Here is a 107,580-nt window from a genome sequence, read left to right as displayed (position 1 = left end):
TGTATACTTAATAAAATAACCATTTGATCATTTTTACATATTAGATATGAAGTATAAAGCTACATAAATAAATTATGACAAAAATTATGAAACATCAGAAATATTTGGCATTTTGTGATATTATATATAATACTCATTTTATTACTTAGTTTTAACATTTTGTATATGATAACATATACATCACTTAATCATGTTTTATGTGATGCGCTTTATTAATTTTATCTATAGTAACACATGTACGTTACCGACTAGGAAAATTTGTATATTTCAACAAAAATTGGGAGAGGGATGTGAGAGACTATGCCAACTGATAGAGATCAGCAAACAAAACCCAGATGGGGTGAGGTTGGCCCTTTTGCTAATAACCCACGAGCATGCATGCGAGGCATTCATCCTGTATTCTAATTCCAAGGCCAATGACATACAAAAAATATATACATACATATATATATTTTATTAAGGCAAAGGGATATCAGATTTACATATATACACATAATGTAGTCCCTAATGTCTTACGAAATATACACATAGCTAGCAAGTGCACAATCAAAGGCCTAATCAATCTTAAATTAATTCCTTGTTAGTCCTAAGCTTAACCTAACCTACCTACATACCAAGCAAGTACAGTCAAACTTGTTAACCAACAAGCTTGGTATCAAATATCCAACGGCGCCGTTTAATGGAATGAGATTTCAAGCAACATTGTACCCATGGTGGATTTCTAGCACCACCCTCAATTTCCTCCTGTCCATCATCATCACTATTAGGTACTCCAAGCAACTCATTTAGCTTCCTTTTCAGTCCACCAGTGGATAATCCATTGAAAAATTTCTCCTTAAGCAATGCAGATTAAATAGAATTAACCAAATATACAGGACGCACGAGGAATGCCATGATATATACAAAGTTGCAATCATGATCCTAGTCTGCAACATTGAATTCAAGAGTTCCTGTAAAATGATTGAGAAATGGTTGAATGTATGTCCTTACCCCATCTTCAGCATAAGAATAAGCATGGATTCGGGCAGTTGGATCCTCTAGGGTGAACTTAACCCTATAAACTCCATCAGGAGAGCGGAAATCCTCTACTCGCCATGGAATTACAGCAACGAATCGTATTACACACCTGAATTTCTTTCTTACCTGGAAGGTTATCCAAACAACAAATAAACACTACTCCAGTTAAAACATTACTCTCTAATTCTAAAATGCTGTGGCCATAGCCTTCAAGCTAAATATGACCATTCCCCATCCCCTTTACTCTCAATGGAAACACCTTGAACATGGTAAAACCTTCAAGCTTGGTCCTCTCTACCAAAAGTAGTCACTAGCCTATCCAAGACATCAAGATAAAAGAAGAGAAAAGCACCCAAACAAGACTATTGCAATCAAAAAAGAGAAGAAAACCATCTTTTTCATCACAAGAAAACAGAAAATAACCAATGCTCAAACTACTTAGACCATCCTGCCAGCCAATGCCAATTGGAACCACTCGGCAATTAAGCAGCCAACCTTGAAACAAAAAAGAATGTACACTACAAAGCCCAAACCGAGTTCAAAACAAGCTCAACCGGAGCTCACCTAACCTTGACAGACCAATTATGTAGGGGATTGATTGTGAGGAAAAAAAAAGGGATTGCAGATGATTCAAAAGGTTTCAAAAGTGCTCGGGTATTTTGTGAAGTAATGGATCAAGAGAAAGAGGTGGCTGGGACAGCAAGGGAAAGAGGGGACAGGGACCATCAATGTATAATACCTTTTGATCAAAAGAAAAATGCAGGAGTTTATAATACCTTTTGACAAGTGAGAACATCCATCAATGTAGCAAATGGCGCATTGCAGTTAACCTCTGGTCAAGGGCATATAAAAAGATCACAAGTACAGCATCTCTAATCGATTTCAATATGTTTCAGGAAAAATGTGACAACTGCTTGTAGGAGATTGAATCAAATATATTAATAAATAGGAAATTAAAGCAAATTATAGTCACATGTGACCTGTGATTTTTGACGGCCACGGAAAGCTCCAGGATGGCATCCGATCTAGATTACCTGATGACCGGCAGTCATAATTGCTGACATGTATGGATAATGTAAGAAAGTCAGTTATCGAAAAGTTCCAAAAAGAATATCAATCAAAAGGGAATAAACAATCTATTTGTTTAATCCATTGACAAAAAGATCACCTCTGGCGCTCAAGAATGAGAATATCAACATTTGGTATATCTTGGATCTTCGAATATGATGTGAACACACCATACCATAATCCTTCATGCACTTTGCATTCCACACAAAAAAGTTTGAACCATTGACGAACTTTCAGCAACTGAAGGATATATGGCATGCACTCAACATCAAAGATCAGCCTTAATATAGTTCCAACGGTAGGAAATGTATGTAGCACATCTCCTGATGAAGGCAACGGTTTGAAATGTAGAGGGAGTGGATTATGCTCTTCATCTTCTGGCCTTGGGAGCATAGTCATTAAATGAATAAATCTGTTAGATTACAATAAAGAAAGAAAGAACTAGACATAGGCGCATAGCAAGCATCAGTATTGTGCTTGTAAAACTAAAAGCTGTCCAATTAGGCATAAGTCATAAATGAAGTCAACTTTGATCATAACAGGGTAAAAACTGTTGATAGACCTGCTCTAAATTTTAAGAAGATACTGTTCCCCAAAACTGTTGATAGATCTTTTGGGGGTGATGAATAGTCCTTTTTTTTACATCAAAGAAGTAACAAAGTTAACAACAATAGTACCAGAAATAGCCAGCTCATACAGACCAAATAACTCACTGATTATGTATAAATGTAAATGACTATTAAAAGTTTTAAGTACTTGGATAAACGTTGGAAAAAAATTGGTTGCAAGGATACCAAAACAATGGTAGCTCATTGAGGTGGTCTAAATTCCTGCTATAGAAACTTCTCTATATGAGAAGTTAAATGCATGCCAGTGCAGCCCTTGAAGAAAATTAGAACTTATTTTGCTATGTACATTTAGAAATTTAGAAAGTTTCACCTATACTTTAAAGTTGAAGGTTTAAATAAACAGAGGAGAAACTAAAAGATATCAACTCACTTTTTATAAATACTTATAGGTGGCGCATCAGTTCCGTCCCAAATAAAGGCCATCCACTTATCATCAGTAGTTTTGCATATATGTAGTACCTTAGTAGGACCAAACATTAAATAAGAAGATGGATCAGAACACCTCAAAATAATCTAAAAGCAGTATTAACATCTGAATAAATTGGATATATTTGAAAAATACCAAGACTAAAAAAAAAAAAAAAAAAGTAGTACAGGATAACCAAAGATGTGGTTTAATACCTTGCATACTAAATTTACCAGACCCACTTCGTTGATCTCCTTCAATAACGAGAAGTTCGGCTCTACGAAAAAGAAAAGGAACGGTGAGTTTTTTGCTTTTGTTGATGATAATGACCAGATATTTGGCATCATAATTAGATGACAGAATCACACAAAAAGAGGCAGTGCGCATGCATGGCTTTTAATCTATATACACATGGAAATGAAATCCCCACGCATTGTTTTAGCATAATACAAAAGTGATTGATGGCAAACTCTTAAATAGAAAAAAACCCTTAAACCAAAGACCAACCAAAAAAAGTTAGATAAGCATTGAATCCAGAAACAAAAAATAACAATATGAAGTTTTTGAATTTTTTAACAGAAGCATGAGAATGGAGTAGGAATGCAAACAGCTTCGGAAAACTATATTACTCCAACTATACAAATTTGACATTTGTTAGAGCATTCAAACTTAGATTGATGTTAATTGAGAGATTATAACTATCAATACTTAAGAACAAATAACCTGCCAGTTAAAGGTGAAATATAGATATCAATAGAAAACAAGAAGCATACTGTCAATGACATGTGAACTCGCTAACCATTTTCTCAGACCTGCTATTATCATTGCATCATGTTTTCTCGCTTCATATCTCAAAAGAACTTGATAAGGTTGGAAATTTTCAACATCTTTCCCGTCATATAAAGCAAATGAAGAGAACCTTTTGTTGAATATAGCATATACATCTCCTTCATAGATTCTCATCTGCATAAGATAATTACATTTTTCAAACTAAACTTATATAAAATAAAACACCATCTAAAATGAAAAATATGAAACTTGAAGGCAATAAATTATTCACCTGACTGACCACTGTTCATACAACAAGAAATACTTCATAAAATGCTAGACATTAAGTTTCAATCAAACCCAAAGCTAATACCTTAAACTTTTAGGATACTTGGCTGACATGCAACCAAAGCCTCTTAACTACTAGCCATGAGACTCAAATCCTTCCTGCCACTATGTAGTTATAAATACAAGTGCAATAATAAGCAAGTGCAGTTGACATCAAGTTGAGTCATTTTATATTAAGGTCACATATAACCTCTTTATACTAATTTCAATCACCAAATTCTATTTAATGGATAATGGATACAGTTATAAGGTTAATATTAACCAAGGATTAGTTCCTTATACTAAATTCAGATAATTTCTTCCTAATCCCCTTCACTTGTTTAACTGAGAAGAGCTTCAACAAAGAATAGCAGCTTTTCAAGAAAAATAATAAATAAAATTGAAATAAGAACTGATCAAACACAAGCAATATTAACTTGAAAAAAAACTTCGAAAACAGAAGGAAAACAGGAAAACACATAGAATTTCAGAGTATACCACGACACGTGAAAGGTAAATAATATCACCAACAGCCGCAACAAAAGGAAGATGGTCTATTTCTTGAGCAAATACATGAACAGGAATCTCGGGGTGTGACTCATCAATTATTTTTAGCTTACATACATAATCTGCAAAGAAACCATAAATTCTGGTTGAGCAAAATAAAGTTTACAACAACCAGGAAAAAAAATACCATCAAGAACATTAATAGAAAAAGAAAAGATTTTTTTCCCCCAAAAAAGAATCATCTTTCACATTTCCATTTCAAATAAGTATCATAAATAAGCGGTAGCAGCCGTAAGTCCGGCTTTTGTATTAACACAACCAGTGATAGTAATAATCACAGTTAAAACGGGTAAAGAAGTTGTACGTACCGGTGCCTCTGGTTGTTTGGGGCAAACTGATGCTAAGAATGACGGCGATCAAATCAACTTTGTCGTTAATGCAAGCTACGGCATCTTTTATGCAAAGAAACCTGCGATAAACAATCTCTCTTTCGCTCTCTGAAACTGCGAGTGGGGGGGTTGTAGTTGGAGGGGACTTAAGATTATACGGTGAGCAGTGGCGTCCTTCACTTCACTCCCTTTTCTTAACGATCTGGTTTTGGGTTTTTGCATTTCTCTTTACTTCATTTTGTTTACTGTTAGAGGTGTTAGTGGCCGGGTCGTGTCGGCTGGCTGATGTTGGGATTATTAATATATTTCATGTTTGCATAAGATTGCTTTAGGATGACCATAAAATTTTGCAAACTCTGTCTATATTTGTTAATGGTAACTTAAGTTCATTTAATATTTACTGATTTTATATTTCTTATTTATTATAATTTTATATTTAATTATCTTATTATTTTTTAATATTTGCTTTATAGAGTAATATTATATAATGAAATATATTCAATACACTCCCAATAGAATTTTTAAATTTCATGAATAGGATTGACAACACATGTTAATTTTTAAGCTTACTTGTAAAATAAAAATAATACATTATTATTATACCAAATATTCATTTTTTTACATACTAGTAAAATTCCTAAATAGCAATAAGGACGTTGCATTCAAATCTTCATGCAGCAACTCTAGAGCTTAATCTGGGGGTTCTTCAAATCTATGTAAACTATTAAAATTATGACTAGTTACTTTAGCCATATGCTCGGTAACTTTATTGTGGTCTTTAGGAATATATCGAATTTGTATACTTCAATTGCGTTTTAAGAGCTGATTAATCAGTCACAACTCTGTCATCTTATTAACAGCAACCTCTCCAACCAAAATCACTTCAACTACCATCGCATTATCACATTCTAGTTCCAAATGTCTATAGCCAACTTCCCATGCAATTTGGAGTCCTTTTAAAATAGCTCTAGCTTCAACTTTAAAAATTCTCTCCTTCCCAATTTTCATTGTGAAGCAATGTAACCGGTTTGCAGACAAGTCTCTGAAAACTCCTCCTATTGACGCGTCATTAGTGTTATTCGAAATAGCACTATCTATATTTAATTTGACCAAACCCTGCTTCGAAGGAATCCAATTATTAAAAGTAACTCTAGTATGTCTAAGAAAATCACCTGTACTTGATTTCTCCATGCTCATAGTCCATGTTAATGTTGTAGAAATTATTGATTCGATACTACTATGGTTGTTTTTGAAAATAAAATTATTACAAGGTTTCCATAATAGTCAACATATAATGGAAAACAAAGTCGGCCAGTTCACCGCTTTGCACCCAAAGCCTCTTTGATTAGTCAAGTTTAACACTAACCACTCATTAAGATCATATGAGAAAAAAATACTTCTAGTATTGGAAGAAACCACAACATTCCAAACTGCTCTTGAGAAAGAACAATCTTGAATTGTATGAGTACTTGTCTCAATAACTTGACCACATCGGAGACAATGGCTCTCATTTGACATGTGCCTTCGAGATATCTCACCATTGGTCAAAATACGATCTCTCCACAATAGCCACAAGAACACTCGAACTTGTTGCGGAGCTTTACATATTACTATAGATTTAATTTTTATGTGTTATAAACTATATAATATATAAAAGAATAACATAATATACAATATTATCAACTTAAAAACGAGTCAAGCCAGATTCAGACATAAACCCTGGTTATATTTTAAACGGATATAATCTTTTTGTTCAATCCCATTTTTTGGATCTAATATTTTACTCAGACCCTAATAAAGGATAAAACAGTTGAATTTACGATAAATTATTACGCCTTTTCCTCTACTTTCCAACACAGCCGCACCTCTGAGCCTTCCTTGTCATTCAAATCAAATCAAAGTTATGCCTCTTTTTGTGCGAATGTACTAGAGTTATCTCCATTATAGTAATATGATCAAATTAATTCCGGTACTTGTTGAGTATACCACGTATTTCAATCAAAATTGAAAGATAATCTCTCAATTAAACTCTGTTTATTTGGTTCAATCGAACTCTAATTAGTATAGATTATTTTATTATTATTTGACTTATGAGTTTAGCCTATAAATATGCTCTTTTACAATCTTAAAAAATATATCTAGTAAAAGATTAGCACATTTGGAAAATTTTGTGTTTACGTTTTGAGGGCTCTTTGTTTTGGGGTTTCAGGGTTTAATTTTTTATCTCTATCTTTTGTACTCTTCGTTCTTTTGCCATTCTAGTAAAATTATTTTTACCCGTGATTTTTTATCATTTTTGGAGGGATTTTTCCATGTTAAATTTATATATTCAATTTCTCAATTTCTTCCGCTATTTTTTACCTGTTTATTGCTTAATCGGGTCACTCTCTAACAAGTTGTATCAGAGCTAATTCAATTTTTGTAGATCAGCCCATTCAAAGATGACAAAAACAAGGTTTGACATTGAGAAGTTTGATGGTGTCACAAATTTTATTCTGTAGCAAGTTTGGAAGATGCCAATTCTAGTTCATATTAGCCTAAAAAAGTCGTTACCAGGAAAAAGACATGAAAATCTAGATCAGAAAGAATGGGAAGAGCTTAATGAAAAGGCCTTGTCTGCAATCCAGTTGTGTCTCGCGAATAGGGTATTGCAGGAGGTATTGATAGAGAAAACCTCATCCGCCTTGTGGAAAAGTTAAAAACACTTTATGCGACTAAGTCTATGGCTAACCATTTAGTGTTGAACGTCTATGTACGTTTCGAATGAACGAATGTGAACTTCTTAAAGATCAAATTAGTTAATTTATTATTCTTTCGAATGATTTAAAGAATGTTGAGGTTAAGATTGATGATGAAGATCAGGCTATGCTATTATTGTACTCTTTACCCTCTTCATACAAGTCTTTTAGAGAGACCCTGATTTATGACAGAGACAAACTCTCGTTTGAGGATGTGAAGGGTCATTTGTTGAGTAAAGACAAACTCGACAATGAGTTGGTTCCGATAACAATGTAGATAAGCAAGCTTTTGTTTTGGTAGGATCAAAGAAGCGAGACAAAATGTGTTACTATTGTAAGAAGTTAGTTCACGTCAAAGTAGATTTTTATAAACTGTGAAATAAAATGACTGCTGAGAGTAACGAGGAAGATGTAGCCGGTGCTAATTTGGCCGATGAAAGCAGTGATAATTTCTTGTTAGTGTCAACGAGTAATAACTCCGATCTTACGTCCGAGTGGATCCTATATTCAATATGTAAGGTAATCGATATTGGTACTATTGAAATTAGGATGCACGATGGGATGATTAGGACACTCTCAAATGTTAGGTATGTACCTGATTTACGAAAGAATCTCATCTCATTGAGTATTTGTAATACCCCAAAAATTTTTACAGTAAAATATTATCCGTGATATAGTAAAATAAGGAAATAAAGTGACAAAAAGGGAATTTTTGAGTGATGTCAATATTGAGAAGTATATTATGATATATTAATTCAAGAAAGGACTAAATTGCAAAGATGAGAAAAGTCTTGTTGCACAAGAGTAAATACTCAAAATTTAAGGGGTTAAAGTGTAAATATAAAAAAGTTGAAGGACTAATGGTGCAAATATTTTAAGGGAGGAATGATTTAAAACCAAGAAAAATTGATGAATTAGGACCAAATTGAATAGGTAAAAAAATTATGAGGGACTAAATTGCAATTTTACCAAATTAAGTGATGACTCAAGGATGGAATTCTAAAAGATCATGAAGGGCAAAATGGTCAATTAGTAAGAGAGAGAATTCTAGAATGTAATGATTATGTTGATGATATTTTAAATTAATTAATTAAACAAATATTATTTTATTAATATTTTATGAGATGTTTATTATTATTATATTATTATTTATTTAGTATAAAAGGAAGGAAAGATGAAGAATTATCAACACATTTCCTTTCCCATGCAAACTAACGTAAGATAAGAAGAAGAAAAAAAGTTTTCTTTCTTTACAATTTAGTCCTTTCACCAAAAATTCATTATTTTCACTTAAAAATTGAAAGAATTTCCATAGCCATCAAGAAAGAAAGATAGTAAGGAAATGATGGGGAGCAAGAATATCAAGTTGGATTCAAGAAATCGAAGCTGGAGGAGAGAGAAAAATCAAGTTAAAGATTGAAGTCAATAAGAAAAGGTAAGTACATCAAGATTTCAATATGTTTTTAAGTTTGTTATTATTGATAAAGCATGGAAATAATGTTATAGTAGAGTTTTCTTACATAAGGTCCTGTGTTCTTGATATGTTAGTGAAGAAAAAAATAAGAGAAAGTGATGAGAAATGGTGTAGAAAAAAGAAAATAAGGATGTTATAACATGGTAATTAATATCTTGTACTAAAACAGTTTTGGACAGCAGCAGTAGTCTAACTTTGAAAAATCATCAAAAATTGTAGAAATCTAATTATAGGATGAATAAAATATGAAATTAAATCTTATTAAGTATAGTTTCTTATAGAAGAAATTATGTAAGTAATGGAATTCTAAATCATGAGATATGATGAATTTTGTGAGACAAGGTCAGAATGATTTCGGGTTCCCCTGTTCTGAATTTGTAAAATCATAAAAAAATTGGATAAAAATAATTATGGGCTTAAATTTATATGTTTAGAATCCTGAATGAGTCTATTTTCAATAGAAACAAATATGAACATCATTCGAATTCTGTACAAGGAGATAATTAATTTTTAGAGAAGAAGGGTCACAACTGTCAGACAGCAGAATAGGGGTAACTTTAAAGAATAAACTGTTCTTATTGGCTAAACCAAAAATTCTGAAATTTTTATGGTAAGAATATATATGAGTCTAGATTCAGGGAAAATTATAGGATATTAATTTGGAGTTCTATAGATCTAGATATAAATAATTTAGTGACTATGATGCAGATAGACAACTTGAATATTCATAAAAGTAAATAATAAAAATTATGGATAATGTTACTTACAAGTGTGTTATCTAGATTAAGGATGTGGAATGGATAGGAGGAGGAAAAACATATATGAATATTCATTAAGCATGGCTAATTTGCATATTTTAGGCTTAGGGACTAAATTGAATAAAAGTAAAACTTTATGGGTAATTTTGTAAAAATGTCAGAAATGACCAAATTGCATGAAATGAATTATTTTATTATTTAAATTACAAAATTGAATGAAATTATTAATTTAGTTCAAGATCGGGGGAAAACATGTTTTAGGGATTAAATTGGAAAGTGTTGAAATTATGAAAAATTCTGATATTTTATAGAATTCATGGACTGTTATCAATATATATGAGAATAATAGCTGGAAATAAGGATTAAATTGCAAGAATTTTATTTTCCTGACCCTAAGGATGAAATCGTCATTAATTAAAAGTTTAGGGGCAAAATGGTAATTTTTCCTAGAGCATTAATTAAATGCATTAGAAGATGAAATGAATGAAAATGATTATCAAATTTATTTATAAAGATCCAGACGACTAAAATATGAGACTTGATCGTGGAAAAGAAAAGATATCGGATTAATGAAATTATAAACACAAACAAGCAATGAGGTAAGTTTGTGCAACTTGAATTGTATTTTAATACTTGAAATATGTGGTTATGTGATGAAAATATGATTTGGATGTTCAATTCATGATATTTGATGAAATATTGATAATACTCGATATAAATTGAAAATAAATCCCAGTTGAATGAAAGGAAAATTCGATGGATCTCTGAAAAGGTATTGATGGTAAAAAGGATCTAGCCCGGACGGGTGATCCTATTCTGATATAGCCCTCCCTAAGAATACGTGTAAAATGGATTTAGCCCGGACGGGTAATCCGAATTAGGGTCTGAATTTAGCCTCGGATGGTAATTCAGATCAAGCTCATTAGAGTAATTGTCGTTGTGGGATTTAGCTTGACCGGTAATCCCGACAATACTCTATGAGTTTATATTACTGAGGATTTAGCTCGACCGGTAATCCCATGTAAGGATGAGGTTCAGGAGTGTGCTCTCGATATGAAATGTGTAAGACCATGGTTGAAAGATACCATGGCAACGTGATATGAAATGAACAAGACCATGGTTGAAAGATACCATGGCAACATGACGAAAATGAGTAAGACCATAGTTGAAAGACACTATGGCATCATGTCAAAGATAAATAAGACCATGGATGGGAGACGCCTAACATCTGTTGAACAATTGATATTCGTGTAATATGTATCGATGACGAATGGTTATATGAATAATTATGAAGATAGATAAACGAAATAAGTATAAGTACATGGAATATAATTTATGTTAAGTTTGATATAAGCTATTATTGGAATAAATATACATAAAATATATGGAAATGATGGAGCATGAAATATTGATATAATGAAATGAATGATATATGCTTATGAAGAAACGGTAAGAGCATGATATGTTTCATGACATGTACATATATGATTATCTTTGATATGTTGATACAAGGAAATTATGTAAGTTGAGACTATTATTAAACTCAAGTGCGATATGTCGAGAAAATAGATATATCAATGTTGAATTTATATGAGATATGTGCAAGCATACTAACAATTTTGCTGTTTGATGCTTATACAAGTGTCAAACTGTTGATTGAATGGAAATATATTTATTTATATGATGCATTGAATCGGTAAGTGTTTAAAATTTTTTTTAGTGATCTGTAAATGGTAGTAAAGCTCTGAAACCCTGTTCTGGCAGCGGATACGGGTTAAGGGTGTTACAGTATTTTAGACTGGAAAAGTTGCAGAATTAACATCAAGTCGAGCGGCATTAAAGTGTCTTGTGGGGCTCTCGTTTTGTTAAAAGGTAAAAGGACCAACAATTTTTTTATTCTAGAAGGGTTCTATAGTGATCGATGAAACCGTATATCCCTTGTTTGTTATGGAGTCGAAATCAACTTATTTGGAGCGAATGCAACTTGGTCATAGAAAGGAAAAATGTATGACTATTTTGTTGAAGATAGGTTCTTTTTTGGATACAGGTTTTGAAAAGTTAGGGCACTGTGTTTGTGAAAATCATACTAGGGTTAATTTTGATTTGGCAATGCACAAGTCGAAGGCTAGAAATCTTCCAGCTTCTAAGTACATATTTGACTTAATTAATTCCCTACATAGTTCAAGATAGCCCGTGACGAGCTTTGGTAAAGTTGGTATTGTGGAAATATAAGTCAAGGTGGAGATTTGTTGAGTATGCCACGTATTTCAGTCAAATTTGAAAGATAATCTTCCAATTAAACTCTGCTTATTTGTTTCAGTCAAACTCTTATTAGTATAGATTATTTTTTTATTATTTCACTTATGAATTTAGCTCATAAATAGACTCTTTTACAACCTTAGAAAATGCATCCATTAAAATATTAGAACTCATAACACTTTTGGAGAATTTTGTGTTTACGTTTTAAGGGTTTTTTGTTTTCGGGTTTCGGGATTTAATTTTTATCTTCATCTTTTGTACTCTTCGTTCTTTTGCCATTATAGTAAAATTATCTTTGCTCGTGATTTTTTCACCTCTTTGGAGGGGTTTTTTCACGTTAAATTTGTGTGTTCAATTTCTCAATTTCTTCCACTATTTTTTACTTGTTCGTTGCTTAATCGAGTCAATCCCCAACATTACTATTAAATAGATCAATTTAGTTCAAATTAGAATATAGTAAATATTTAGATTCAAAATATATCATTTAGGGTTTAATAGAGTTAATATTTTTAAAGTTTTTATGGTTCTGTAAATAAAATCTTCTATTTAAAATTGAACTACAATTGAAAAAATAATTTTCAAGACATTTTTATATAGTAAATGTTAAATCTATTATAATTTTGATTCATTTTATTCTTTTTAATAGTGCAATGATTAAATTAATTCATTTAAAATAAAAGGACTAATTTAATCTAGTCCCAATATTAGAACAAAATTTTGTTTAAATTTATTGTTTTATGTATTAGTTTAAAGTTTAGTATATTGGTTTTTTTAACATTAGATAATATAAAAACATTTAAATTTTATAAAAAATTTCATCTTACATAAAATCAAACATGCAATAAAATTTGAATTCAAATTCAAACTAAATTAAATCTAAATATCGAGTTAAAAGACTATTTTTAAAGAATTTATAAATGCAATTATAAGTACAAATATAATATAAATTACAAATAATGCCTGTTGAAAAACTTTATTTTAATCAATATCAAATAAAAAAATATAACCTTAGATGATCCTATTATTTTACCACTATATTTCTTTAATAAGGATTCAGATCATACAACTCTAACATTTTGAGAAAATTTTACTATTACATATGTACAAGAATCAAAAATCCACACATCATAATTAATTACACATAATAGAACTCCAAATCTAAATATTTTAATAACTAACCCATTCCCCATAACCAACAAACCAAGCAAGCACTCATTTGACTAATCGCGAAGATTTTGGTCTACTTAAGATTATATTCCATTTGGAAGTTTCGAAGAGAAGAAAATTTGTCCTATTAGGACAAAAGAAACACAAGGAAGCTTTTTCAAGTACTATCATATTTTTTTCGACAAAAAGAAAGATGCTAAAGACAATATCAATGAGCATGTAAATAAAATCATAAACGAATATAATTTCTTTTTTTTTCTAAAAAGTTTGTTAGCTTCAGCATTTAAATAAATTAATGGTCATAGGTTGGCATAACATGATTTTGATGGCTCATCTAATAAATGAACGAACCAACTGTTAACTCTTATTTGCGTAATTTTTTCACGTTTGTTTACATGCAATTTTAAGATGGTGAAGAAAAAAAAAGTGCCATTCAAAAAGAATTAACATCCCAACATAACCATCCCTCTAAAATTAACAATCATTTGCACTTCAATTCCTTCATATCCATTGGAATGAAATTGGCATAAAATTTTATTTGAAGAAGTCATAAAATTTTCTTCAAACAGGAATGGAAAGTATATTTCACAAAATTGAATCAAAATAACGTGTTGGGTAGTCTGGCTTAGCTTTTATGCCTCCACGACTGCGAAATATCATCTTCTACACGCTTGATTTCATCCTTCAGCTCCTGCAACGTTGTTCCTCTGTATTCTGTTGTGCCTTTAGCATCTAACAAGCTTGAAAGATGCTTCAAACAAGAAAGATACTCCGCCTTTACTTGCGTCGAATCACCGATTAACCTTTCAGTTGCCAACTGCATTGTATAGTTTAAAACAATTGACATTCTTGCAACAACATACATTTAATTCAAGATTTAAGCTTTCTATTTCAATGAAAACATGCAAGTATGAAGCCATAATTTAAGGGTAAAAGAGAGTTGCATTTAACTTGGTTTCAAAGTGCTGTCGGATGCATTAGGCTGCATAGGAGATTTTTAAATGCGATATGACAAACAATTTTGCTCCAAAAATACAAAACATATATAATAGATGATATTTGGAATAAAGAAATTATAGTACAAAAGGGATAATTGACCTAATTTGCAGGTTTCTGAGCAACATGAATGGTTCTACTCAACTCCAAAGGATAAGTGAGAAAAAAATGGGTTATGACAAGGAAAGAATTTAAAAGAAACCAGGCACCGCATAAGAAAAAGAACAAGTCAACCCACCAATGTAAGAGAGTAAAATAAAATAAGTGATTAAAATAAATATAAGACATTAGCCAGGCGACGAACCTCTTTGTAGGCAGAAATGCATTCAAAATGTGCATTTTTGACCTCAGGAGTGGATGACAACTTTGCCTGTAGCCCAACGGAACCATAGTAACTATTAGTACAATAGTCAAAGGACAGCTTGAAATAAATAGGTCCAAAATACCAATTATGTCACTACATCAAGAACACAAGGATGAATAGAAAATTGACATCGATGGGCATATTTCAATATCTTCAAACATCTCAGATAAGTTTAGGTGAAGAAAAACATATCTGATACATTTGTTCAAACTATTGAATTTAAAAAGGGAAAATTACAAAAGAACATAGGAGAAGCATGATGGTATTTGATTTCAATGGAGATCATCATATGTAAGGCCCCTCTCTTGTTTTTCCTATTTCCTTTATTCTCACATACCAATTTGTTTTCAATGTTCTTTATCTTTATCTTTTTTCTTATTTTATTTCAGAAATTAAAAAAATGCCCAAAACAAAATCACACCCCAATAAAATGATGTGGCATATTAGCCTCATGTTGCATTTTACTAACTATTTGTCGTCATTTTACCCATTGTGTGGGGGAGCTCATTGTGCGAACTGAAAAACAAAAGTACCTAAGGTACTTTAGGTGCCAAATCAAACATTAACTATAACTTGGGTATCAAATGAATAACACTAAATAGAAATGTCAATTTGACCAAAGCAAGAACTACCGTAAATCGTTAATCGTTTCAAAGAAACCTGAACCAAATGCCGAGAACCAGAAGGTAACAATACTAACCCCTGATTCCTGCAGTTCTTGCCGGTTGATCTCCAAAAGCCCTAGTTCATTGAGCGACTGCAACTGCAACCACAATGAAAAAAAAAAATTTGTCACATTCCATGATAACAAAGAGAATTATAATTTAAAAGCAACACATTTTTAACAAACTAACATTTAGCATGATGTTGACTTTTTTTTTTTTTTTCAATTTAAATATTGATATCACCAATTCATTAGTTTTTAGGCCAAAGAAAGAAATTCAAATCGACTTTGTCAACTGGTAGCTCATAACTAAAAAATGTGAATGCAGTGATAATAAAAGCATCCTTCTTTTATCAGGTAATGGAGGAGAATAAACAATAAAATATCAGCACAGAACTGTAAATAAAAGATAATGGTTGGGAAGTATATTAATTACATCATTATCACCTTATTCTGGCCATTAACAATCTAAGGATCCAAGTTCATTAAATAAAATAATATAAATGATCAAATTGTAAACAATATCATTTTATCTCATACTCCCTCTATCCCAATTTTTTCAACTTGACAAGAAATTGTTTCCATGGGAGGAAACAAAGTTGACTTGTTTAAATCTCCACATAAATAGACAACAAAATCTTAAAACATTTAGATAAAAGAAGCTGACAGATAATCTGTTGACAGCTTATCTCATTACTGATTTTTAGGGAATTAGCTTAAAATTAGGATTATTGATTTAATGTATTGATTATGTTTCCTTAGTTAGGCCTACTCTTTTAGTATAAATAGCAATGTAAATTTTTCTGTTGAAAATACAAGAGAAAGGATTCATATTATCAACATAATCTATTATTGAAAAGGAACTAACCAGTACGATCACTGCTGCATAACCATCTCGCCTAGTTTCTCCAGAAACTCCATAACCTTGCTTCTTGTTTTGTGTTTTCGATTTACTAATAACTTTCCTTGCTATCCTATCACGTAAAGAGAAATGAGTAAACATATTTGTTCGAATATATGATATGCAGACAAGGGCAGAGAATAAATTATTACTAGGGAAATAACAAATTAACCTATGTTAATCATTATCAACTAAATTGGAGAGTAAAAAGTGGAAAAAGATAGGTTGTAGAGCCCCTATTTTCTTTTTCTGGTAATGAAACAGCACTAACCTTATTGCATTGTTTAAAAGACCTTTTGCCTTGTCAAGCTCAGCAATTGCATCAGAAACATGCATCCCCCTAAGTTGATTGTAATTAAGCATTACAACCCTAGCAATGTGAAGCATGTTTGCTCCAATCTGTCCCCAGGAAAAACAAAGGTGATTCCTCTTAAATTTACCTTATTGCTTTTCTCAGTAACATTTTTTGTTCTTCTTACAATTATTTTATATGTGAAATAGGAAGATGGCATGAAATAGCGAAGAAACAAAATATTATTAGACTTCCATTTTGGCAATGTTTGTACTCATTCAACATACATATCCAAACGAGCTTATTGAATATTTCAAAAGTTTATATAAATGTTGGGATACATTGAGTAGAATAGTGTTGGTGAATATGTCCAAACATTGAAGCTTCTCTCATAAACATTGATTACTATGAGAGACTTCCAAATTGCTTTTAAAATTTGTATAGACCATAAAAAGCAGTGCATTAAACATAAAAGTGGGAGAAGCAACATAAAAGTGGGAGAAGCAATCATGAATTGTACACAGTACATTTGAGTCTGATAAAAAACCATTTAACTACAATAATTTTTTGACAAATCCATCCACCTCCTTGAAGTTATTTACCATACTCGCCTGTTGTTAAAAACAAAACCCAAAACACTTGTTTTGACAGGTTTGGCCAGCATTCTTATATAAAACATGTTACCAAACACGACAACAAAAATGTTCTTTTTAACAACCAGTGTTTAGTGATGAGTGTTTTTATTTACAAGGGTTTTGTCCAGGATTCCAGAATATTGTTTCCAATAATCAAGATGGCTGACAGTAAAATAGAACAAAAAAGTTAGCTACATTGCCAGAATAACAATGTACAAAGGCACAGGCACACATATGCGCCTTTTATCAACATAGACAGATCTTACTTTATTGTTGTTACTTTTTAATACTTAGCAACAAAAAGATCATAAAAATAATTGATTATTTTCTAATAGAAAGTAAACTTTTGGCTTAGTCCCTACAAATACATTGTTCATGCAAATAAAGTATTAGTAAACTGATCTGGTTCATGCATGTTTATCTTTACCATCAGTCATCCCTTTTTATAGTTATAAGAAGGGTCTTATTTTGAGTTCAAACAAACAACTATCCATTGATTTGAATTTTGAAACTCGACATAAGAAATAAATACTTCAAAATTATTCTTTTCAAGTCTCTAAGACTTAAAAGAAATTAGGAACACTTGGTGATTAATTCCAACTTTCCAAATTAGCAATCATTTTTGTTAGAAATTTAATAGTATAATGAAAATACTTCATTGAATCATAACAACTAATCAAAATGATATCAAATCTGATTTTTAGATATTTTTATCTGTACAAAATAAAAACAACAAACCTGGATGTGATCTTCAGGGAGTAATGTTTTCCGAGCATCAAGACACCTAAGAAGAAAAATGCATGAAAGAATATGATGTCTGGAACCATAAACTATCACAATATTGAAGAAAAATTAAAGTCTACCAACCTTTCAAGAAGTTCTTGTGCTTCTTTTAAGCTCCCAGATGATTGTAATGTTAAGCCCAACCCTTCTGCAGCAACTACAGTGTCCAATGAGTTCCATCCCTGAAAGAAAATAATGTTAGTCACTAAAGAAAATGATTCAATACAGCAATCATTTAATCACTATGTTATCTAATTGTTTATGAGATTTGAAGGCAATTCGGTTCTTGAGATAGATTTTTGGGAGTAAAAATCTTTTGAATTGTATTTTGTGAGAACTTAATAGAAACTTAAGTTGCAAGGGCAGCAGTAAATGTGCTTGCATAGCTAATTGGAGAAAAGAGAGTGGAGAAAATAGAGACGAGAAAAGAAACAAATTCCAAAAGAACCCTAAAAGATGTTTCTTCCAATAGTTGCAAGGAACATTCTAGACTCCAGGATCCTTTCACTACCTGAGGTATAAAAGGTAAAAGGAAAGGCCCTACCCCAAGTGAAGCAACAACCTAATACTTAAAGTATCAAGCAACGTTAACAAACTATGTTAGAAGGTGCCAGTAAGGGTGACAACATGTCCAATGCATGCACTTATAAATTTAAACTTTTTGTCGAGTACATGGCAATAAGCATCCACTGATTTGCATGAATCATGTAGAAGCTGATAAAAGAAAAATGAGGAGGTGGTTTTATCCTAAAATCAACTAATAGGAATAATAGAAGTATCTTCAGAAAATACAAGTTATGAAGTCAATATCTTTTGAACTTCAAACAATTTGGAATGAATAATAACATATAACAAGAATGTCTTCAGAGAGGAAAAGTTTCACCCAGAAATTCATACACACCCAGAAATACCCACAAACATAAGTAAAAAACATAAGCACAATAATTACACATATAAAAGAACATACATGAGCAGAGGAATAAAATTCGAACCTTAGATAATTCCATAATATGAAGGACCTTTCTCTCTATATTTTCAGCTTCTGAAATACGATTGGATTTTATGTATATCTAGAAAAATTAGCAACGACGTAAGTGGATTTGATGCATTACAGGAGTATAACTAGTAGAAAAAAAACCAGAACAGTAAAGAAAATCTGTACTAATGCTACAATGACAAAATTTTAAGTTTGAACAAGAAAAACTATGGTTATTTGTAGAACCATTAATGATGATACCCAAGTATAATAAGTTTGACTAATGTGTTTAACAGACAATTTATCCCAGAGTCACAGCAGCTTTCTATCCTAGCCCTTGGATACACATGAACCCCATCTAAACAGCTAATCCTAGCCATTGACACTCATTAAAATAATTGCAAATTATATAGTACAGATAAAACAGAAAAAAAATAAATAGTATTTCTAAAACCAATTTATATAACTTCTGGATTGTTGCATCAAGTCAGATGAAGCAAAATAAAGAAGCATCTGTAACCCAATACCTCGGAAATGAACAATTAGGTATAGTGCCACAAACATGAAAATATTAGTACATCATGTGTTCAAAAAAATGCATGAAGAATGTGCAACACAAAATATCACCAAAAGGGATTACATGTTCAATCATGTGCATCATCTAGCATGAACATTTTATCCTGGAGTCTTAGCATTGTAACTTAAGATGCTACCTCTATTCAAATAAAATTTTCATGCAAGGGAAACAACTTGTTGAGGTCAGCAAAAGTAACAAGTTGAACCTCAAATATATAATTTTTCTTCAGCTGTAAAATTCCTATTATTTTACGAACATGCTAACTTGAGTGGTAAAGAGGGGGACAATAATTTCCATCCTCAACAAATCAATCTGTTGATATATGTTGGTTGCAGAACTTAAAAGTAGATTATTTTCTACATAGTTAACAAACAAATATATAAACAACATGCTCACAATGTAACATAAAGGGAAAAAAGCAAAAAAGGATGACCGCTAAAACCAGATAGGCCTAATATAGTGTCCTTAAAATTCAACTAGAACTTAATGGCTGTCTAAATTTTGTAACTAGCATGATAAGCATACAAATATCTTTTCTCCACATGGTTACATGGAATTAAAACCTGCCAAATATAGTCAACTTCCATCAAGATTGACTAATGAGGGCCTCCCTTCGGATGCCTTAGAAGACCAAGTGTTAATAGGAAACTACAAAGAAGCGAGATTTTGCCTCAATAGATCCTCCAATGAAGTATAACTAAGCCTTTTCATTACTCTAACCAGGTAAACATCCTATCAACCAACGGCTATTTAAGTGATATGAAAAAAGCTATAAAAAGGACAGGAAGATTTACAACCTGCGCTAGATATCGTAATCTCCTGATGCATGCCATTGACTCCCCCTGACCATTTTCCTATATATAGTTGAGCACATTAAAAAAATAGAAAACCACCAAACCCATGACCATATAACACCCATAATTAACACTAATTTTGACCAGAATAGAAATGTACCTCTAGTACTCTGATAGAATCCTGAATAACGACCTCAGAGTCATTTAGTCTACCTTGGAGAAACAATACCTACAAGTAAACGACAACTCACTCTAACATCAAAACACATTAATGAGAATACAGCAGAAGACAAAGATTATAACAATGAAGCAAAAGTAGGATATATAACAATTTTACAGGCACAAAGAATTCGTTACTACAATATCTCCTGTCATAATTAGGCATGAATCTCAGCATCCATTACCACAGAAAAGACATTTTGCAGCACTTAAATCAAAGAGTGCATATAGATGAGGAAATTGAAAATTTTCAAGCATTTTAAAAAGCATAAATTATGATATCTGCATTTGTAATTGCATTGTTTGGATAAGTATTTCTTATTAAATTCCAGTTTACACGAGAAACTCAGTTTTGTCCCTAAAACACTGAAGTCCGACAGTTCAGAATCCCACACTCCACACCAAAAGACTGCTTCTTGCATTGCTAAAAACTCGAACCTTCAATAGGCATGCATGCATGCATGAGTAGCATGTACTGCATCATTTTGAATTACTTGTAGGAATATTCTGTAAATATTTTAGGAATATTTTATAGATATTTTTTTATTAAAATCCCTTATTTTAAGGGATCATATCTCCTATTTAGTATCTTTCCTAACTTAGAGTTTCCTAAAGTAGTGTCATAGGTTATATATAAAAACTCTGATTTATGTTCTATTTAGTATCAAATACTCTTATTTCTACATGGTATCAGAGCTTAGGTTACGATTTCTTTTTTCAACCTAGACCATGTCCGAAACTCCTTCTCCTACTTGGAGATTACTTCAAATCCAGAAAATTTTTTCGGTTCGATGCTCCATCGATTAAATGCAGTCGACTATCACCGCCATCGATTGAATGGCAACAATTTTCTTGAATGGTCCCAATCGGTTAAGATTTTTCTCTTGGGCAGAGAAAGATTGGACTACGTTCTTGGTGAAATCAAGAAGCTGTTAGACCGATGCTGGTTTTGCTAAGTGGATGCATGACAATGGTCGTTATGACTTGGCTCCTTAATTCCATGACCCCAGTATAAGCGAAACTTTCTTCTTTACACCACACCGCTGAAATTTGGAGTGCAATCCATGAAACCTACTCTAGCACGGATAACATTGCTGAATTATATCATGTTGAAGATCAAGCACCACCCTTAAACAAGGAACCATGCTGTTACTCTCTACTACAATACCCTTACGCTCTTTGGCAACAATTAGATTTGCATGCACATTATGATTGGGTAGATCCAAGAGATCTTGCTCTTTATCGACAAATTGTTACTCAACGAAGACTTTTCAATTTCTCCAAGGCTTAAATAAAGACACGGACGAGGTTCATGGCAGGTCTTGGCTATTTCTCCTCTTCCCTCCCTTCGAGAGGCTTTTCTATGGTCAAGAAGGAAGAAAGCCGAAGGTGTGATCTTGTCGATGAACCATATTCCACTTCGAAGATCGCTTCATCGACCCATCAATCATCTCCTCTTCCAAACGGGAGACCTTGGTGTGATCATTGCAAAAAGCCCGGCCACTCTAAGGAAAAGTGTTGGAAGCTTCATGGTAAGCCTCAGAATTGGAAGTCCAAGCACTCTCGAGATAATAAATCAAGCCTTGTCGTTGCCACTCTCGTCACTAGTTTCACTAAAGAACAGATTGTGAACTTCAAAAACTATTTGAAAAGTTTCAAGGGTCTTGTGAGGTAATCTGGTCATAAAAGATCCGAAGGTAACCTTTCTTCATCGCATTTTCTCCTCCCGTTGACTCCTAATTGGATCCTCGATTCGGTGCTACGGATCATATGATCGGTAACAAGGCATTGTTTCACAATTTTTCTATACCTTTGGTAAAGTCATCAAAGCAGTGATGGTACCTTGTGCAAAATAGAAGGACATGGCAATCGTTATTCTCAATGAACAGATTGCACTTAAAATGTTCTCTTTGTACCAAATGGCGTGCAATCTCATCTCTGTTAGTAAATTGTCCACAAACTTGCCTTTGCTCTGTAATTTTTAATGATCGTGATTGTACTTTGCAGTAATGAACTCAAGAAGATGATTGGTAAGGCCACTTGCATAATGGTCTCTACATCCTCCTACCTCTCCTAAAATCGAGATCTCCAAGTCATTTACCGCTTTAGGAAAAGTTGATCTTGTTATGTTATGGCACTTTCGTTTAGGCCATCCTAGTTTCCAATACCTTGCAAAATTGTTTCTTGCTCTATTCATTAATAAAAGGCCTAATTCTTTTTCTTGCAAAGTTTGCTCTCTTGCCAAACATACTAAATCATCTTATTTTCCTTCTACATACAAGCCTTCTTACCCTTTTGCTTTGATCCATAGTGATATTTGGGGCCCTTCTCGGGTGAAGAATGCTGATAATTGTAAGTGGTTTATCACTTTTATTGATGATCATGAGGATAACTTGGACTTATTTGCTGAAAGATAAATCTGAAACTACTAGTGTTTTTGTGCAATTTTATAACATGGTTCTCACTCAATTTGGGTCTAAAATCCAGCTCTTTAAATCGATAATGGCGTGAATTTTTGCTAGGTCTTTAGGTGATTTTTTAAGGAAAAGGGCATAGTTTAGATTAGTTCTTGTGTTGGAACCCACAAGCAAAACGGCATTGCCGAAAGAAAAAATAGGCACCTTCTTGAAGTTACTCGTTCTCTTCTATTTACCACTAATGTTCCTAAATATTTGTGGGGAAGCCTTATTAATCGCCACATATTTAATCAACCGGATGCCTAGTAAGGTTTTAAAATTTCAAACGCCTCAATCTATATTTTTGCAGCACTTTCCATATTTTAAGCCTATCTCCTCCATTCTGCCACTTAAAATTTTTGGCTGCACTGTTTTTATCCAAAATATTGCTCCTAATAAGTCCAAGTTAGATCCTAAGTCTTTAAAATGTGTATTGGTTAGGTATTCTTCACTTAAGAAGGGTTATAAATGCTATCTGCTATTAGAAAAGGGGTTAGACAGTGCACCAAGCATCCTATTGAAAAATTTACTGGTTATAATTCATTGATGCCAACTTTTCAAGCATTTACAACAACTTTGGATAAAGAACATGTTCCCACAAGCATAGCTGAAGCTCTAAAGGATCCAAAATGGAGAAGGACTGTTGAAGAGGAAATTTGTGCACTAGAGAAAATGCTAATTGGACCATTCTGAGACCTTCCTCAAGGAAAAAAGGTCATCGGTAAATGGATCTTTCTTTGTAAAGTATAACTCCAATGGCGTATCCAACGATACAAAGCTAGACTAGTGGCGAGTTTTCACGCAAACATATGGGATAGACTTCACAGAAACTTTTGCACCTGTGGCAAAGCTTAACACTATTCGAGTATTCCTAAGTTTGGCTGTAAATTGCGATTGGAAATTACACCAACTTGATGTAAAAAATGCATTTCTTAATGGCAAGCTTGAGGAAGAAGTCTATATGCAATTGCCACTGCTCAAAGTCTATTGAAGGTAGCAACAAGGTTTGCAAGCTCAACAAGTCTCTATCTGAGTTAAAACAATCACCCAGAGCTTGGTTCGAGAGGTTCACTAAAGTCATTCTTCAAAATGGCTACAAGCAGTCCCTTGCCGATCATACGCTTTTCATCAAGGTAACTTCTACAAATAAGAAAGCTATCCTAATTGTGTATGTGGATGACATCATTCTTACTGGAGATGATGAGGAAGAGATTAGCAATTTGAAGAAGTTGTTAAACAGGGAATTCGAAACCAAGGACTTGGGAAAGCTAAGGTATTTCCTAGGAATGGAGGTGGCAAGATCAAAAGAAGGACTTGTGATCAACTAGAGAAAGTATGTACTTGATTTACTCAAAGAAACTGGTTTTCTTGGCTGTAAGCCGGCTGATACACCAATGGAGGCAAACTTGAGATTCAATAAAGAAGATGAGTCCTTAGTAGACAGAGAGAAATTTCAAAGGTTAGTTGGGAAACTAATCTACTTATCCTTGACAAGGCGGATATAGCTTTTCCGTAAATGTGATAAGTCAACACATGACTAATCCTCTTCAAGAGCATATGGCGTGACAAATAGAATTCTCAAGTACTTGAAGAAAACTCCGGACACGGCTTAATGTTTAAGAAGACACAAGATGAATCTGTTAAGATTTTTACAGACTCTAGTTGGGTGGAGATTTCACCGAAAGAAGATCCACTAGTGGGTCTTGCACTTTTGTTTGGGGTAACCTTACAACTTGGAGAAGTAAGAAACAATCTGTTGTTTCAAGAAGTAGTGCTGAAGCTGAATTTAGAGCACTAGCTTTGGGGATATCTGAAGGAATTTGGCTACTTAAATTACTAAAAGAACTTGGCACAAATCAAGAGGATCACTTTGAAGTTTTGTGTGATAATCAATCGCCATTCAGATTGCCAAGAACCCAGTTCAACATGACCGAACAAAGCATGTTGAAATTGATAGGCATTTTATTGTTGATCAAGTCAACAAAAAGACACCACTCTTTCTTACATTCCTTCGAAGGATGATTGCAGACATTCTTACCAAGGCTTTGCCAAAACACGTGTTCAATAAATTCCTATTCAAGTCGGGATTATACAATGTATATTCTCCACTTGAGGGGAGTGTAGGAATATTCGTAAATATTTTAGGAATATTTTGTAGATATTTTTTATTAAAATCCCTTATTTTAAGGGATCATATCTCCCATTTAGTATCTTTCCTAACTTAGAGTTTCCTAAAGTAATGTCATAGGTTGTATATAAAAACTCTGTTTTATGTTCTATTTAGTATCAAATACTCTGATTTCTACATTACTCTCTAATTAAAAAAAAAAAAAAAGGCTAACGAATCTTAAAACTAAGGTTTTAAATCCCAAATCCACAAATGTTAGTGTTTCACTCACTAGTCAAGATGAAATTGGTGAATCTTTAAGAAACAAAAAATCTTGCTCAGAAGTTGTCCTCTTTTTCACTTCAAATGAAGTACTCACGAAAAAAATTTTCTTTCCGCAAACCCGAATTCTTTTCAGTTTCTTTCTTCAATACTCATTTAAATTGACCAAAGAAATCTAAGCATTCAAATCAACTACTTTTTTGGTGAAATCTTACATTAAAGGTTTTTGCAGTTCATGATAAAGAATGAGAGACGTTGGATTGAAATACCAAGAGGTTGATTATTGCCTCTATTTTGCAAGCAAAACTAATCACACCCATATTGGGTTTATGATAAATGCTCATATTCCATCATTGGGGCAGATGTAGAATCTCTAAACAATTTAACTAGAGAGTAGATAGAGGTAAATCTAAAGAACTCCGGTGTAATATATTCTATGCTTAGAATGAAATTTGAAGTACCAGAATTTGATGAGGAGGGAAAAAAAATAATGAAGTTAGGGAGAGAAAAAAAGAGAAAAATGTACAATATGGAATATGAAATTGTAAGTTAGGCAACTTTTAATTTGCCAAGATTTAAATTTGATATTATTTCTACTAAAGGAATCCCTCATCCGAAGACAGCTTAAAAATTTGAAATTCTAATCATTCTTGAAGTGGATTGATGAACAAAATGTAAATCTCCTCCAACCACTGATGCACATTATAAAGAAAAAATGCAGAACACAAGGATGAGAACTAATTAATAGTACAAGAGGCTGTAGCAAAATAAAACAACAGAAGGGTGACAAAATGATATGGATATCTGAAAAATTACCGTTCCAAGGTGATACATTGTATCCGCATAATCTGCGCTGCCACGTCCAAGAACACGTCCCTTTATCTGAACCATTTTGTAGCATAATTCTGTCATTCTAAAGAAAGTATAATAGAGAAAAGGAAAACTAATTTCAATTTGAGTCACAAAATGCATTTAAGATGAAAATCAGTAAAAAGATATCTAAGCATGTATATGTCTCTGTGTGATGCATATGTGTGGGTGCACGTGCACGCATGTGTATATAAAGGCATACCTACTTGAATATCTGATTCATACCTTTAAAGCACTCTGTCAAAGGAATTACCAAACCCAAAAAAAAAAAAAAAAAAAGAAGATATTTTAGATGAAGTTGTCATAAACTGTAAGTATCGAAGTATAAATAGGTAAATAAACATAGAGACTTAGGAGATGAATGCAATTGAGTTGAATTAATTAAATCTATCGTTGCACACCTTAAAATTTAATGCCAAACATATATACAAGTTAATAATACTAATAAAATACGATAGACATGAAACAACTAGCAGTTGTACATGTTTAAGAAACAGTTGCAATGCATGTAAAAATTTAATCTATCAAATTGTTGCCAGGCCATTTAGAATTAAGTACTTTGTGATTAAACAAGAGTATAAAAAATAATAATAGTATACTTTTAATTTTTACAGTTATTTAAAAAAAAAGAAAAGAAAAGAAAAATAGAAAGCTACTCAAACATGATGCTTCAATATGTTCTTTGGAATTCATATGAATTACAAGTTAAAATATGACGAGATTCTCAACTACACATTCCCATCCCCAAATGAAAGGAGAATACATAATTTCTTGATTGGCATTAGAATGAAGCAGGGACACCAGAAAAGGACTAGCTTTTTTTAGTTTAACTAACAAACAACTAGCTATTTAGAAAGTCTAATACTGCAATTCTCTGACATCTAGTTGACATGGTAATCAGAGTAGGGAAACGATATTCCATCATGCTTATAGTGTATCAAACAATCCAAGTTATCCAATAATAACTAAGGAGCTGTCTCTCACAATATGATCCTGGTCTTCCAATTAAAACATTCCTTACTAGATAGAAGCAAACTGCAGTCTGCAACAAACTAGCAACAGTTGAACAGAACAAAAATTATAAGGAAAATTTCTCCTACACCAACTGTGATATCAATTTTTCCCAGAAATGCTGTGTTTCTTAATACCCTGAATTAGCTGCTGTTAACAAAGGAGGCCACAATAAATAGCGTATTTTTTGGTCTTTGCTCACAGTTCTCATGCCTGACACAACCCACCAGCTGGATCATATGATTAAAAACTACGTATGCAAATCCACTAGATCCAAATTGATACAGATAGAAATATTGAGCATCAAAAAAGTTTCCAAGTCAATGAACCATATTCTCTTACCTCGTAGCACACCCGAGCCGCCTCCAACTTTCTCTGGACAAGATAGAACTGCCCGAGATTGTGCAGGGCAACTCCTACACTTTATTAATATGGATAAAATAGTTCAATGAACCATAAGAAATAAGATTAATAAGGCAGTTGCTTGCACCCATTTACAACTATTTTGGTACAGTATAAGAAACTACTGTATTATTAACATGAATGAAATCTGTCTGCTCATACAAAATCTGTGTTCAGGTACATCTACCTTCTTGAACAATAAAACTGGAAAATGGAGTATGTCAGGAAAACAGCACTAATTTCCTTAAGAGGATTGATTCCAAATATATCTCATGTTTGGACTAAGACCATCTCCATTGGACACCTTCAACCGTTTCAAAGATTTTGGACAAGATAGTTGCAATGGGTTATTCCATTAGTTTGATTTTTCTAAATTTTAGGTTCCTTATCGATCATATTTGTCTTAATGGTTGGAAAATTAGGCAAGGTACAGCTGTCTGGTACAAAACAATACTGCTAGCACCATTCACTGAAGAAGTAGCAGTGAGGTTTTTGTATCTTAAACTTGTGAATTGGTTTATCAGGTTTCAACTTAAAGACAAACTTTGGAAAAGTTTGCAAGCTTCTCTGACATGTGTCCAATTTCAACAAGAACTTAATGTTTTCCAGATATGTAGAATTATATAAACTAAGTTGCGTAGGATTTTCAATCTCTCATCTTGGCTTTTATGTTTTCCTCTTATCTGATTAATTCCTTTTTTCTTCATATTCCTTGATATAAATTAAACCAGATCTGAAACCCAAGCAAAAAGGCAACTCCCAAATCTTAGTCTTTTCCTTCAAACCTACGTTGCATACGCCTTAGTTTCTTCTACATCAAATCCTAACCTGAATTGACAGTTACAACACTAAACAAAGCAGATTCTGTACGGTAGATTATGTATAATGTATGCCAACATAAACATGAATAATTACTAGAAAATTACTTACCTGTGCAAGTGTATCTGAACATGGCATCTTCATGAAATTTAAAATATTATATGAAAGAAAAATGTACAGAATAATATACTTGAGATATAATCCTGATGACATATGATCCTTATGTAAGTTTAAAAAGTAACGCGCTAGTTACCGTATATCTTCAGAGCCAAATGCCTCCTCTAATATGCGGATGGCATCTAAATACAAAGGTTCTGCCTTGTCAAATGCCTTTTTAACTCTGTAAAGCTCTGCCTAAAAAGGATGAAAGGGAAAAAAGTGGAAAAAAGTAAAGGGAACAAGGGAATGAATTTCTTAAACAGAAGAAGCTACATTGCAATGTAAATAAATAGATTTAGAGAAGAAAAAAGCAAGGAAAAGAGAAAAGCTTTTTATCTCAACTTCATGAGAAGAAAGAATTGACATCACTACTTTCATTTGGACAATGTGGACACCTAGAGTAAATATAAGACAACCAATGGTCTATTAAGCATTCCCAAAGGTGTGATGGGTCCACACTGTTTAATAGACGTGGGACCCACATAAACATACCAGTGATTGAAATTTTCAAGGTATTAAAAAATTTTGACTATGCAACATGCTTGAGAGAGACCACCTATGTCAAAAGCTTCCAGCCACAACAACATTACATACCAAACCAAATTCAACATTGGCATCGGTGTTATTCTCGAGCAATTACTCTAAGCAGAGAACAAATGAAACTGATGAAAGCAGATCCAATGTAGAAATATATATTGTGTCAAGCTAAAAAACCAAAACTAGTGTTTTTTCCTTGTCCAATGTGGTACCTATATTAATTTGGCTAAAGATATACATTTTGGTACAAGAGAATGGTTAGAATGTGGCCAAAACTAGTGTTTTTTTCTTGTCCAGTGTAGAAATAGATATACTTTTTAGTGTTTAATTCAAGTTTTAAGGTTAATTTGATGAAAGTTAATTGCTAATATTATTAGGTTAGAATTTTCATGGTTTGTTAATTGTGAATTTTTTTAATATTTGTCTAATTTGTTAAATATAGTTTGATTGATGTGATTTTTTAGGTTATAGGGTTGATTCAATGAAAGTTAATTGCTAATATTATTAACTAATTATGAATTTTCAACAAATTAACCCTAAAACTCGAATTAAACACTAAAAATTAAAATTATTACTTTTACTAGACCTGATCATGGGCCAGGCCACCAATTAAACCCAAAGGTATGCCTAAAAGTGGGAGGGTTTGGATAAAAGTATAGGCCCAAAAAATGAGCTTGAACAAGAAAATAAAGCCTCTTTTCTAAATGGGTCGAGCCTCGAGTAAAAATTTTTTAGCTCGGCCCGGCCCGAATTTGCCTAAATGTTTTTCTCACTGCTTTTTTGCTGTTGTTTGTTGGCATATTGATGTTGTTTTGCTTCCATTTTCCTATCATATCATTACTATTTTGTTATTATTGTTTGGATATTGTATAACTCTTGTTTTATTATTAATTTTGCTACTATTTTAGAGGAATTGCTTGCTAAGTTGCAACTATCTTAATGCTACTTAAGTATAAAGACTATTTTTTAATGTATTTTCAATTTGTTGGGAAACATTTATTTTAATGTTTTAGTGTATTTGATGTATTATATTTTTTAAATTTATTTTTATATAAAAAATTAATATATAAAAAGTTAATACGGGCTGGGCTCGGGTTTAGCATTTTTCAGTCAGACCAAGCTTGAGCAAAATTTTACCATTTTTGGGCTGGGCCTGAGCCTAGAAAATGGGCCTACAATTTTGCAATGGCCCGGCCCATTATCAAGTCTAACTTTTAGGTACTAAAATGTATAACTTTTGTCAAATACAGGTGCCGCATTAGACAAAAAAATCAAAGGTACTACATTAGAAAAAAAGTGTCTAATTCGGAAATTAAATAATGCATTAAACCTTAGAGATATTTCAAACCTTTCTCACCTAGAAGCAAGTTTTATAATCATTCAATGTCCTAAACAATAGAAATGTCACCAAAACCTCACTATCAAATTATACAAACAAGTAGATATATTTTGCATACCAAAAATAATAGCTATGAATAAGTATACTTAAAGAATCAAAGATATATATATTTTTTAATTTGTGCAGTATTAGATATGTACTTGAAAGTATTGGAAGCATTAGGGTACTTCAATCATAAGATAAGATACAAATAGATAGTTTTTGGAGTATTTATGTTGCATCTACCATGATTATAGTCAAAGGCATTTGAGAAGTAGACTCACCAAATTGTTGCATGCAGATGCAACATGGGGATCTCTCTCCCCAAATCCTTCTTTAGCTTCCTGGATTGCAGAAAGGAAGAACTTTTCTGCCTCCTTTAGTTTTCCCTATTATTTATAAAAGGAAGAGGGAGAGAGCGCAAGTCAGAAACTAAAACAGAGAGATAAAAAGTAGGGCAAAAAATGCTTGCCTGCAGAAAATAATCCCTCCCATTATCTGTAAAAATCCTCCACTTAGATGTGTGTACATTGGATATAACAGAGCCATCCTCAATTTTACTTAATCCAGAAATGTTAACGCCTTGGACTTCACTCTCTGTATTTGTTTCATTTGAGCCATCGTCAGCAAAAATGGGGTGGACATTTATCCCCAAAATTATAGCTGCAAAGAAAACAGAGCCATCAACAAGAATTGTATAAGCAGTAATCAATTGTAAGACGATAACCAATCAAAGAAAAGATTGGAGATAGATTTAAAAGTAACTTTTAAAAAGCTAAGGCATTTTGTTTGGATGTTTAGCTATACATTAGAGGATTCAATGTGTTTTTTCTTGTTTTAGTTCAGCTCAAAAGCTCTATTACTTAAGAAAGAATAACAGTACCTTTGATCAAGAAGGATGCAAGGATCATAGTTTCAGCAATGAAGATGAATACCAAAAGAATGAAACGTGGATAGCGTACAGAAAAAGCACTGCAGCATGCAAGCTTCATTGCCTTTTTTTCAAGAATAGGAGCATGCAATTTTAAACCGAAAATACATGGAAAAAATGAGACATTAGTATGAACTAATATATCTTAAATGGTCAATAATTGAAGCTATACTGATCTAAGAAAAGCAATTAAATCATTTGATAGGAAAAGGAATTTCAGTTAATTTTAGCAACATTTTGCTTTACATTTATTGCTTTGATTTGCACAATATATGTATCTCTAAGTGTCTGCATGGTTGGCTTCAAGTTCTAAAAGTTCTCTGCATTTGTTGTCTTTCTTTGCAATTACTCTCATTCTCTTCAAGCACCCAGCAGTCACAGCAAACCACTGACATCTATTCAGTGTCATTCCTCCTATCTTTCTTTGTCTCACTCCCATTTATTTTATACCCCTTTTTTCCCATTTCCAGCTGATCCCCTTCATCTTATTTTACCAGCACAATAAAGCTAAGATTTGAGCTTTCAATAATTTGTTTTTAAAATATGCTTAATTTTGGTTTTATTTACATGATTTGAGCTATGGCTTAATACAGACTTAGGATGAAGGTCTATTGATGAATGGACAAGCCCAAGGGTCATGACTTGTATGATCTATGGGTATCAAGAACTCAAGAAATTTCTGAGGATTTTAAGATTTTCACAATGATCTTTAAGATGTTGATAGAGGAACCTGGATTTGTAGGTTAATTGAGTGTTTTATCTATGTATTTCAGTACTTGATCGCAGTGACACTTTTAGTGCCTCAACATTAATTCATATTAAATCATGTCTTCTTATTTAAATTATTTGTTAATGTCCACTCAATTGCTAACGATGTCAAATTATCACCATTGGCATTGCTAACATGGGCATTGACTTCATTATTGTGTCTTTGAACAAACTGACATGGCATTTTCCCAAAATTTGGAAAGTCTGAAGATGACAAGGATTGTTTTTTTTTTGGCCACTTGAACTATTTTTATTCTTCCCCTCTCAATTCGTCTTCAAGATTTTAAATTTGGGTTGTTTGGGGGGGACAATAGTATGGGCACCAAATTTGGTAGCCATAACCAAATAGAAACCAGAATCAGATATGGAAACCATCTCCAGCAAAAATCAACGCAAACTACAATTTCCTGAAAAATTTTTAATACATTAGAAAAATCTATGATCAACTCAAAGAACAAGAAGGTTAAAACGTGATATCAAGATGCCAATATTCTTTGTTTGCATATCTATCCAGTGCACAATTCGAAACAAATACTCTTCAATAGAAAATAGTAAAAACCATTTTTTCTCAAATATATTAGACATGAGAAAGAGGAAGGCAGACAACAATATAGGTTAAGGAATTCTAGATTGAAACCCCAAGAAATTCTACATATGCTACAAAGAAATTCAACAACATTTTGAATTGTGAAAGACCAAAAAAATCAAAACACTTCGATAAAAAAGGGAGAAAACATCAAACTTTTCTGCAGTTCTATTTCTAACCCAAAAAATCAATAAGACAGTGCTTGAATTTTCAGGAATCATATTAAAATGATAACCAGATATCCAAAAGGGAATAAAAGGATTTACAGAACATAGAAATACGCCCTATATGATCTAATGCAACAAGTCAATAGAAGGCAGCAGTATTGTAGCTCATCAACCGAGAACCCCATTGAAAAAAAGAAAGAAGAAAAACTGAGTCCTTTTTAAATGTTTGAGGGTGTGATTGAGGAGGAGTACAAGAACTTCAGTAGAAATGACAAAAGAAAAAAGATACAGTGCAGAGATAAAGACTAGTATAGTAGGTAAGAAGGAAAATTTGATGAGAGAGAAAGTGAGAAGTTATACCAGCTTGAATAAATAGTATAGTCCATATAGGAGGATCAGCATAAGTCGTACTCCATGAACTTCCATTACCAAATTGATTGGGAAATTGGATTTTTCCTGCAATAATATCAAAATCGATGATATCAGGAAGAACTAGATAATATAACAGCTAAACATGAAAGACCATTACAGACAGAGTTAATTTGTAACTTATGCTACTCGGTTCACTCTTTCCTCTTCGTCTTTTCCGAGGGAAGTCAACAAACATGAACATGGCTAAAAGGCAACACCATTTCTACTATCAAAAGTAAACTCAAGCATTTTGTTGCCAAAAAGTTTTACATTTTCTAAATTTGTTTGCTTTTGTATCCAAATTCACTTTTTTTTCTTTTTGGTTCCTAAAGCAAGTAAGTAGCACAAGTAACAAACACTGGTACATAATAAACAAAAGATGATGAACAATTTGGGGAACAATCCAAATAATTAGCATTCTAATCTAAGAATTGGAACTCTCTCAAATTTAAAAGGATAATAAGGGCTTGATCAGATTCAATGTAGCGTCACTGAATCGAAATTGAATTCCGGAAAAATAGCGAAATTAACAGAAATTATCATAAATATTTAAAAATTGAGAAACATACTGGAAAGAGGGAACGGCAACGGGGTGGCGGTAGCCATTGAAGTTTTTGGAGGAGAAACAGAAGTGGAGATGGAATGAGAAGGGAGGCGAACTCTCCTTAGCAAACTAACGGCAGCTTTACGTAGATACATCTTCTGCTTTTGCAGTACGGCGGTTTTCTACCCTAGCCGATAACTAATAATAAAAGGAAAGGAAGGGGAAATTAAAGAAAGGAGATGAAAAGAAATAAAAGCAAAATAATGGAAAAGAGCGCGGTAAAGAGAAGAAGAGACTAAATTTAATGAATATTAATTAATGTGAGGCCTCCTTAAAAAATTAAAAATTTAGATGCCTTGAAAATTATAAGCTTTAATTATTTTTAGACTAAATAGTTAAAATTTAAATGTTACAATATGATTTAAGTTTTTATATTTATATATATTTAAAATTTAATTCATATTTTTTAAGAATTTAATCTTTTATTTTTTAATTTGATAATTTAGGTCTAATTGTTAGTACCAATATAATTTTTCTATTAAATTTATTGATTTGGTATTTTAAAATTTAAAAGAGTTACTCACTTGATAATCATGTCATGAGAAATAGCATTATAATAGACTTGAATTTAACAATGTTAACATTTTTTTAATTTTACATCAACATTTTTAGAGTCAACACTAATTTGATATAATTTATACTTGTTGAGGGTTAAAATTGTTATTGTGCCCATTTTAAAAGCTAGAATCATTAGCTCACTAAAGACTAAAATATGCAAAATTGAATAATTAAGTGATAATCTTATAACTATTCATAGTAAGATGACAAAAAACTTACTAATAATTAAATAAATACTAATATAACTTGCTCATTTATTTAAGGCTTAATATAACATTGGCACTAGAACTTGATACTTTTCCTAATTTGTTATTTGATCCAATTTGATACTTAAACTTACACTTTTTCTTAAGTTGGTACTTAATCTTTTTGGAGTTCAATTTAGTACCTGAACTTGACTCTTGTTCCTAATTTGGTACCCAACCATTTTTTTTTTGTTTGATTTGGCACTTGTCAAATGTTTTGCAAATTACTCCAATATAATAAAAATATTTTTTTATAAGGTAGCAAAATAATCAATGTATGACCGACATATAATAGATAATATGATTTTTTTATATTTATATGTTTAATTACTTTTAGTTTTATTTATTTAATTATTTTATTAATTGAAAATAATAAATTTCTTTTAATTTGGGGTTTTGAAATATTTTTTCTTATTTAATATTAATTAGATTAAGCATGGTTGAATATATATATTTTTTAACATGAATTTCCTCTAATGCTAAAAATATTTTTGTAGCATAAAAAATTAACATCATTAGTATTTTGCATAATTTGTATAACATTTAATAAATTTATGTATCAAATTGAACATAAAAAAAGCTTAGGTACCAAATTAGAAAAAAAAAAGTCAAGTTCATGTACCAAATTGGGCCAAAAAAAAGTTCAGGTACCAAATTGGGTCCAAAAAAGTTTAGATTCCAAATTAGAAAAAAATGTCAAATTCAAGTACTAAATGTTATATTAAGCTTTTATTTAATAGTATATAGATTAATTTCATCTGATCCTTTATAAAAAGGGACCTACCATGTAAATTCCCCGTTGAGAAAACCTTTACTTGATGGCCAATGCTCCGTTGTGTCCACTAGCAACACACTCCGAGATCCGAATTTGGTGCATCTCATTATCTAATTACTTGGGGATAATTTTAATTAAAGTATAGACATTCGTGACTATTAAATTTTAAATATATAATTAATGAGAAAATTTTAATTAGCTTAATTGCAAAATTAAATTAACTTTACATATTTTATAAATTCTATATTGTTAATATTTTGACAAATTGGATTCAATAATATGTAATTATTTTATATCAAATAAAGATTATTATTATTTTTTTATAAAAACAGGAGTAGGAATTATTTAAGGACGGATCAACTCGATGTTATTCTCAATTAAAAATACTTAAAACATAATTATTTTAACACTGCACAAAGTAATTCAATTTTAACTTACTAAAATTTTATTACAATTTATTCATATAAATAAAAATTAAAAATAAATATTATAAATATTATATTTTATCAAAACCTTGATATTATAATTTAATTGGACATAATTTTACTATTTTCTATCTATTTAATGATACTTTATATTCTAAAATATAATTAGAATTTTTTATAAGAGATATATAATTAGAATTGGAACAAGAAAAAATATATATAAAACTTAACATATTTTACATTTTGTTGTGCCATATAATATCTATATAATCGTTTTAATATATATTCATTAAAAATAGGATAAACGCATACAATATCACTAAATTATATGTACATTTACGTTTTGATTACTCAACTTCAAAAACTTACAAATTGATCTCTAAACTATTCGAAAGTTTTCATTTAATTCATTAGACTATTAAAATTGTAGTCGTATGATCTTCCCCATTTCCATTGTTTGTATCAAGTGAAAACTTTTCTTTCCCTCCTCTTCTGCAATTTAGTTTATTTCATGAAACAACTTTGATTGTCACAAATCTACAAATTAAAATCCAAACAGCTTTCTTCTTCGATTTCTAACACTAACTGTCAAATTGAATTAGATTCATGATATGTTCTTCTACTCGTCAATAGATATTGATCAATCGTACTAATCGCCGAATCGTCGCTTGAAGTTCACTAGCTAGATTTTAAAAAAAAAACTAATAGCTCAGTAATTTAAATAAAAAACTTTGAATAGTTATGACCTAAATAAAAACTTTTGAACAGTTTAATGACCATTTAACTTTTTGAAGTTGAGTGATCAAAATGTAAAATTGATAATAATTTAGTGACCTTGAGTGGAATTTACCCTTAAAAAAATAATTCCGAACCATGTGACGTACAGATAACACACGTGTTTGAGTTGAATGTAATCAACTTAAAATAAAGTTAATTTATTTATTTAAAAAAATCCCAACAACCAACGAGGAAATATTATTCAAAATTCTACGTGTAATTGATGAGCTCATCTTCACTCTTCATTTCTATCTTTGATCTTTGAGGTTTTTCCTTAATTCTTCAACTTACATCAAAGCAATAACACATCAACAATGACGGAGCAAATGAACGGTGCGTCTGTAGACGAAAATAACTGTACCCAAAGTGAGGAAATGCTGCTCCATGAAGCTCTCCGCCGTTTGATTTCGACGATCATCTACCCCGATGGATCGTCATCGCCACCAGCTCCGCTTCTGCAGCGGATCAAGATCTCTGTTTCCGAGAATGGGCCTCGCCTTGGGGAAGCCTCTAGAAACACTAGCCGTACTGTTATACGGTGGACTCGCAGTGGCAGCCCCCTTCGTGCTCTTCTTGTCATCTCTGTGAGGGTTCTTTTTGTTTAATTTTTTCAAATTTCTTTGTTAAACGATTTCTTTCTGCCTTTCTTCTGCTTCAGAATTGATAATTGTTAAAGGAAAGAAAAAATTCTTAATCATCGCATTGCTTGACCAAAATCATGTGAAGTTTGTAATATTATTTCTATCTATTTGATTTACTGTTCTTACAAAAGTAGAGTAAGGTAGAAGAAATCCCTTGGTGAAATCATTTTAAGCAAGTTTTAAATTTTTGATGGTGTAATACATTTTTGGCATTCTTTTTTCGTTTTTAATCAAGTATGATTTTGTTTTAGAGCAATTGTTAAAGAAGCAGGAAGCAAGAACAACCTAGTTAAGCTTTAATGAGTATAATTTTGCCGGGCACTGGAAGATTTTCATCACTTGAGTGAGAGATAGTTAAATTGGCAGACTTGTAACACAATAGGACCACTTTTGATTTTGATAGGCACTGATTTCTTTGTGTGCATCGGTTCTTATGCGTGAGTTGTGTGGAGAGAGAGGCTTGAATAGATGAAGCTATATTGTTTCCAACTATTGACGATACATATATATATTTTTTCTCTTGAATAAGTAAAAGTAATGTTGTATGAAATAATGAAATGAGTGTTTGTTTATTTTGTCATGTCTCTTGAGGAAACATGTATTGCAGATGTTATCCTCTAAAGGGTTACAGTTGTGAGCGAAGGCCAGTGAACAATTACTTCCTGACTTCATTTAAGAATGTTCTATTGACTCATAAAGAAAACGCGTCATTTTAGAATCTTGGATGAGTCTTTCGTTTTTTACTTGGAAACATTAAATTCATAATGGTTGCATCCTATAGCTGAGTTACAGATTGTGGTATGAGTTTCAAATTGCTTTGTGCCCTCTGGACTTTATAATTTTTCTATGTTTGCTCTTACAACTATTTTTGTGCATCCCTTATACACCATGCTGCTCTTCTTTCTTGCCGCTTAAATTGATATCTAGTTATGATAAATAAGTGGTGTTTACTTTGATCACATTTGTTGGTTTGCTTTTTTTGCCTTGTGTCTGCTAGCTCCCTTAATTTACATTCTTCAGAATCCTCTAACTGTCCTTTTACCGATACTTCTGCAGGTTGGGTCCATTGCTTTTCTTACCTTGACAGGATTGCTTGTGTTTATGCTTTTCTTTCTAGCTGCAACTGTCAATGCCGTCATCATCTCTTCCCTCATTGCTTTGGCTGCTGCAGGAGGCTTCTTGGCTCTTTTCTTTGCCTGTGTAACAGTTTTTTATATTGGGGCCATATCGGTTGCTGCTTTTGTTATTTCAACTGCAACGATTTCAGCAATTATAGCTGGTCTTGTAGCTACAGGTCTATCTTTTTAAGCATCTATTTTAGTTTTTACTTTGTTTCATTCTTATAGTTTTAAGATTATACTTGGTTAGAAGCTACAAGATGAAGTCTTTTTGTTTTTATCTTTTTATAGGGTTGAACTTTTTTATCTTTATAAATTTTTGCTGGAAACCATGTCCCTGAATGAATTTCAGTCCTTAAGGGTTATTTTAGATGGTAATCTGAATGAAGTTGCAACAAGTCGATGTATGCAGTATGTTGGGCTAAATCCATGATTTTCTCCTTGGAGTGTATCTGTGGGGTGGTCCTTTGGTGTCCCAAAGTTTTTATTTAGATATGTCACGGCCTATAAGTGGGGAACAGAATTTAGTTTTTATTTACATATCTGTGGGGTGGCCCTTTGGTGTCCCAGGGTAGAAAAAAGATATGTCACAGCCTATAAGTGGGGAACTGAATTTAGATTTTTACTCTGCACTTTCTATCATCACCATGAGTATGTTCGATAATTGGTTTCTCTCTCTCACTCTCTCTCTCTTGCCGTATGGCTTTGCCTAGCTTCTAGCACAAAATAATGACCCATATTCCTTTTACTGAAAGTGGGGAACTGAATTTAGATTTTTACTCTGCACTTTCTATCATCACCATGAGTATGTTCGTTAATTGGTTTCTCTCTCTCACTCTCTCTCTTGCCGTATGGCTTTGCCTAGCTTCTAGCACAAAATAATGACCTATATTCCTTTTACTGACCACGTTTGCTAAACCATGTGAGTGGTTTTTTGTGTGCGAGTTTGCATACCCTCATGCACAGTGGTTGCTGTATTTTTTCTTCTTTTTCCATTTCAGATTCATGCAATTATGGTGTTTCATGCCCTCCAAATTGGAAGGAATGGGATAAGATGTTTCAATGCCTAAGTTGATATACTTCCTAGTGCACATTAAATAGTTTTGTTATTGAGCGTATCTGCACTGTTTTCTCTCTTTTGTTCCAATTGCTGTCTTTCTGTGGCACTGTTATCATTTTCATACTACTTTGGTAACCGTAAGTAATTATGTGTTTCATGTCTTTATAATTGCTATATCAAACTATCTCCCTGAAGCTTGAAATTCTTCTCAGTGAAAATCGATTTATGCTTTTTATTAAGCAACTTAATTTTTCTGGAGTACTGCTTCTCATCTGATACGTCAATATGAATCAGGCTGGGTTGGATTCTTTTGGGTTTTATGGTTGGGTACTAAGAAAAGTATGGACCTTGCAAAGCACTCCTTCAGCATGACTGGATCTGCTCTCTCAGCTTATTCTTCTGCTCGGCATGCTTATCGCCACCAGGAACTGGACAAAGTTTCAGACTGAAACACTTACTTGCTCATCATGTATATATTGTCAGATGCAGTTGATTAATCATAGATAAAAGCCATGTCAATGTGTTTGACAATTTAGTTGGCTAGGCCGACTTGCAGTATATAGGATGCTTGGTTTTCTTGTTTATGTTCACTTCTATTTTAGTTAGCCTGTCTCGGGGTAAACAGAACCTTGGTATCGGAAGTGTCTGTCGGTGTTTGGAGTTCATTCCTTTTATGGATGAATGGTGTTGTATTTCTGTTCCTCTAGAACTTAAAATAGATGGTTGAGTTTTATGTATAAATAAAGACCGTAAAAATAGTTGTGCAATAACTTGTTTGAAAATAAGGCTATCTCCTTTTCTATTTGTACCCATTGTGTCTGTCGGTGTTTGGAGTTCATTCCTTTTATGGATGAATGGTGTTGTATTTCTGTTCCTTTTCTATTTGTACCCATTGTGCATCAACTTCACAGTAAATATAGTCCTACTTTTTACAGGAAAATATTTTACAGATTTTTTACATCAACACGTGTGTGCAAAAGATAGTGAATGCCAATGGTAAGATAACGTATGAGAAGGGGAAACCATCTCCTTTAACTAAAACTTAAAAGAGTGAGTACCGTAGCTAGAGCCTGACCACGGAAACCAATGCATTAATTAATTACTACACGTGGGCTAGGAATTCTTTTTAATATAAAAACAGTACAAAGTTAGTTAAAATTGAATACCTTTTTATCCTAATAGTTATAATTTATAATTAAGTTGAATGTTTATTATTATTTGAATTTAATTCGAATGATATACTTTAAAAACCCCCCCAACAACCGAAATTGATTCAAATCATATTATTTGGTTCAATTTTATTCAATTTAATTTGATTATTATTTAAATATATTTGATTTGATAATTAAACCGTATCCAATTTATAATATAGAATAAATAAATTATATTTAAATTAGCTAAAATCTTTAACATACTATAAATAACAATTTTAAATAATCTTAAAACCCATAATATTACACGATAATCATAATTTTTTTCCCAAAAGCAGCATCACCGTGCTTAATTTTTTGGTGCTACTGCTAATATGAATATTGACCATAATAATTTGAAATGGAAGTTAAGTTCGATTTCATTGTTGCAGTGATCCCATTCATTAATTTAATTCCTCGCGAATCAAACATGGCGGAAGAGTTAGGAAAAAAAAATCAAATGTGCCTAAAAATTCCGAACAACTACCGGTTGGGCGGTCAATTTCGTTGGTTCGGTTACCCACGGAAGGTGCGGACCGTGGAGTGTTTCTCACTCTTCATATTATAGTCTTTTTACTTTTACTAGAGTCTATTATTTAACACTGTCACCAAATTAATCTCTCTTTTTCTCTATATAACATATCTTACAAAATACAAGATTTAAACCGGTTTCCGATCTCATTCAAATCCTTAATAACCGGCGATCAAAATGGATAGAATAAGGGCGTTTTTGGTAGCCGTGGCGATTGTCACCTTATGCGGCGTACCTCAGGTCAGATCCACCGCTTCCGATCATCGTTACAAAGCTGGTGATGAAGTTCCTCTTTATGCTAATAAAGTAGGTCCTTATCACAATCCCAGGTATTCTTTCATCCTTTTTTGCTTTCCGATCTCAACTCAACTTTCGTTTTCCGTTAACTTTTTTGTTTAATTCACAGTGAGACCTACCGTTACTTCGATTTTCCGTTCTGTTCCTCAGGTTCGATTTTACTTCGTGTCGATTTCTATTTTATGATTTTTTTTTACTTTAAATTGAGTGATTTGAGGGTTTGCTGTGTACTTTCAGCTCCCGTGAAGGAGAAGAAGGAAGCTTTGGGTGAAGTATTGAATGGCGATCGACTAGTGAGTGCGCCTTATAAACTTGAGTTTTTGACGGAGAAAGAGGCTGAAATTGCTTGTAAAAGGAAGCTTACGAGGGATGAAGTGGTCAAGTTCAGAAAAGCTGTCTCGAAAGACTATTACTTCCAGATGTACTACGATGACCTTCCCATTTGGGGGTTCTTGGGGAAAGTTGAAAAGGAAGGGAAGACCGATCCAGCTGATTACAAATATTACCTCTTTAAGCATCTCGTTTTTGAGATCCATCATAACAAGGATCGCGTCATTGAGGTCACTGTTCGATCTGATCCCAACGCCCTTGTGGATCTCACTGAAGATGAACCAGTTGATGTGGATTTTATGTACACTGTTAAATGGAAGGAAACCAACACTCCTTTTGAGAAACGGATGGACAAGTACTCGCTATCTTCTTCCTTGCCACACCATTTGGAAATCCACTGGTTCTCAATCATCAACTCATGTGTCACCGTTTTGCTATTGACTGGTTTCCTGGCCACCATTCTTATGCGAGTCCTTAAGAATGATTTCATTAAGTATGAATGGTTTCCATCTGTTTTTCATGCATGGAAAATTCCATATCTAATTCGATGTATACTTGGTTTTATTTCTCAATTCCTGTATTCCTTATTTAATAGGTATGCACATGACGAGGAATCGGCAGATGACCAGGAGGAGTCTGGGTGGAAGTATATTCATGGTGATGTGTTCAGATACCCCAAGCACAAGTCCTTGTTTGCCGCCGCCCTTGGTTCTGGCACCCAGCTCTTCACTCTGTGAGTATCATCTTACATAGTTAATTGGCTCTTAGTTTCCAAGCAATCTGCAGTCTGTTGACTGTTATTCATTTGCATCCTTTTCCAGTACAAGTTTCATTTTTATCCTTGCTCTAGTTGGGGTCTTTTATCCATATAATCGAGGAGCTCTTTTCACTGCTCTGGTCGTCATTTATGCCCTTACATCTGGCATTGCTGGGTACACTGCAGCTTCTTTCTATTGCCAGCTAGAAGGAACAAATTGGGTATGTAATTCCTGTCTTTCTTACTGTTTCCTGTATGTGATATTGTATTGCTTAAATACAAATATCTTGTTAGTCAAAATTCTGATGACTGTTCCCACTTCCCACCCTTTTTCATGACAGGTGAGAAACTTATTACTAACCGGAAGCTTGTTTTGCGGACCTCTTTTTGTCACATTTTGCTTTCTTAATACTGTCGCAATTGCTTATAAAGCCACAGCAGCATTGCCATTTGGAACCATTGTGGTGATTTTTCTCATATGGGCTCTGGTCACTTCACCTTTATTAGTATTAGGAGGTATTGCTGGGAAGAATAGTAAGGCGGAGTTTCAAGCCCCTTGTCGCACCACAAAATATCCTAGAGAGATCCCACCATTGCCTTGGTACCGGAAAACTATTCCTCAGATGGCAATGGCAGGTTTCTTGCCATTCAGTGCTATCTATATTGAACTTTACTACATATTTGCCAGCGTGTGGGGGCATAGGATCTACACCATATACAGCATCCTGTTTATTGTCTTTATCATTCTCTTGATTGTCACTGCTTTTATCACTGTGGCTTTGACTTATTTTCAACTTGCTGCTGAAGACCATGAGTGGTGGTGGAGGTATGTCGTTTTTAGCTTTCTGATATGCATATACTAAGCAAACACATGCATTTGGAAATCACGCCCAAACAACATATATTGACATGTAGATGCATGGCTGCTTGAAGAACATTTTTAAAATTTCTCATATTATTCTTCTGGGGAGCTCAAGTATTTTGTGTTTGTTTGTTTGTTCATTGGTTGTTGTCTACGTGGCATGTTTATCTTTGACTTATAATATGCACAACTTTTTCTAATATTGATGGATTGCCAATATTCATGCTGTAATATTCTTCTCTAATCTAGAATTTTGAATCATGATCTCCGTTTATACAATTCCAAACAAAATATGAGAATCCTGACTAGTTTATCTATCAGTCTTGGATCATTTGTTGAATTATTAATATGAATCATTTTATGGGTAGCCGACATGCAAATACCATGTGAGGCATGTCTCATTTCCGATAATCAGCTGGTCTTAATTGATGTTTTCTTTGGTCTATCAGGTCCTTCCTTTGTGGTGGGTCTACCGGGCTGTTCATATACGCCTACTGTTTGTATTATTACAATGCACGGTCAGACATGTCAGGCTTCATGCAAACTTCGTTCTTCTTTGGGTACATGGCCTGCATTTGCTATGGCTTTTTCCTCATGCTTGGGGCTATTGGCTTCCGTGCATCTCTGCTCTTTGTTCGACACATTTACCGTTCTATCAAGTGTGAGTAGGAAGTTGGATGGTCTTCCCTGTTCACAAGAAGTAAGCATACCTTTGCTTTATCAGAACCAGTTGATAGGTAGTTTATCAAAAGATTCTACGACGATGATTACGAAAAGAGCAGACTGGAAGCGCATGGGTGCTTTGGGCTGCTTTGGCAGTGTTGTATGAAATATGAACCATTCTAAACCATAGTTGATGCCAACAAAAACTTTGCATTCCTCACTTCACCATTCCCATTTTGTTTACAATTATTATTACTTTTGTTGGAGTGAAAACATGTTGAATATTGAGATGCATACTTCTAGGACGAGCTTTTGTTATTACGCAGTCATTTTCATGTTGTTAGCTCTAAAAACAATAACATATATCTACATTTTGCAATCAATTCGTCGCATTTTGTGTTGGGTCGATTTGGTATTGTGTTCTAAAATTTCAGATTCAACTTTTGTGAAAGAAAAAACAAGTGTTGAAAGTGAATATATCTTAGTCTGATCTGTTTTGATTTCGAAATAATTGAACTAAATGCTAATATCGAATATCAAATATCTTAAAATAATAATAGTAATAATAATAATAATAATTCTAGTGAATGGAGTTCACACTTTAGTAATTTGCACATGAAATCAATGCAACTTTTTGAGTACCATCTTCCCCAACAAGAAGTGACTTAGATGTCATAGATCAAAAGTTTGAATCTCATTAATCTCATCAAGGTGAGACGTTCAAATCGTTTGAACGTCTTGGTAGGTGATTGAACACCCACGTATAGTCAAGGTGTTCATGGCATGTTAACTCTTGGCAGAGCACGAGGCAAAATATTATTCGGGAGACAATATCTTCAATTATTTGGGATTCGATTGGTTACCTAACGGACGGCACATTAGAGACGTCACTCAAAAGAGTCAATCCCAGCTCAATTGTGCATTCTCATGAACCATGCAACTAGGTCAAGCTTGTTGGGTTGATTTAGTTAAAGAGTTTGGTGTTCCTAAGTAAAATTTCAATTTCAACTTTTGAAAATGAAAAAGTAAATGTTGAAAGTGAATTTTCTCTTACTTTAATTTATCTTGATTTTGAAATAATTGAATCCATTGTCAAAATCAAATATCAAATGTCTTAAACAATAATAATTTTAGTGAATGGAATTCACATTTTGACAAATTGTACAAGAAATCAATACAAATTTTTTGCAAATTTGAAATCCAAATTACGATTGAAAATGATAAAGTTTTTCAAAATACAAATCACTGTACAGAAAACTCTCAACAAATTCACAATCAATGGCCCATTTCCCTGGCAGGATTAAGAATTTTGTGGACTTTTTTAAGTACCATCTTCTTCAACAAGTGATATATATGCTATAGGTTAGGGTTCGCAACCCATCATGGACGAGATGCTCATATCGTTTTGGTATGTGGCTATATATCCACGTAGGTGAGGCATTTTTAATTTTGTACACCAAATTTTTAGGGTAATTGTTAATGGTACACTAATTCTTAGTAGAGTACGAGAGACAAAATTCTCGTTAAGAATTAGTCAATTATTTAATAGATAACACTTTAAAAATTTATTTTGAAAAAGCCCATCCCTCAACAATCTCAATTATGCATTCTCATGAACCATGCAACTAAATCAAGCTGCATGCCTTCATCAGCTTCAAATCGGCATCATCTATGTATACAAACAAAAATCTATAACACCACCATTATAGTATATTCCACTTTGTTTACAGTCGATTTTTACGGTTCTCCAATAAAAAATATTTAATTTATACATTAATGAATTTTGTGTCTATCATTTAATTTAGCTTATGTCACTAAACTCGTTCCACTATCACAATAAATTACTTTGAAGTTTTACAAGGTGGGAGAATCTTATACAACAATATAAAAGATTTCAGATTTGCTTAGCACAATACTAACAACTGGAAAAAAAATTATAAAACTTATACAATGCAGAAGTTAATTATGTGTATTTATTGTATATTTTAAAATAATTTAAATTTATTAAAAAATTATAATAGGATTATAAAAGGAAATTTAAAAATAAAATTGTAATAAAATGTAAATATATAATTAATAATTGATAATCTTATAAAATAGATTATCTGATAGTAAAGTTTTGATGATAAACATGATGAAATAAATAAATTTGTCAAATATATAATCCATTTGAGAGAATAATAATAAAATTAGCCGAAAAACAAGAAAGTAATAATAAAAATTAAGAGTAAACCTGAAAAATAATAATAAATTCAAGAAAATTGTTTCCTTTCGATACCTTCAAAATTCAAATTTAAAATAATTACGTAAAAGAATATAATAAAATTACTAAATGTGATGATTTTATAGGGCAATAAAATTAGTATTTATTTAGCTATATAAAATTCTCTAATACCATTATTATAATATATTCCAATTTGTTTACAAATGATTTCTCTAATACATCAATTGACTATCATTTAATTTTGTGGAACACAATAAATTACGTGCTGATACAACTTTATCCAACAACATAAAAATTCCAAATTTGCTTAACACATCACTACCAACCATGTGAGATTAATTTTATGTTCTAAAATAATTTATAATTTATGGTAAAAAATATAATAAGATTATGAGAAGGAAAATTTAAAAATAAAACTGTGATCAATTGTGAATATATAAATAATGATTAATAATTTATAATGTAAATATTCTCAAGTTTTGGTGAAATAATTAAATTTGACAGAAGAAGAATAAAATTAGCCGAAAAGAAGAAAAAAATTTCAAAATTAGAGTCAATTGGAAAGGATAATAAACTCAAGAAAATTCTTTATATTCAATTTTAAAAATATAATAAAGCTCCTACACCACATCTCACAATAAAATTAGTATTGAAGTTTCCAAATATATACACCAACAACCAATTAGATTACATTATTTTGAAATATAAACCAACTACCATAAATTTATAAATATTTTTTCCGTTAAAACATATTTTGGCTAAATAATCAGTAACTCGATTATTTTTTTAGAAACATATTTTAAAATTCAATAATCTTTATGTACCAAAATCTAATCAATCTATTTAATTAAAGCAGAATTTGAAACTGTTAATGAACTATCTTGGATACCTTTAATCAACTACAAATTGTCAGAATGAATCACTACTTTGTTATAATTGTGCCGTTGAAGAATGATCAACCCATCCAAAATACCCCATAATTCATCATAAAAAATTAAACATTTTCCCAAATGCTTGTTATACCCAAGGATATATTCCCCATTTCCATTTCGTAACACTCCGCCAGCCCCACTGAACCTTGAATCCAGTTTTACCATTCTGCCGGTACTTAAATGAATCCAATTTCCTGACTGAAACTATTCTCGTGCTTATGAATTGACATGTATTATTTCGCCCAACTATGCTTTGTCAATCTCAAAGGGGTTCCAAGATACAACTTAGAAAATTTTTTTTTTCTATCTTTAAACTAAGTTTATGGCACTAAACTCATGCCATTAACGCAAAAAAATTACCTTAAAATTGGAAAATATTATCCAAATTTTAGATTTGCTTAGCGCAACACTAACAGTAGTTTCCTTTTTAAGGTGTTTAATATCTTCCTTGAAAAATCAATTGTAAAAATGGTTAAAATAACATAAAAGAATTACCATAACTGAAGATTAATTGATTGTTTTTGGTGAGTCCTTTAATTTAGTTGATATCACTAAAGTAATGCCATTAACACAGCAATTTACCTTGAATTTTTACACAGCCGAGAATCCAGATTTGCAACATTAACAACTCTAATATTTTATAAAAAGCCAAGCTTATTGTTGTACGGTTGCTTTCAGGTGTAGTAGTCTTTATTCCCAAGGCAATTAAAGAGAAAGAAAGGCCATTTCACCGGTTGTGTTTACTGTAGTATCGTGAAATACCCAGATCTGTTATCGAGGAAAAAACAAACAAAAAAATATGATGAAAATTAGAGTATGTTGATGATGATGTTAGGGGCGGTGCAATTAGGGGCTGCGGCGGCGTGCGTGGTGGTTTTAGTTCCAATGGGAATGGCTGGTTGGCACTTGAGTCGTAACAAGATGCTCTTTTTCAGTGGTGCCCTTTTCATTTCTCTCGCCATTTGTGTTCATTTAACTCCTTATTTCCCTTCGGTTCCCGATTTCGTCACATCCGTTTCTTCCGCCGTTGTTTTCGATCACCGTTCTTCTTGTATCAATTTAGTCAACGAGATTTCTTGGGAACTCAAGCCCAACGCTTCTTTTCATCATTTCAACAACACCCAGAATTCCTCTTCCATTGCTGATTTTTACGATAAGCGTTGGGATTGGTCCGATTCTTATAAGCTTAAAGCTTGTGAGTTTACGAAATTGTCTAAATCCGATGCTTCTGACTTGCTGAACGGCTCTTGGGTGGTCATCGCCGGTGATTCACAAGCACGGTTGTTCACCCTCTCTTTGTTAAATCTGATTTTGGGTCCTCAATCTCAAAGCATGGATTCAGTTCGAGCTGATTTGTTCAAAAGGCATAGCGATTACAGCGTTTTAGTTAACGAAACCGGTATGAAATTGGATTTCATTTGGGCACCTTATGTTATGAATTTGACCAATTTGGTGATGAATTTTAAGACCCAAAAGAATTGCCCTGATGTTATGATCATGGGTGCTGGTCTTTGGCACATGCTTCATTTCACCAATGCATCAGATTATGATCTGCACTTGCGTATATTAAAAACTCAAGCAGTTTCCTTGTTGCCATTTTCAACTGAGTTAGCCATGAATGAACCGTTAACTGGCTCAGTCCCCATCAAGTCATCCCACCTGTTTTGGCTCGGGATGCCGGTGCTGATCAATGGGATGTTGAACACAGAGGAGAAGAGGGCGAAGATGAATGATGCAATGTGGCATGCCTATGATAAAGCACTCGGTGATAGTAAGCTTTTACGCCAAACCGGTGGCCCTCTGTTTTTGTTGGATTTTCAGTCATTAACTTGGAATTGTGGCCCGCATTGTACATCTGATGGCATGCATTATGATGGAGCTATCTATGAAGCTGCTGTTCAGATTATGCTAAATACATTGCTTATTGAATCGCATCAAACTCTTTGATTACTCTTAAATCCTGTTAGCTGTTTTTTCATTATACCTATTATTTTACAGCAACCTTGAGAAAGAAAGAAGAGGCTTGATTCTTGCCAGTTTTTTCCCTTGATTTGGATTAACACACAAGTATGCTTTTTTTGTATGACAATTTTTTTTTACATGTTTGAAAACCAAACATTCATTTGTTTGTATACTATAGCTTCATCACACTTTGATTGATTCAAATCTGAATTTTTGTGAACAAATTTTATTGTTGTACAATATTAGTTGCATCTTCTAGTGCCTTTTTTTTTTGCAATATATAACTGCAATTGAGTATAGATTGAAAATCGAGTCTATAGCTGTGTACCTTTATTTGAAGAAGCAATTTGATTGTCAAGAGTTGTTATAAGTACCTAGGGGCAGTATAATTAAGAAAGATAGGAGAAATTAATGGAGATGTTAACTATAGGGTTAAAGGTGGAGACTTGTGACAAAAGAGCCCTGCTTTGCTATACGGTAGGGAATGTTGCGGTAACAAGAAGCAATATATACAAAACACCAGTCTAGCCGAGACACAAATGTTAAGATAGATGTATGATAAGACTAAGGATGTAGTTAGATATGATGATATTCATCTCAAAGTTGAGTAAGGTGATAGAAAACCATTTACATTGGTTTGGCGATATAAGGCACGGATCGAGGGATGCATGTGTTTGAAAGATCGAGTAAATTGACATTACACAAGATCGATTATAGGTAAGAAGATGGTGGTGGATAAGAATGATTGGAGTAGCAGGATTCATTTGTCATGTACCTGACATAAAAAGCTTTTTATGCTTGATTTTTTATTTAATGTCATAGGTTTCCTAAATTGTGTTATGTTATTTGTATTACATTTTTAGAAGGAAGGATCATGGATGTGTAGATAGTGTGGTATCTTGTATGTGTTTCTTGTGATTATACTTGAAATCCCCTTTTATGTGTTAGTTATGCAGATATGTATTGCGGGACACTCCAGCATTCTTTTCTGTTGCAATAAATGCTTGCATGTGTTAGGAAGAAGTGATTCCCATTCCATTCACCTAAGTATCCAAAATAGTAAAAAGAATAACAGCTGCAGTGAATTGTGCATGTTTGGAAATTTGTCTGAGATGTACAATCTCCAGTCATCGTAGTGTTGTCATATTGCAGTTTATTGACTAAAGAGCTTTGAAGGCAATTTGTGAAGCTAAGTTTGCATATATCACCATGGTTCACATGGTCTTCATTAAGTCAAATACAATTTCTTGTTAATCATCCAATATATTTATTTTTTACATTAAATTAGTTCACTAGTTCAACCAGAAGCATCTATTTTGTGAAACCTCATAGAACTACGAAAAAATGGAAATTTTGGGCAAAATTGATATATCCTGCTATTTTAAGTCCTTACACACAATAAAAAAGTCGCCAACTCTACCCTTCCATTTCCATCCCCAATCAGTACAAAACAACAGATAAACAAAAAGAAAGAAAAGAATAGGACAATCTGGTCTATATATATAAAATAAATAATACCCAACATTACATTGTGTTGATGATGATGCTTTTCTTTCATCTTAGACCTCGAATTGCTTTCCTTCAAAAGTTTGGCCAAAGTTCCAATTTTTAGGAGCAACATTGTAAGATGTAAGTGTAAGACCATCACTATTAGTGACCTCAAATGAAAGTGGTTGATTCCTTAGATCAGAATTTATATGCCAATTTTGTCCCCAATTCCGACCCATCGGTAACCACCCTGTTCTTGAGCCTTTAATCTTAACTGCAACTATGTCACCAGCGCCTCCAACATTGCTGATGAGAACTGACACGAAGATCCCTGAGCCATCAATGGTGAATCGTACACCTCCTTCTCTTCTGCACTTTATCCTGTTTTAAGACAAATGAGACAGAATTTAAGTTGTTTTGTCCCAACAAATCCAACAATGTAAGAAACCCAGATTTGTATACCTTCGATACTGGACAGGCATGTTACCAGCTTTCCAAATAGCAATCTTTTCAAAAGCTTCAATGGGAAGTACAAAGTGTTTGTTAGGAGGATTACAACGCCCACCGCCTTCCGCCGTGAACCCATAATTTGGAGCACAGAAATTAGTGGCGGTGACAATGTAAGATGTCCCAGGTATGCACCACCGCAGGTCGTCCACACACCTTAACTCGAAACAAGCACCGCAGATCTGTCCACGCTGAAACAAAGCTTCACTTAAACCCACAGTCGCCATACCGTACCCAGCCTTGACTAGGTCTCCATACCCACAAGCACCGCCGACGGCGTCGCGAGGATCCGATGCGGCATAGTAAGTGGCGCGTGCGGAGTGCCAGACGGTGGACTGTGGCGCCGGTGGGGAAGAAGAGAAGGTGGAGGAAGAGTAATGGGAAGTGACAGTAGAGATGAGCGAGAGAAGAAGAGCTGCAGTTGCAGTTATAGAAGATGGGTTCGACATTTTGTTTAGAGACAAAACAAAGGAAAGAGACAGTAAACTAAAGAACAGAGGAAAGTTAAAGAGCTTAATTAGATTGGTGTCTGAAAAATAACATGTAGCGGAATCGATTCGATCTTTTTCATCAAAATGTGAACTTGCCATTGCATTCTTCACTGTGCAAATAAATAATTATTATTGCTCAACTTTTCTCCGGCTCTTCTTTTCTTGTTTTTGGGCCCTCTTTTTTATTTACTCAAAAAGCGTTAGGGTTGTGCATTATGATTCAGTTTCTTAAATCAAGGGCTAATTCTTCAACTATGACTTAATTATTAATAATTTTTTTTAGTGCGAATTGGTTTTGTTTTTTGATTTATCAACTTCCTGATTGCTCCTCATATTTCTTACATTCCAATTTAAATATTCTACTCAATACATATTAATTTATTTTAGATAAATCGTATTGATAATTATCTAACTATTATTAAATTTTTCGGTCATCCAATTATAAAAATTATAAATGAATTTTTTTGATTGTCCACCATTAAATTACTACTAAAAAGATAATTTGGTAACTTTTAAAATTTATATAATATCAACTTTAACCCTTAACATTTATATATTATGTCAATTTAGTATTTGATTCTAAACAATTTAACCCTCAAAATTTATACATTGTGTAATTTGGTCTTTTTGTAGTTTTGCTTCTTACTTTTTGTGATATTAAAGGTTAATTTTAAAAGAATGAGAAAAGATTAATATTATTATTTGGGATTTTTTGTATTTTTATTTTAGTATATTTTAGATCAAATTTAGTTGCTAAGTTTGTTTTTAGCTTTTAAGCAAAAAAAAAAAAGAAGAAGAAGAAGAAGGAGACAAAACTATAAAAGGACTAAATTACACGATGTATAAATTTTGAGAGTTAATTTATTTAGAATTAAGATTAAATTGATATAACGTATAAATGTTAAAAATGTTAAAGTTATTGTATATCAAATTTAAAAGGCATCACATCATCTTCCTATTAACTATTTACCTCAAGTGACCAAGAAAAAATCAAATAGTTGAATAATCATTTTATAATTTTTCATAATTAAATAAAAACTAATCATCAATTGCGTAATTAGCAATGAAGTTTACCTTTAATCTCTTGAGATGCCATTCAAATAAATCCTAAATTCTATTATCCAATGTAATAAAAACATTATTGGAATGAAATATATTATTTGACTCGGTCAAATCAATGATAAAAAACCAGAAGCTCATTTGCTGAAAGCTCAACATTGCTAAAACTTGTAGCAAATCCATCAAAGTTATAATAAAATCAGTGGCCTCAAAGTACTTTTTATTATTATCTTATTTTGAAACAACTTATTACATGATGATTAATAATGTAACAATAATCTCCAAATGAAACAAATAAACATCCACCATTGCAGATCATTGTTGATAAATATACAGCTGTGTACGTTGATTAAGCTCCGAACAACCTGGAGACCATCGTTAAATGCTTTCAGTGAGTTTTCATACATTACAGAATATGGAAACATAATAATCCAAAAAAAGAAAACATCATTTCTACCTTTGAAGTCGTGACTGCGATCGCTTGGTGCTGCATAAATGGAACATGTGTAGATTTGTTAATTGGTTTTTTTCCCAGAAATCTTTAATAGTAGAAATTATATTACTCAGACTCGGGTTTTAAAAAAAGGGTTTTTAATGGAAGTTAGACATGCCTCGGTGTAGGTTGTGGTTTGGCTGCTGGCTTTGAGTCTGGTTGCTGAGTTTCATCACTTGCTAAAGGAACATTTTTTACCTGTAAAATGTTTTTTTAATATTAATAAACAGATATAAAATCAAAGCAATGAAAGGTGAACCAGCAATAGAGAAAGATATATATATATATATATACCAGATTCCTGAACATTAGATTATAAAATGCTTGAATGTATCTCTGTTTAGCTTGTTTCTGATCTTTGTTCAATTGTTTCCAAAACCTATACATGCATCCCATATTCAATACCTTGTTTGCATAAATTTTCCAGGTATAGCTACAAGCCAAAAAAAAAACCAAGTCAGCGCTTTAATATTGCAAAAGAAATGAGCAGCCATGGTTGTAACTTGTTTTATTACCATTCATTTATGCGTTTCAATCCATCAGCTGAGAACTGATTCCAATATGCAGGATTGGTTTTGCATTTCTCAAAGAAATCAGCAATTTTGTTGCTTGATTCATCTCCATTTGTGGGATTAATATGGAAACCGGAAACTCCGTCCACGATGATCTCGGCAGGGCCTCCTTGATTGGTTGCGAAGGTCGGCAAACCGCAGTTCATTGCTTCGATCACTGTAAGACCGAATGCTTCATATAAAGCTGGCTGAACAAATGCACCCTTTGTATCGGCAATGCAACGGTAGAGTTCGCCGTTTCGGTTACGGTCTGTCTGCGCGGCTATCCATCGGATTTGGCCCTTGAGTTGGTATTTCTCTATGAGTGCGTGCATCTTTTTTATTTCAGCCACTTCTTCTCTATCTTTTGATTTAGAGGGATTAAAGAAGGCTCCTACTATTACAAGGTTGACCAAGCTTCTTAGCCTTTTGTTTTTACCGTACCACTCAGTTAATCCAGTCAAGTTCTTCACGGTATCCAGTCTTGCCATTGAGAAAATTATAGGTTTCTTCCTGTCTGCTAGATAACCACTGTTTTGAAGCAAAATAATTCAGTAAGATGTTGAATAATCCCAAGTGATTTGAAGCAAAATATAATTCAATAGACCTTCACTTACATGTGTTCATCATTATCCACTTTACTGTACAGAAGTTCTTCAATTGCAGGATGAAATGATGTGAATCGTTTTCCGGTCTCCGTATACGGGAAATACACAGATTGATCGGCACCGGGAGCAGCGATGTTGAACTTAGGGTCGTAAACATTGATGCCTGAAACAACTCTACAGAGCCCTGGGAGTGTAAATGCAGCATGGCTCTCATATTGTCCAGGTCTCTCTTTGCTGCAAACAACATGATTGAATTCAATGTCACAAATCATGGTAAAATAAGTTACAAGTGAGCAATATTGGATCTGGTACTTCAAGAAAAATGAACAGTCGGAGTTCGATATGGCTAATTCTCTAACCTCCCTGCAATCTCCTGGTATGTGCTTGCTATAATGAAATCTGCAGCATTCATTGCAATTGTATCAGCAATGAATTGACATGAAAAATGATACTTTGGGTCAAGTTCCTTCCACTTGACGTCTGAATCCTCGTATTTCGTCTTCTCTAAAGCATGCGCAATCGTAGCCTACATAGAAATACTTGTTAGAAATTAGCATGTGTGTGTGTGTGTGTGTGTGTGTAATTTCAACAGACACCTGTGTTATCCCGAGTTTGCTAGCTACTAGAGATGATACTAAGTTCCCATCAGTGTAGTTTCCAATAATAAGGTCTGGTTTACCCTCCATTGCATCCAAGATCTTGGATGTAACATCCTAATGATATCCAAATAAAAGTGGGCAGTTAGTAAGACCAAAATGGAAGCAGATGGATGAGTAGAGAGATCTACACATGCCTGAGCAAACGTCTCAAGATAAGGATAAATGTCGAAACGCGAAACCCATCGGCGTAGGATACCAGTTTCAGTCTTGAAAGGCACTCGGAGGATCTGACTGTATTTGGTGCCGATGACGGGCTCCCACTCTTGGTTGCACTTAGTTCCTCGGGCATCAGGTATGAGTCTTGTGACCTATTATGCTCAAATATTACCATTCATCAAGCACCATTCAGGCTAGAAACTAACTGTAAATTGCTACTATTGGGGAGAAATTTGTATTCACCACTAAGATTTGAGGCTTAATATTGAGGCCTTGGGATTTGATTTTGAGAACCAATTCTTCCTCCATGGCCCTCACTTGATCCAAAATATAAACAACCTGTCCACCAGTGTCTGGCAAACCAAGCACATCTGATTGTCCAAAATATCCATGAGGAGAGAAGATTACAACCTTGAATATGGTGGGAAGTTTGCTAAAAAGCTTCTCCAAATTCTGTGGATCAGGTGCTTGCAACACTTCCGAGAGTGACCGTATCGTTTCATGCACTCTTTCAACCGTGTCACCCCACCCTCTCTCGAATCCCCACTCCTTGAACCTGAAACAAAATTTTAAACACATACTAAGCAATCATCAAGCATGATAGAACCATATCTTTTCTATTCTGTTTTTACCTTAGCTCAATACTCTGGTATGGGGTATCCCGAGGAAGATCTGAGAGGGAAACTTCAGCTACTATAAGAGCCAATTGAAGCTTTGCTGCTGTGTTAAGTATCTCGTTTATCATAAGTTTCTGCAGGTTGAGAAAACAACCATTAATTTGCATTTTATCGTACATATATGTACATATGCATATATTTATATATATAGATATACCTCTCCTTGATATTCGAGTGAGAGTAAGTAATCTACAAGGGGCTGGGCATTATCCACAGATCCACTTAGTTTAGAAGTAATGTACTTTGACACAAAATTAAGTCCTTTTCCAATAGAAGAAGCCAATGTTAATTTTGGCATCGAGAAATCAAATGCTTCAAAATCCACCTCTAATGCATTTTCATCTTTCGACCTGTAGTATACATTAAACACTTAAATACACACACACGGACATAAACACATACACCTTTTGAAGATACAATACCATAGCATAAATTGACATACCAATTCTCATCGGCGGTCGTCTCTTTGAGTTTCAAGTACTCGGCGGAGGATATTTGTTTGACGTCGGAGAGATCAACGGAGTTCACCTTAACAAACTCCCAACATCCCGGAGTCGGTCTTACGGTAAAGGTGACATAAGGTGGAGTAACAACCGCTTCCTGCAAATTATAAAACACCTCATAATCTTTCAAAAAATGTCATTTTCCATTTCTTTTTTTGCATGTGATAAACTTACCTGAGCTGAAGAAAACATGGTGCCCAAGGTCTCATTTTTATCATCCATTACTTTTTCAAATTCATCCCTCAATTCATGGGCTTTCAAAATCCTTTTTCCTTTCTCCATGTACTTAGAAAAGCAACGTTTCATGTAAGACTGGCTCTGCTTCAAGGCATTGCGTATGTTGTCAGCTATGGAGTCACTAAGCTTCCCGGTCGATGTAGACGTCATTTTTTGTTTCTTCTTTAATATGCAATACTAGTTTGTTCATACATATATATATATGGTTGGGGTTGGGGTTGGGGTTAGGGTATATGATAAAGTGCAGATGGGGGATAGGAATAATGAAATATATGCAAATGCATGAAGAGAAGAAAAAGAAGATTCGAATGCAATGCTAGTCTTAATCAAATCAAGGAAAGAATTTGTGTAAGAAGAAACTTAGGCCACCCGAAGGAGAAAAAAGTTGAAGGGCATTGCTTTATTCTTTTCTTTTCGTGGATGTCAGTCTAACAACACAAACAAACGTTCAGACATGTTCCACTCCTAACACAATCGTAACTCAAATTCCTTTTGTCTCAATTAATTATTGTGTTTATAATTATAATCTTAATTATAACTCAAGCGAATTTATATCATTTATGATGAATTAAATTGAAAAATGTATAAATTTTATAGATTATACTTTGTAACAAAAATTAAGAAAAAAGGGTGAGGTTTATTTTTGAATAATTAAGTGATTTAAATAAAATTTATGAATACTTTAATAATTATTTTATAATTTTTGAAGTTAAGTGATTAATCGTAGCCTTTTTAATAATTTAATAAATTTAAATATAGTTTACACTGTTTTATTCTATAATGTTTATTCTTTTAAAAATAAACTCTTAAATAAGCTAGTTATCCTCTTGATTACTACAATATCAATCCTGCTAAAGAAAAAGAATAAATTGCAATTTTTGTCATTTTTAATTTAAATTCGCATGAGTTAGTATTTAATAAAACTAAATATTCAAAATTTAAAATTTTTGTTATTTTGGAAAACGCAGATTAACATAACTACGCAAGCTTATTGATTAAGTTGAACTTATCCTTTCTCCTGCATTTGTCATCGAATTCGGTTTGAAATTCCTTTTCTTGGAGGCTGGGTCTCTTTGATTCATATTTTTACTTTGAAAAAAATATATCATAAACTTAAAAATTAAACTTCAAGGTTAAAAATAATACTTAAAATAGCAAATCAAATTAATATACAAATAAATAACTTGAGAAGAATGAAATAATAAGAATTTGGTATCAAATCATTCATATTTGCCCAAGATTTGCAATCCCACGAATTAAAATAAAGGCTTCAAATTTCAGTTATATTTATCCATATTGTATATTGTTAAACTGAAGCCCATTTAAGCGCTCATCAATATATAATAATATATTTTTATTAAGATTTTAAATATAGATAATTCAACATAATTTTCAATATTTACATATACATATATAATTATATAATTAGTTTTTAAATGAAAAACATATATTATATAAAAAGTAAAAGCAAGCTGAAAACAACAATCAATGAAGGGAATGACCGATTAAAATTCAAGTCAATAGGTTTACTCTAGCGTCTTACAACTTTATTAAAAGAGTTAATTATAGGAACATCACAATCTATATGTAACGAATATGATAAAAATAACATAATATATAAAATTTCGTAAATTATTTTTAATACTTTTCGAATTAATATGAGGATAGAAAAAATTTAATATAGATTTTAAATATAAGCCTAACAAAATAAAATTTATATTAATACTATAGTCAAACCTAAACTAAATCAAACTCATAATCAACTCTAAATAAATTAAATTTTATTGAAAATATATAATCCTATATCCGAATCATCAAAAGAGAAAAAGACCTTATTCTAAATTAGCAAAAGGAAGAACCTTTGATCAAATTACCGGTCGGTATTAGTAGAAAAACTCAAATTATAGACAGTTGCATATAAAATTAAATACCATCTATTCTAAATCTAATTAAATTTTCTCATATCAAAAATATTCATAAAAGAAGAAAAAGAAATTCATGCACTACGAGCCAACCTCTCTCGAAATTCCTCTTCGGATTTTTGTCTTTCAAGCCTCCAAATTTCCTTGCACCGATTGATAAATTCCTCTGCTTTCACATCAACTTCCCTTGACAGTGGAATGCCCTCTTCGTCACTTGGATCCTCCCATATTTCATCGTTGTTGTTAAAAAACTCCATCTCTGATGTAATTGTATGAACAACTTCTTTTCCAATAACTGGAAGAGGTTCGACATAAGCTGTATGGTTTATGAAGGTTTTTTTTTTTCGATTTTGGGATTTTGTAAGACGTTTGATTTTTACTTTGGGTTGAAATAGTAAAACTAAGTTCTTCCACAATTTCTTGGGCACCATTTTCTTCTTCAAGAGATTAAACATGGCTTTTGCAATCAAATTTTGGCTAATTATCTAAAATACATGTCTATTTATTCATTTCTAAAGCATATTATAAACTGGAAAGATTTCACATCAAAATTAGAAAGATTTTATTTCTTCATTTTTAGTTTTGTTTCCATACTAGTATATTTAAATATTATGAAATTATAAAAGAGGAAAGATTTCACATCAAAATTAGAAGCTTTATGTTTCTTTATTACTTTCACAACTATTTTAAATTGGAAATAAAATGGGTAACTTCAATTCTTTTGGCAAAATTAAACTAAAATTAAGAGGAAATCCATTTTTTTAAAAATTTCCCATTCATGATTTTATAATCTTAATCATTAAACCCAACTTAAATGGAGAAATTAAATATTTGCATTAAAACAAGGTCTGTTAAAAAAAATCCACTTCATTAAAAATTCCGCATCAATTTCACATGTCAACTGTAAAATTGGAAATAAAAATAAATAATCTCTAATAGAGGCAGTTTAGTGTCAAAAGAGAAACACTATTCCTTTCTTTATATATTGTGAATTAATAATAATATGTTGAGATTTTTTTAAAATTATTCTGAAATAGAAAAAACAAAACAAGGACTAAATCTAATATTTGCAAGGAAAATGGAAGAGTATGATTGCTTATGAGATTGACTGACGAGTAAAGAAATGGTTAAATTCTGCTATTAGTTTTATATTTTACAAAATTGAGGATTTAGTTCATGTATTTTTATTTAGTCATTTTTAGTTTCTGTACTTTTAAATTTTAAAATTTTGGTCCTCATCAAATGATAACTATTAAAATTTTATTAAGTTATTTTCAGAATCTAATGCAAAAACATACTATAATATATATAATGCTATATCAGCTTATTGTTTTCACATATTACTCACTTAAATATCAATTAATAGATTAACGGTAGTCATTTGTGTCAATACTAAAATTTCAAAATTCGAAAAATATAAAGCTTAGAATAATCTAATTGTAGAATATGAACTTAGTATACACTTATATGCATAATATAGAACTAGTAATTGAATTCAATCGAACGGATTTAATTATTACCGTTTGAGTCGAGATTAAAATTAATAAAATTAAAGTAAGACTAAACATACAATCTTTACAAAGTATAGGGACTAATAACAAATTATTTAAGGGAAAGAAATAGAATTGGGGAAGGCAGCTCAAATACTGTATGGAATGTGGAGGATAGCATAATATTGAATATTAGAACGTGATAACCCCCACAAAGAAACAATATTATGGTTGGTGAGTAGCATTGCCCCATACCCACTCCCCCAATCTTATATATATCTTAGCAAAATTATAATTAAAATCAAAATCCATCAGTTTGTTCATAATAATAATAAAATTTAAGAATGGTAGTGAAAGTGTATGGTCCAATCAAGGCAGCTTGCCCTCAAAGGGTATTGGCATGCCTTCTTGAGAAAGAGGTTGAATTTCAGATCGTCGACGTCGATCTCGAAGCCGGCGATCATAAAAAACCCGATTTCCTCCTCCGTCAAGTACTGCACTGCATGTCTCTTTGCTTTGTTATTCATTGTTATATTATAATATTTACTATTTTGGTTCTTAGTATTTTGACGTTTTCTTTTTTTGCAGCCGTTTGGACAAGTCCCAGCTATAGAGGATGGCGACTTCAAACTTTTTGGTAAGGCTCTTGGGATGTGTTCCTGTAAGTTTTTAAGGATAAATTATTCTTATTAAACTAATAAGTTTATGTTTTCCTCAACGTTACAAAATGGTTATTAAATTATTTAAAAAATTTATTTAAAAAATTTTATTTAAATCATTAAACTATTCGAATGTTTTTTTATTTAAGTCATTGTATTGTTAATTTTTTTATTTTTAAAATTTGGCTAACAAAATCTATATGACGATTCGGTAATTGGTACAATAGATCATGGACAAAGATAAAGAGGGCAAGCAGTGACCTTGCTCCTAAAAATAGCAATGGAGTGGGGCGAGAGTGAATATTGCTAAATCCATCACAACTCCACAGTTGGCATACTCTGCTCCACCATTCGCCCTGCTTCACTATAGATGTATAATTTTAAAAACTATTATCGTCTCCATGGATATTAAATACATCTATCCCCGCTCTGCTTCAATTCAAATTTTGCTACTCATCTTTAATATTTTTTATCTTTTTAAAATCTAGTAAATATTTATACACAATTCTTCAAAAAAATATTTAAACACAAAATATATGAGCTTGTTTTTAGTATTACATTATTATATTTTTACCTTTTTAATAACTTATATATACAATGATAAAATGATAATCTAGAGAAGGTCGAGATGGGGTAAGTAATTACCATAATCACTCCATACCCACTCCAAAAGAAAAAAGTCCACCTCGCCCCGTCCCGCATCTACTTTTCAAAAGAGAGCAAATCGGTTTAGAATCCATTGGGTGGCTTGGATTCTGCCATCCCTACTTGCTCCCCAAATGGTAGATTTGTCATTTAATCCCTTAAATTTTTATGAAAGTACATGTTAGTATAATGATAAGATTACATTTTAGCTCCCAATAATTTATGATTCATCTTTGGCCCATTCTAAAGTAATTTTCTAGCTTCGTCCCTAGGCGATCAGTACCTATTGACGAGTAGAAGAACATACCAAATATCCAAATTGATCTGATGGCTAATGTCGAAAATTGGAGAAGAAAGTTGTTTAGATTTTAGTTTATAGATTTGTGATGTTTTGATTGATGCAAGTGTTGTAAATAGAGAAGAAGGCCATGCATCAACAAGTTAAATAGCCAATGACTTAAATGAAAACTTTTAAATAGTTAAGTGACCATTTGTAACTTACTTTTTGAAATTGAGTGATTAAAACGTAAACTTAATTTAGTGACTTTGGGTGTAATTTACTCTTTTCATATTTATATTCAAATGCGTAAATATTTTGCTTTTGGCAGAGTCTAGGGCAATCATAAGGTACTATGCAGCCAAATATGAAAAGCAAGGTACAAACCTACTTGGAAACTCATTGGAAGAACGAGCAATGGTGGATCAATGGCTAGAAGTAGAAGCCCACAACTTCAACGATTTGGCCTACACTTTGGTGTTTCAACTGTTGATCCTCCCACGAATGGGCAAGCAGGGTGATACGGCCTTAGTGCTCAGCTGCCAACAAAAGCTGGAAAAAGTGTTGGACATCTACGAGCAACGCTTGTCCACCACCGCCTATCTTGCTGGAGATTCATTCACCTTGGCCGACCTTAGCCATCTACCCGCTCTTCGATACTTGGTCGACGATGTTGGGATGTGGCACATGGTGTCTCAACGGAAGCATGTAAATGCATGGTGGGAGACCATTTCTAACCGAGCTGCTTGGAAGAAACTCATGAAGCTCGCTAATTATTGATCACCTTATATTACTATTTTCATTATCAAAGAATAAATTTTAATGTCTTTTATTAATCTAATCTAGCTTAAATATAGTATTTTTAGTTAGGTTTCGAATTAAAAGTTCCCATGTAGCTTTGTATTATGGTGAGAAAATAAAATAAATAAAAATATGGATAAACTACATTAGTAGTTATCCAATTATTAGTATTTTTTTTCATTCACCTATTTAATTTTGTTGTTTTTATTCATAAGTACAAGTAAGCTAATGATGGTAGGTTTTAAAATTAACATAATAGCAACTTTAACCCTTAAATTTTATATATTGTATCAGTTTAGTTTTATTCTAAAATTCTAACCCTCAAAATTTACACATTGTGTAATTTGGTGTGTTTTTATTATCCTTTCACCTAAAAAGCTGAAAAATAAATTTATCAGCCAATTTTGATTGAAATATATAAAAAAATGGAAACACCAAAAATCTCAAGATAATAATTTTCATCTTTTCTCATTCTTTTAAAATTAACCCTTAATGTTACAAAGAAAAACAAAATTGCATAAAGAAAAAGGGTAACTACATTAGTAATCATCTAACTATATACGGTACATTAGTAATCATCCAACTATATATGGTTTTTTCTTTTTTTGGTCACCTATCTATAAACAGTTACAAAATGGTCATCCAACTATTAGTAAATTTCTTTTTTGGTCACCTAACTATGAAAAGTTATAAAATGGACACACAACTATTCAATTTTGTCTTTTTTTTATCACCAACGGGTGAGGTAAAAATGGAAACACCCAAAAATTTAAGATAGTTGGGTGACCGAAAAAGACAAAATTGAATAGTTGAGTGACCATTTTGTAACTTTTCATAGTTGGGTGACCAAAAAAGAAAATTACTAATAGTTGGGTGACCATTTTGTAACTTTTCATAGCTAGGTGATCAAAAAAGGAAAAAAATCATAGTTGGAATACTATTAATGTAGTTTACCCAAAAAGAGACCAAATTACTTGGCGTGTAAATGTTGAGGGTTAACCTTTTTTAGAGTTAAAACTAAATTAACAAAATTTATAAATGTTGAGGGTTAAAATTGCTAATATGCTAATTTTAAAAGCTGTCACCATTAGTCAATTAGTAATCAAAAAGACAAAATTAAATAGTTCGATAATATCTTGTAGCTTTTTATAGTTAAGAGACAAAAAAAAATGTTACTATTAATACAATGATAAACACCAGTCACAAGTAAATTTTTCTAAAAAAACTAAATGCAAGCAACAAACGTAAATCTAACTATTTGGTTATTAGAATATTTTAGTCGTATAAATGATTTTACTATATATACACATATGCTTCCACCATGCTTCAAAACATTCGTAAAAAGATAATGCTAATATACATGGATTCAAATACTATACAATGAACTATTAAGCTTTATTTGAATAGAAGGTGAAATTAATTCCGATGAGAAGAACGAATTGTTGATGGAGCCACGAGAGATCTAACATATGCAACAGGGAGGGCAATTAATTTCTTTGCTTTGCTTACATAAGCTCTCTTTGTAAAGTTGTTATAATCATTGGCCTCTATCTCATCTAATATCTGCTTATATAGCATCAATGATGCCGATACCTGCATTTTAACAATTTAAACACTGATTACTGGTTATTATGTTCCGTGTTACGTCGAAAGACGAGTTTATTGAGTACTTACCGGCCATCGACTCGATGCATTTAGCTCTTTAATTCCTTTTTCAGCTTCATGAAACAACATTCTTGCCCTCTTTATTTGTTTCTTCATGAAGTTCCTCCACTTATCTGTTACTTTTCCACTAAAAATATCCTCATCTGATAGTCCTTCCTGTGCTAACTCATCTTGTGGTAGATAAATTCTTCCCCTTTGCGCACTGCAGGTAGTTCAAGTACAAAATGTTGTATGAGACTTAAAAAATGTACATTTTAATGCATAGAGCACCATGTAACTTACTCTTCCCCAACATCTCTGAGTATATTAGTGAGTTGATTAGCTATCCCTAATGCTAATGCAGCATTATACACACTCTCTGTGCTAGCTAAAGATTCAGGTGCAATGCCCATCACAGGCACACTCATCAACCCGACAGTGCCGGCTACATAATAACAATAGAGATATAGTTCGTCGAAGTTTTTGTATCTGGATTTCCTTAAGTCCATCCTCATTCCTTCTATCATGTCTTTGAAAGGCTGCAAACAGAGTGGAAAATGATCTATGGGTAGCAATATAAGTTGGATGCCAACTTGAAGCTGTTCTGTAGCTCAGTTTAAGGTAAGCACAAGCCAATCTAATGCAAGTAACCTGAATATCGACTGGAAATTTATTAACCGTGTTGGCCAAAGCGGCATCGAGCATATCAAACGGACGACCGTTGAATAGATCTTCCAACCTGGATTCCCACCTATCTAAAGCAGTGGGAGTTATATGCGGTGCATTTGGTCCGTCAACGAGCTCATCGGTCCTCCGACACCATACTGTATAAATGCATATAACATCATAAGAAAGTGAACAAATAATTACTGTCATCCATCATACACTTAAAAGCTCACCATAGATAGCCCATATAGCCCTACGTCTTTCAGGGGTCATCAGCAAAGTTCCTAAACAAGGCAAAATTAAGCATAATTGTTTTTTTTTTCTAGTATTTGATCGAAACTCTAATTCAAAGATACTGTATAACAAGAATTAGAAAAGGCTAACCCAAATAAAAGGTTTTTGCATACTCGGCACAAATTTCACCACAACGATCATATGCTTCATTTAACAAGCTCAAATCACCAGGTACAACGACATCCACACGAGGTGATCTCAATTGCTTATTAACCAAAGCTGCCTGTTTCAACACCACATTGTAAACCTTCTCCTCTGATGACATAGCTATTTCACCTGCTGAGCTAGTGGCTGCCATGGTTGACACAACAGTGACCTTCACCTTGCTTCTTCTTAACCCTTCTGAACCAGGAACATAAGTCCTTGAAGAACAAAAATGGGGTTTCCATCTCTGATTCTTACCTTTACCTGCTCTGTGTTGGAACAACAAATTGGGACATGGCAAGGACCGGTTCCCATGATGAAGGAACCCCAAGTTTGATTGGGAAGATACAAACCAAAGCAACTTTAAAGACATGTTGAAACCAAATGGGATCTAAAACCAAAGAAAGACCAGTGAGAGAGGTTGATTTAAAAGTTGGTTGTATGTATCTAGCTTCCATTGGATTGCCTTTTTTTTTTTTTTTTTGTGTGTGTGTGTGTGTTATTAATGTTATTTCTATGAAGGCAAAACAATTTACCTATTGTTATTATTTTGATGGATAGCTACAATTATTGTTAAATGGAGGAGGAGGATAGTGATTTATGAATAATATAATCAAAATGAAACAAATGGTTGTCGGGATTAGGTGTTGGGATCCTAAGACCAAACCCGGTTCTGCTCTTAAATTGTTTCTTAATCTTTAATCTTAAAAGGTGGGGGCGGATAAACCCAAATGACATGAAGGATAAAAGCATGAAGGTGAAATCCAGGTAGAGAATGACGTCGACCAATTAAAAAATAGTGAGATCGGGGGTATTCGATAAGGTTATCTAAGTAAGGCATGGCGATTGGCGACACTGTCTGTGAGTATGCGGCAAGTGAAATCTAAACACACCATACGGGACTTTTTTTGGTGTTGACAGCGACTTCGACATATTCAAATTATTGCAATAATAAAAATATTAATAGAATTAAAATTCAGTAAATAAAATATACATTTGTTAATTTTTTATTGTCTTCAACGATAGGACATCCGTTCCTCCAATAGATCGAATTTTAAATAAGTAGATTTTAAATTTGAATTGGAAAAATGTCATGCACATTTTTTCTTTTAATCTTCTAATTATAATTTTTTATATATTAAATATACTATTTTTAGAATTTTTTAACACAATGATTTAACATTTTAACTTTATAAAAAAAAAGTTATTTTAGTTCTTCATTTATTTTATTTTTTACATTTTTCATGCAGTTAAACTTATTATTTATCAAATCATCCTAAAATAGCTAAAAAATTTAACTCACATGGCGTCAATGTGGGCCATTAGATATTAATTATTTTTAAAATTTAAAATATGTTTTTAATACTTTTAATTTTTCAAAAATATTTTTTTAAATTTTTAAAAATCAATTAATTGTTGGCGTGGCATCCACGTGTATGTTACGTCAATAAAGTTAAAAAGAGCATTAATTTTTCCATCTATTTTAAGGGTAATTTGACAAACAGTGCAAGTTTAAGGGCTAAAAGAGGTGAAAAATAAATGGAGGGCTAAAATAATTTTTTTTTGTAAAATTGAAGGACCAAATAAGTCATTGTGTCTTTTTTTTTAGCATTATCTATGTTCATTTTACGGGTCATGTTTGATGTTTGGGATGCCTCTCCTAACAATCTGCTCCCCAAGGTTCGAACCCGCATTCTCTTCTTAGGAGTGCAACATGTCTTTATCATTACATCTAACAATTATTGGTAATTTAGATTTTTTTTTAACAAAATATAACACATTTGGTAAGTCAAAAAATAAAATATGTTCCAAATGTTTTACTCTTTGCATGTTTAGAATTTAGTCTTTATACTTTTATTTTTAAGAATTTTAGTCTTTTTACTTTTAGATTTCAACATTAAAATTCATTTATCTACTGCCAAGGGAATAGTAGTTAAGTCTCTTGTTAGCACTTCAAATATTAAGGTTCAAACTTTGTTGTTGTTCATTTCTCTCCTCAATTTGTATTATGAATAAAAGAATTCAGGTCTATTTATTAGCACTATTAATTTTTTTATTGAATTTATTAATGTAAAATTTTAATAGGGTTAACGATTAAATTTTCAATTTTTTCAAATTTAAAAAAAAAGAATTAACTAAATATACGAAGATTACATGAATTTACTAAAAACTTGTTGAAGTGGAAAATGCTATGCATCAAAAGCATATCTCGCATGCATGAATTATGTTCTCCTATACTATTTTGGAAACCTAAGTGCCTTACATCAAAATAGTTCTATCACTTACGAATGGTTTTCTTTAACACCTATTCAAATTATGTTATCTCGTCTTTAATATTGTATAAAAGAAATTGTTATACCTCAAGCGTTGAATATATTTTATGCCATGGAAAAAAAAAGAACATTGCCAATAAGAAGGGAGTATCCTCACAATGTCATTGGTAACAACCGTCATATTCACATAGATCAAATCTTATTAATCTTTTCAATTTTTCAAAGTCAATAATTCTAAAGATAATTACATTGAGTGTATCCAAGCCATACTCTAACTTCATTCTATATCCAAGCTTACCAATGAGGCAGTCATGATATAATGGATAGGTTTCAAGTCCTTTTTCTCCTATAAATATTTTCTCTTCTAAGATAAAGAAGAAAGACATCATATTTTAAACCTCCATCATCATTAACTTTTCGCATAACCTACAATATAAACCATTACTATTTATCTTAAAAGTTTGTATAACTTAATTATTATAACAAAGATAAAAGAAAATATTCTATTATTCCTAATTTATAATAAATATTTATATTTTTTATGATTAATAAATGTATCTTCTATATGCAAACAATAAATATAGATGTGATAAAATAATAATAAACAATATATATATAGGATCCTAAATTTTAGAATTAATTATAACCTAGGTGAATGATCTTTATTTTTGTTAGATGAAATTCTATTTTATTTTATTTTTTGACATGAAAAGTCCATGCATTTTTCTTTTGACTGAAAAATTTCAAGCATCTCATTAAAACATCAAACGGTACATAATATAAAGGCTCAAAGTCCAAAAAATAGGACACTTAGCACAAGACCAAACAAGCCCAGCCCAAACCCACGTGAAACAAACCCTAGACACCTCAAGGGAAGATGAAGGGGTGCTTTTTTTTTATAAAAATAATATTAAAAATAAATTAATTACGAAAATAATATGAAAAACAAATTAATTACAGAAATGAAATGTTTTTTATAGAAAATATAGGTGCCAGTCTGACTGGTTGGGGTATCACTTTTTTTTAACGAATTTTTTATTTGTGTTACCTGATACACTAGCGACATTGAATTGAAGTGTGATAAAAAACCATAAAAGACTCGATATGAAAATTTTTCCTTTAAATTGGCTGTTGAAAAAAAAAACTTAAGGATGCACCAAAAATGACACAAGGGATAATTACTTCATAAACTCTTTCTTATTTATTATTTTCTTTTTAAAACCGTGTAACAAATGATATTTTTATCAATAAATGTTAAACTTATTTAATTGTTTTTAATAATAATAATTAATTTAATTTAATAATTGAGAGGACTAATTCGATCTGACGATTATAATAAAAGGATTTATAAATTTATTTTCGTAATTAATTAATTAATTAATATTTTTTTTATAAAACAAGCCAAAGAAAGAGTGTAATGAGATAAGTGAGGTGGAAATTTTAAAGAAAGGGTAGAAAGTAGTGAAGAAACAACAACCACAAGTACTGTTTTTAGATACATATATGTTGTTTGGATTTTGTTTGTGTGATGGAAATATACCTACTAAATATCACATTCTAAATATACGATTTGACGTATGAAGAGTGATATGGTCTGTCTGTTTAAGAATGATGGAAACATGGTGTCCACGTTTGTGTCTTTAATTTATCCAATTTTTATAAAAACTATTATATATTCACTAAACGTATTTAATTTATTACATTATAGTTATTATTCGAGAAAATAACTTTAAAATGCCAAAAATTAAAAATAAATATCAGATTAGATTTTTCTTTTTGAAAAATTACAAGACTAAGCTCGATGAGGATTTGACTAAAGTCTAAAGAGAACAACATGCTCAGGCATACATCCTTATGATTATCTAGGGTCTCCTGATGCCCGATAAGTCACGAAATCTCATCCATTTAAGGTGACTTCTAAAACTCGTTGACTTTAAAGAAGCGGGCAAACTCAGTTGGGGCAGTCGTGTTGACGACGTTGTACAGGGAGATGTCTTGAGTGACCAAACCACACAAAATCAAAATCGATGGTTGCATGCTTCAACTACAATAATGGGTGCAATACCGACTGCCAATTTTACATTCTCGAGCGGACTACCCTTATATATTCTCACTCATAACAAGGTAAAATCCATTGGATAATATATTTACCATAATAAATTAATTTAAAATTTAAATTGTTGCGTTAACATATTATCTCAATAGGTGGAACCATGGACCAAGTGTTCCATAGACCAAGTTATGTCACTAACTGATGAGCTTCGAGATATGTGGCTTCTGTTAAACCAACTCTCAGAAGCGGAGGTATGTATTTTTTAAAATTTAATTATATAATATTAACGTAATTCATTTAAAAATTAGTAGTATATAAATAATTAAATTTTTTATTATTTTAATATAGTTTGAATGGACGCATTACTATGATCTGATAATTGAAGAATGCATATCGTCGAAATTCTTGGTCAATCCCAACATTTGGCACGTGAATGTGCCATTAGTAATGTACACTTCTGTGGAGCTAAACGAGTTAGATAGAGTGCTGCGGCAATTCAGGTTCAGGCAATCGATTTCACCGACACCCCAAGACATCGAAGATCTGTATCATATTGACTTGCGGGGAAGAACGAATGGGTATTGGACTAAATTCCACACGCAATATATCAACATCTGGAGCAATAGGTACGAGTTTTTACATACTCGCGACGCCATTGTCACTTCTGAATTAGCCTGCTATCCGGAGTACATGCCATGGTTTAATGTCCATGGCAAGTCATATCTGCTAGGTGAAGAGGCAAGGGGTAGGCAACCACATACGAAAAGACTACGACGGACACCTAGGAACCAAGACGAGGAGGCTACGACGGAGCTGCAGAGGCGGGGCCATTGTCTACACCTAAGCAAGAACCGACACTAATGGCCGCACCACCCCCCGGTCAATATGACTCAACTTATTCTGGTGGTTATACTAACCCTGTCTTTTTTACACAAGTACCACATATTGTAACACATTTCTCTGCTTCTACTTCGATGTCAGGTTTTGCTTATGAACCTCCATCCCCGGCATCTTCCATGTCGATGCCATTGACGTTTCCAATGACGACGATGTTGATGACGACATATAGGCCATCTATGTTTGGAATATCGACCGAGAGTTCGATCGTTATGCGATTAGTTTATGGGACACAATATAGTTATACCCCTACGCCGATGGTGTCGTAAACACTTCCGGGATCATTGTTCTACCAAGGTGAACCATCTTTGCAACCACCTATTCCTAGATCGGAGGATACACAATGGCAACCGGTCGCAATCAACTATAGACAAAGGCGAAGAAGATGAGAGGCCGAGACCACAACCTGTACTAGAGGTTGAACCAAGAAGGAATTTCACTCGCAATCGTTGACCACCCGATATGGCACACATTATGACCGGGGATTGGATTGATTTATTTTATTTTTGTACTTGTCATGTAATTTTTTAAATAAATATGAAATGTTTTAATTGTATCGATGTTGTACATCCTTATATTTTTAAATAAATATAGTTTTTACATCAAAATTGGTTGTCATTGTCTTTTCATATTATTAAATAGCATTTTTCCTCTAGTAATTTCAACTACAAACTTTTCCTCACTCAACCATCATATATCCCAAGATTATTGTGATATATTTTCTCAACAAATATCAATGTTTGAAAATAATGCACTACAAATAACGATCAAAACTCAGTTACAATTTGAATATTATTAACTTTACATCTCAAAAAATTATAAAATATATATAAAAAAACTTTAAAAAAAAAGTAACTACAAAAACTTAAACCTAAAATCCACAAAATCCTAACCCTATTTTTTTTAAAAAAAAATTAAACCCTAGCCCTAAAAGGACAGATAAGAAAAACACTTCCAACTGAATGCGTTTTTTCTGCAAATCAGCTGAAAACACTTCTAGTTGGAAAATACACTTCCAGCTAGAAGCGTTTTCGTAAAATCGACCTAGTCCCGTAATTTTTCAAAAAAATGACTTAATATAATAAAAAATTTTAATTTCAATATTTTAGGAAATTCAACCTTATTATTCACTCATTAATTCTTATAAAAGATGTAAATGTAAGCAGATGTGATTGGTTAATTCATTTATACTTTTACATATGGATGTCACATAAATTCCACATAGGATTGATTGATTTTATTTTTGTTATTTTATTTTAAAACACTAAATATAAAATTTTTCTGTTTCCTTTTACTCATTTTTCTGGAGTTTAATTGTGCGCACATTTAATGAGACTTAAAAGATTAAGTGATGAGCATATAATAATATTTTAATATTTGATGATCAAAACGTAAACATAGATAAGTATAAGTGATCAAACTTGTACTTTACCCTTTTATTTTTCTTCTTAAAATGAAATCAAATGAGCGCCATGTATGAGATTTTGTCTCATTTCATCGCAACATCTGTTCATGATTTAACGTGCATGTACAAATTGACGAAACTGCCCCAATCAAGTGGTGGACAAATCTAGATATATTTATATTATTATTTATTAATATAATTGAGTTAATTTTTGATAAAAAAATTAAAATCACTATTTTTTACATAAAATCACTACTTTTAATTTTTTTATAATATGAGTATTTTATTTTTAAAATCTGTAAAATAATTAAATTCAAAATAAATTATAACAAAATTTCACTCCTAATAATATTTATATTATATTTTAGAGATTTAAATATTTTGACAAAAGGCTATCCTAAAGATAGATAGGGTACTCATTGAGATCAATTATTTACATAAATATATTTTTGGATAATTAAATATTTCTTTTATATTTGTTTTATTATTCATAAAGGCTTTTTAGGATTTACAATTATCCTTCCCAATAATATTTTATCTAGTATTTAAAAATATTTTTAAAATTTTTATTAATGAAAGCAATTTTTATATTTATTTATCAATCATATTTTTTAAAAAATAAAATTATTTTTAAAAGTAAAAGGGTAAATTCAGTCAAATGTCACTAAACTATTAATAGGTTTACGTTTTGGTCAATAAATTTTAAAAAGTTACAAATGGTCACTAATTTATTAGTAAGTTTATATTTTGGTCACTTAACTTCAAAAAGTTACAAAATGGTCATTAAATTATTTGAAAGTTTTCATTTAAGTCACTAAGCTACTAAAATATTTGTTGTATAACATTCTCTGTTTGCATCACCTACATCAGTCGAAAGCCCTCATTTCCCTTCTCTTCATGAAATAGTTTTGAATGTTACGAATCTATAAACTAAAATCCAAGCAGCTTTTTTCTTTGATTTTCGATACTAACCTTCAAATCGACTTTAATCTAAGGTACGTTCTTCTACTTATTGATGGGTACTAATCCATCATACCTATTGACAAATCTTCACTTGGAGCTTACTAGTTGGATTTTTTTTTAAAAATTGAATAGCCCAATGACTTAAATAAAAAATTTCATATAATTCAATGACTTAAATTAAAACTTTCAAATAGTTCAGTAACCATTTTGTAATTTTTTGAAGTTGAGTGACCAAAGTGTAAGCTTACTAATATTTGAGTGACCTCGGTTGCAGTTTACCCTAAAAATAAAAATATTTTCGCAAACCAAAGACCCAGAAAATTTCCAATTTCACGGATCAAATCATCCCGAAAAATCTGGATGAGGAAGTTTCAGAACCCTCAAGTATAAGGAATCATTGGGCCGGCATCTAGAATTCTCGTTATTTGCAACAACTAAGCGAAGCGAGACAAAAATGGCGACTTCAGCCATGTCGGAAAAACGGGTCGTCCTGCTCTGCGGCGACTATGCCGAGGACTATGAGGTTATGGTCCCTTTCCAGGCTCTGTTGGCTTATGGTATATCAGTGGACGCTGTTTGTCCCGGCAAGAAGGCCGGCGAAACTTGCCGCACCGCTATTCATCAACTTTCCGGCCATCAGGTTACTTACCCTTTACTTTACGTTTCATTATTGGGATTTCTTATTGCATTTTTAAAGCTATTTTCTTTTATCTTTCTGGATTTAATTTTCACCAGACCTATACCGAGATCCGTGGTCACAATTTCACACTAAATGCATCATTTGAAGATATAGACCATACTAAATATGATGGTTTAGTTATAGCCGGAGGACGAGCTCCTGAATATCTTGCTATGGATGCATTTGTATTGAACATGGTTCGCAATTTTGTTAATTCTGGAAAGCCTGTTGCTTCAATTTGTCATGGTCAATTGATATTAGCTGCTGCCGGGGCAGTTGGTGGTCTAAAATGTACTGGTTTCCCTGCTGTTGGACCTACACTTATTGCTGCTGGTGCATTGTGGATTGAACCTGATACTTTGGCAGCTTGTGTTGTTGATGGTAATATCATTACTGCAGCTACTTATATTGGTCATCCCGAGTTTATCAGGCTGTTTGTGAAAGCATTAGGGGGCACCATATCCGAATCGAACAAAAGGATCCTATTTCTTTGTGGGGTAACTTCTCTTCAATGAATTCTAGGAAAATTATTTTTGTTTATCATGACTTTTAGTGAATTGAGTAATATTCTGAACAATGGGATTAATGATATATTTATGTATATATATGTAAATGCATGTAAATGCATGTGTGTGTGTACATACTTACACATGCACATCTTTATGCCTATGTTACCTGTTAGAGGTGGTACAAATGTTTGTAAAAGTATCCTGGAAGCTCTTGTACTAGGAGTCAGATTGCGTTTTGCTTCTCCTACTCAAAAAATGGGCAATTTAATCCTTGGTACTTTTAATTGAAAGGACCAGTTTGCTCTTTGATCTAAAGTATAGGGACTAATTTGCTCATTTTTTTAGTAGAGAGGGCAACATGCAATATGACTCCTAGTATAGGAGTCTCCATGGTACTTTTACCTAGTGGTTAACATTCTCCTTTTGGCTGTTTGAAGTTAGATTGGTTGTTTAGCTATCTCACCTTTCGTGTATGCAGTCTTGAAGTGCTTACATGTAGTCTGATTTTTAGTTCATATGGAAGCATGCATATTAAGGTGGTTGATTATTGTCATAATTGTCTATACACATTGGTAAATGATAAATGTAAGTTCCACCTTTCATCATTTGAGTCTCAGCTTCTGTAATCCCTTCCTCTATCCCGTAGCCTCCGCTGTACAAATAATGATATCGATAAATGAAGTTTTAGAAAGAAACATGCTTGGTCATTGATATCTTAAAAACGTTGCTTCTCTTGTTTGCAGGATTATATGGAAGATTATGAAGTAACTGTGCCTTTCCAATCACTTCAAGCTCTAGGCTGCCATGTAGATGCAGTTTGTCCTAAGAAGAAGGCTGGCGATTTGTGTCCAACTGCTGTCCATGATTTCGAAGGTGACCAAACTTACAGCGAGAAGCCAGGTCATGATTTTACTCTAACAGCCAACTTTGAGGACATAGATGCCTCAAGTTATGATGCTCTTGTCATCCCTGGGGGTCGGGCACCAGAATATTTAGCGTTAGATGGGAAAGTGATTGATATAGCGAAGCATTTTATGGAGTCCGAGAAACCGGTTGCATCCATTTGCCATGGACAGCAGATTTTAGCTGCTGCTGGCGTTCTCAAGGTAGTATTCCTGAGTGACATTGATTGATTGCTAGTTTTGCCAATTCATTTACATACATACGCAGGTACATATATTACAGGGATGCTACATTTTATACGGGTCATTCTAAGTTAGCATACATACATACTACACACATCACTATTACATAAATACATTGTTTCTTATCCGATTTTGATGGCATACATCACATCTTCAAGATTTAATTGTTCAAAACCATAAATTTTTTATATGATGACTGCAAAATTATGTTGTTCACGGGTAAAAGTACCATGGAGGCCCTTGTATTAGGAGCCAGATTTCTTTTTTCCTCATTACTCAGAAAATGGGCAAATTAATCCCTGTATGCTAGAGTAAACGGGTCCTGTTTCATCCTTTTTACTGGTAAAAATTGGCCCTTGTGTGTCAGCATGAGGTACAAGTACGTTATTTGTTAGTTATGCTAGTTTTTAACAATAAAATGGATGAAATTTTTAACAAAAAGGATTAGTTTGCTTTTTTATCTAACGTAAAGGGGTTAATTTGCCCATTATTTGAGTAAAAAGGGCAATAGTATAAGGGCCTTCTTGGTACTTTCCCATTGTTCAGAATTTTGTTAACACAAACTTATGTTTTGAGCATTCCATGATTGTTTTTTTTTTTTTTTGTCCGTTTTGTGATTAAGGGGAAGAAATGTACCGCATACCCAGCTGTGAAACTGAACGTGGTGTTGGCCGGAGCAACTTGGTTAGAACCTGAGCCTATAGATCGATGCTTCACTCATGGAAATTTGGTTACCGGAGCAGCTTGGCCAGGACACCCTGAGTTCATTTCTCAATTAATGGATTTGCTGGGTATTAAGGTTTCCTTCTAGTTGATCTGCTTTGCAAGCTCTGTGCATGTGCAATGTGGCAAATACTGTAAAATCTATATGAATGTGTGCAACTGGTATCTTCCCGCGTTTGTGACAGGTTTTTCTGTGTGCCGAAGAGATGGTTATGGTTATGGATGTCTCTAGCTTTGTGGAATAAAAATGAAAACAGCTTGATTTGATATTTTGTTCATAAGATGAATCTATCATGTCAATGATTTGCGTAGTAGGGTTGAAAACATTTTGTGAAGAAATCCCGTGATAGGATTATAGTGATCCGGCACTCAAATAAAAAAACATATGGTCAAATTTTGTTATTAGACTTTTACTTCATGGATTTCAAATTTTACAATTTTAATCTTGATTTAGTAATGAATAAATATATTTGATTAAATTATACAATTAGTTTTTATTATGCAAAAGTTGTAAACTTAACTCATATTTTAGTTGTTATATTTTGTTTTTTAATAATATATACAATAATATATTGTATCAAACTTTGAAAATATCAAAACTTAGATAAAAATTAATAGCTACCAATTGGTCATAAAATTTAACCAAAACATATAACAACAGAAAGCAAAAGAAAGCAGACTTAAAGCTCACCAACTTCTTGAATTTGCCTGACGCAAAAATTGGCTGTTGTCCAGTGATAATAAAATTTACACTTCTCTATCCATTTGCAATTGAATTATAGTGAAAAAAAAATCAAACACGTCAAAATATAAATTTACTAGAAGTAGCTACATTAAATTCATTGGTCTATGAGACTCAAAATCCAGATATTCCCCATTTGCCTGGCTACCGTATCCATATATATCAAACATCCTATCATCTGAAGACATGTTCATGCCTTCTCGTCCTCTGAAGGCTTCCATCGGTGAAGCCCAAGCAGCAGGCGTTGATGGGTTTGAGCTTGACCCTTCTTGATTCAAACCAAGGACGGTTGGGTTCTGGGGTGAATTTCCAGCAGGTCTTCTGTTGGCGGAATTGGACGTTAGAGAAATAGATGTTGACTGCTGTTGTTGCATCTGCTGCTGGTTCTTGACCGGTGACTTGGGACGCAGTGCTTCTATATCTGAGGTTGTCTTCACCAAATGAGGTGCATCTGGGGGTGGATTTCGTCCTCCCCCACCTTGCCACACTTTACCATCCTTGTCCGCAAAGTTTCTAACATATGCCTGGAAAGCAACAAAATTCTCAGCATAAGACACGAAGCTTATAACTTTATGTTCCACATAGTTTTATAGCTATGTCAATGAGAATGGTTTTACAAATCAAAATATATTTGATAAATGCTATGTTACTCTTGAGTCTTCTATTTTGTTTAAGCATCCGTGTCTAGCACTCATGTCAGACATATGGATACAAGGAATTGACCTCCAAAGATCCCCAAACAAATGAAAAACCTTCAAAAAAAATCTGGGTAACATAGCTTATAATATGCTCATCAAGACACTATTTTCCTCAGTACAATGCAAATAACTTTTTTCCTTTATTTACTGCCTAAAATACTTAATTTCTTATATACCAACTGTGCTTTTTGAAATGATCAGCCAATTTCTCTAAAACACAGCAGCCAAGATGAAAACAATTCAATCATCGTTGTAAATTCTGTTTCGAAAGGTTAACATACCTCTGCATTAAAATTCGATGAAGACAGTCCTTTACCAACAGTAAGCCAACCTGATCGAATATTGTGGTCTTCACCAAATAGCTCAAGCCTTCTGCGACCAAGAGCAAAATGCTCAATGATTCGATACATATCTTCGGGCTTTTGAGTTGATCCTACAGCAAAGTTGGCATGAAATTTTTAAATATTGCTTTTCCACACAATCACGGAAGAAGTAAAATAAAGCATCAGATAGAGGAATGGGATGCCTACATCAATTTCAATTTGAAAAAAAAAAAAAAAGGAAATAGCATGCCTATGTCAAATGGTTGGGTGCAAAAGACCAATAAACTAAAATATATACACGAGTACTAACCATAAGAAGGTTCCTCCGCAATAATTACATCAGTGTCGATGTTGGCATGAATTATGTGACCGTCAGTACTACGACGAACTGTTCCTTTTATACCCATCAGGCAGTGTTCCTTCAGTGAAATGGTAACGTGAGGGAAAGTTTAGGAAAGAGTACAAGGAATGCGGATTGCCCAAGGAAATTCTATGATAACAGACTATAAAAGCTTTAAAATGTAGGGGGGAGAAACAACATTACAAACCTTTGAGTGCTGAAATATAGAATGAGAATCATGTCGTAGACCTGGAGTAGCATTTGTTTTGTTGGTCTTCACCCAGCATATATCCTCACATCTCCGGAAACCCCACTGTTACACAGAACAAACAGCCAAAATATACACAGAAGAAATACTATTACAACTATCAATTTTGTTACTGCTAAAGAAGAAAAGCCAAATCATATTCTAACTAAATTTTAATCATGTACCTTCTTTAAGCATTGACGACCCTGCTCGAGGCCCACACCATCACCCACCCAAAGGAAGATAAAGGATGGTGTATCAGCTATTGCCTATATACACAGTACATTTCTAGTTAGTAAAGAACAATATCTCTGATATCCATAAACTATGTAGAGAGAGTTTTCGCGGTTGCTAATATATAAGAACCAGCAACACTAGAGATGTTAGCATTAGATCATCAACTGCAAGACAATCTAACTGCTATTTTTTTTATTTTTTTTTTGGGGGGGGGGGTGGGGGGAGCAGTAATAGGTAACAACAAAATCATTTGATTACCTCAATCTTTAGATTCATGATCTCTTCAAATGTCCAGTATTCAATATGGTCAGCAACTCCAGGAGCCCGGTGAACATATTCTTCCCAAGGGGGATCTATAAGAATAACATCGAACTTTGTCCCAAAGAAATCCGGAGACAATTCAAATTCACGGAGGTCACACTTCATATACATGGGAGGAGAAGCAGATTTAGCTACAATCTCATCCTTTTTCTGTATAAGCTCCCTTAGCTTTGGATAGTCCTCCACAACATTGGTAAGCTCTAGCTCCCTGATGAAGTTCTGCGGTCGCATACCAGTATCAACAAAGTTTTGAGAATAATCATTTTGTTCTCCTCTGGAAGGTGCTTTACCAGGAGGACCACCAGTTCTAGGAGGAATCCAACCCCCAGATGTTCTTTCAGGCGGTGTTCCTCGTGCCATTGGCCCTGCCCCATTAAAGTTAGACAATGAAACATTTGAAGGTCCTCTTCCAGGACCTGACTGATTAAAGTCCATACCAGGGTTTGGCAGACCTCCCATATTTGGAGGAAACCTGGGGCCAGGAGGGACAGGAGAGAGACCAGGTGGAACACCAAGCATATTCATATCAACAGCTCGAGGTCCAGGCCAGACCACAGGTGGGGAAAACGGTGGAATGAAGACACCTGGAGATATTGGAGGGCCAGGAGCAGGTGACATACTAGGGTTAATTTGTTGCATGGGTCCAGGTGGTGGCATCCCGAGATGAGCAAAAGGAGATCCCATCATAGGCATTGGGAGGCCCATCTGTTGATTGTCCCTCCCTGAAGGCCTCCCCCTTCCTCCTCTGCCCATCCTACTCCCTTTCATACCTTGAGGAGGAACACGGCCAAAACTCCCTACATCTTGGTTCCCATAAGGTGGTTGAGATCCAGCACTAGAATTTTGGCCAACAAAGCCCCGCCCAGATGCAGTAAGTTTCTGGCCTCTCCCTTTCCCTCCGCTGTAATCAAGCTCATCATTTGGTACATTTGGATCTCGTGTTGAGTTACTTTCCTCAGTATATTTGTCCCTTGAATCTTCATCCAAGGGTCCAGAACCATACGCATCACTCCTCCTTCCTCTATTTTCTAGCAAATATGCCCACTCTTCCTCATTTGGGGTTGACTTCATGTCAGACTGCTGACCACTTTCAGTTCTCCGGGGAAAGTTGGATCCAGACTCTGCCCTTAAATAATCAAGAGGCTTGGTTTGGATCTCTATGACATCATAATTATAATTTGAGATTCCAAAATTTGATGATGTCTTGACAGCTTCACCTCGGTTTCCATCTTTTCTATTGCCTGGCCGACCATGAGGCCTTTCATTTTCATTCCTCTCCCGGCCATGCCTTGGCAAATCCCATTCCCTAACACGGTCATATGCACTGTCCCCATCTTTGGACTCTTTCTCATTATTACTCAATTGCCTCCTTTTCCAGTTTTCCTTTGAACCTTCTCGATCCCTAGTCCTGTCGCTCCAATTATCACCCCTGCTTTTGGATCTGTCATCCCTTTCGATTTCTTTTGTTTTGCGTTCTGAGCTTCTTTCAAAATCCATCTCAGTGGGATCTGAGTCTTGATAACGCCTACTACTTCTCTCAGGGGTCCTAGACCTGTTTGTTTGCCCTACTTCTCTTGAACTTTTATCCCTTGTCCATGTTATTCCATCATCATCGACATTGGATGATGCCCTTTCTCGACTATCAACATCTCGACCAGAGGGAGTTCTCTGCTGTCTGTGCTTCTCAATTTTCTCCCTACCTGATCTGTCTTCACGAGTCAATGGACTAGACCTATTGTCTTCTTCTAAGGCATCTGACCGACCTTTGCTCTTACTCTTCTCAGCATCAACTCTTCTCTCTTCCCTACTGCTGGATTTGGCACCCTTCTCATTGTTTGAATCAGCAGCAATGCTTTTACTCTCACTAGGCTCATTTCTAGCAGAAGCACTATTCTCTCTAGCACTGTCATACTTCAGATCGGAAGCTTTCCCACTGATCAAATCAGGCTTTTCATAAGTATTTTCTTCGGCTTTCCTAGAAGCATCTGATTCATCCCATCTTCTTCTGGAGTTCCTTGATAATTCAGAAGAGCTATGACCCTTATCACGGCTGCTTTCCCTCCTTTCTGAATACCTAGAATCTCTATCGAGTGACTTCTCTAGTTCTCCATCATGGGACCTTTCTTCTTTGCTTTTACTTAGTTTAGAGGCCACCTTCTTTCTGTCAGTCTCATCGGCCCAAGCATGTCCTTTACCACCGGATTTCTCAGTACCATCTTGTCTGCTTTCAATTTCTCCGTCCTGGTACCAACTACTCAATTTCTCCAAGGAACTTTCCTCTTGTTTTCTCCTGATCTGCTTGGGACGGGACGATTTAGGGGTATCGCAATCATCTTCATCAGTATCAGCTCTAGTGGAAGCACTTGACCTTTTACGGCTCTCACTTCTATCCCCAGAACTCCTCCTCCTTCCACTACTACCGCTTTCAACTCCCTCACCTTCTTCGACATTGCTACTCTTTCTAGACTTACTACACTTATGCTTCCTCTTACTATCAATTGCCTCACATTCCTCTTCATCCCCAACTGCCCTATCACTTTTCAAGTCTGAACTATCCTCTCTATCACGTCGTACATGACTACGACTGCTACGCTCAGGAGAATCCATTGAAACGGAGATTTATTTATTTACTTTCCCCTAGAAAAATGTCGAATCCACTATAAGTAGTGCCTAACGAGATAGATAGGAATTACATAAATTCAACAACGATTTCGGTCCTAAGATTTCAAATTGGCAAAATAAAGAAGGCAAAGAGAGGATTTAAAGGTGAAATTACCTGTACACTTACAAAAGGCATACGAGACCCGTAGCAATTGAGGAATTCAGAAGAAACTGAAGCAAAAATAATAATAAAAGGAGAGCGCCTACTTCTATTTAGGGTTTCAGATACAGGGATTGTTTGTTTTTGGAAGAAACTTGGGGGGAGGGAATAAATTAAACAAAATGAGAGAAAGAAGCAGTTGAAGGGGATGAGGAACTGAGCTTAGACGCCGGCGATTGAAGGCGGCGATATAGGAATAGGGTTTTAACAATATCAGAATGCGGCGGCCGATTCAATCGAAGAAACTGGAGGGGGTGGTGTTTTTCTTATAACGAGCAATTGTTTGTATTTGCACCGACACGCTACGTTTTAGGGAAGTTCATAATAATAATAATAGGGATAATTTAACTTTGGCTCTTCAAGTGGATAAGTAGTCCCACATTGGCTCTTGAATTTATTTTTTTCGATTTGATCCTTAAATTTGAAAGTAATTATTGATTTAAACTCATTATGTTAACGATAGTGAAAAAAAAAAAAGGATAATATATTTTTTGGCCTTTTAACTTGGTAAGTTGGTCTATATTGACCCTGGAACTTGACAAATAGATTTATTTTAGTAGTTGTACTTTTTTGTTTATTTTGGCACTTGGATTTAACAACTAGTCTATTTTGATTCCTAAACTTAAAAAATCAACACTCTCAGTTTGAAAAATAAAAAAAAAAATTTAGATGGTGACGTGATACAATCTCAAAGTGTCATTTTCAGTGTTTTAATAACCAAACTAATAGTTGAACAAGTTATATCACTAGTTCGACCGGTGTGATCGTTGGACCAACAATAATTAAATAAATAATTCAAAATTCATAAAATCTAAAAAAATTAAATATATATAAATCAGTTTTATTTGGTTTTTTAGATTTTTATGAAATTTTAATTAACTATTTAAGTATTATTGGTCTAACGGTCTATAACAGCCAGTATTTCAGTGACATTGGAAACTACGGTTTTTGAACTCCATTTTCCAATAATTGATTCAGTAAATATTATTTATTAATATTTACGAGTCTATATTAGTGTTATATTGAATCTCAATCTAATAATTTTGTTGATTGAATGGTTAATTAAGGTACAATGGCTAAATCGTAAAAACCATAAAAGTTAAATTACTATAAATTTGTACATTGAAATTCTAGTGGACTGTTTGGTTAAATTTTATACGGTATTTTATTATAATTTATAATTAAAATAACATAAAAATATTATAATTAAAATAAACAAATAGGTATGGTGGAAGGAGAGAGAATACATTTGTTCACCTTCCTCCTTTCCACCGATTTCTCCATCAAAGAGAACCTCTCTAGGGCTTTGAAGCTTTCGACACTTATTTAGTTATCCCAATTTAGTTTTTTTATTATTATGTTTTTGAAAATTTGGGATCTTGATTTAGCTCATTCAATGATTCATTTGTGAAACGATTAAAGTTTACAAAAGTTATCATTTAAGTATTCTTGAAGTTTTTTATGTTATTTGGTTATATTTGAAACTTAGATATGAAAAATGACTAATTTGTAAAGTGAAATTTGCTAGTTTTGAGTATAGGGATTAAAGTGTAATAATTTTAAATTTGGCATAAGATTTCTATAAATGTAGGTTTTGATAGACTGTAGAAGGATGTAATTGAGATCGATTTCAAAATCGAATATCAAATTTGAAAGTTATGGAATTTTCGGTTTTAGGGACTGAATTGAATAAATTTTAAAACATTAGGGATTATTTGATAGATAAAATTAAATGGTCATATAACTATTGATAATTTAATTAAATTATGGTTTAGATCGAGATTTACAACAACCAAAGGATACATGCGGAAAAGGGAAAATTGTTGAATAGTCCTTAACACCTTATCTGTTGTTGTTTTGCCAGGTAAGTTTTTATAACATAAATGTGATTAAGTTTTTTTGTTAAATTTTAGTTTTATACATATAAGAATGTTTAATTGGAAACTTCAATTAGCTACACAAGGTGATAATGAACTAAATTGCAAAGAAATGATGACGAAATTATATTTTGAAATTGTCTCGATGAACTTGGTAAAAGTCTCATACACATGGTTACAGGTGATTTTCGATGATTCCGAGATCCAACATTTGTTGAGGACTCGAAAGTACATGTGAGACAAGTTTAACTTGGACGAGTAATATGATGTTGTTTTATAGGTTTAGTCTAGACAGGTAACCTTACATGTATATACAACCCTGGCCAGGCTATTTAATGTGTTAATAAAAGGTTTAGCCGGGATAGGTAACCCGACACCAATGTATATGATTAGCCTAGATGAGCATCATATGTGATTTATACTTGTGTATTGAGCTCTTTTACAATGTTTCATCGAGTAGTTTAAAATAAGTGAAATGTGGAACTGATAGGCTATGAAATTAGCTTAATGTTTAAATTAAGGAGAATAAAGGACTTGAATAACAAAATTTGTAGTATACATAGATGGAAGAAATGTGGTTGAATTAGATTTAAAAACTATAAAATGTCAACCTTTGTATTTTATGTCTGATAAAGTATACCATCTCACCTTATTGGAACTGTGTTGGTATTATAGGTAAACTTATCATGCACATTAGTTTTAACATATGATTGTTAATTGAGATAAGTTAGAATTCTGGTCAATAGTTTGCTTATCAACTTGACCCTGATACCATGATAGGATAACATAACTTGAACAGTGGTGGGAAGCTAAAGAAAAATTAAGCAAAGAAAAAGAAATTCTAAATATAAAATCGAGAAATTTCATTAACTGTACTCCATCTATTCTCAGATTTTCAACTTATTATTTATAAGAAGCTAGGTTGTTACAACTAAATTTATTAAAATGTAATTGCTTTTTAGTAAGCACTCGCATGAGTGGTTGATATTATGTGGATACATTTATGGACGTTTTATAAGCATACATACTCAAACATATATAAGTCTTTTATTAAGTTTGGTGTCACGAGTTAAGTGATACCAACTTACTCATTATATTGAACCCCCTCATATTTTACAATGATAATTATGTCATTTAAATTTTAAAAATACTTCGTTTTTATAATAAAAATTCCACATCTTATAAAAACTTTTTTAAGTTTACCATTTTATGTGTATGCTATGCCATTCCGCATACAAAATTTATATATTTATTTTATAAAAACAAAGTATAATATAATTTATTTTTTTGTAAAAAAACTTATGATATAAAAACTATATGTAGGTTCATATAATTTTCTCTCTTGTTTTTGTAATCGTGAGGTAAGCTTTTGTTGTCAAGCATCTGCTTTAGGGTCAATCGATGGCCATTCGATCTCATCCTACTTCCTTTCCTGTTCCAACCCACCAACTGTTGACCTTATGATTGGCGCCAATCACTCTTGTTTCCTTCTTCTAGTTTCGTTTCTACCTCACATTTTCTCACCAATCAGCTCTTTCTCTCCTCTTTCTCTACCTTTTCTCCTCCTTGCTACCTCTCATGACTATTTTTGGTGTGGTCCTTAATAGGGTGACCATTGTTGACCTTGCCGGAAACAACCACCCTTTCAATTCACTTTCCGCCTCTCATCTTTCCTTTTCCATGCCCACATTTTTTCTTGCAAATTTCCTCCTATCATCCCAACAAGTTCTTGTGGAATAATAAAGTTGGACTTGGGCCTTTCTTGTGTCTCTTTCCGTGTGGGAGGTCTCTCGAGTCTTTGTACTTGTGTTTGGCTCCACCCTTCGATGGTAGTTTTCTCGAGCTGCCCGCGTTTAATGGAACAAGCTAGCTAGAAACGGGTCCATTGCAATGGGGGCAAGTCAACAAAAAACAAAAAACATTTCAATAATCCCCATGTTTGTATTTTGAAAGTAAAATGGATCTGTTTGATAGGTAATTTATTAAAAAAAGAATTCATCTTAAGTTTTCTGTTTTGATGAATCAACTATTACCAGAGTTATAAATGGACAATGAGAGATAAAGAACCCAAATTTTTTTTTTTGGCATGACAGGGCTCTATGCATCATTGCGGCTTCACCACATTGATGGCCAAACATCAAAGTATACCAAAAAGGGTTTTCACCTTTGCTTCCTTTGAATAGACAATGACGGCGGGGTTCATGTGAAAATGCTCTCCTCAAATTTTGGTTTGTTGACATCTGAGTCTTAGCTTGTTTTGTTTGTAAGGTCTGTATTAAACTTTATATGTATGTATTTTGCATATGGTGTCTTGCACTAATTGTACATTTGCTCAAAGCTTGGTCCTCGTTTACTTTCCTTTCTTATGTATGGTTTTACCACATCTAAAAATTTATATATTTTATTTTATTTATTAAAAGATATTTGATTAACTCGTGTATCAATTCAATTGGAAACTTAACGGTATTAAGATAAAATATTGATTTGAAAACAATTTTATAAAACACTTAATTTCTCATCCCTCAAATTTTTTGTGCCCATTCCGCGTATAAAAAAAAGAAAAAGAAAAAGTCATCTACAATAAATGATATTAGAAACCCACCACCAAGATAGGACTAAACTACAAAACCCTGGTAATACGTAGTATGATATGAATTTGTGGACATTGTCACTACCATTTATTGCGTGTTAATTTGACCGTCGTCGGCTTCAAAGGCCAAAACGGTCCAATTGCTTTAAATACAACGTTCCCAATAGACTCTTTCAAATTCGAGTCCTTTCCACAACGGGAAATCGAAGATTCATAAACTCGTAAACTAAACGCGAGATAGCTTTAAAAAAAGAAATTAATTTATTCTATTAAAACGATCACGTGTATGACAATATTTGATATATTGAAACGCGTAAAAAAAAAAAAAGAACAAAAATACTTAAGTGTTTTTCCTTTTTTATTCAAACCTATTAATGGGATATTTATCTAACTTTTTTTAAATTTTATTTTCATTTTTTTGTTAACATCTGAGACAGGTACAATAGATAAAACATTTTTAAAAATTAAAAATAGGAATTATTATTAATTATATCTATTTTTCTTTTAATTTATTTTACTCGGTGGCCGTCTGCTGGAACAGCCTCCCTCTGTTCTCTTTCCACTTGGATCCCAACACCCAATCATCATTTTCACTTTTTTTTTTTTCATTTATCAAAACCCTCTCCCCAATAGCTCGAAGGTAACTTCTTTCTTTATTTCAATCATTTTTTTTGTCAATCAATGGTTCGCATTTTACTATTACTGTTATCAGAATTATTGAGTATAAGAATCTTTTGCTTTTGTGTATACATTCTTTGGTGTGGGAACAGCACTATCACTTTAGTCTCTTTCAAATTTTGACTTTTCTTTTGCTGGGTTTTTTTCTTCTGCATTTGGCATATATACATATTGTTACTGTAAAAAGAAAACCCGTTTATTATCTGCATCTTTCTCTGTGTGTCTGTGCCGCTGTGTGTGTTTTTATTAGTTTATACCTCATGGCTTCTTGGAACTCAGTTTTTCTTTCATGGCTTAAGAATTTCAGTAATATTTTCAAGGTTTGTACTATTTTATGACTTGAATTTTTTTTAACTTACAGATTGAGTTTCATATCTTGATACTTTAAATATAGCTCACAGTTTAATTATTATTTTTAACTGCTCTTATGTTATGAATGTTCTGTTTTTACTTGATCTAGTTGTTTTATTTGTATTTCCATTGTTCCTGTATAATTGGTTTATGCTTTTAGTATGGTAGAATATTGGTATGAATGAATAATTGTGATTTGGGAGAGAATCATGTTCTTTTTTCTTTTATAGTTTCCGGTAACTAAACTCTGGAATTTGGGGGATTATACTGTCTGGAGTTTGTTCTAAATGTTTGTGAGAGTATTTCATTTTGTTAGAACTTGTTAGAAGTGTTATATGTAATTAAAGTTTGATGATTTACTATTTATACATGTTATGGTAAGTTATGGTGCTTAATTATTCAATTATTGGCAGTAATTTTTTTTCTTGTAAACCATACTGATTCCAGTTAGTTTATTTGCTCCTTTCAGTTAAGACTAAAAGAATCTAGGATTGAAATGCATATCACTATCAATTATTACTAAGATCTTATCTTAAGATCAAGTAAAGAATAGACAATAATTTTTTCCCCAAAATTTGGATATTGTCTTTGATGCTGACATGTCACTTTGTGTCGATATATACTGGAGATTCTAGATAGAGTGATGGTTTAGTTAGTTATGTACTAATAGGATTTTGTTATTGATTATCTGATATTTTATTCAAACCAAAACAGAATCCTGAGTTTGGTTTTTGTTCAATTTGTGGCTTTCTAACATCTAACTATAAGTCTTTCATGCGTAGAAGCCATCCATTCATGAGTTTTGTGCTTCCTGTGCATGGGAAAGTATGGTTGAACTATTTGATTCAGTTAAGATAGTTCCCATGCTTTATAGTTTTCATCTATAGGGTTGATCACCGCTATTCTTCAACATGCAGTTTACTAAAGAGATAAAATCTCAAGGAATGTGATCTTTACCTCTTGTTTCTACTTATTGTCTGTTCTATCTATGGACTGATCTCTTAGCTATAAGAAAAATGCTTTTTTAAAAACATTCATACATATATGCCGGCTATGTGCTGCTTATCTGTCCTCCACTATCTTCTCTTAAGCTCAAGAACCATTCAGAAGTTAGATACAGTGGAAATTTAAACCTGAACACAAACTTTCCTAATTCAAGGTGTAAAGGGATGGAATTTGGTGTGTTTGGGGTTGTGGGGTCAGGGGGAGGGTGGTTCATATTTAATCCCTGAAGATCGATTGGTTGTAGACTAGGATTTATCAAGCATGAGGGTGGAGAATCCTGCAAATGCTAGTCATTGTTTGTCATCCCCTGACCTTCTTCCATTGATAGAACAAGGGAATATAGAGGTATCGCATTTTTTTTCTTTTAAATTTGAATTACCAAAACCTTTCTTTGACCTTAACATATCGGAATATTCAAGCATGCAAATATCATAGGTTAAAGGTATATGCTGGCTTTAAATGTCTCTTTTGGAGGAGAGTGATGAATACTAGGCATCCTTGTTTTAACAGAACATAGTTGAGAATGTTGAGATGGCCAACTCTTGCTGTGTTGCTTTTTTCTTTATCTTGTTGGATATTGGAGTTGTAATTTTTAACTTACTCTCCTTGACATACTTTTCATTAAATTTTTTTCTTGGGAGTGAAGTGTATATATATAAACGGACAGTAATCCTGCCAATGCTGTATTCAATTCAAAGTTCTGAGATGAATCATACAAAGAAGTCAAGAAACTTTTCATTCCAGTTATTTTCTTTGGCATAAGGTTGCTTATGCTGCTTATCTTTAATCCCTTGAGAAATATGTATTGCCTATGATTTCTGATGGAATTTATTTCTGTTGTTTTTCTTGTTTACTGGTGGATTTTGCATCCTATGATGGTTGTGGTCATTTTCCTTCTTATTGTGCCTCTGGGAGGATCTTATAATTCATAATATTAACAGTACTTTGACATTCATATTTTTAAACAGTACAAAATGGATGAAGTCCAGCTTGGTTCACATACTATAAGGTCCCATGGTCTCACCATTGCAAGGACACACATGCATGATTGGCTTATTCTTGTATTGCTTGTGGTGATATGGGTTGTCATCCTTATCATTCATCCATTTTATCGCTTTGTTGGGAAGGATATGATGGATGATCTAAGATACCCCTTACAAAGTAATACAGTTCCTGTTTGGGCTGTGCCGGTAAATTCGGTTTGCCTTATTTTCTGTATAAGAGCTCTTTCTCTGAAATTCTGCCTGTCTCACTCTTTCCTGCCCCCCCAATATTTAGATGTATGCCGTTCTGTTGCCCATGCTGATTTTTATCTTTGTGTACATTCGTAGAAGGGATGTTTATGATCTTCATCATGCTGTACTAGGTAAGTGTAACTTTCGGATATTTCTCTGTTTTATTAACAACATTTTCTTCTGCATTGTTGAAAAGTATCATAACCTTAAAGCGATGACTAAAATTCATTTGTTAATGCAGGCCTCTTGTTCTCCGTTCTAGTGACGGCTGTTATCACTGATTCGATAAAAAATGCAGTTGGAAGACCTCGGCCAGACTTCTTTTGGCGCTGTTTCCCAGATGGAAAGGATGTATGCCTCTGTAGACCTGCTATTCTCAGAATATAAACTTTTTAATGTCAATATTTTAGCAAAGAACTCAACCTTATTACTTCTCAGGTTTATGATAAATGGGGAAATGTCATCTGTCATGGTGATAAGAGTGTCATTAGGGAAGGGCATAAAAGCTTTCCAAGTGGGCATACCTCTTGTAAGTCCTCTTATATAGGCAATTAATGTTCATATTTGTTGAGATAATGAATATTTTCAGATTGTAACCATCGGAGGATATCTGGATTCGTTCTTTAGGGTCCTTTGCCGGGTTGGGTTTTCTTTCACTTTACTTGTCCGGAAAAATCAAAGCATTTGACCGTAGAGGACATGTTGCAAAACTATGTATCGTTTTTCTCCCTTTGTTGGTTGCATCACTTGTGGGCATTTCTCGAGTGGATGACTATTGGCACCACTGGCAAGATGTCTTTGCTGGGGGTCTCCTAGGTTGGTATATTGCTCATACTATGGAGTTGTTTTCATTAATGACTTCGTCTATTAACTTTCTTAAGACTATCATTTGTAGGGCTCGTAGTGGCTACATTTTGTTACTTGCAGTTCTACCCGCCACCATACGATGCAAATGGTATGCACCAAAAACTCTTTTTTTTCTTATTACCAAGTTGATTCTACATGTTTCATACATTACAGAAAATGCTTTACTAGTGAGATTCTGCAAAGCATACAAGGAACATGGTTAGAATATCATCTTCTCCTTTAATTGTAAAATGGGAACACGATAACTTATGAATCTCATGCTACAAAATTTTCAATGCATGGTTGTCGTGAAATTTCTGTAATATTTACCTTTCTAGGAGGACATATAAATTTTATATTACATAAATTGATAAAAGTACCATGAAGGCCCCCTTGTATTACGAGTCAGATCTCAGCAAAAATATGTGCATATTAGTCCTTATACGTTAAATCAAAAAGAAAATTGACCTTTTTTGTTAAAAAAATTCATCCCTCTGTACTGTTAAAAATTGGTGTAGCTGACGGAATAACCAGATAGTGACACGTGACATGTCACGTATACATCATACTTACATACGATGGCTAGTTTTAATAGTAAAAATGAATGAAAATTTTAACAGACGACTAATTTACCCATTTTATTAGTAGAGGGGCCAAAATGCAATTTGACTTCTAGTACAAGGGCCTCCACGGTACTTTTATCCACATAAATTCTATTATGAATTTCATTTTGAAGTTTTAATGTGTGGTTGGTTGTTGTGAGTATATGATTGTGCATTGTAGGAAAGCTACTTCCTTTTCACTTAAAATCCTCCTTCCCACCTTCCCTTCCATCTAGCAACGGCTAGTTTGATTGGTTACAGAAGCTTTTTTTGCCATGATCGTGTACTATGTTACTCGAACTCTTCATGTTCTCCTAAGTACCCTTGTGTTTGACTCATGCTGACATGATCCTCCAAATATCTGGAAAAAGAATTAAACTGTTGAGCATATGTGTGAGCCATACTTTTAGACTTGAACGTCTTATCTGAACTGTTGCACGGAATTGTTTGTAGGTTCAGGGACTTATGCTTATTTCCGAGTAATCGAGGAGTCTACTGCAAATACAACAAACACAATCAATGCCGCGAATCTTCCAAATGCAATGACCGGAGAGATTCGGATTGCGAACCAACAAGAATCAACCGATAATGGATTTATGGGAATGCATTTAGCACGCAATTCTAATTCAGTGTTGGAAGATGTGGAATCGGGGAAAAGTTAACTCGGTGAGTTTCATGTTCTAAATTCGTATGTAAATGAGGAATACGTTGTATATACGTGCACCGTCTCGTAGTTATGGATTCTATTGCTATATTATTATTGTATAGCCAATAACAACACTACTATTAAGTAGCACAGCTTTTCATTCTGTTTCTCCTATTGGCTTAGATGTGAGGACTGAACAAAATGAAAAATAAAAATAAAAAAAAGTAAAAAATAAAAAAATCCATGCCATGACTAGTGTTTTGCTATGTTATCAAATTCGAGGTGAGTGAAGAATACGGATATGTATACGGGTATCTTCAATTATTTCAAAGCTTTTTTCATATATTTTAAGAATTATATTTTTCATATATTCATGAACAATGATTATTTCGATTGTTTCTTTCTTCTTTTTAGTTTTCTTCAACCATAAATCTTAGTTTAAACCCCATAATATAAAATTTTGAATTCCAACTAGTAAGATGTGTAAACAGTATGTTTTCCTCTATGAATATATATATATATATATATATATATATATACACGTTACTCATGTATTAGAAGTTTGATTGAAGTTATCTCTTTTCTCAAAAAAAAAAAAAGGTGTAAATTGGTCTCTGTACATAATATCATAGAGTAAATTAATTTTTTTGTTAAAATTTTATTTATATGTATTGTTAAAATTAATGTGATTGAAGTGATATCGAGATGGTGAATACATATGTTGATGTACTATTAAAAATTGTTTTGTTCTTTGATCTATATATAAGAGAACAAAATAAAATCCAATTATATATTTATTTCATTGATGACAAGTGACAGGTAAACACCCAAGATTCCAGGCACCAAAAAACGGAAAAAGTCCTGATTCTAATTTATACAAGAATCTCAATTGTTTTCGGCTTCATACAGATACCGTCTTACTTTATTTATACTTGTATTAAAGAATCTTTAACTAATTGATTTTATTTACTCATTTCTTACTAAATTGTCAATAATATGCAATTTGTAGTTGGCAACTATAAACGCAATAATTGACTAACCAACGACTTTTGTCAATAAAATATATCTTATTCTTCATTAAATCAAACACCATTTGATAAGGACACCATAATTGTCAGTAATTAATTATTAATAATAATAATAGCGCCAGAAACATGAATTTATCATTTCATCATAGTTATGTAAGACAATTTAGCCAAGGATGACAGTTAAGGATCGGGACAGAAAGTTCAAAATTTTATGTTAAAATCATTCAATTGAATTACTATTTTTCTTTAAATAATTTCAGTATAATTAAAGAGTGTGGTTACTTACAGCTTAGTGAATTCAGTTTTAATTTTTTTTATAATGACTCATAATTTAATTTAATTATATATTGTTAGTGTATTAAATATTCATACTTTCAGAAATAATATTTGATGCACTGATGATATATAATTTTATGAGTTTTAGTGAATTATGTTTTAATTTTTCTTTTATGATGTGTCATATTTTAGTTCACTAATAGTGCATAGAATTCTGTATTGGTAGTGCAACAAATATTAATCTATTTTGAAATGATTAATGTTTGGTGCATTGATGATGTATAATTTTATGAGTTTTTAGTAATAAGTAAATTCTGTTTTAATTTTTTTAAAAGATGCGTCATAATTTGATTTATTCATAGCATATACCGTTAAATATTAATCCATTTAAAGAGAAGTAATATTTGATACGTAAGTATATGCCGTTTTCAACCAAACAAATCATCACATATCATTGATTTTAAATTAAGGAATTAAATGGGTTAATGATTTTATTGATGAATTTTTGTATAAAAGAAAACTATCACCCCAACTAACGCTTTTGTGAGTGAATGCCCTGATTACTACATTGCATTTGTCATTAGAAGAAACCCAAACCCTTTTAATTTATTTTTTCCTCCATATATGTTAATTTATTATTTGTTAAAATCTAGAGCACAAAAAAAAAAAGAAAAAAAAGAGAACTTAAGTGGTATTGAAGAGTTAATCACAGTAACATATTCCTAAATTGTAACCCTCATTTTAAATTAGTTCTTAGATTTCAAAATATTTTAATTGCATCTTTTAATTATAGATGTTATATCAATTATGTCTTTTTTAATTAAAACAGATAAATAATACATCAAATTTTATGTAGCTAAATTTAAAATGAATACATAAAACATTGTCGTATAACTTTTAAAAGTAAAAATTAAAAAAAATAGTGAAGGAAAAACCTTAAAATTAAGAAATTAAAATTTTATTTTAAATTATGTCACATAAGATATAATGTGTGATTTAACAGTTAAACTAATGATTCTAGTAACAAAAAGATCTAATTGATATAACATTAATAATTTAAAAATACATTTTAAAATTTGAAAACTAAACTAAAATGAAGGTTATAAATGCAATTAAGTGAAAATTGAATAGTGGTAGTGGTTGTTGGTTATATAACAATATATTAGGCAATATATCTTGATTGAAGAGGGCCATAGTTAGTTAAAGCTGTGAAATTGAAGCAACAAACAAACAAAAACAAACCATAATAATTATTCCTATTATTTATCTTACTTCAAAATGACTTCGGCATAACCATATCTTTAACTTAATAAAATCATATAAAAATTAATCCATATATTTATCAATTGTTATGAAAAGGAAAGATATGCGTTGAAACGTTTTAACGCATAGTATTATTATATAAATGACTGTCGGTATATAAATTTGGTTAAAATCAATTTTGAATTTTAAAATTTTAGTCTCAACCCAAACAATATTAATTAAATGCGTAAATTATATACTATGCATACAATTGTAAATTTAGTCCATCATTCTAAGTCTTTATACTTTTCAAAATTTAAAATTTCAATCTAGATATAAATTACAATCATTAATCCATTAACTAAATTTTTAGTAAGTAATATATGAAAATAGTAAGCTACCATGGTATTACACGTAAATAACAATCGTTAATCCATTAACTTAATGAATTTAACAATTAATGTTTGGTCAGGATTAAATTTTTATAATTCTAAAAGTACATAGATTAAAAATGACTAAATTAAAATACAGAGACTAAATATCTAACTTTCATAAAGTAGAAGGATGAATTGTAGAATTTAACCTATAAATTTATACATTAATAATATATTGAACATAATATTACCTCCAACATTTTCTTCTCACATCCTTTCATACCACGCCAAAACATTCTCGCCAACCAAACACCTATTCCCCACTCATCTCTCTGTAAGCTAAAAAATTCTCCATATAAATATTTTAATCCATTATTATTATTTGTCACCTCTAACTTCAAGTTCACAGTTCTTTATATTTAAACACCATTAACGGTTTCGTAAGCTTTCTTGTGGGAGGAGACAACATTTTCCAAGTGTTTCATCATGGAGAAACTGACATCTCCATCTTCTAATAAAACCACCACCACCACCATCGCCAACTATGTATCACCACCGTTATCTCCGCCGCTTGAAGATCTAACGACCGACTTCTCTACAATGTACGACTTCATTTTCTCATCTACACTCCCTGAATCACTTTCCATTACGCCTTCTACTTGTTCCTCCTCCTCCGATGATCTGAAACAGCTCGTACCGGGCGATGTGTCCACCGAGGACCGGCTCAACCAGGCTCGTCTTATCCTTGAGTATCAACAATTGTGTGATCACTTCGACCTTTGTGTTTCTCGCTTACAAGCTCTCAAGGGAGAGGTTGAAAAGCTTCGTAGAGAGAACAATGATCTTCGGGTAGCTAACATTGAGTTGATCAAGCTGTTGAGCCAGTCGTCTCAAGCTGCCATGATTAATAGAAACCTCCATTGGGAAAAAGTGGCGGATTTGAACGAGAAAAGATGGGAGAGGGGGCTGAAGAAATCATTGCCCAAGAGTCTTTCATTTAATTCATGTAACCATATGGAAAGAGTCGTCAATCCACCGCCGGTGAGTTACTCTCTTGTTTTTTTATTTTATTTTATTTTATTTTTCATTTTCAGGGTTACTTCACCAATATCATACATGAATTTTAGAATTTTAATCCTTAGTATCATAACAATCAGAACTTTCTGTTGTAATTATTGGATTTGTGCATTGAATGTTTGCTGAAATCTGACATGGCATAAGTAAATATGTTTGTACCTACATCAACAATAAAGATTTATTGTAGGTAAAAATAATATAGAGGTACTAAGACCTGGATTGCATTTTATCTTTTCAATTTAAAAAATAGGAAAATTAATTCAATTAGGAGCAAATCAGTCATTTGGTTAAAAAATTCTCCTTTTGTATCGTTAAAAGATGGTTCTTGTATGTTAGCATGAGGTATACATGGATACATAACTGTTTGGTTATTCCATCGCTATACCGGTTTTAATAATAAAATGGATGAAATTTTAATAAAATGACTAATTTGCTCTTTAATCTAACATATATAGACTAATTTACCTATTTTTAAATAAAAAAATACAATGTAGCCTCTATGTGATACTTTTACCGTATCTATTGTATTATTAACATAAAACATGTAGCATTTATATAATACTAGTAATTTAATGATTGAATTATAATATTGGAGAGGAGAGAATTTAATCATTTATTATTGAACCTACCGACTTACAACAACCATCACCACTTCAACCTTTAATTTTATTGGCAGCAGAAATGATTTAATTTTTAATCACGTTGAAAACATTCTATTGGACCATATTGAAGCATTTTCTTTTAATGTATAGTTGGATAATTTAATCCTTAATTAATAACCTTAAAAATAATTCTAATTATAATATCATGCAGCCACGAGTACATGTAGCACCAGTGACAAGAAGAGAAGAGAAAGGCATTGAAATGGAGGTATACAACCAAGGAATGGTGAAGACAGAGCTATGCAACAAATGGCAACAGACAGGTACCTGTCCCTACGCTGACCATTGCCAGTTCGCCCATGGTATCACTGAGCTACGTCCGGTTATTAGGCATCCTAGGTATAAGACCCAGGTTTGTCGCATGATCCTTGCCGGCGAAGCCTGTCCGTACGGTCACAGGTGCCACTTCCGTCATTCTCTTACAGAACAAGAAGAACTATTAATTTCGCCTTAATTTCAGATTTATTCAAACTATAAAATTAATGTAAATATCTTATTTCGCATGCAAACAAATAACAGTGTCCAAAGTCGTAATTATAAGACAATAATATTTAGATTACATGTGTGGAAGGAAACTGTTTTATTGATTGTACGTTATGCAAGAGAATTGTTTATAGAGGAAATATTTGATGTTGTAATACATGCAAAAAGAATAAAAGAAAATTATATATATTTTTTGTATATTTGATTTTGAGTTAAATAATTGAAAATAGTTATCTTCTGTTCATAAACTTGAAACTTTATTTTTGTATGGATGTGTTTCAGCATATTTGTTTCACATTTAAAACAAAAATATACATTTCCATAAATTTTATGTTATCTAATAATATATAGGTGGAAATTTGATGAAGGCATTTTGTTAGTTGAAATGGATCTGTTGGTATCATTTGGCTTGATGCTTAAAATGTTGTTTTTGTACAATATTGTGTTAGCTGTGTGTCGGTTAGATTACATGATTGCTAGCTATAAGTCCATGCATCAAATTATTCTATACAAAAACAAAAATTCATATAAAATAATATAATAATATAAAACATATAATTATAAATATTATATAGCGATATTAATCAAGTTTATAAAGTTAACATACCTACATTTAATCATAAATATTACAATAATATATTTTTCATTACTCCTACATAAATGAGATCCAATACAACTATTTATATGTGTATTTGTTCAAGGATTGTATTATCTCTCAAAGCTTGAAGACTTACTCGATAGGAGGATTTAAATAAAAATATTAGACTAAAATGAACTCGAGCAAACAATTTAAATCCATTTAAAATACAAATTAAAATTGGGTTCTAAAATTTAAAATCTAACTCAATCCAATCTATTTTTAGGTTTAATAATATTTTGTATGTTTTCTTTAATAAGAAAGTTATATATATTATAATATAAATATATACTGGAAGTAAAAAATGTATGTAATTATAAAAAAATTAAAATTTTAAAAAATATATGAGAGCTTAAACAGGTTGAAAATAATTGTTGACAAATATGAGAGGAGATTTGAATAAAATTTTAGGTTGAGCTGACTTTGGGTAATTATAGGCTACTTCTCTATTACTATTGCTGGTGAAAAATATTTTTAGAAATACATATTTTCTAAAGTAATAAAAAGTGATGTGAAAAAATGTGTTTATTAATACTTCTATTGGTGTCAAATTGCATTTGAAAGTTAAAATATATTTTTAAACATATAAAAAGTAAAAATTAGTTAAATTTTATGATATTTAAATAATTTAATATAATGATACATAAAATGTAAATTTTAAATACCTTCTAAGTAATTAATGTAAATTGTTTGTAAAATTAATGATATATGAAATATTTTTAAAAATAAATATAATAATAAATAAGATTTAAATAATTTACTATAATGATAAATAATATTTAAATAATTCAATATAAATATTTAAATAATTTAATATAATATAAAATTAAAAGCCAAAACACCTAAATCTCAAACTTTATATTTAGGTGGAAAAGCACTCTTCCGTCACACCTTTGACTTGCTCTTCATTGCTTTGCGGTGGAAAATCACTTTTAACCCAAATGTGCTTCTCCACCACAATGGAAAATGCACCCTATGTATGATATAATATCATACATAAACTTGATACAATCGACGTTGAACATTTTTTCTTACGTTATATTATAAAAGGTTAAAATATATCATAAGTCTATATACTATTCATAAATTTAGAATTTAGTCTCTCTATTTTTAGATTTCAAAATTCAGGTTCAATTATAAACACAAATTTTTTTTGCTAAATTTGTTGATATGGCATTTTGAAATAAATATAATATTCACTTGGTAGCCATGTAACTAAAAAAGACGTTATAATGAACCTAAATTAACAAAATAAATTTAACAATGTTAATAGTTAATCATGAATTTTGAAATTTAAAAGTAAGACTATATTCCTAAAAAATATATATAAGATCTAAATTTAAAATTCATGAAGAGTACAAAACACTCATAACAAATTTCATCATTTATAAAATATCATATATATCACTACATAATATAGTAAGTGTATTACATATATAATTATTAATATACTATATATTATAATATTGTATGTATTTATATATTAAATTTTTATCTAATTTAATTCAATTAATATGATATTAATCACGTTGATAATGTTAGTATATATGTCACTAATAAATAATAATACATAAAACCTATAAATATAATGTAATTTTCATTAATCCTATACTATAATGAGATTCATGATATAGGATTTTCAAATAAAATTTAATAGTTGACGAGATATGCAAAACTTAATCAACGAGTGTAATAAATGTTTAAAAAATTTCTAAAATTTTGGATATCTATGAAATATTAATTTATGTGAGTTATAATAATAATAATAAAAAGTTTAGGATTAAAGCTTGTCTTTGGATGAGTGGTGGTTGTGGTGCGGTGAATCTTTTATCTTACAATTATAATAATTAATATCATTGTTACCGTTGTTTTAAACGTTACCGAAAGTAAACGCACTACTTATCTAAAAACTCTGCTAAGAGATGAAAATTTAATAGCTATTAGCACGTGTTGGAATGGAAGAATTTTTTTTTTTTAATTTCGAATATCTAGTTATGAAATGCTAATTTATAAGAGTTGAAATAAAAGAGACCTTTTGAAGTGGTTAAGAGACTCATTTGAATACATTCAATTTAAAATATATTTTTTAAAATTATAAATATCTAATTATGAAATACTAATTAATTTATGTGAGTTGAGATAAAAAAATAAAAAGAGGAGAAGATCTATTAGCATTCTGTAGCGACGTAAAAAATTTCAGCTTCGCTTGGTCGCTAATTGTGGCGATTTATTAAAAAAGTTTGAAATTTGACGTTTGATTTTTTGAAATAAACAGGGAGTCGCCACCGATCCTTTTTCCTATGTGTGATCGGACACCTATTAGATCTCTTATTAAAACAAATAAAAGGCTCAGTTTAGGTCTACGTTAAAATCTAGAGAAAATTTAGGGTTCGGGAGTCGGTTACGCGCGAGGAAGGTATTAGCACCCTCGCGACGCCCAAAATTGGTATCTTATAAACAAGTGTTGTCTTAATTTTTAAAATTGCGAGTTCAAAGTAACATTGAATTGTGACCGAGTAAAACACGAGAATTTCAAGTTCGTTTTCTTTTGAGAAGGATATACCGTTTTAACACGAGTCGATTGATATTGACCCAACATAGCGATGAAATCGATGACATAGTGTTTAAATCGGTACGTTGCCTTGCTTATTGAAATAAATTAGGAAAAAGATTTCCGTTTTAGATGTAAAGCAAATGGATATAAAAAAAAAATAGACAGAAATACATAGAAGCAAATAATAAACGTGACAATAAAATCAACGAACACTAACTATGCATGCAAGATTAAATGTAGTTATAGTATCAAATATGAGAGCACAATGAATACGCATATGTAAAAAATGACATTTAGAGTAAGTTACATAAAACACATATATAGATAGTGATAATGCCGAGATATACCATATATAATATTTGAAATGATACTTAAGATAGTAAAACGTAATTTGTAATGTTAAAATATACATGCATAATATATACATATACTCATATAAAATAAATATTGAAAAATGCATGCACATAAGAAATATACACCAATATATATATACTAATATAATAACACTAAAAAGAAATAAATAATACAAAATATTGAAATGAAATAATGGACACTACTATATATACATAATATGGTATTAAAATATATATATACATATAATAGTATTTAAGAATATATACATAAGATAATGTGGAAATACGCACATGGGCAATATAAAATATATACATGGAAATATATAAACAATATATAACTAGTAATATCAAAATGTATACATGATAATATATAAAAAAATATTAGAAAATATATGTACATAATATAATGTGAAAATATATATATAATATAATTATTAAAATATGATAATACAACATTAAAGAAAATATGATACATATAAAATATAATATTTAAAGTATATATGACATATATATATATATATATAATATAATACCCAAGTATACTAAGTACATATCATATGTAAAAGATACTATACTATACATGTACTATATAGATTATAATTAATAATAATACATAATAGGAAATAATAACAAGATAATTTGAAAATAAACAATAAACTGTCCAAAGGACTAAATTGAGCACCAAACAAAGTTTTAGGGCTAAATTTGAAATAAACAAACCACGGGCGAATTGTGACTCGCATGTGACTTAGAGGGACCAAGAGCGGAATATCCCATTTATTAAAGCACTGCATATCGATGGGGGGCTAAATTGAAAAGCATGAAAAATCCCAGGGCCGAAATAAAAAGACAAAATACTTAATTGCAAAGGTTTGAGAAAGCGGAAGGGCCAAATGCGCAAATTTTCCTTCCGCTCAGAAACACGCGGATCCTAACCTGGAGCAGGTCGGGTCGACCCGACCCGTGTCCAAAACGACGTCATTTTATTATTAAACAGGGGGACCAAAACGGTGCGTTTTGGTCCCCTATAAAAGTTAAAAATTTTTAAAAAATTCATTTGAGACTAAGGGAAGAAAAAAAAAAGAGAGAAAAGAGGGAGAGGGAGGCTCCGGAGCAATTTTCGGCCAGAGGGGAGGGCGTCGGTCCGATTGCCGGACCGTCGCCGGCGCTGGCGCCGGCCACCTCGTGGTAAAATTTACTTTTTTATTTTTTTTATTTTTCGAATATATGTATATGTATGTTAGAAATGAGGAAGAAAAGAGAAAAGGAAAAAAACAGATTTAAAAAAAACAAAATCACCTTCCGATTTATGTTTTCGTTCCTTGTTTCTTTTTGTTGTTTTTACTTGTTTTGATCTCTAATATCTGTATTACCACCCTCCTGTTACAAATGTTTATTTTTCGGCTTTATAGCCTATTACAAAACTAGAAAAATATTATTTATTTTTTGTCCTATTCTGTTTGGTCTGCTTCTGTCTTTGCAGGGTATGGAGGTGTCAGGGAAGTGGAGGAGAAGTATGCGGTGGCAGACGGTATGGGAGTGACCAGGGATGGTGCTAGTGTCAGAAGGAAGTGGGGCGTGGTAGCTAAAGGCAGAGGGGCGTGCGGCACAAGTAGGGGGCAAGTGGGGGGTTTGGTTGATTAGGGTTTCTGTTTGGGTTTGGGGTTGTAAGTGGGCTAGGTTTAGGTTAGTGGGTCCGATGGGTTTGGGTAGGTTAATTGGGCTCCCGGGTTTGGGGTTTAAAAGTGGGCAAATGGGTAATTGGGTTTAGCTGAATGTGATTGGGCTTTGTAGGTTAGTTTAGGTTTGTAATCGGCCCAAAATTGGCCTGTAACAGCTGCCCCTCTTTGCTCATTGTCGTGTAATGGGAATAGAGCAAAGACAAAATGAAAGGCCAATTTTGCCTGTTTTACCGAGTATTGACTTCTTTGGTGCTCTTCTTGTTTAGATAGTCTCCTTCCAATCCATCTGCATCTTGTAGCTTTGGTTCAATCCATTGTATCTTCGATATACGCTTTGTAACTTTGGTCTACCCCAATGTAGCTTCAAGGATTTGTGGCTTCGATCCGCTTCATTTGTAACTTCGTAAAGATAAGATCTGACTTCAATCGCTTTTCTATCACTTGATGAGATGAGGTTTGTGGTCTTCTTCTTCGTAACTTTAGACAGCAAAATCGATATCCTCGATCAGCTCCACTGCAACTTTAGGGAGACAAAACTTGCAACTTTGGCTTGCTCCATCGCAACTTCAGGAGACAAAATCTGGTGTCTTCAATCAGCTCAAATCTTCATTGTTTACTCGACATGTGGTCCTGAGCTCAACTCATTTCTCGCAATATGAATTGATCTTTGAAAAATATAAATTGAAAAAAACATAAATAGAAAATACCTCAGCATGTGAGCCGAGGCTCAACTCACCTCTAGCAATATGAGTTTTTTTTTTGAAAATCGGAAATTGAAAAGCAGAAATTGAAAATACCTCAGCGTGCCTTGAGGCTCAACTCACCTCTTGCAATATGAGCTGATTTTTGAAAAACATAAATTGGAGAAAACAGAAATTAAAATTACCTCAAGATGTCTTGAGGCTCAACTCACCTCTCGCAGATGAGTTGATTTTGAAAATAGAAATTAAAATAGAAATTGAAAAGAACTCAGTATGTGAGCCGAGGCTCAACTCACCTCTCGCGATATGAGTTGATTTTTGACAAACAGAAATTGAAATTACCTCAGCGTGTCCTGAGGCTCAACTCACCTCTCGCAATATGAGCTGATTTTTTTGAAGAGTAGAAATTGGAAAGCAGAAATCGAAAATACCTCAATGTGCCCTGAGGCTCAACTCACCTCTCGCAATATGATTTGATTTTTTAAAAAAGCAGAATTAAAATACCTCAACAGTGCCTCGAGGCTCAACTCACCTCTCGCAATATGAGCTGGTTTTTGAAAAACATAAATTGAAGAAAACAGAAATTGAAGTTAACTCAGCATGTCTTGAGGCTCAACTCACCTCTCGCAATATGAGTTGATTTTTTGAAGAATGTAAATAAAACATCGTAATACCAAAACATGTCATCCTGGTGGAACTCATGTGTCTTTTCAGCTATCATCACATCCTCTTGCTCTACTGGAGTACCTGTATATGTCATGCATGATGTTATCATGAAATGCACATGTTTGTCTTAAATGCATTTATGCCTACATGATTATGAGCTTTAGGCATGTTTGTCATATATCATTTTTAAATCACGATTTTTGATGATTTATGCTCATTGCTTTGACTCTTGACTTTCTCTTCAGGCTCTATACCCATCCTCAAGCTTCATGAATAATCTGTATTTCCTAGATATCACTCTTTTTGCCCTTGGTTAAGCTTTGTCCTTGCGTTGAGGCTCTTGTACTTATCAAATTCTTATCCGGGTAATGCTTAACATTTCTTTTGTTTAGAGTATGTCATTTCACTATTTATCATGTAAACGAACCACATAATGAGATGCATGAAAATGGTCAGGTAGGGGCAAAAGGATACCTCACATTTATTCATTTCAAATGTAGCAAACAAAGAAAGTTAACCAATGATAGTAAAAAAGTGTTATAAAAAGAAAAAGGATTGCGTTCAACAAATACAAGTGCTCTAGATAATCAATGCATGAACTCTTCCACGTTCCTCAATCAAGAACCTTTTCGAGCATGGCTTCTTGCGTAGAAGATTTCGAGCTTTCAGAAATGCTTCAAATATTGTAGTCTCACTATTTGACCCACCGTTCAAAACGCCTTGTTCTTTAAGCTCGGGTTTGCTTCATTAGAATGCCCTTTCGGGTTTTCATCCTAATCTTTTGTGTTTAATCAAGACGCCCTTTTCAGGTTTTCATCTTGATCCCTTTTTATTTTTATTTTTTTTAGGATGCCCTTTTCGGATTTTCATCTTAGTTTCCTTTTTCAAGCATAATATTTCTTTACAGCATCTGAGTTTACTGGATTCGCAACTCCTTCCCATCCATCTCGGTAAGAATCAAAGCTCCGCCCGAGAATGCCTTCTTTACGACGTATGGTCCTTCCCAATTCGATGCCCATTTTCCTCGCAAGTCTTTTTGTATTGGGAGAATCTTTCTCAGCACGAGTTTTCCTTCATGGAATTCTCTTGGCCGTACCTTCTTATCATGAGCCGCGATCATTCTCTTCTGGTATATCTGTCCATGGCAGATTGCCTTCAGACGTTTTTCTTCGATGAGGTTTAATTGGTCATATCGAGCTCGAACCCATTCTGCTTCCTCTAATTTCGACTCCATTAAGAATCCTAGAGAGGGGATCTCAACTTCGATAGGTAGCACAACTTCCATTCCATAGACCAGAGAGAAAGGAGTTGCCCCCGTAGATGTCCGTACAGATGTGCGATATGCATACAAAGCAAATGGTAGCTTCTCGTGCCAGTCTTTATATGTCTCAGTCATTTTTCCAATAATCTTCTTAATATTCTTGTTGGCTGCTTCAACGGCTCCATTCATTTTCGGGCGATAAGGCGATGAGTTTTGATGCTTTATTTGAAATTGTTCACATACTTCTTTCATCATCTTGTTGTTCAAGTTCATGGCGTTATCTGAAATGATTCTTTCAGGCAAACCTTATCGACAAATGATTTCCCTTTTCAAAAACCTACAAACTGCGGTATTTGTCACGCTGGCAAACGAAGTGGCTTCTATCCATTTTGTGAAGTAATCAATAACCACAAAAATGAACCGGTGTCCGTTAGAAGCTTTTGGATAGATAGGCCCTATAACGTCCATGCCCCACATAGAAAACGGCCACGGAGAAGTCATGACATGAAGGGGCGAAGGAGCTACATGAATTTTATCACCATAAATTTGACATTTGTGACATTTCTGTGCGAAACTAATGCAGTCACTTTCCATCGTCAGCCAGTAATAACCGAGTCTCATAATCTTCCTGGCCATAGTGAAACTATTGGTGTGTGTTCCACAAATTCCTTTATGGATATCTTCAAGTATTTTTCTGGCTTCAACTGTATCCACGCATCTCAAGAACACCTGATCTTTTCCTCTTTTGTATAGGATGTCCCCATCAAGAATAAATTCCGCTGCCATTCTTCTGATTGTTCTTCTGTCGTTCACATTTGCTTGCTCGGGATACCTTTGATTCTTGATGTATTCTAAGATATCATGGAACCATGGCTGCCCATTTGGCTTTTTCTCAATGCTGAAACAATATGCAGGGACTTCATATATGCTCATTTGAAGAGGCATTATTTCTGTTTCTCTGTTTGCTTTAAATATTGAAGCCAAAGTGGCTAGGGCATCAGCTAACTGGTTTTCTTCTCGTGGAAAGTAATTAAAATTTATTTATTTGAATTCTTTAATCAACCCTGCCACGAAATCACTATATTTGACTAATTTTGAATCCTTCATTTCCCAATCTCCACGGATTTGATAGATCACTAATGCTGAGTCTCCGTATACCTCTAAAGTTTGGATGTTTCGTTCAATTGCTGCACGAAGTCCCATGATACAAGTTTCATATTCCGCTATGTTATTGGTACAGAAGAAATTCAGCTTGGCAGTAAACGGATAATGGTTCCCTTCTAGTGATACTAAGACTGCTCTAATCCCATGGCCCAATGCATTCGATGTACCATCAAAGCTCATCCTCCATGACTTTTCTTTTGATAACTCACATTCTTTTTCTGTAATGCACATTAAGTCTTCATCTGGGAAATCAAATTTCAATGGCTCGTATTCTTTCGTTGTTCGAGTTGCTAAGAAGTCAGCTATTGCACTCCCTTTTATCGACTTTTGGCTCACATAGACGATGTCATATTCTGATAGTAAGATCTGCCATCGTGTCATTCTTCCTGAGAGTGCGGGTGATTCCATCATGTACTTTATTGGGTCCAACTTTGAAATTAGCCATGTCGTATGATACAACATATATTGCCTGAGTCTCCGAGCTACCTAAACCAGAGCGCAGCAGTATTTTTCAATGGACGAATACTTTGCCTCATATTCAGTAAACTTTTTGCTGAGGTAGTAGATCTCCTTTTCTTTCTTTCCTGACTCGTCGTGTTGCCCCATACGCAACCCATTGAATTCTCGAACACAGTCAAATACATTATCAATGGTCTTCCTGGCATTGGCGGTACTAGCACTGGAGGATTAGACAAATATTGTTTTATCTTGTCAAAAGCCACTTGGCACTCCTCGTTCCATTCTCTGGGATTATGTTTTCGAAGGAGTCGAAAGATTAGGTCGCATTGGTTGGTAAGTTGAGCGATAAATCGGGCGATGTAGTTTAACCTCCTTAAAAATTCTCTGACTTCCTTTGGCGTGCGCGAAGGTGGTAACTCTTGATTAACTTTTATTTTTTCTAGATCAACCTCGATACCTCTTTCACTGATAATAAAGCCCAGCAATTTTCCCGAGGTAGCCCCAAACGTACATTTGGCCGGATTGAGCTTTAGCTGGAACTTTCTCAATCTGTCGAACAATTTCTTCAGGTTCACTGCATGCTCTTCTTCCCCTCGGGATTTAGCAATCATATCGTCGATGTAGACCTCTATTTCTTTATACATCATGTCATGGAATAACGTCACCATAGCCTCTCGATATGTTGCCCCAAAGATTCTTTAACCCAAATGGCATCACCTTGTAGCAGAATGTTCCCCACATTGTTACGAAGGTAGTTTTCTCCATATCCTCAGGGGCCATTTTGATCTGATTATAACCCGAGAATCCGTCCATGAAAGAAAACAATGAATGTTTTGCTGTGTTATCCACCAACGTATCAATGTATGGTAAGGGAAAATTATCTTTAGGACTTGCTCGATTCAGGTCACGATAATCTACGCACATTCGTACTTTGCCGTCTTTCTTTGGCACCGGGACTATATTAGCCACCCATTCTGGATATTTGGAGGCTTGTAGGAAGCCAGCATCAAATTGCTTCTTGACTTCCTCTTTTATCTTCAACAATATTTCGGGTCTCATCCGTCTTAACTTTTGTTGAACGGGTTTGCATTCTGGCTTTAATGGGAGCTTATGGACCACTACATTTTCATCCAATCCTGGCATGTCTTGATATGAACATGCGAATACATATTTGTGCTCGCAGAGCAAAGCAATCAAATTATGCTTGGTGTCCTCTGAAATAGAAGTCCCAATTTTCACT

General features: G+C 32.8%; 13 protein-coding genes across 19 annotated transcripts; 7 read left to right on the top strand and 6 right to left on the bottom strand.

Moving 5' to 3' along the window:
* Positions 1–451: 451 nt before the first annotated feature.
* On the bottom strand, positions 452–6,302 carry LOC108467913 (protection of telomeres protein 1a-like). The gene is made up of 11 exons (XM_017768743.2): positions 5,950–6,302; positions 5,091–5,290; positions 4,714–4,844; positions 3,933–4,083; positions 3,336–3,397; positions 3,085–3,173; positions 2,186–2,467; positions 1,998–2,074; positions 1,794–1,849; positions 991–1,143; positions 452–834 (listed from the first exon to the last, which is right to left on the bottom strand). The coding sequence occupies exons 1-11, from the start codon at positions 6,300–6,302 to the stop codon at positions 637–639; spliced, it is 1,752 nt and encodes a 583-aa protein (XP_017624232.2). The 3' UTR covers positions 452–636.
* A 7,525-nt stretch (positions 6,303–13,827) lies between these two features.
* Positions 13,828–34,442, bottom strand: LOC108489928 (uncharacterized). Its single transcript, XM_017794679.2, has 18 exons — positions 34,162–34,442; positions 33,542–33,637; positions 31,202–31,392; positions 31,014–31,118; positions 28,909–29,009; positions 27,777–27,855; positions 26,649–26,660; positions 26,370–26,435; positions 20,650–20,718; positions 20,493–20,549; positions 19,135–19,212; positions 18,227–18,324; positions 18,098–18,143; positions 16,704–16,831; positions 16,400–16,505; positions 15,568–15,630; positions 14,808–14,873; positions 13,828–14,324 (listed from the first exon to the last, which is right to left on the bottom strand). The coding sequence occupies exons 1-18, from the start codon at positions 34,289–34,291 to the stop codon at positions 14,133–14,135; spliced, it is 1,683 nt and encodes a 560-aa protein (XP_017650168.1). The 5' UTR covers positions 34,292–34,442; the 3' UTR covers positions 13,828–14,132.
* A 2,691-nt stretch (positions 34,443–37,133) lies between these two features.
* On the top strand, positions 37,134–40,735 carry LOC108459321 (uncharacterized). Its single transcript, XM_017758710.2, has 3 exons — positions 37,134–37,560; positions 38,674–38,911; positions 40,090–40,735. The coding sequence occupies exons 1-3, from the start codon at positions 37,291–37,293 to the stop codon at positions 40,242–40,244; spliced, it is 663 nt and encodes a 220-aa protein (XP_017614199.1). The 5' UTR covers positions 37,134–37,290; the 3' UTR covers positions 40,245–40,735.
* A 636-nt stretch (positions 40,736–41,371) lies between these two features.
* Positions 41,372–44,809, top strand: LOC108453093 (transmembrane 9 superfamily member 4). Its single transcript, XM_017751003.2, has 7 exons — positions 41,372–41,846; positions 41,924–41,964; positions 42,052–42,637; positions 42,740–42,877; positions 42,966–43,122; positions 43,243–43,727; positions 44,213–44,809. Exons 1-7 carry the CDS (start codon positions 41,695–41,697, stop codon positions 44,430–44,432), a joined length of 1,779 nt encoding a protein of 592 aa, XP_017606492.1. The 5' UTR covers positions 41,372–41,694; the 3' UTR covers positions 44,433–44,809.
* Positions 44,810–48,094: 3,285 nt separating this feature from the next.
* Positions 48,095–49,768, top strand: LOC108469713 (protein ALTERED XYLOGLUCAN 9). Its single transcript, XM_017770719.2, has one exon. It carries the CDS (start codon positions 48,399–48,401, stop codon positions 49,527–49,529), a length of 1,131 nt encoding a protein of 376 aa, XP_017626208.1. The 5' UTR covers positions 48,095–48,398; the 3' UTR covers positions 49,530–49,768.
* Positions 49,769–50,895: 1,127 nt separating this feature from the next.
* On the bottom strand, positions 50,896–52,246 carry LOC108469291 (expansin-A13). Its single transcript, XM_017770190.2, has 2 exons — positions 51,495–52,246; positions 50,896–51,413 (listed from the first exon to the last, which is right to left on the bottom strand). Exons 1-2 carry the CDS (start codon positions 52,127–52,129, stop codon positions 51,104–51,106), a joined length of 945 nt encoding a protein of 314 aa, XP_017625679.1. The 5' UTR covers positions 52,130–52,246; the 3' UTR covers positions 50,896–51,103.
* A 925-nt stretch (positions 52,247–53,171) lies between these two features.
* On the bottom strand, positions 53,172–57,363 carry LOC108468821 (sucrose synthase 5-like). 2 transcript variants are annotated; one of them, XM_017769683.2, is made up of 14 exons: positions 56,911–57,363; positions 56,676–56,833; positions 56,391–56,583; positions 56,189–56,307; positions 55,800–56,112; positions 55,535–55,708; positions 55,338–55,454; positions 55,101–55,267; positions 54,751–54,975; positions 54,098–54,664; positions 53,877–54,015; positions 53,701–53,780; positions 53,547–53,576; positions 53,278–53,454 (listed from the first exon to the last, which is right to left on the bottom strand). In XM_017769683.2, the coding sequence occupies exons 1-14, from the start codon at positions 57,121–57,123 to the stop codon at positions 53,439–53,441; spliced, it is 2,511 nt and encodes an 836-aa protein (XP_017625172.1). In that variant the 5' UTR covers positions 57,124–57,363; the 3' UTR covers positions 53,278–53,438.
* Positions 57,364–60,665: 3,302 nt separating this feature from the next.
* Positions 60,666–62,937, top strand: LOC108484778 (glutathione S-transferase F12). The gene is made up of 3 exons (XM_017788682.2): positions 60,666–60,876; positions 60,974–61,022; positions 62,298–62,937. The coding sequence occupies exons 1-3, from the start codon at positions 60,730–60,732 to the stop codon at positions 62,744–62,746; spliced, it is 645 nt and encodes a 214-aa protein (XP_017644171.1). The 5' UTR covers positions 60,666–60,729; the 3' UTR covers positions 62,747–62,937.
* Positions 62,938–64,024: 1,087 nt separating this feature from the next.
* On the bottom strand, positions 64,025–66,211 carry LOC108469787 (phytoene synthase 2, chloroplastic). 2 transcript variants are annotated; one of them, XM_053030293.1, is made up of 7 exons: positions 66,052–66,211; positions 65,462–65,906; positions 65,311–65,361; positions 65,063–65,235; positions 64,715–64,950; positions 64,442–64,634; positions 64,025–64,360 (listed from the first exon to the last, which is right to left on the bottom strand). In XM_053030293.1, the coding sequence occupies exons 2-7, from the start codon at positions 65,886–65,888 to the stop codon at positions 64,184–64,186; spliced, it is 1,257 nt and encodes a 418-aa protein (XP_052886253.1). In that variant the 5' UTR covers positions 65,889–65,906; positions 66,052–66,211; the 3' UTR covers positions 64,025–64,183. The 2 variants fall into 2 exon arrangements, with proteins under 2 accessions (XP_052886253.1, XP_017626323.1); XM_017770834.2 differs by lacking the exon at positions 66,052–66,211 and having other exon boundaries at positions 65,462–66,033.
* A 7,160-nt stretch (positions 66,212–73,371) lies between these two features.
* On the top strand, positions 73,372–76,649 carry LOC108457545 (protein DJ-1 homolog D). Its single transcript, XM_017756646.2, has 4 exons — positions 73,372–73,746; positions 73,842–74,282; positions 75,038–75,400; positions 76,062–76,649. Exons 1-4 carry the CDS (start codon positions 73,561–73,563, stop codon positions 76,248–76,250), a joined length of 1,179 nt encoding a protein of 392 aa, XP_017612135.1. The 5' UTR covers positions 73,372–73,560; the 3' UTR covers positions 76,251–76,649.
* A 193-nt stretch (positions 76,650–76,842) lies between these two features.
* On the bottom strand, positions 76,843–82,259 carry LOC108451389 (N6-adenosine-methyltransferase non-catalytic subunit MTB). Of its 3 annotated transcripts, none has more exons than XM_017749095.2 (7): positions 81,847–82,259; positions 79,008–81,707; positions 78,698–78,781; positions 78,474–78,578; positions 78,236–78,344; positions 77,884–78,035; positions 76,843–77,428 (listed from the first exon to the last, which is right to left on the bottom strand). In XM_017749095.2, exons 2-7 carry the CDS (start codon positions 81,675–81,677, stop codon positions 76,991–76,993), a joined length of 3,558 nt encoding a protein of 1,185 aa, XP_017604584.1. In that variant the 5' UTR covers positions 81,678–81,707; positions 81,847–82,259; the 3' UTR covers positions 76,843–76,990. The 3 variants fall into 3 exon arrangements, with proteins under 3 accessions (XP_017604584.1, XP_017604589.1, XP_017604578.1); XM_017749100.2 differs by having other exon boundaries at positions 79,008–81,740; positions 81,847–82,247; XM_017749089.2 differs by having other exon boundaries at positions 79,008–82,247.
* A 4,572-nt stretch (positions 82,260–86,831) lies between these two features.
* Positions 86,832–91,961, top strand: LOC108451026 (putative lipid phosphate phosphatase 3, chloroplastic). 3 transcript variants are annotated; one of them, XM_017750327.2, is made up of 8 exons: positions 86,832–86,998; positions 89,361–89,582; positions 89,671–89,758; positions 89,869–89,978; positions 90,066–90,156; positions 90,255–90,443; positions 90,523–90,582; positions 91,529–91,961. In XM_017750327.2, the coding sequence occupies exons 2-8, from the start codon at positions 89,367–89,369 to the stop codon at positions 91,735–91,737; spliced, it is 963 nt and encodes a 320-aa protein (XP_017605816.1). In that variant the 5' UTR covers positions 86,832–86,998; positions 89,361–89,366; the 3' UTR covers positions 91,738–91,961. The 3 variants fall into 3 exon arrangements, with proteins under 3 accessions (XP_017605816.1, XP_017605094.1, XP_017604512.2); XM_017749605.2 differs by lacking the exon at positions 86,832–86,998 and adding an exon at positions 87,019–87,356; XM_017749023.2 differs by lacking the exon at positions 86,832–86,998 and adding an exon at positions 88,722–88,737.
* A 2,965-nt stretch (positions 91,962–94,926) lies between these two features.
* LOC108486233 (zinc finger CCCH domain-containing protein 14-like) lies at positions 94,927–97,111 on the top strand. The gene is made up of 2 exons (XM_017790173.2): positions 94,927–95,682; positions 96,532–97,111. Exons 1-2 carry the CDS (start codon positions 95,128–95,130, stop codon positions 96,832–96,834), a joined length of 858 nt encoding a protein of 285 aa, XP_017645662.1. The 5' UTR covers positions 94,927–95,127; the 3' UTR covers positions 96,835–97,111.
* The last annotated feature ends 10,469 nt before the right edge of the window (positions 97,112–107,580 follow it).

Source organism: Gossypium arboreum, chromosome 7 (genome assembly GCF_025698485.1).
Source record: "Gossypium arboreum isolate Shixiya-1 chromosome 7, ASM2569848v2, whole genome shotgun sequence".
Lineage (NCBI taxonomy): Eukaryota > Viridiplantae > Streptophyta > Magnoliopsida > Malvales > Malvaceae > Gossypium > Gossypium arboreum.
This window is presented reverse-complemented; position numbering and strand designations above follow the sequence as displayed.

Excerpts from the sequence above, each read along its gene's own strand:
- LOC108451389 (XM_017749095.2), bottom strand. The coding sequence starts at position 81,677 with ATGGATTCTCCTGAGCGTAGCAGTCGTAGTCATGTACGACGTGATAGA. Across the intron at positions 78,579-78,697 it reads GTCGTCAATGCTTAAAGAAG|TGGGGTTTCCGGAGATGTGA; the intron begins GTACATGATTAA and ends TCTGTGTAACAG. Across the intron at positions 78,036-78,235 it reads TGCGGAGGAACCTTCTTATG|GATCAACTCAAAAGCCCGAA; the intron begins GTTAGTACTCGT and ends ACTTTGCTGTAG.
- LOC108469787 (XM_053030293.1), bottom strand. The coding sequence starts at position 65,888 with ATGTCTTTAAAGTTGCTTTGGTTTGTATCTTCCCAATCAAACTTGGGG. Across the intron at positions 65,236-65,310 it reads GGCTATATGGGCTATCTATG|TATGGTGTCGGAGGACCGAT; the intron begins GTGAGCTTTTAA and ends GCATTTATACAG. Across the intron at positions 64,951-65,062 it reads AATTTCCAGTCGATATTCAG|CCTTTCAAAGACATGATAGA; the intron begins GTTACTTGCATT and ends CTCTGTTTGCAG.
- LOC108453093 (XM_017751003.2), top strand. The coding sequence starts at position 41,695 with ATGGATAGAATAAGGGCGTTTTTGGTAGCCGTGGCGATTGTCACCTTA. Across the intron at positions 41,965-42,051 it reads TTTTCCGTTCTGTTCCTCAG|CTCCCGTGAAGGAGAAGAAG; the intron begins GTTCGATTTTAC and ends GTGTACTTTCAG. Across the intron at positions 42,878-42,965 it reads GGCACCCAGCTCTTCACTCT|TACAAGTTTCATTTTTATCC; the intron begins GTGAGTATCATC and ends ATCCTTTTCCAG.
- LOC108486233 (XM_017790173.2), top strand. The coding sequence starts at position 95,128 with ATGGAGAAACTGACATCTCCATCTTCTAATAAAACCACCACCACCACC. Across the intron at positions 95,683-96,531 it reads GAGTCGTCAATCCACCGCCG|CCACGAGTACATGTAGCACC; the intron begins GTGAGTTACTCT and ends AATATCATGCAG.
- LOC108468821 (XM_017769683.2), bottom strand. The coding sequence starts at position 57,123 with ATGACGTCTACATCGACCGGGAAGCTTAGTGACTCCATAGCTGACAAC. Across the intron at positions 56,308-56,390 it reads CACTCGAATATCAAGGAGAG|AAACTTATGATAAACGAGAT; the intron begins GTATATCTATAT and ends CTCAACCTGCAG. Across the intron at positions 54,976-55,100 it reads TACCAGGAGATTGCAGGGAG|CAAAGAGAGACCTGGACAAT; the intron begins GTTAGAGAATTA and ends TGTTGTTTGCAG.
- LOC108459321 (XM_017758710.2), top strand. The coding sequence starts at position 37,291 with ATGACGGAGCAAATGAACGGTGCGTCTGTAGACGAAAATAACTGTACC. Across the intron at positions 37,561-38,673 it reads GTGCTCTTCTTGTCATCTCT|GTTGGGTCCATTGCTTTTCT; the intron begins GTGAGGGTTCTT and ends ATACTTCTGCAG. Across the intron at positions 38,912-40,089 it reads AGCTGGTCTTGTAGCTACAG|GCTGGGTTGGATTCTTTTGG; the intron begins GTCTATCTTTTT and ends AATATGAATCAG.
- LOC108457545 (XM_017756646.2), top strand. The coding sequence starts at position 73,561 with ATGGCGACTTCAGCCATGTCGGAAAAACGGGTCGTCCTGCTCTGCGGC. Across the intron at positions 74,283-75,037 it reads GGATCCTATTTCTTTGTGGG|GATTATATGGAAGATTATGA; the intron begins GTAACTTCTCTT and ends TCTTGTTTGCAG. Across the intron at positions 75,401-76,061 it reads CTGCTGCTGGCGTTCTCAAG|GGGAAGAAATGTACCGCATA; the intron begins GTAGTATTCCTG and ends TTTGTGATTAAG.
- LOC108484778 (XM_017788682.2), top strand. The coding sequence starts at position 60,730 with ATGGTAGTGAAAGTGTATGGTCCAATCAAGGCAGCTTGCCCTCAAAGG. Across the intron at positions 60,877-60,973 it reads CCGATTTCCTCCTCCGTCAA|CCGTTTGGACAAGTCCCAGC; the intron begins GTACTGCACTGC and ends CTTTTTTTGCAG. Across the intron at positions 61,023-62,297 it reads TGGCGACTTCAAACTTTTTG|AGTCTAGGGCAATCATAAGG; the intron begins GTAAGGCTCTTG and ends TGCTTTTGGCAG.
- LOC108467913 (XM_017768743.2), bottom strand. The coding sequence starts at position 6,302 with ATGGAGAAATCAAGTACAGGTGATTTTCTTAGACATACTAGAGTTACT. Across the intron at positions 2,468-3,084 it reads CCTATAAGTATTTATAAAAA|GCCAGAAGATGAAGAGCATA; the intron begins GTGAGTTGATAT and ends TATGCTCCCAAG. Across the intron at positions 835-990 it reads ATTCTTATGCTGAAGATGGG|GAGAAATTTTTCAATGGATT; the intron begins GTAAGGACATAC and ends GCATTGCTTAAG.
- LOC108469291 (XM_017770190.2), bottom strand. The coding sequence starts at position 52,129 with ATGGCAAGTTCACATTTTGATGAAAAAGATCGAATCGATTCCGCTACA. Across the intron at positions 51,414-51,494 it reads ATGCCTGTCCAGTATCGAAG|GATAAAGTGCAGAAGAGAAG; the intron begins GTATACAAATCT and ends GTCTTAAAACAG.
- LOC108469713 (XM_017770719.2), top strand. The coding sequence starts at position 48,399 with ATGTTGATGATGATGTTAGGGGCGGTGCAATTAGGGGCTGCGGCGGCG.
- LOC108451026 (XM_017749605.2), top strand. The coding sequence starts at position 87,297 with ATGGCTTCTTGGAACTCAGTTTTTCTTTCATGGCTTAAGAATTTCAGT. Across the intron at positions 89,759-89,868 it reads TCTTCATCATGCTGTACTAG|GCCTCTTGTTCTCCGTTCTA; the intron begins GTAAGTGTAACT and ends TTGTTAATGCAG. Across the intron at positions 90,444-90,522 it reads CTTTGCTGGGGGTCTCCTAG|GGCTCGTAGTGGCTACATTT; the intron begins GTTGGTATATTG and ends TATCATTTGTAG.
- LOC108489928 (XM_017794679.2), bottom strand. The coding sequence starts at position 34,291 with ATGTATCTACGTAAAGCTGCCGTTAGTTTGCTAAGGAGAGTTCGCCTC. Across the intron at positions 20,719-26,369 it reads CAATGTATCACCTTGGAACG|GTATTGTTTCTCCAAGGTAG; the intron begins GTAATTTTTCAG and ends GTTTACTTGTAG. Across the intron at positions 15,631-16,399 it reads ATGCAGCAGTGATCGTACTG|TTGCAGTCGCTCAATGAACT; the intron begins GTTAGTTCCTTT and ends TTGTGGTTGCAG.